This window comes from Xenopus tropicalis, chromosome 6 (genome assembly GCF_000004195.4).
Source record: "Xenopus tropicalis strain Nigerian chromosome 6, UCB_Xtro_10.0, whole genome shotgun sequence".
Lineage (NCBI taxonomy): Eukaryota > Metazoa > Chordata > Amphibia > Anura > Pipidae > Xenopus > Xenopus tropicalis.
Genome location: NC_030682.2, coordinates 130733770 through 130877948, shown reverse-complemented (window position 1 = coordinate 130877948; position 144179 = coordinate 130733770). Strand labels below are relative to the sequence as shown.

At 41.6% G+C, this 144179-nt stretch overlaps 3 protein-coding genes and 1 long non-coding RNA gene across 6 annotated transcripts; 2 read left to right on the top strand and 2 right to left on the bottom strand.

Annotated features, from left to right (window-relative positions):
- The first annotated feature begins 44357 nt into the window (after positions 1-44357).
- Positions 44358-66640, top strand: ywhaz (tyrosine 3-monooxygenase/tryptophan 5-monooxygenase activation protein zeta). The gene is given in 6 exon segments (NM_203842.1): positions 44358-44730; positions 55209-55512; positions 62154-62277; positions 63721-63884; positions 63971-64066; positions 65523-66640. Coding segments are annotated over 5 exon segments (738 nt in total). The 5' UTR covers positions 44358-44730; positions 55209-55218; the 3' UTR covers positions 65583-66640.
- A 6828-nt stretch (positions 66641-73468) lies between these two features.
- On the bottom strand, positions 73469-88960 carry pabpc1 (poly(A) binding protein, cytoplasmic 1). 2 transcript variants are annotated; one of them, XM_031903314.1, is made up of 16 exons: positions 88702-88960; positions 82171-82389; positions 81814-82007; positions 81533-81648; positions 81258-81397; positions 80605-80699; positions 80076-80213; positions 79809-79904; positions 78778-79044; positions 78609-78699; positions 78233-78346; positions 75730-75884; positions 75528-75612; positions 75312-75442; positions 75135-75231; positions 73469-73899 (listed from the first exon to the last, which is right to left on the bottom strand). In XM_031903314.1, the coding sequence occupies exons 2-15, from the start codon at positions 82361-82363 to the stop codon at positions 75142-75144; spliced, it is 1905 nt and encodes a 634-aa protein (XP_031759174.1). In that variant the 5' UTR covers positions 82364-82389; positions 88702-88960; the 3' UTR covers positions 73469-73899; positions 75135-75141.
- On the top strand, positions 87651-108535 carry LOC116411457. The gene is made up of 4 exons (XR_004223104.1): positions 87651-87737; positions 88436-88566; positions 106315-106400; positions 108302-108535. It is a non-coding gene; the product is annotated as an uncharacterized LOC116411457 (long non-coding RNA).
- LOC100494953 (neural-cadherin) lies at positions 97409-143349 on the bottom strand. 2 transcript variants are annotated; one of them, XM_031903479.1, is made up of 34 exons: positions 141971-143349; positions 133884-134078; positions 133121-133346; positions 132307-132511; positions 131761-131872; positions 130389-130638; positions 129887-130029; positions 129526-129698; positions 127948-128116; positions 126093-126263; positions 125246-125418; positions 124665-124832; positions 123950-124199; positions 123742-123869; positions 123470-123656; positions 122845-122988; positions 120893-121176; positions 118861-120478; positions 114720-114810; positions 114024-114208; positions 113135-113367; positions 112345-112622; positions 111551-111765; positions 110608-110735; positions 108289-108410; positions 106297-106420; positions 105740-105920; positions 104931-105097; positions 103822-104086; positions 103428-103608; positions 102694-102947; positions 101872-102026; positions 99502-99561; positions 97409-97996 (listed from the first exon to the last, which is right to left on the bottom strand). In XM_031903479.1, the coding sequence occupies exons 1-34, from the start codon at positions 143313-143315 to the stop codon at positions 97577-97579; spliced, it is 9000 nt and encodes a 2999-aa protein (XP_031759339.1). In that variant the 5' UTR covers positions 143316-143349; the 3' UTR covers positions 97409-97576. The 2 variants fall into 2 exon arrangements, with proteins under 2 accessions (XP_031759339.1, XP_031759340.1); XM_031903480.1 differs by lacking the exon at positions 99502-99561.
- Positions 143350-144179: the final 830 nt, after the last annotated feature.

The following is a 144179-nucleotide window of genomic DNA, read 5'->3' as shown; positions in this document are numbered from 1 at the left end:
AGCGTTCCAGAGGAGGGTGCAGCGCGTGAGAAGTCCTGGATGCGACAGTGAGAGGAGGTGATGAGTGAGGAGGAGAAAATGAGGTCATGTATAGAGCGATAGATGATAAAAGATAGATAGATACATAGATAGATAGATTGATGATAGATAGATAGATAGATAGATACTTGAATATAGAAAGATTAATCGTTCTATATACTGAGCAATCAGGGACTTACAACAAATCACAAGCTACTTCAGAGTACTCTTGTCCCTGCTATTAAGGTCAGATTGAGAACGCTACCCAAACATATAAATAGGGAAATCCTCCGGCACCCCCACCACCTTTTAAACCTTTACTCATCTGCTCCTATACACGTATGCTGTAGGTTTTATGTACAGCATTATAAGGGAGAATACACCCCCCACCTCCTCCAACAAGCACGGAATAGTACCATCTTCCTGCCTATTGGAGAAGGGGCGTATGTACCATGACCTATATAAAAGCACTCAGCCCCCAGCCTTATACCTTGACATGTCAATTATAATCATATAATACATAATTAATATAAATCTTTAAAGATGTAAAAGATAACATAAAGTCAACTTTTTTCATATCAATAAAATGAATAAATACTGAACTGTGAGTAAAAAGCCAGGCCAGGAGGCTCATATACATTAATCATCCTGAGCAGAATTAAAGATTTCATAGCCTCTTGAAAATTCAGCTTTACCAATATAGTAATTATGAACACCCAAGCATCTTACATAGGATTTTACTTAGGAAATACCTAGTAAGCAGGGTTTGTTACTATGGCAACCAATACAGCACATGACGTTGCTGGTAGAGAGCAGTACAGTGAAGCAGTCAGTAGCACAGAGAAGAAGGTATCCGTTTTAGGTTTTTTAGGCTTTGGGCTATAGGAAAAAAAAGTTGCCCCACACCTGAGCCTAGCCTACCCACTTCTGCTCCACACCTGACATTTACCTGCTGAACCTCATTATTTATAGACCCACACCTGACCCGCCCATCTATGATGTCACTAAAAGAGGCGGTGCCTGCAGAAGCAAGTCTATACATATCTATGACTGGAGATGAAAGAAGGCATAGTAAGGTCAGGGGCGGCATGGGAAAACCGTAAAGTTTGACCCAAACCCACCTGTGACCCACAAAAGTTGATTTATTAAAACAGCCCTGAGGGGAACAGGGCCGGAACTAGGGGTAGGCAGAAGAGGCAGCTGCCTAGGGCGCAACGATTGAGGGGCACCAGGCAGGAGCCTCTCCTGCCTACCCCTATTGCTACTTTGTCTTTGCCTCCGCCGCTTGTAATTAGCGGCGGAGGCAATGACCGATCTAATCGCCCCGCCCCCCCTGCACAGCCTCCTGTGCTTTGGCGCGCATGCGCCGTTCGGGGGGGGGGGCGGGGAGGTGGGCGGAGTTGGCCGACCGGGTTGCCTAGGGTCGGCTTGGCCCGCCCCTGGAGGGGAATTATCACCAGGTTGCTGTTAATTCAAAGTTTCCCTTGCATTCAAAGGAGACTGAATGCTCATTCACCCATAGGTATCCCACTAAGAACTATCTGCACTATTTGTACTTGCCAAGCTTAGATAGAAGAACCCTATCTCCCATTTGTATGTACACTACTGAAATGACATTGTAATTGCTCATTAGCAGAGAGCATTATAATTCCCCCTGACACCATTCACTTTTACAAAATGGAATCAGTATCGCTCACTAAAAGCTTTTCTACCACGCTTATGACACATTGCGTCGAGTCAAGGAAACACCTTGAACAGCCATATTTCATTCATTAGTCATTCTGCTTGGGATGAATGTAAAGTTATGATATCAAAAGGGTCAAAGAAGATGTATACAATACATGCAAAGGGTCAGCCTCCCAAAACATGGAGCTGTCTGAGCAGCAGATATGGGATCTTTATATAGATTATGATGTGATGGAAGTCTCTCCAAGGACAAGGGCAATGTTCAGCAGAGCAGCAGTGGCACTATTCTAGTGGGTGGGCAGGTCAGTTACAGATGACCAGGCAGGCACATTGGTTATAGTTATAGTATATGTGTGTTGGTCAATTTACCAATGTTTTGGGGCCCTTAATTGAAGGCTGAGGGGCTCAGTAACATCTAGTTACACCACTGACCGACATAAATGATAAATTATCTCGGTAAAATGCTGCACAGATGTGTTGGTGCTATATACATAATAATAAAGGAGTTTATGGCCTCATCAAAGTTTCAAAATGCTTCAGTATAACCTTATTACAGGTACAATGTATTCAAAATAGGTTTATAGCTTATTATTTGCACTAACACATCACTTTCAGCCGACGTCCATTGTTTAACTTAGGGCTGCAATAGATCAGCATCAGAACCAGTGGCATAATTAGTGTGACCGATGCACAGTGATCCATACATCTGTGGGAAATAACACGGATGTATTTTCAGATCTTCCATGATGTGGTCAGGCTAACACCAACAGCAACCAATCAGCTTTGATCTACTACAAGAGAATCTATTTGTTTGGTTGCTATGGGTTATTGCAAGTAACACTCTATGGAGTATATATATATATATATCATAAGGTGAAAGCACAGGTCCACAGGTCTTTACGGGTATTCACTTGCATATGATTTTCCAGTTGTCTTCTGATGACCACACATTTTTAACAAGAGGGGAGCTCAGAGACATGGGTAAATCCAAAATCCTAAATATTATATTTTCACTCAAAGATGCCTGTGCACTCTACAGTATGTGTGCATTAGCCTCAACATTTCTGCATGGCTTCACCATTTTATAAATATTCCATATGGCAACCTGCTGGATGAAGAAAAAAATCTGGTTCTCTGGGTCCATAGGAAGATAGAAAATATAACTTTGTTTCTTGTAAGCGGAGGGTGAGGGTGGGTAACTTGCCACAATCTGCCACACATCTCAACTTTTTGCTCTGACAGTCTGTGCAGGAATCACAGAATGTGCTGGAGATGAAACACAGGCAGATCTGTCCTTAGTGACTTATTCCCTCATTTAGAGCCTGCGTCAACTGAAAGAAGCAAATTAATCAACTTTGCTAATCTACGTGCAGATTTGATTGATGGAATTATGAAAGTACAGACCCAGCGGATTTTATTAATGCACCGAGCAAGCACTGGAACCATGATCAATTAGTCTTGCTTCCATCATCTTCAATAACCTGTACGTTTCCACTCTAAAATATGTATTTATTACATTTCTATCCAGTGAAATGTAGCAATCATTAAGAAGCCTACAGCACAGTTCCGGTGATGCTAATAGTTCACACCCTTACAGGCTTGCAACTCTTTTCAAATGGCAGCCCCCAACTCTAGAGACAAAAAATTTTTTATGACTTATATTTCTATTCAGGCCCTGCTCTATTCATATCCCTGTCTTTCTTTCAAACCACAGCCCGATTGCTAGGTTAAATTGGATCCTAGCAACCAAATAGCTGCTGAAATTCCAAACTGGAGAGCTGCTGAAAAAAAAGCTAAGTTATTCAAAAACCGCAAATGATAAAAAATGAAGACCAATTGCTCAAAATAGCACTCTCTATATTAAACTAAAAGTTAATTTAAATGTAGTGAAGTGTAGGTACTTCCCAAAACTCTCCACTTTATAGCATATCCAGGGTTAAAGTGAGCTGCTGGGCAGATGTCTGTGCAGCCGGTGGTAAGAAGAAAGTACAGGGGGTGGGGGTTTGCAGTGGGGGTTATGGACCTCAGCTGTGGACTTGTGACAGGGTGGGGGCCCTCAGCTGTGCAAGGTATGGAGGGGACCTTGAGGTGAGGTTTTCGTGTGCCCAGAAACCCCAGTCTGACACTGAGCATATCCAAATATGGCACCCCACAAAGATTATAATTGCTAACCTCAGACCCAGGGTAGCCCTACTTGTTGCAGAAATTGAACCAGCCTGGGGTACAATTCTACTGAATGCCATGATCATGGACACCACACATGGCAGCAACAAGAGAACTCTAGGATGAGAGACAAGATGGAGGTGTGGAGCTCAGTAACATAGTTCCATATACTGGTGAATTTGCCTGACAAATTGCACCCACAGTGATTAACCAACAATACGTGCTCATTTTTCTACCTGAGTGCATTATTGCACCCCAGACACATATATAACTGTTACAAGATTTTTAAAGAAGGCCAAAATTATTATTTCTTGCAAAGGGCAAAGTGCACTTTGCCTTTAGCTTCTGCATATATTTGGGTGTGTAGTAAGCATGAAGTAGGGGTCCCATATGCTGCCCCCTAACTTGCACATCTGAATTATGAGAGTCAGCATAAGCAAAGTGTAGCAGAATGCTATATTTACTATTGTGGCTGCCTTTCACCGATATGCACCATTTCTGCATGTGTGGACAACAGGTGCAATTCGAGGGTGGTAAGGCGCATTGTGGGCAAAAAAATGGAGAGCTGAGCCCATTTTAATAAGCCTTGTAGTCAATTAATAACCAGAAAGCTTATTGCTTCTATTGTTGTAAAGTAATGACATATCAATAATACAGGAAAGGTATACTTTCAGTGTGGTAATAAAACCTATTTCTGTGTGATTTTTCTTAAAAACAGCTCAGGTGGTGATCGCTAGGAAGAAGCAAAGTGCTGCAGAGAATGTCAGTTTCCAAACCAGCGCCGGTAGGATAATAGCATCTCATGAGTCCAGCAGTGCCTTTCTTGTGCTCCAGCCATTATGATGCTTCTTATTTGAATGCCTTGTGAATGCTTTAAATCACTGAGCCCTGCAGGTATACCCAGCATGGACTGGGACACTCAGAGCCTATCAAAGATTTAAAAGAAACATGGAGAAGAAAATGCTATACAAGTAGAAAAGATCTTTTATTTTTCCATTAATGGGACATGGGGCCTTTTGAAGAGTTTTGCCTTTTTCAAGACAAGTTGCCAAGATAAAAAAAAAATAGGCAAGAAAAAAAATTGTCACCAAGAAAAAAAGTGATAATAGTCATATATTTCTCAAATATGCATCTCAGCATCAGCATTGAGCACATAATACTGAAAAGGGTAAGTAAGCCTTTTATTTTAAAATCTCCTAAAATGGCTCCTTTCATGCAGATTTCTTTTGTTTCTCTATAACAAGCAGGTAAATTGAAGCTCTTTTACTGATTTCCTTGTCTACCGTGAAGCTCCGCCCTCACTTTATGAGCACTCCTCTCTCTAACTATGAAGAACTCAAAGAGGTGCCTACTGGGCATGCTCACTGCCTCTGCTCCAATTAAAATCAATCAGGCATGTACAGTAGGCACCTCTGTGAGGTCATCATAGTCAAAGAGAGAAGGGGTGCTCAGAAAGCAAAAGGGGGCAGAGCTTCACACTAGACAAGGAAGTCAATGGAAGAGCTGCAGTTCAGCTGCTTGTAATAGCGAAGGAAATAAATCTGCATACAGGGAGAAAAGTGTGCAATTCTGGGGGCGGTACAGAATCATTTTAGAGATTTTTTTTTTAGGTTTACTTATTCTTTAATATATGCCTATTTGCAAGTGTGCAAAATGTATCAGCCCAACAGAGCTTACAATCTACATTCTCCTTCCCTAAACCTACATGAAGGTATGTGTGGATTCCACCCATGAGTCCTTCTGAAGTCTTACTCACTAAAAATCCCAGGATGTCGCCCACAAGGGCTTACTTATATACTTTGAAATATATTTCTTGAATTGCAAATATATATGTCAGTTCAAAGCTGCGTCCGTGTTCCTTGCCTTGTAACTCCACAGGCCACGTGACAATTCCAGCAAACTGTAAGCTGTAAGGTAGCAAGATCTCACCGACAACTATGGCAATGTATTCACTGGTGTTTTTCCACACCTCTGCTTTTAGTCATGATGAAGTGGAGCTCTGTAGGTGGGAAATCACAGATGAGTCACTGATTTGTAATGTAGCAGTGAAAATAAATAGGATGACAAGCTCCTGGTAAGTGTGAATTTGTCAGACTTTATAATCAAGGCTGGAAACTGAACGGAACATTAGGACGTGCACTGGTATACTTATAGGCATACTAATGTTTGGCTGCAAAGATTTGTCATTGTATCAGTAAAAGAATAAAAGATAAAACTCAAAATTAATAACTATATAATAAAAGAGGGCCCTTAGAGGGAATATGATCAGAACAGATATATACATGGATCTATTCAGCTAATACAGAAAGTTAATCAAAGAGGAAAGAATACTTTAGAAGGAATCTGGCTAGAAAGAATGTATTTAATACACTGTACCAGCCAAGAGGCTTAGCAGCCCTATAACAGTAATGATCCATGGCTTCAAATGTGTCGGCAGCAACTCTTCAGCTTATTATCTTGATATGGCTCGATTGAGTGTCAGTGGCACTGCACCTGCTCAGTGTGCTCTAAGCTGCTGTTGAGAAACACAGCATAAAGGAGAACTCTGGCTTCCGAACCAAAAGAGAAACCCCTAATATACCTTTCACTGTAATCTGTTCCTTCAAAAAGTATGAATGAATACCATTTTATACGCTATAATCCAACTGCAAAACATCTGCCATAGAAGCTTATGCTACAGGGCTGATTATTAATCAATTCTGGTACAAGATACACTGATTTCTAAGCTACCATGTGATCTAAATCAGAATGCATTACTAATCAGCTTTGTATTGTGAATTTAATATTGTATCTCTATATTGTCTGTCTGAAGCAAAGCACAGAGAGCCAAAAGCAGCCCAGATCAAGTGCTGTAAGACTAGAACATGGGGTGCTAATGATGGCATCTTTGGAGGCACAGAATTAGCATTTTCTATTCTCACATAGAGAATGCTAATTGTCTCTATGTGTGTTTTAGCAGAGGCAATTCTCAGTATTGTCTATGGCAAGTTATTTTCTGGTGTTTAGCAGCCGTGAAAAAGTAGGTGCTACTAGTAGCTCAGTGTGTCTTTACTCTATTGCTTGTCAGTGTCATGGTACCCCAGGGTGAAGCTCTGTAATGTAGTGAATTAGGTCTATGATATGCAATGCCAGCTATGTGGGAGCTGCGTGTTTCACTGCACTGGGTACTGTGGGTGATTGTGCGAGTCCTTTACTTGATCTGCAGTCAAACACAGGTCTGAAATACTGAACTGGAAATGGTTAATTGGTGGCCTAAAGCAAGACATTTTACTACTTGCATTCCAGTCAATCTTCAGTACCATACAATAAATATATCCACATATTCAACCACACCCACAGCAAATATGTCAAATCATCATTTTTAAATGCATTGCAATAATACAGTCAAGGGACAATTAGGAAAGAGATGATTTGATCATGATTTGATTGTGTGATTTAAATGATAGATTGTAAGTAAATGTCACAGTGGCTAGCGGGTAGCAGTTCAATGCCAGCCAGGATACTATCTGTAAGGACTTTGTATATTCTCCCTGTGTCTGCGTGGGTTTTCTCCAAACATATACAGGCATCTTTCTCCTGATAAAACTGACCATAGAAGATGTGAGTGTTATAGGGACCTTAGGTCGGAAGCTCCTGTGTTGCAGTGCATAAAGTATAATCTCTGTAAAGCACAGAGGAAATGTGTAGGTGCTATTTAAATAATAGGAAAAATAGATATCATAGAGAAGAGTAAATTAAGTCTTGAAAACCTAAACAATTGTATCATATGTACCAAGAGATGACATGATAACTATGTACAAATATATAAGGGGATCATATAATAACCTCTCTAATGCTTTATTTACCAGTAGGTCCTTCCAATTGACACGAGGCCACCCATTGCAATGAGAAGAAAGGAGGTTCTATCCTTACGTAATTTTTTGGAAAAGATTTTTTACAGTGAGAGCTGTTTGAGTTAACTTTTAGCATAATGTAGAGAGACAATTTGCAGTTGGTCTTCATTTTTTATTATTTGTAGGGCCCGATTCACTAAAGTCCAAAATAAGGAGTGCTATTTATAGCATGCGTTAAAAATCTTATCACTTCTTATTTTTCGCTCGATTCACTAAAAGGACACTTGTCATAATTAAGAAGCGATGTTCTTGGCGTTATTTATCTTGCGACGACATATTTTCAAGCAATATATTACGCAGCGCACAACATATTACGCAGCGTGCGATATTTTACGCAGATAAATAACGCCAAGAACATCGCTTCTTAATTATGACAAGTGTCCTTTTAGTGAATCGAGCGAAAAATAAGAAGTGATAAGATTTTTAACGCATGCTATAAATAGCACTCCTTATTTCGGACTTTAGTGAATCGGGCCCGTAGTTTTTTAATTATTTCACTTTTTCTTCAGCAACTCTTCAGCTTGGAATGTCAGCAGCTATCAGGTTTATACGGTTCCTTAGCAACCAGGTAGTGGTTGGGACGAGAGAGAGGAATATAGAAGAGGGCCTGAATAGTAAGATAAGTAATGAAAAGCAACAATAACAATAAAAAAAGTTTTTTGGCTGCTGGAAAGAGTCAGAAGAAGAATAAGGCAAATAATTAAAAAACTATAAAAAATAAATAATGAAGTCCAGTTGAAAATTTAAAGGTCAACCACCCATTAAAGGAATAGGTACAGATACAGGAAGATATAGCTGTATCAGACATTCAGCCATAGTTTTAAGAATATCTACAAGAAGAAATACAGGTATGGGATCCCTTTTCCGTAAACCCATTATCCAGAATGTTCCGAATTACGAAAAGGCTGTCTCCCATAGACTCCATTATAAGCAATTAATTCTAATTTTTAAAAATTTCCTATTTTAAAGATTTCCTATTTCTCAGTAATAATAAAACAGTACCTGTACTTGATCCCAACTAAGATATAATTACCCCTTATTGGGGGCAGAACAATCCTATTGGGTTTATTTCATGTTTAAATGATTCCCTTTTCTCTGTAATAATAAAACAGTACCTGTACTTGATCCCAACTAAGATATAATTACCCCTTATTGGGGGCAGAACAGCTCTATTGGGTTTATTTCATGGTTAAATGATTCCCTTTTCTCTGTAATAATAAAACAGTACCTGTACTTGATCCCAACTAAGATATAATTACCCCTTATTGGGGGCAGAACAGCCCTATTGGGTTTATTTCATGGTTAAATGATTCCCTTTTCTCTGTAATAATAAAACAGTACCTGTACTTGATCCCAACTAAGATATAATTACCCCTTATTGGGGGCAGAACAATCCTATTGGGTTTATTTAATGGTTAAATGATTCCCTTATCTCTGTAATAATAAAACAGTTCCTGTACTTGATCCCAACTAAGATATATTTACCCCTTATTGGGGGCAGAACAATCCTATTGGGTTTATTTAATGGTTAAATGATTCCCTTTTCTCTGTAATAATAAAACAGTACCTGTACTTGATCCCAACTAAGATATAATTACCCCTTATTGGGGGCAGAACAATCCTATTGGGTTTATTTAATGGTTAAATGATTCGCTTTTCTCTGTAATAATAAAACAGTACCTGTACTTGATCCCAACTAAGATATAATTACCCCTTATTGGGAGAAGAACAGTCCTATTGGGTTTATTTCATGTTTAAATGATTCCCTTTTCCCTGTAATAATAAAACAGTACCTTGTACTTGATCCCAACTAAGATATAATTACCCCTTATTGGGGGCAGAACAGCCCTATTGGGTTTATTTCATGGTTAAATGATTCCCTTTTCTCTGTAATAATAAAACAGTACCTGTACTTGATCCCAACTAAGATATAATTACAACTTATTGGAGGCAGAACAGCCCTATTGGGGATATTCAATAACTGATTACTGATAACTAATTTTTAGCAGACTTAAGTTATGGAGATCCAAATTACAGAAAGATCCCTTATCCGGAAAACCCCAGGTCCCGAGCATTCTGGTAACAAGTCCCTTACCTGTATATATTTTTCCTAGATCTCACGCTAACTGACCTTTGATTCCAAATTCCAAATCTTTGGAATGACTCAAAACGGCCACTTTTCCAAAGTGTTCCAAAGGGCTGTTCATCAGCATAGACGGCTACACATATTCCTGTATAGTAAATATGTGGTGAGATTTCACACACACACAAAAGAATTACACAAAAAATGGTTTATGTTCTGGGTAAAGGGTGTGTCTGGAGTTTGTTTTATTGAAGAATACAGATCATTGCTACAAGGTAAGGCGTAATGCTTGACACCACAACGTGTGTGATGAAAAAGAAATAATCCATTAATCAAATTATTTTAATAGGAGGTGTCACTTGACATTTCCAGGCACCCAGCAAGAAATATTTATTGGCTCCGTTCCACTACTTGCACAATCTGCAACCCCCCCGGCAGGGCTGGAACTAGGGGTAGGCAGACAAGACATGTGCCTAGTTTACCAATTCTGCCCGACTACCCTATCTACCGGCCCTTTTGCAGCTTCAGGCATAAATGCAGCCGCATGGGGTAATTTTCTGCACACAAGCAGCTGTGATGTGTGGGGGGAATGAGGGGGTGACAAGGGGAAGCGATCAGGGACAGAGCTGTGCATAAGGCACCTTTACCTTGTTGCCCGTTGCTGCCCCCTGGGACCCCATGCAGCCATTGGGTCTGCTCCCACCATTGTTATACCACAGATTTCAAACTCCTCAGCTTCAGTAACAGCAGTTTCACTTTCACATCTGAGTTTCATGTTTACTACACGGCGTAGATGATACAACTTATAGTAACATATAAAGGCAAGAATTTTTATCCATTTACTTGTGTAAAGTTTCATGAAAAATATGTACTTGAATAAGACAGGGATGATGATGCTTTTACATGAAATAAAAAGAGATCCCAGTATGTTAGAGATCAGCTACTAGATTTTTCTTTTTTCTAGAACCATATTCAGAATTCTCTAGGTGCAGAGGCGCCCAGTGTTGTGTACAAAAGATTACACTTTTGGTATAAAGAATCTAGGTGATCGGGACAAAAAGTCACCAAACAAAAAAACCAGACACAGGAATGACAATTAGGCATCCTTGAAATGGAATCCAGTTTCTTCATGACTCATTCACTAAATGACCTAATTTAGTAATTGTGTGAATCTCCCTGGGGCCCATTAGACATAGTTGCACTGCAGTCCTGTCAAGTATTACACAATTAGCTTGACAGCCGCGCCTTTTGGGTTGTCTTCATGTTCCTATACTAGGATGGCACGCAGTTTCCAGGTCCCCTCCTGTCGGCAACCTGATTGCTATAGAATGGTACCTGAATCTAAACAACTCAAAGGGACCAATTTACCAAAAATGGTTAAAGGCGCAAAGTGCAAAAATGGATGCAAATGCACCTTCTCATTCAGATTCAGGTGTATGCAGCCTGCCTTTGCTATAGGGAGGGGGGGCTCTTACAAATTCTTCCTTCTACCTGAAACTGTAGTGCTAAGGCTACTTTCAAGTTCAGAAACTCCAGTAATATGTCAAGGAAATAAACACCCATACACTATAGCTTATAACACATGTACTACTTTATTAAACAAAATGGCTACCAACAAACAATCTTAAAGGAGAACTATACCCACAAACAAAGATATAAAAAGATATTGCATAAACAAGCTCATATGTAAAAAATAAAATATACTTTTTTAGTACAGGTATGGAACCTGTTGTCCAGAATACCCGTAACATCTGCTAAAAATCATTTAAACATTAATAAACCCAATAGGCTTGTTTTGCCTTCAGTAATGTAGTTATACCTTAGTTGGGATCAAGTACAATGTTCTGTTTTATTATTACAGAGAAAAGGGAATCATTTAACCATTAAATAAACCCAATAGGACTGTTCTGCCCTCAATAAGGGGTAATTATATCTTAGTTGGGATCAAGTACAGGTACTGTTTTATTATTACAGAGAAAAGGGAATCATTTAACCATTAAATAAACCCAATAGGGCTGTTCTGCCCCCAATAAGGGGTAATTATATCTTAGTTGGGATCAAGTACAGGTACTGTTTTATTATTACAGAGAAAAGGGAATCATTTAACCATTAAATAAACCCAATAGGGCTGTTCTGCCCCCAATAAGGGGTAATTATATCTTAGTTGGGATCAAGTACAGGTACTGTTTTATTATTACAGAGAAAAAGGAAATTATTTGCTTATAATGGAGTCTATGGGAGATGGCCTTTCTGTAATTCGGAACTTTCTGGATAAAAGGGTTTCCAGATAAGGGATCCTATTCCTGTAGTATGTGCTATTGGGTAATCCTAAAATGAAAATTGCCATTTTAAGAATTAAGGGCCCCTGGGATGATAGGATTCACAGTGCACACAAACAAGCCAAGGCACACATACATGCTAGGCCCCATCAGCCAATTAATTGGCAGAGTTCTGCCTTTTTGCTCCCACCCTACTTCCTGTTACAGTTAGAGCTGCATTATTTCCTGTCAGCTGATCTCTGAGGGAGCACACAGCCCATCCCTAAATGGCGGCTCAAGGGAAAGGATGTAAAAGAGAAATATTTACTGATATATATATCCTAGTTTGTTGAGATTCATAAATAGGCCACGTAACATAATATAAACTATCTGTTGGTTAAGTATTCATTCTGGGGGTATAGTTTTCCTTTAAACAATATAATGCCTCATGAATACAACGCTGCCTGCATGTGTCAGTGCTGTATAGATGTCTCTCCTTCCACCCTTTACCATCACTCTTGCTTGTACTTCATTAAAGGAACAGTAACACCAAAAAATGAAAGTGTATAAAAGTAACTAAAATATAATGTGCTGCTGCCCTGCACTGGTAAAAGTTGTGTGTTTACTTCAGAAAGTCTACTATAATGTATATAAATAAGCTGCTGTGTAGCCATGGGGGCAGCCATTCAAAGGAGAAAAGGCACAGGCACATAGCAGATAACAGATAAAACACTATTATGTTTTACAGAACTTATCTGTTATCTGCTATGTAACCTGTGCCTTTTCTCCCTTTTTCCAGCTTAAATGGCTGCCCCCGTGGCTACACAGCAGCTTATTATATAAATGATAGTAGTGTTACTGTAGCAAACACACCCGTTTTACCAGTGCAGGGCATTATATTTTTATTACTTTAAAGCTCTTTCATTTTTTGGTGTTACTGTTCCTTTAAGGGTTAGAGAAAGCAGATGCAGGTTGCAACAGGGCCCTGTTCTGACCACCAGACCTATGGCATTTCCAATGAGGCCCTAAGTGCAGGTCACAGCCAGACCCCCGACTAATTGCTTTATAAAGGAGCACCAAAGTGTGCACTTTTGCTCCTCTTAGTGCAATTATATGTACAAACAACTTTTTCATTAGATTATAATTCCAATATCTATATTAGAAAAGTTACTTAGAACTGCATTTATTTAAGATTTACTTCTCCATTAAAGAGGCACACAAATCAGTAACAGAAAAGTGTTTAGCATCAGCAGCACTCTATCCTTGAATACTGTGCTGGAAAGATTAAATACAATGTCCTAGAATGACTTTTCTGCTTTTCTGTATATAAACACTTACATTATGCACATAAAGAACAGTGATAAATGTAGGGCCTGCTGTGGGTCCTGACTGCAGAATGATGTACTAACAGCCGTATATGCGGCACTAGCATTGTGCTCTCTAGGTAAGCAATTAAACACATGTGTAAATGCATGCAGTTTCATAATTATGTAAACATTGTACTTCTATATTCTATTAAAACCACATATTACTATGCAAATGGCACATTTCGTCTATGATACTTCTGCAGCAATCCTTTATAAATTCTTAGCAATGCCATCAGCTGCCTTGATGGGATAGAAATGCAACAGTAGGTGGCAATTACTCTGGGCTTTGTGTCCTCAGGCATTGAGACTAATCCAGCAACTAACAGAGGTTGCCAGGGTTGCGCTACAATGGCCAGAGTATCATCTTAAACTAAAAGAACACAATTCATATGAGAGACTGATAGAACAGGTAAGAAGGAGAGTGCTGCTATTTCATTATTAAAGCAGTTCTGGTGTGGAGAATGCATGGTTTCTCAGAGAAATATGCTGGGAATTCACTGGCCATCACGTATGGTTATTACCGTAAACAGAACTGGAAGTTCCGTGATTGCTCCTTACAGACAAACTGTATATATAACTATGCTGAGCACATGTATGGAAACATTAGAAAAGCTTGCGGGATTAAAACTACAATTATCGCCTTAACGTGGGCTCATACACCAAGGACAGCTCAGTACTTACCAACCTTGAGTGTGTAGCTAGTGTGGGAGACAAATAGCTATAAAAGTTTTATTATGAGTAAAGCAAAAAAATATATATATGTGTGGGTATGATGTAAATGAAGTAAAGGATCACAATGTAGAACTAGAAAGGGAAGTTTGAGAACAAACTTCATGTTTGTTTGAAAAACGTGAAGTCGCTGAATGAAATCTGATCTGTTGTTGGCTCCGCCCACCTTTTTCTAACCTTGGACCACAGTAAAATAGTAAAAACCACTGTGCAAAGTTTGGGGACCCTGGTTTTACAAATAATTGATTCTACCATTTAAAATGTTATTCTTGAACCAATAAATTTATTTTTTAGCTGTAATATTGGTGTGTAGGTGCCATCTCAGTGCATTGTGCCTGAGTCTGAGCTTTCAGAAGGAGCCAGTGCTACACATTAGAACAGCTTTCAGATAACCTATTGCTTTTCCTACTCTTATGTAACTGGAGGAGTCATAGCTGGACTTGGGTGTTACTATTAAGTGCTATTCTTGATATCTACCATTAGGTGGGGCATGGGAGCATTTTAGCAATACAGGTGTCAGGGAGCTGTTATCTTTTACCTTCCCATTGTTCTGCTGATCAGATGCTTGGGGGCAAAGGGGGGGTGTTATCACTCCAACTTGCAGTCCAGCAGTAAAGTGTGACTAAAGTTTATTAGAGCACAAGTCACGTGATTGAGGGCACCTGGGAAACTAAGAATATATCTAGCTCCATGTCCATTTTCAAAATTAAATATTACAAAATCTGTTTGCTCTTTTAAACAGATTTCAATGCAGGATTCTGGTGGAGGCACTATTTTTTGTAAAAAACATGTTTCCCCCTGACAGAATCCCTTTAATAGTGAGACATAGAACAAATACAAAAATATCATGGATATGATTATGTTAGCTTTGTGTTGTACCAATAGGGCATGCAGGACCAAGCACACCTACATGGCTCATCACCAGTCCAGACCCATCATATGTGCATGAGGGCCTAGTTGGTTGTGCAAAGTGGCATTGTCGGTGCTACACAGATTCCTTTAGGAATATAGATGCCAAGCATTAAAAGATTAACTTAGGCCCAAATGCTGGAACATACTGAAATTGTAAGGGTTACTAAGAGTTACAGTTGGTACTACTACAGTTGGTACTACAAAACTATTGTCTCTGTCATTACAATATTCTAATCAGACACAGTACTGCTTTCTAGTAGGGCAGGTTTTAATTTTTTTGGCCATGCAAACATTTGTGACCACATTAAGCAACCCTATTCTTATGTGTCTATGAAGATTCTCATTCATCCAGGTCATGATATACAGTATCTAGAAGAATTAAGTCTAAAACAACTGGACTTTTCTGAGTTTTTCTTGAAAACGTTTCACCACTCCACTTGGATGAGTGGTGAAACGTTTTCAAGAAAAACTCAGAAATAGTCCAGTTGTTTTAGACTTAATTCTTCTAGATACTGCCTATTCTTATGTGTGGGCAAAGGATCTAGAGCTACTGCTCTATAAAACCATAGTATTCTGCCAAGCTATGCATTTTATCTGCATTTATTAAAAGCAATTGCCAATAGGAAAGGACCACACTGGACTTTAACTATCTATTGGCCCTGGGACAAAATAAATTTGGTATTTATATATATATACTTTTGTCAAGGGTAAGGTGCAGATTTGGCGGGCACAGACCAGCCCTGTCCTTGCCCCCTGCCAAAAGGGCAGTAAGTCCATGGCCCTGTTCTGCCCCACGTCCACAATTTACTCCCTAAATGGGGGTAGGGGCAGTTCTGTGTTCCATAAGGGTGGAAGGCAGGGTGCAAATTGCAAAAAGATGCCAGGTTGTGCCATTTCTAATCCAAGGTTTGGAATGACACTTCTTTGCTACCCTTTACTGCTATGACAAACATCTGTTTAGGTTGGCACTCACACATAAAGTTAACAAGAATTCTGACGATCTTTCCTTAGCCTCTTGTAAGAGAAATCATTTTATCCAAGCAGAATATCTATTCCCCTACAGTGTCATTCTTGACTGATAAAGTCCCTTTATTCCCATCCAATGTTTTTTCCTTACAGTAAGTGTTAACGTTTAGCAAGATTTACCCATGAAAAATAAATTTAGCTTCTGCAGCAAAGAAAAACAACCTTAATTAATGCAAGCAGAATTTTAATCAGTGCAAGCCTATGGAAATGCAGATTAAATTACCTCCACATGAAGATACTATTTAAAACATTTTCGCTGCTAAAATGTTAATTATCAGAAAGGAAGCTATATCTCCAAACTGAGAAATGTAATGTCTCCTCCCTCTAGGTTTTTATTTGCCAGTTCTCCCTATAAATAAAGAGAAAATCTGCCTTCCAAAGGAAAGACTCATGAGATCAGAACTGAAAACCAAACTTCGTTTTTAACAAGTCTGTTACATGTCTTCACATAAAGCAAGGGTTGTAAGAAATGGGGAGGAAAGACATGCCACCCGGCCCACTCCTCATGAATAAAAGTGCTGCTGAACCCCCCCTCCTGCTGGAGGCTTTGCAGACAGCGAGGGACTCTGGAACATATATTCTGGGACTTCCCTGTAATTCAGCCTTTCTGGGACAATATTGCCTCCATAATAAACATATTAGTACCAACCCAACTCCAAAAGGACATAACAACCTTCTTACTGGGACAACCCTTCCCCAATCCACCCAAGCACCTTCAAACCCTGACCAACCACATACTCACCTGTGCAAGGCTATCTATTGCTTCAAACTGGAAATCACCCACCCCACCAACCATTACAGAAGTGCTACAACGGGTCAACGGCAACAAGGACTTTGAATACAGAATAGCACGACTTTCTAACCAAACTCAACGGCACATGGACACTTGACAAGTCTCGGATTACTGTGGACTGGCGAACCCACAACCACCACTGGACTTTCTCTCAAACACCAAAACTTAAACCCTAACTCTATCCAACTGACCCTTCTCTAGGCTCCACTGTTTATCCTACCCTAGGCACAGGTTTTGTTTTGTTCTTTCGTTCTACTGCCCCTCTCCTTTCTCTCACCCTCCCCATTCCCCTCCCCCCCCACTATTCCCCCCCAAACCCTACCCACCACCACCCCCCTCTCTTACCCCCTCCTCCCCCCTCCTCTTTAACCTTTACCTTCTTTTATACAGGAAAAAAAAAATACGTTGAATACAAAATGCTACAAGATCGGGTGGCCAGACGGCAGACAAGGAAGGACTGTGACCAGCAGCAAAACTCCTCAACGACCCACAACCTCATCTGTCAGATATACAATGTCATCTAAAATCATGTCCCTAAAAGTTATCAAATATCTGTAAGGTATAATGTTTAGAAACTGCCAACCTGACTGTCAAGTGCTCATGTGAATTCAACAATAAAAATATAAGTTACAAAAAAAAAAAAAGTGTTGCTGAATGCAGGTACTGCTGTAAGGAAAATGTGTTTTTTTTGGGAAGTGCAGGATTTGTGACCATTTTTGCATCCTGCCCTACCCTTCATAAATGAGCCATCTTATTGGCAGGGGGATAGGTAGGGGCCCATGGGCTACAATGCAGTTCCCTGTACATCCTATACACTCACATATGCCAATGCCTGCATGAAATACTGCAACATTTTCCTTTGTTCTACTATTTGTTTTGTTGTTTGTTTCATCTGTGATGTAAAATTTAGCCATTTGCACTCATGAGACCCCTTTAGACCCAAGAGCCTAGCGGCAGTGGCAGCCTTAGCAGCAAGGGCCCTGATTAGTGGAATTTCATCTTTATCTTGCTCTGCATGCACAAGGTGTTTTCAGAGCTGCATAAATAATATATTTAACTGATGATGGTGAATATATAGATTGTGCGCTTCTGATGTATTTGTGAACGTAATGCAACTCCCATGGTACCTGTCCATCTTAAATATACATTTTTAAACAAGGCTGGAACTCAGGAAATGTATAAATAAATGACACACTGAAAAAAGAAATGCTATTAAAAACTGTACTTGGTCTAATGCACAGATCTAGAAGGGTTGCATGTAAAGATGACACAAAAATTAACACAAATATTGGAATTTTACAGAGCTATGTGTCAGTGTTAATGCTTTGTTAAATCTGCTTTGTTAAAATAAAGATAAAGTAAAGGTAAAAACTAAGTAAGCTTTATCAGAAAGGTCTGTGTAAATACAGCTATAAGCACTTACAGAAACGCTGCACTAAGTTCCACTAAGTTCAAAAGAAACACAAGATTTCTTGTCTTCTTTTATGTAAATATGTTTTTCGGTATCAGACTTCTTCCACTTTAGGGCTCGTTCAGGTTTGGGGCACAAGTCTACGAAGCTCTCTCCTCTTTCCTTCCCTCGTTTTGCTTCCCCCCCATAAGAATGTGTGATCTGAGTTACCAAGGGCTAGAGCTGCATCATGGAAGTTACTGAGACCAAGCTAAAATGGCAACTGCTATCTTAAACAAACAGAGGGAGCTTCTAGGAATGTTTACTCAGGTATGGTAAAGCATTCTGTAGAATAAATATACTGTTCTAGGTGGCACTGATGTGGCTAATCTATTGGCAGTAAAATGCCAAAATGACTTTTCTTCTCCTTTAAAAAAAAGTGTCATTGGAAGATAACAATCTACTCGAACTTTTAAAAGGTTATACTTGCTTTTTTCTGCTTGCTTTAAATCAGTTTCCTAAAAGTCATGTATAGACTTCCTTCTTTTAAAAAGTCCTGACTTGCCATGCTGGGGTTTTTTGATATCTTTAAAGGAGACATATCGGATAAATGGGATAAACCCCTAACCCTGTAGGCAATTATGAATAATATACGGTGCTGGTTTCCCTTTGGGCTAAACATTAACCCTATCTGTAACAATGGCCCCTTTATTGGAGCTCCCTATAGATCCTCTCACTTCTCTGTCCAAGTTTGAAATGGAGAGTGGGCCAGAAGCACAGTAGGAGGGGGAAAGCCAATCACAGCCCTGCAGTCACACAAGCACAGACAGGCTTCAGTTCCCTTTCAGGTCAGCCTAGCTGCTGATTGGTTCCTATCCTACAGTGCAGGGTACGGAGGGCCGCCGGCTCCCCAGCTCATCCAGAGAATTCAGCCAGCAGGAAGTGGAACAGATGGGGGTTTGGGGGAAATTTCTCAATAAATCAGTCAGAAACACAACTTTTTTAGCACAATCCTTCTATATCTAGAGGAGTATAATTCCCTGGTACATTCATAATTTTTATAGGATATGTCTCCTTTAAGGGCCCCTTAGTCTATGGCAGTGCTGTCCAACTTCTGTGGTACCGAGGGCCGGAATTTCTCTGACCTACGTGGTGGAGGGCCGATAGTCAAATGTTGACTACGCCCATGTATGTGAAAGCCACACCCTCTTATAAAGACACACCCCTTTGCCACACCCATTTTTAGACAACACACATGCTGGCATCTGTAGAAACTGGGAGCGGGGAGCTAGAGCACAGGTAAGAATGTGTTTTTCTCCTGTCTCAGAGTACAAGCTCCCCATTTCATAGTGTAAAATAGAAAATTAATAAATAAATTGTAAGAATTGTCAAAATGGCACATAGAGCTAAATTAATGTATTTTGGGAGCATTTATTCACAAACTGGGGACCTATATTACAAGGTCAGCACCAGTGTACCTACTGTAGGTACATATGCTGACAAAGCAGGAAGAGAATGCCTGGTACATACACAAGCACAGCACTGCTACAACCTCAAAGACCAGAACCTGAACAGGTGTACCACTGGCAGTATGTGCCTTAAGTATGTGCAGATTAGCATAGTGCTCTAATACAGGAGATTCAGTGATCAGTGGGACCTCAAAATATTTATACATGCACTTAGATTGTAAGCTCTACGGGACAGAGACCTCCTTCCTACCGTAAATTATACCACATGGCACTGTGTCTTTACACTTATTTATTGTATTTATTATAATACTTGTCCTCCCTGTGTGTAAGTTTCTCTGTTGTAAAAATGTACAGCCCTGTGTACCCTTGTGGCGCTTTCTAAATAAAGTTATACATACATACATACAAGACTACAAAAAATTTGCACTTGTTTAGTACCACAATAGATTGATATAGGCCAGAATAATCCTCAACATTTATACAGAAGGAAATCTTTTACAGCACTCATTAAAAGGCACATTAAACCCACATAAAATGGTACAATAAGGCTTAGCAACAATGGGTACCCTGATTTCCTGTATCAAATTAAACACTGACCTCCAGCATTGAATGGGATAGGAATCACAACTGGTACACTGAAATAATACCCCAGTATAAATTGGTACTGTGACCCATTAAGCCCAAAATTCACCCCATCATAAATTGCTACAGACACCCCTAATATTAACCACCAGCAGGGACTGACACTGTGACCCACAGCGTTAAAAATCATTATCCCCACAGTTAGGCTCACCACTTTTAGGGCAGGGTCTGGAAGTATGATGCAGGCATGGGCAGCAAGTTTAGGGACCAAGGCAGCAGATGGCAGGTGGCAAAAGACCAGATGAGGATCGCGCAGCCGCATTCTATCTGCTGAAGGCACCTTGCCAAATACAAAGGGAATGTGGGGGCGGAGCTTGTGCCGCGAGTGGGCGGAGCTTGTGCCGCGAGTGGGCGGAGCTTGTGACATCAGATCTGGACGTCCTATCGGCCGGTAGGGGACTGACTGAATAAAGCGGGGAGACTTTAATGAAAGTGCGGGGAGACACTGGACAATGTGGAGATGCACAGGCTGCTTGTTAGGTAATCGGATTAGTTAGGGGAGGTGTGCGCACAGCCTAGATTCCAGATTTACCCACAGTGTCGCGGGCCGCAGTATACAGCCTTGCGGGCCGCCAGTTGGACAGCGCTGGTCTATGGAATCATCAGTCACACATCCCTCACCTTGGCCTGTAGTGCGCACTGGGCAGCTTAAATGTAAGAGCCTCACCCTCTACACTGTAGACTATGGGCTTTGGGCCTTTGGCCTAGTCTATAGCAAAGTTTTCTTGGTAGGACTGAGGTCTAGAAGGACAGAGAAACCGGGAAGCATAGCAATATTACATTGTCAAATTCCCTATGATAGAACAAACTAAACAATTGTGAAGGCAGGTGTCAGCCAAACATGATGGTATCACATGACGTTATTATAATGCTGTCTATTGTACTGAACACACATGGGCACCACTGCTGCAATGTTGCACAAAGCACATCCTGACGGTTATACAGAAAGCAGAAGAACTATCACAACAGAACAGTTGTTTTGTATAGCAGAATCTACAGAGAAAAACAAAAAAAGCATTTGATTGTAAAAGTAACTCACAAGTTGCCTCTAAATGTGCAATAAACTGAGCTACTCTATATATATGACGTCTGCCTATCCACCATTACTCCCAAATCCTTCTCCATTTCTGATCTGCCTGTGTTTGTTTCATGTTTGTTGTGGTAGGTACATTGCAGGGCTGCCATCAGAAATCACGGGGCCCCTCAGAACAGAAATTTTTGGGCCCCCTCCTCCCACGCCCCACACGCCTCCCCAATGGCCCCTCCCATCAGTACAAAGGACACAGAGACATTGGTAGCCAGGGCCCCCTAAAACACTGGTAGCCAGGGCCCCCCTAAAACATTGGTAGCCAGGGTAGCGACCCCCTAAAACATTGCTAGCCAGCCGAGGGCCCCCTAAAACATTGCTGGTCCTCCCCCAGCATCCTCATACTATGGCCCGCTCCCCGCTGCAGCATCTTCCAGTTGCCCCCTAGCATCCTCCACAAAATCCTCCAGCTCCCTCCCAGCATCCTCCAGCTTCCCCCAGCGCCCTCATCAGCATCCTCCAGCCCCCCTTACCATCCTCCAGCTTCCCCCAGCGTCCTTCCCAACATCCCCCAGCATCCTCCCCAGCATGCTCCAGCCCCACCTACCATCCTACCCCAGCATCCTCCAGCCCCACCTACCATCATCCAGTTTCCCCCCAACAACCTCCCCAGCATGCTCCAGCCCCACCTACCATCCTACCCCAGCATCCTCCAGCCACACTTACCATCATCCAGTTTCCCCCCAGCGACCTCCCCAACATCCTCCAGCATCCTCCCCAGCATGCTCCAGCCCCACCTACCATCATCCAGCTTACCCCAGCATCCTCCAGCCCCCCTTACCATCCTCCAGCCCCCCTTACCATCCTCCAGCCCCCCATACCATCCTCCAGCTTCCCTCAGCGTCGTCCCCAACATCCTCCAGCCCCCCCTAACATCCTCCCCCCTAACATCCTCCTCCCTACCATCCTCCTGAGGCATCTCCTGAGGCATGTCCTGTGGCTCTCCCTGCTCTCCCCAGCACCCGCCTTCTACATCATCCTCCGCCGCCTCCTCCGGCTGTATCCTCTTCTTATGCCCACCGGCTTGCCGCTGCAGTTTTTATAAGGTTGCGCCCGTGGTCAGCGGGTAATTCAATTGGCTGGGCCCCGTGTGTACTTGTGACGTCAGTACGCACGGGGCCCAGCCAATTGAATTACCCGCTGACCACCAATGACCCAAGGGCCCGTAATTCTTTAAAGGGGGCCCGTGCTTAAAAGCTGTGTCACGGCCGGGCCCCCTTTAAAGCAACAATTGGCCGGGCCCGGGACAACAGTCCCCCCTGATGGCGGCCCTGAGGTACATAACCCCATAGAAGCTCATCTGCTATTGCCCTGCCTAATCTGATAATACACCCAAGTTTTTTTGTAGTGGGTGCAGTGCAGTCCAATTTGACAACTTTGACACATTTTAATGAATTCAAGATCATCAAATCTACAAAGTAGCAGGATCCTGCATGAAACTTACAGTTTTGTACAATTTAGTATCATTAGCAAAAATAAAAACAGTACTTTTTCACCTCCAGGTCATAATAAACAAGTTAATAAGCAAAGGACCAAGGACTGACCCCTACTCCACTAACAACACTGGTCCAATTAGAAAATGTTCCATTTACCACCACTCTTCTCGTCATCTAGCCTTCAGCCAGTTCTCTATCAAAGTACAAATATTATGTTCCAGGCCAATATTCCCCATTTTTATCATTAACGTTATATGCGTGACTGTATCAATTGCTTTAGCAAAGTTCAAGTAGATGATATCCACTGCCAGTGCGGAGTCAAAGATCCTACTCACCACCTCATAAAAGGCGATAAAATTAGTCTGGCAAGATCTGTTACGCATATAACCATGCTGGCACAAACTCACAGTATTGAGTATCCTATCACTTATTACCCCTTCCCCTTCCAAAAGTTTCCTACCACTGATATCAGACTAGCAGGCCTATTGTTCTCAGGGTTAGAGCGGGATCCCTTTTTAAATAACAGCACTACATATTTGCTAGTCTCTCCATGCACCATGGCATAACTCAATAAATCCTGAAGGATTAAGTGAAGAGGTATGGCAATCACATAGGTAAGCTTGTTTAGTATTCTGGGATTAATACCATCCATAATACCAACCATTTGTTTACCTTTACATGTTTTGGATTTGCTGCTGAGTGACCCATGCATCAGCAGTTATATTACTATAATTGGGTCTATTAAAAGGAAAGCTTTCATTAACTGGTTCCTTAGTTATGTAGCTAGATGAAAAATAACAGTTCAGAAATTTTCCCTGATCTCATCAACCAACTGACCCCCCTGTGATAAGAGTCGAACCCCTTATTACTTCATTTTTTTACTATCTACATATTAAAAAAATAATGGATGGAGTCCTTTTACTCCTACCTTTAATACCCTTCCCATCTCTATTTTAGCTTGCCTGACAACTTTATACATGCTTTTTTGCCTTCCTTGTACCTGATGAAAGTTTCAGCTGTTCCAGCTAACTTGAATGCTTTAAAAACACATGTTTATTAACCAACCTCAACACCAACACTTCTATCAAACCTTGCTTACAAGGGGAATATACTGACATGTATACTTGTTCAGCAACATTTTAAAGATATTCCATTTTTCTTCTGTGTTTAACCTTGTTAAAAGTCTTTCCCAGTTAAAAATTGAGTGTTTTAGTTACTCCCTTATAGAGCTGTCTCTGCAGCATTATCTCAAAGGAGACCATGTTATGATCACGGTTCCCTATATGCTTAACTACGCAAATGCTAGAGATGAGTTTAGTGTAATTAGTTATTACCAGGTCCAAAAGCGAATCATTCCCAGTAGGCTCTTGAAGAGTCTGAAGCAGATTTTATCGTTATCCAACCAAAATTTTCTAACCTGGCCAATCAACTAGACAACTGATCATCATGGTACGAAAATTATTGGGGCAATAATTCTGAGCCCAAACATGGACCAAAAATTGTATGAAACTAGGTTTCCTATGATTTTATTGGTACATGTATGTCCAGTTTTAAGAATTCCACACCCTCTCTGTTGCTGTCACTGGTAATTTCTTCATGGCTTCAATTCTGGCTTTACATAAAAATATACTCCTCCGTGCTTTCAATCCCTCTGTCCCTCCTAAAAAGAATGTAACCATTTAAATTCCCAGCCCAGTCACATGTTTCTTCCCACCAGGTCTCAGTGACACCAGGTATATCATAATTCTCAGCACATGCACTAAACTCCAGCTCTCCTAATTTACCTGACATGCTCTGTGGATTTGCCAGCATACAGGGGAGTTCACTACTTTTCCCTCTGACATATGTTTATTACGTAATGGAGAGTTAAATATATTCAACTACGCAAAAACAATGATTTTGGCTAGCAGGGTTTTATTGGTGCATGAGATGCAGCACTCACTTCGACTCTTATTATAACAATAAAACCTCCTCAGCCCCAGAAATTATGCCACACGCATGTTCCAGCTGCTTTGCAATTCTACCAAATGTTACATATGAATTTAACACTGAAATCCAGATGGTGTGAGAATACCCAGAGTCTAAACAGCAGTGCTGCATCCACAAAAGTATTGTCTGTAAAGTGCTCATCAGAGAGATGATTCAGTCTGACAGCCTCACTGTATTCTAGATGCGCTGTGAATAATAATCACAGCCGGGGCTTGTAATAGGTATAATAGATCTTGGTTATTTTTGTAGAGACCTGATTTTCTAAGCACCTGTGTCTGGTTGTGTATGGATCAGAATAATTGTTGTTGAGGTATGGGACCTGTTATCCAGAATGCTCAGGACCTGGGGTTATCTGGCTAAGGGATCTTCCCTTAATTTGGATCTCCATGCCATCTACTAAAATATTATTTAAACATTAATTAAACCCAATATGATTATTTTGCCTCCAATAAGGATACATTTTATCTTAGTTGGGATCAAGTACAAGGTACTGTTTTATTATTACAGAGAAAAAGGAAATCTTTAAAAAAGGAAATTTTTAAAACTGTGAATTAACTGATTAAAATGGAGTCAATGGGAGATGGCCTTGCCGTAATTCGGAGCTTTCTGAATAACAGATTTCTGGATACGAAATCCCATGCCTGTAGTAGAGGAACAACTACCCTACCCTATTATGATACAAATGCCTTATATATGCCTCTGTATTTGATATGATATCAACCACAGAGTAAAGTTCTATATGCACGCATATACGCATGTTTTGGCATCACACAACAAACACCTTATAGCATTACTTTCAATGGAAGGTGTGATGAGGTTGAAAAAAGCCATCAAGTTCAACTTCTTACCACAGTCACAGTCAAATGTAAAAAGAATTGGGGAGCAGCACAAGCATCATAAAAGTTCATGGAGTAAGGGCTAAAATTGGCTATTAGGCAGCCTCTATGCACACTATCAGCTAACAGGGGCTTTATTTGGTAGGAAATCTTGGTTTTATTCAACCAAAACTTGCCCCCAAGTCAGGAATTCAAAAATAACTACATGGTTTGGGGGCACTGAGAGCAACAGCCACTGGTTGGGGATCACTGCCTTAGGGGATAAAAATCCTTCCTGATTAAAAAAGGGCAGTTGGACCAGTCCCTGGATCAACTATTGTATCTACAAACAGTTTATTTCAGTATCCTTGCATTGTCTTTTTCTAAAAGGCATCCAAACCTTACGTGTAACAATATCATGCAGTATTTCTCTGGTATGGAGGGCCATATATTCCAAAATGCAATTATTGAAGGACTGACCAACTGAGAAGGATTGTTTTGTACCACCATGTCCTGTTTTCAAGCACTCACCTAGGCTCACTTTAAGAGCCCTTAAAGATGTTCTCAAGCCACTTCCTTGGGTATGTATGTATAACTTTATTTATAAAGCGCCACTTATGTATGCAGTGCTGGGTCCCACAAGGGCAGCAGCTTCACAATTATGGAGCCTCTGCTCTAGGAGGTAGACTTTTAGCTGGTAATAGAAGATACACATCTCGAAGGGAAAGTAATTAGCAATAAAAAATAAGAAGTATGAATACATTACATATTACATAAGTAATCAATCTTATAATTTTCCCAGTACTGTTATCAACAGAATTAAACCTGACTTGATTTCCAGTTGGTTTTGCAGAACATTTGAGATTGCATGTCCTTTGCCTTTTCAGCTTTTTACACAGGAACATATAATATTTCTCTTTAATAATAGCCTCCTCTATTTTAAATGATAATGGATTCTGGTGATTTGAGAGTTTTTAGTGAAACTGTCAAAATCTGCTGAAGCTTTCTGTAATTTCTAAGATCTTAAAACATGATTTAAACTTACAAAGGATTCAGAAAATAAAAGATAGCTATCTATTATTTTATTGTTTGTCTTGTTATATAAATGTTTTTTGGTGTATCTTTTAATACACTGTTACTTAGAAAGTGCTCCTTACATGGGGCGGCTGATCCATCAAAAATTGTGATTTGTGTTTATCAAACCCAGTATCAAATCGAGAAAAAATGTGGTGAGAAAACAGGAGCATGAATACTTGTGCGAGAAAAAATTGTCAAGAGTCGCCAGAAAAAGCTTGGCAAGTAAAAGCTGTCGAGGTTTTATATAATTTGATGGGAATTGTCTCAAGCCATTATATTTATTTATTTATTTCCCAGTTTATTCCAGCCTCATTAAAAATGAATGGAAAAATGTGATTCTCACTGGCATGCAACATATTTTCCGTGGAAAACGCAATTATTTAAAGTATTTCTTAAATAAGATAGTGTTTGAAGAATTGAATGTGAAAAGTTGCGCACTTTTTTTTTTTTCTTAATCTCAAACTTTGATAAATTGGCCTACCCTTCACATGGAAATCACGTGATTAAAAGTTTCCTGTTAGATTTCTCTAATGCAAATATTAACAGCAGAACATATATTTACCTTCTTTAGCTTTTCCCTGTAGCTTCTATAAAGCAATATATAATTCCAACCTTTGAAGGAACATAGTCTATCAATTCAAGAGGCATAATATAATAGGTATAATGGGCTGCATTCACACAGCCAGTATAGAAAGATATCATCCATTTATGCCTGTATAAGTATCCCTTTGTTTTAGACACAGTGGAGCTAGGGACATCTAGGGTATAGTGGTTCTTTAATAATTTAAAGGAATTGTCTTTGTTAATTTTGAAAAGAAATACCCAGTCATCAATTTAGCCTTTACCAGGAAATAATGCTCCTTACTATATCACATTGCAGGACTTTTTAACTTAGCCAAGAACAAACAACCACAACTGTATGTAAATTGGAAGTAGCCTTCATTTTACTCTATCCCTATCCACCATACGCTCTTCTTCTACAACTGAACACAATAAAGTTAACAATACATGTAACAATTTTTCTTTACTTAATGACCAATTTCAGTGCAATCCAGCAAAACCTTCAAATTCATTGGTTGGGGTGGATCGAATGATCAAAAGTACATCTAGCAATCTTGCATCCAACAGGCTTTAAAATTTTTATCTTTAAACAATTACATTTGTTCATTGTCTAATTGTCTGCAGGACCAAGCAGGCAGCTACCACAGATTTTCCTTTCATCTTTAGACGATATCGCTTGAAATGGTTGTTTTTGTTGATGGACAAATCTTATTTTTAAACAATCGTTTCACGATACTATAAGGAAAAGATCTTTTAAAAGTTTATGGCGACCTTAAGTGGGCATCAAAAGTGATAACATTTCTCTTTCCAAATTGAAATGGTTTAAACTTAATAAATTAAATACACGCACCGATAATATTGTACGAAACCTCGTTTCGTATGATATTCTGTGCGTGTATGGCAACTCTGCAAGGCGACCAATATCGCAGGAGGCTGCCGATATCAGTGATCGAGCGGGTTAAAAGATTTTGATCTGGTAGCCATAGAAGGCGCCTGAGCAAAATCTGCCTTCAGGGCTGAATCGGCAGAAGGAGGTAGAAATCCTATTGTTTCTACCTCCATATCTGACATTTCAGCCCTAAACGTCAGTGGCGGATTGGAACGATCTTTCAAAGTGCAGAAACATGGCAAACTGTGTCAGCTTTTTTGGAATTTGCACCCTGCCTTCCATGTCTTAAATGAAAGCCCCCTTTAACATCTACAGCTTTAATTTTCAGCATATTAGCAAAATTTTATACTGCTAATAACAGGAAATTGAAAACAGCACTGCCGCCTACAGAAGATCAGGTAACTCTTCTGATGTTGCCCTGCTTAGGAAAGACATAAGAGACCTCGGATGATGTTTCTTATGTCTTTCATGAGAGCAAGATTAGAAGAGTTTTCTGTTTTTCTACTGACATGCTCTCCTGACTGTATCATGATCAGAAAACTGTTTAATAGCTTGAAAAAAATATCTTTTAAATTATAAAGCAGAACATCTGAGATTACAAGCCCTTTCCCAGTGGGTATAATCAGCGTGTGTCATTACAGACAACCAAATAGATCCTCTGAGCTTACCTGCATTTTTATAAAGACTTAGTTTAACCTGTAACTTGCTTTGGTCAGAGCTCCTAAATGATTTCCCTATTAATGGACCGGTAAAAGAGGTGGGGTGTGGCAGTACAGAGTTGGTGGACACATCCATATATAATATTTTTTCATGCTCTTTGGCTGTAGATCTAAAATGTATGAATATCTAATAAGCAAAGATTAAAACTGTCTTTAGAAAATTGATTCAAGTATTCATAAACCAAACAAGAAATAATGTCAAAATCCATTGCATGAAGAGTTTAATAGCATGCTTTTGCATCTAGACAATTCTAAACCATGAAATTATCTGAGATAAACTACATTTTGTAAAATGTGTAATATTTCACAGTCATTTAGCACTCAATAGGGGCAGCATGCCAAGATTGCCCAAGTTAATGAAACACTAATAAATGATGGATTGGAGCCATAATATGATCACAGTTTTGATGAAAAATGAGCACAGTTTTTAGAAGGGAAATCAAGAAGGGAACAGGAACCTGCAATCACTTAGGGTGAATTTATCTTAGAGCAAAGAGCCAGTTTGAAGATTTCAGCTTGTTAAAAGAAATGTATGAGCAATTATCCAGGTTAGTAGTGGCAGTCCTGAGCTAAATAAAGACATCTTTCAAACCTAGTTCATTTATACATTCAAATAAATTTTGCCTAGTACAGTGTATTGATACAACTGGCAAATTTCTTTCACATGTGTTAGAATTTGCAATAATTCTCTTTTATGCAAAGTTTGAGTAGCTCGGCTCAATATTGTCCAATATAGAGTAACAGATATTAATACAAATATTACACAGATACACACTATTTGGGGTTTGTTATTGCTATTTCAATTAGTAATCTCATTTTAAAATAATAGTTGTGAGCCATGGAAGGACACTGCCCTAACACAATATCCCAATTCCTGAACAATAGTCAAGGGTTCCTTTATAAGACACAGATTTTAGTGATAATCTATAATACAGAAGAAGAGCCTCAACTGAACACACAGGTTCATTCAGAGTTCCCTTTTTCCCTTGAACAACTCAGTAGTTGACTAATATTAATTAGTAGATTTTGTTCAATACACCAATTAATTCATTAATTAAAATATCAGTTATGACGAAAAAAATCAATTACATGAAAACTTCAGTTCATCAGAGACGACCCAATTCATCATATCATAAAAATCATAAATAGTGTTAAAAAACCAAGTTCATAAATTTGTAATGGCACTATTAAAGTCCGCAATTCTAAAAAAAGATCAGTGATGGGGTATCACAGGGAAATGATTGGTTTTCATGGATGGGAGTTGCAGCCACATATTAGACTCCATGCTCAATCTTTAACAACTAAGACTACAAATCCCAATTCATTGTGAGCTAGATACAATAGAGTCAAGAGAAGTAGTAGCCGTATCCTCAATGTATTGCATAATTGCCTATTTGAAACTATAAGACAATCAGTAAACTGATAAAGCAAGGCCAAAGGGATATAAAAGAGCGACTTCATTCATCATCATGGAGATATAAATCTGGAGCTTTAAAATTCACTTTTTGGATAACAGTTGCCTGAAAATGCAGAACTTTGGGCAACAATTTGGTCACTAGCGATACTAAAACCAAAACAGAAAAATACATGGTTAAATAATACATATGTATAAATGCTTGATAAAGGGCTTTGATTGGCTGAAAACATTGCTGTAATGCCCTAAACGTGCAATAAAGACAGGGCCGCCATCAGAAATCACGGGGCCCCTCACAACAAAATTTTCTGGGCCCCACCCACCCAAGCCCCCAATGGCCCCTCCCACACTCCTAATGGCCCCTCCCATCAATACAAGGGACACACAGGCATTGGTAGCGAGGGCCCACTAAAACCTTGGTAGCCAGGGCCCCCCTAAAACATTTGTGGCCAAGGATTATGTTTTGCATTAGTGCCAGTGCCACTAAAACATTGCTAGCCTGCCCAGGGCCCCCTAAAACATTGGTGGTCCTCCCCCAGTGTCCCCATACAATGGCCCGCTCTCCGCTGCTTCTTGCCGCTCCCCCCCACCACCCCACCACCCCCCCACCCCACAGAATCCTCCTGCTTCTTCCAGGGTCCCCCAAGCATCCTGCTGCTTCCTTCAGGGGCCCCCCCAAGCATCCTCCACCTTCCCCCAGGGCCCCCCCAAGCATCCTCCACCTTCCCCCCAGGGCCCCCCCAAGCATCCTCCACCTTCCCCCAGGGCCCCCCAAGCATCCTCCACCTTCCCCCAGGCCCCCCCAAGCATCCTCCACCTTCCCCAAGGGCCCCCCCAAGCATCTTCCACCTTCCCCCAGGCCCCCCCCAAACATCCTCCACCTTCCCCCAGGCCCCCCCCAAACATCCTACACCTTCCCCCAGGCTCCCCCAAGAATCCTCCAGTCCTCCAGTCCTCTCCCCCCCCCCCCCGCTGCCAGCATCTTTTTGCATCCTTCGGCTCCTACTCCCCTGCGACAGTTGTCCAGGGCCCGGGCGTTTAAAGGGGGCCCGGCCGGGCTCTGTTACGGTTATTGCTGGTATCCGCTGTGATGTCCCAAACTCCCTGCTGCGTGTGCGCTTTTATAGGGTTGCGCCCCGTGCGTTCCACGTCAGTACACACAGGGCGCAACAAATGTATTTTTAGCTGTAATATTGGTGTGTAGGCGCCATCTCAGTGCATTGTGCCTGAGTCTGAGCTTTCAGAAGGAGCCAGCGCTACACATTAGAACTGCTTTCAGCCAACCTATTGTTTCTCCTACTCCCATGTAACTGGAGGAGTCCCAAGCTGGACTTGGATTACTTACTATTGAGTGCTATTCTGATACCTATTGGGAGTTGCTATCTTGCTCCTTCCCATTGTTCTGCTGAGGAGCCAATCAGCAGAAAAAATCGGCTTGCGATTTTACAAAACAGATTTCAATGCAGAATTCTGCTGGATAAGCTCTATTAACTGATATATTTTGAAAAAAAAGCTTTCCTATGACAGTATTCTTTTAAATCTCTGTCCTGAAGACAAGTTTTGCACAGAGACACAGTTTTACTCCAAGCAGAGCCTCCTGCGGGCCAGCAGTCCACGTTGGGCAACCAAATAGCCATTCACAGCCCTTATTTGGCATCCCAAAAGAACTTTTTTCATGCTTGTGTGGCTCACCAGTGATTTATATATCTAAGGGGCTGATTTACTTACCCACGAACGGGTCGAATGGAGTCCGATTGCGTTTTTTTCGTAATGATCGGTACTTTGCGATTTTTTCGTATGTTTTGCGATTTTTTCGGATTCTTTACGAATTTTTCAGATCCAATACGATTTTTGCGTAAAAACGCGAGTTTTCCTATCCATTACGAAAGTTGCGTAAAAAGTTGCGCATTTTGCGTAGCGTTAAAACTTACGCGAAAAGTTGCGCATTTTTCGCGTAAGTTTTAACCCTACGAAAAATGCGCAACTTTTTACGCAACTTTCGTAATGGATACGAAAAACTCGCGTTTTTACGCAAAAATCGTATTGGTAACGAAAAATTCGTACAGAATCCGAAAAAATCGCAAAACATACGAAAAAATCGCAAAGTAATCGCAAAATGTTCGTTTTCAAGTCGGAAATTTTCCAATTCGGGTCGGATTCGTGGGTTAGTAAATCAGCCCCTAAGTGTAGCTTATGAGTAAAAAAGGTTTGGGGATCCCTGATTTAGCTAATACAGGTATCGGACCCCTTATCCGGAAACCCGTTATCCAGAAAGCTCCGAATTACGGAAAGCCTGTCTCCCATAGACTCCATTATAAGCAAATAATTCAGAATTTTAAAACAGATTTCCTTTATCTATGTAGAAATAAAACAGTACCTTGTAATGGATCCCAATTAACATATAAATAATCCTTATTGGATGCAAAACAATCCTATTGGGTTTAATTAATGTTTTATTGATTTTTTAGAAGACTTAAGGTATTGAGATCCAAATTACGGAAAGACCCCTTATCCGGAATACCCTTGGTCCCGAGCATTCTGGATAATGGGTCCTATACCTGTACTATTAACCTATTGGCTTTTGACCTTGATGAGGCATTAGTTGAAATGTTCTGTACATTCAGATGAGCAAAGGTATCAATTCCTGTACTCATATACAGAATTTAATTATTTTCAAATATCCAGAACATGTGGCAAATTTTGAGGACCATATGTATGCTAATGACCTTCATTTGTGTCCCCCATTATCTCAGTTACATGACTTTAGCTACATTTAGAATCTTGTTTGTGTACTGCTTTTCTCCTGCTAAGCACCCTGGGGCACAGTGAAAGCATGATATATATTTCCCTTGTTAGATAGGCAATAAATCTATACATTCTTTCTTTATGGCTCAGAATTAAGACAACTCAACAGTATATTATTAGATATCCCACAGCTGCTCAAACACGCAAAGCAATTAAGTGTAGAAAATAATACCTGCTCTTCCTAAGGGACAGCTTGATCCTCAAATAAAATTCACAGATGACCGCTGAACCAATTAGCATTCTGTAATGAAATAACCAGTATTTAAAAATAATTATTTTTACATTTCAGTTTGTATTCAGTTTTTTTTTTTCATCTTCAATATTTTTAAAAAGTTTTGCATTGTAGTATTTAAAGGACCAGTAACGTCATAAAGCTACCACATTGAGCATTCTCATCTACCATTATTAATCTTGCAAAGTTTTCCCTAATCCCCTAAGGTCTTTGTTATGAAGTGTTATTATTATATTTACAATTCTCCAAGTCTCTTGTACTTTTCCTATGAAGACAAACTTATTCAAAAGTCCTGTTGAAGAAGTTAATGGCAAACGTTTTGGCAACTCATGCCATAAAACAGCTACTATTAGTTTTAATGTTCTGTGATATATGCCATAATGCTGCAAATGTATTATTTGGCATATACTGTACTTTGTATGCCCTAGAGTGTACACTAGCAAGGTACATTAGCAAGTCTCAGTTAAGAGTCTCATCCGTGGACCTAAATGGCTGCAACTTTCCAAATATATTCTCCTGTACCTGGTAGTTGGCTGCTTGTGATTTGGGCAGGGTACATTTTTAGCAAGTAAGAAAATACAGGGTTACTAGTATTTACTCTTATTACAAGGTTGATAGAGGGATTTACTGCCCTCTCATGTAAACTGGAGGTGTCTTCAAAGGTAATATAATATCATTGAACAGTGCAGATTTATAACAAATAATAAGCTGTTAATGAGTGATTACCTGATAGCACCAGGTGAGAATAAAGCAATTGCTTAATTGATCATAAGGTGGAATGATGTGTAAATGAGATTAGAAATTGTTATAAACCAAAGCATAAGCAGGCATCAAGATTACTTGAAATACAGTGCTAATTTTGCCAGGTCTGTACTAGGGCCATGACTGTTCAGTATACCATTTACTTGCATTTTGTTTCATGTTTCAATGACAGAAAGATCTACATCTATGCACAGGAGAGACAAATATTGGCTGCATTTGTTTAAATCCAAAAGTTAATGGCACATATAGTATTTTTGCAGTGGTAGTTCAGCTGGCACACAGATGCCACCCCATGCCTCTTGTCTTTGACATGAATAAAAAAAACTACTTGCCACCCTTTGTGACAGTTGGTTTTTACCCCACAATACTCATGTGCATTTTTTGGGCTGCAAACCAAGTGTTTGTTCATGTTCATAAATTGTTATGTTCATGGCTGTTTGCCATTAGCTTAATAGTGACCATTCAAAGATTTACCACAGCATTAATTTAATTAATACCACAGCATTAATTCAATTAATACCACAGCACCCAATATAATTAGAAATTATTATGGCTATAACTTATGGACAGCAAGATATATAGTTGCCACATGACTAGTTCTAGATATGTTAAACCCCAAATGCCAAGAAGATCAAAAAAGCAGTGATTCAAAGCGAGTGGCTCTATGGTTGTTGCAAATAAAGGGCCAGATCCAATTCATTTAGAAAAAGTTATCCAATGGTTTATCACATAAAAGATGAAAAGATTCAGTGCAAGGAAATTTTTTTTCTCCTAATTCAGTTCCAGATTTTTGCCATATAAACAGATAATGTGAGATACATTTTTCTTAATTGAATTGCTTCTGAAATGTAATCTCGTCCATACACAATAACGTTTTCATGCTGAGTTGAATCTGGTCCAATACATCTCAGCATTCCAAGACCCCCCCAATATCTTTTTTCTTTTAATCTTGTACATGCAGTAATAAGAGGCATTGGCTTAAAATTCTTCTTTCTAGTGTAAAATGCCCTTGACCCTCTACCCTTACAACTGCAACATGGAAAAGGGGTTAATAACTAATAAATACTGAATGGACCACAGAACTGGGGTGTTGGGCAAATTACCTGGAGCGAACCTTCTGTTTTAATACAGAAGTTAGGCATGTTCTTTTATTTTCTATTGCAATATATATTACTTGCTGTTGGGAAGTGAATTTTGGGCATCACTGGCATAGGCTGACCTGTTGTACTTCTTATTCACGTGATAGGAAAAGATCATGGAAGTGGTGGTGGACTGTTGATCAAACCACATGTGACACATTACTTTCAGATAAGGGAATAAGTGGGTTAACCAACATACACTACAGTGGCAACAATAATAACACATTGTCAAAATGGTATCTTATACAAACAATACAACACAGTAGTAATGTGTAATGATCATTGAATAACTGTGTGACATTTCAGTTTCAAAGCTATAGCCTCCTCCAATATTACTGAGATTACTAGAAAAAATGATAATCTACCTTGGAATCTAGGGAATCACTGGTATGTTGCCCATTAGAATAACAAGCAAGTATTGGATAAATGTTATTCCAAGGTGATAAGGTAGAATGAAATGCGGAGCACTGGCACAAACTTTCTTAAAACTTCTGCTGCAAGCCATTTAATTGAAACTCACACCAGCTATTGCACTCCATTTATCTCTCCCCTTCAGTGACTTAAATTTTCATTGCTAATGAGATTCTTGACATTCTACAACCTGGCAGATATCGAATAACAAAAAAAAAGATTTACAAAACCAGGAACCTGCAACCTGTGGCTCTACAAATGCCATTAAACCCTGCCAGTCAACGGCATATTGTGAACAATAGGGGCCTCATTTATCAAGCCGCAGGAAAACATTTGAATTCAGACAAAAACAACAGAGATACATTTGTAACATGCCAATGAAGCATTTCAACAAAACCTGTGTACTGATTTCGCGTAAGCCATAGACACAAGTTTTGGGATTTACGTGTAAGGTCAATGACACTAGGAGAGATTTGAAGCCTTGCCATAGATTAACACTGGGATCACCGCAAGTAAAACATATTTCTTGTGGCGATCTGGCTTAATCAGGGAAAATTGCAAAGGGATGTAAAAAAAACAGCTCACCCCACCCCTGCATGATGCCCACATCAAAAAGCATTAATTCTGAACCAATGGTGCAAGTAATGCATGTTTAATTATAAATAGAATTCTGAACTTGCGTCCCAAGTGAAGTGAGCAAAGTGCAATTCTGAGCAAAATGACTATGTTGTTTTCCCACAATGCAACATTTTTTCCCAAAATTCCAGCATCATTGCAAGGAGGCAATGTTTCAGGGTTCCACACTCAGTGGCAATAGGTGTAGTGAAGTGTGAATTTAGCCCTGTTACAGAGGCAGGTCTTATGAATCCCCAGTTAGAGAGGCAGAAGAACAGGTCAGTAGAGACAGTTTTATGAAGATCTGTATAAAGTAGAAAATGCTTTAAAGGCACCTATTACTGGGAGCTCACTGTTCATGAAATTTGGAATCCTTTAGTCATAAGAAGAAAAGTGTGTGATGGCTTTGTAACCCCTTTTCTCACGGTGAGATAACCTGGACAATGTTCAGCTGAAATAATTGAAGGTCCCTGGCCCTGATGAGCTCTTAGTTACATAATACAAATAGCATGCCTAAAACTAGCCATGAATTAAAGTGAAAATATTGTGTAAAAAAAAACAAGAATGTGCCAATGCATTATACTCCTTTAAATATTGAAAGAAACATTTTTTTAAATAAGTTTTCATTGTTGGGTAGTGAGGTCTGGCAGAGCTTAGCATTTCATTTGAAAAAAACGCCCAGTTTATATTTTGTTTCTACAAGGGGGATTCGCTTTACCTAGGGTGAATTTCTGGTTCAGTTTGGTAATGGTTCCAGTGAAAGGGCAAACAAGGATGATAGCATGCAGTCCTGGTGCGTCTCACCCTCTATGCATATTGGTTTAGCCAACAGTCCCATGATCAAAGCTGTATAGCTGTCTGATTTCCTCTGCCATTAGGTGTTGAGATCTTTAAAGGAACACTGCCATGGGAAAACATGTTTTTTTCAAAACACAACAGTTAATAGAGTTTCTCCAGCAGAATCCTGCATTGTAATCTGTTTTACAAAAACACAAACAGATTTTTTTATATTTAATTTTGAAATTTTACCTGGGGCTAGGCATATTTTTAATTTCCCAGGGTGCCTCAGCCATGCGACCCGTGCTCTGATAAACTTCAGTCCCATCCCAGTAGCCGATCAGCAGAACAATGGGAAGGGAGCAAGATAGCAGCTCCCAGTAGGTATCAGAATAGCACTCAATAGTAAGAAATCCAAGTCCGGCTTGGGACTCCTCCAGTTACATGGGAGTAGGAGAAACAATAGGTTACATGAAAGCAGTTCTAATGTGTAGTGCTGGCTCCTTCTAAGAGCTCAGACTCAGGCACAATGCACTGAGATGGCGCCTACACACCAATATTACAACTTTAAAAATAAATTTGCTGGTTGAAAAATAAAATTTTAAATGGTTGAGTTAATTATTTGCTAAGTAAACAGTGTAATTTAGAAATAAAAGGTATACCATAAGTAAAAACTTGCTTTATACAACTAATTAAGTCTGTGAAGGCTTAATTGATAAAATCATTGAAGAGGGTTTTAGATAAGAAAAAAAGTCAAAATGTCGATCTATGCTGCAAAAGTATAAGTGCTTGAAAAAGAGCTCCACTCGAAATATGTCATGATTACAGGCACTTATACTATTGCAGCATAGTGTTTTGACCAATTTTCCACATCTTTATTTGTCTTTAAGTTTGGCTTCATTAGACAGAAGCAGTGGAGTATTTGAACAACAGCACTGAACCCAAAGTTATTTAATTTCAGGGTTCTTGATTTTGTACCAGTGAAAATAAATTGATGGCCCTATGTACATTGTCTGCTGCTTGTCTGTCTGGTACAAACCCTACAATCCTTATAGGAGAACCTATAAAAGCCCCCTTGAACTGGCCTGCTTCGACCCCCCTCACCTCTCCCTTATCGCATACTCTGTAACTTTAAAAACTGTCCCTATCACAAACCCCAACCTAAAAGAGCAGAGCAGCGCAGCAGTGTACCTGAGCAACATCTTCCCTTCAAGCGAACATGCTTCGGATCTCTCCGCCGATACCCTTTTTTCTCTCCTTGGTGTCATATGCAATGTGATTCGAAACCACTACATTCTGTTGCCAAGAAAAGCACTATTGATGCAAATACACATAAAAATACATTTTACATGCTGTAAAATATTCCTTAGGCAATAATACACTTGTACATCTTGACAAGTGAATTGGTTAACTGTTAAAAAAGATGAAGAAAAGTACTGGGTACTGGGTAAGCAAATATATAAAACCCATTATATATTTTTTTTTTTATAGCAAATTGTTAATGCACATTTTTATGCAAAACGAAAAACAAAACAGGAAGAGCATAGACAATTGCAAGACAATTAGGATAACTGATCTTCAAAGAGAGCTGCTAATATCTCAGCATTCACATAAAACAGAATATTATAATAAAATGAAATAGTGTTTAGAGGACCACTGTGAGTAAGCTTACATTATTTTATTTTGGTTTATATCCCCTTTAAATTATCCATTGAGCTACTGTTGGGTACTGAGGTCACATCACGTATAATACAATATTTCCCCAATCATAGGGCAGCTTAAAAGAAAGTAACATACGTTTTGAGAGGAATATCTGTCCTGTCCTTATAGAAGTAAAGTTTAACTAAAGAAGCAGGGGAAAAATGTTGCACATTCTGTTTTGGTGTTCTGTACCAGCCCAAGGCACCCACAGCCCTTTAGCAGGGAAGATATGTGCCCCCAAAGATGCCCCAGTAGCCCCCCATCTTCTTTTCTGCTGATTCCCTGCACATACTCTGTGCTGCTGTCACTTACCTGAACTTAGGGACCCACTCACAATATACTGTATATATAGAATATACATTCTTGATATAAGGCCGATTAGTAAATACAGATTATTATTTCATGGCAGCTCTTAAGCCAGTGCAATTTGCTTCAGAATTTAATAATCAGCCCTGTAGTATCAGCTTAAATAACAGACCAACCTCATTTTGTGCTTGATAATTTGCAATGACCCCTAAGCTCAGCTTCTTAATAGCTGCTTAGAGCACAATGAGCATGTGACACTTCTAACAGAATCCAAGATGGCTCCTGTTTAAGGCCTGGATCATTACTACTATAGAGATGCTAAAATATATATAAAATATAGCATTTCTAGCCATATACATTTTTAGGGTTTAGTTCTCCATCCACAAGGCTAACTCTTTGCCAGTAATCCATCATCCTTGGCATGAAAAAATTCAGCACCACTGTTGTTGTTCTGGGGATAAATCTTGGGTAGATAGATACAAGTTCAACAACTTGAGAAATAACTGTAAAATAATTATATAAATCATTGTATAAATATAGAACTTATTTTAATCAATGCAGTATACAGTCTAATAGTTCATCATTTCACAAAAATTGCTTGGATATATAAGTTACATCAATGCATCAATGCATTTGGACCATCACATGCCAAAGACCCTTGCACTCTAAGCCCAAATGAAAAAAAATGGATTTATACAGATGTTAGCTATCTTATGAACTTCAACCCATACAGAGGTAACCAGCAGTGTCCTTAAATAGGAGTGCCTAAGAACATTTTAATGTTCAGATTCAAATAGATTCAGATGGGTACCTTTTGAAAATTAATAAAGAGATTATTACTTTTTATAGCAACATGGCTCACCTTCTCTAATCAAATATTAACATATATTTTACTAATTGTAAGTGTTTATTTCCACTGTACTATAAGCACCTATTTTCATTGCTTATAAGCTTGTCAAGGCCATGGGGCAGATTCATCAAAGTACAAGTTCGAATCCCAAAATGGGTAAAATTCGGATTAGATATGATAATTTCTGATGATCGGAAATGTCACGAAAATGCTTACGAAAAAATCTTAATAGTCACAATAATATCGTATTGGCGATCTGAAAGTCACAAAAAGTTACAATCGTAAACGGCGGGAAAACCTTTCTGACTTTGATCCTTGCATGTTTTTGGAAGCCTCCCATAGGACTCAATGACACTCTGCAGCTCCAACCTGGCCCAAGGAAAGTCTCCCATAGGGCTCAATGGCACTCTGCAGCTCCAACCTGGCCCAAGGAAAGTCTCCCATAGGGCTCAATGGCACTCTGCAGCTCCAACCCGGCCCAAGGAAAGTCTCCCATAGGGCTCAATGGCACTCTGCAGCTCCAACCTGGCCCAAGGAAAGTCTCCCATAGGGCTCAATGGCACTCTGCAGCTCCAACCTGGCCCAAGGAAAGTCTCCCATAGGGCTCAATGGCACTCTGCAGCTCCAACCTGGCCCAAGGAAAGTCTCCCATAGGGCTCAATGGCACTCTGCAGCTCCAACCTGGCCCAAGGAAAGTCTCCCATAGGGCTCAATGGCACTCTGCAGCTCCAACCTGGCCCAAGGAAAGTCTCCCATAGGGCTCAATGGCACTCTGCAGCTCCAACCCGGCCCAAGGAAAGTCTCCCATAGGGCTCAATGGCACTCTGCAGCTCCAACTCGGCCCAAGGAAAGTCTCCCATAGGACTCAATGGCACTCTGCAGCTCCAACCCGGCCCAAGGAAAGTCTCCCATAGGGCTCAATGGCACTCTGCAGCTCCAACCCGGCCCAAGGAAAGTCTCCCATAGGGCTCAATGGCACTCTGCAGCTCCAACCCGGCCCAAGGAAAGTCTCCCATAGGGCTCAATGGCACTCTGCAGCTCCAACCTGGCCCAAGGAAAGTCTCCCATAGGACTCAATGACACTCTGCAGCTCCAACCTGGCCCAAGGAAAGTCTCCCATAGGGCTCAATGGCACTCTGCAGCTCCAACCTGGCCCAAGGAAAGTCTCCCATAGGGCTCAATGGCATTCTGCAGCTCCAACCTGGCCCAAGGAAAGTCTCCCATAGGGCTCAATGGCACTCTGCAGCTCCAACCTGGCCCAAGGAAAGTCTCCCATAGGGCTCAATGGCACTCTGCAGCTCCAACCTGGCCCAAGGAAAGTCTCCCATAGGGCTCAATGGCACTCTGCAGCTCCAACCTGGCCCAAGGAAAGTCTCCCATAGGACTCAATGACACTCTGCAGCTCCAACCTGGCCCAAAAGTCACGATACCGAAGCTTGAATGAATCTGAAACTTTTGTACTCATTGCGACAAATACGTTTTTGTCGCGTACATTTTGTACATGATTGCAGAAAATACTCACAGTTCTATAAATGAGAAAAAAATTTTAAAAATTGTATTCGGACTCAATCATACGTTTATAAATGTGCCCCCATGTGTAACCAGCTTTGAAATAGCTGTAGCTACCAATATGTACAGCTCCAAAATGTTAAAAGAACCAATTGCCAGTGCAATACATATTTACATAGTTTCCTCATTTGGTCTGGTGTCACTAAAACTTCACTTCACTATGGCAAGTCAGTAACTGTTTTACCCAGGAGATCAATGTTCAGTTGGGTAGTCACCAGAAAGTATCAAAACTGTTTGTATTTTCTGAATATAAAATAATTGCTTATATTAATCCAGACTTTGCTTTTGTAAAACAAAAATATTTAGTTTTGTTGCCCAGGGGGTGGCAATTAATTCTTAAAACGGCAATTTTCTATTCAGGATTACCCAATAGCACTTACTACAAAAAAAGTCGATTTACAACAAGGTTTTACATATGAGCTGGTTTATGTGATATATTTTTATACAGACATACATGTTCAGGGGTATAGTTTTCCTTTAAATCAAAACGGTGTTGTATTGTCGACATTTTTAGTTTTCCATGTATATTAAATTTAATTACAGGAGGTTCAATTCAAAGCACATTTCCCCTCAATATTTGCTCCTAGTGAGGACTGTTTTATTTGTAGCAGCTTTTGTTTACAGCCCTTTTTTATGCAAAGGTCTGACACAAATCTGAAAAGGAAGCCATATCTACTCTGTGATCTTGCTGTTAAAATTATAATTTCTGCATTGCCATAGAAACGCCACTAACATTCAATTCATCAGTTACACCTGCCTCTCTATTTGTATGGTTACCAACATTCAAATAAACTGTCCAGCTGCTAGGCCGCTGAGTACATCACATGTGGCTTGTTCCAAGTGACCCAAGCATTTACAGATTTATTCGTGGTTTATAAACCAAAATCACCACTACAAGCTTGTTGTGCTTAAATACCCCATTTCAGTAACTGTGGCTTAAAGGAGAAGGAAAGTCATTTTAGCATTTTACTGCCAATAGATTCGCCACATTAGTGCCACCTAAAACAATATATTTATTCTGCAGAAACCATTACCATACCTGAGTAAACAGCTTTAGAAGTTTTCTCCCTTTGCTTAAGATAGCAGCTGCCAGCAGCTAGGCTGACCTGATAGGGAACTGAAGCCTGTCTTTGCTTGTGTGAGTGCAAGGCTGCGATTGGCTGTCCCCCTCCTGCTGTGCTTATGGCAGTGACCGTTAGGACACACCAACCCTTCATTTGAAACTCAGACAGAGAATTGATAGGATCTATAGGGAGCTCCAATTAAGGGGCCATTTTTAGAGATAGGATTAATTTTTAGCCCTAAGTGAAACCAGCACCATATATTATTCATAAGCTCACAAAATTAGGGTTTTTTCCCATTTATCCAATATGTCTCCTTTAATAGGTGATTTGTAGACTTTAGGTATAGAATACCTGTCTAGGATCCCCCAGTGAATTAAATGCTAAGTTTTTCCCCACTCTGGGGCTCCTTTTAGGAAAAATTGCACCAACCTGAGGAGACTTCTAAGTAAACACTATTCTACCATTTCACCTCTCTCCCTGTATAAAATCTGAAACTATTACTGGACTTGTCTAGTCCCAGTAAATTAGGCTTTCCTTGTGACTTGTTCATTAGCTATTCAGTATTAAAAAGGGAGATATAAGAATATAAGACACAAATGTCTTCCAGATGTTGACCTGAAATCATTTGAGTTGTAGCTTGACAAAACCTGTAGGAATGCAGGTTGCTCCTGCCTACATCACATACTCAACATCAGTCACAATGATTATCGTATATAGTCTTTCTACCTTTTATTCCACCACTAACTTCATTGCATGTAAAGAAACACATTAAACCAGCCAGTGAGGTAGATCCTAATCAATATAAAATAAATCCTTAGTTCCTTAGTGTGCCCATTTTTGATCAGTCAATCTGGTTTAAGTAGACAGGGGTACAGGTATGGGACCTGTTATCCAGAATGCGAGGGACCTGTGGTTTGGGTCTCCGTTCGTTAAGTCTGCTAAAAAATAATTGAAATATTAAATAAACCCATTATTTAGTCATGTGTTTTCAGTTCACTGTGTTTCTTCTGCACTTTTGGCAGCAAACTGTACTATGTGATGCACTGCTGTGGGCAAGGTATTGTGAGTTACACTAAGGAGAGTATATTTTAGGTTTCTGAAATGAATGTGTATGGGTCCCTTGGGGAGCTAGTGTGGTACTGATGTACCCTTGCACATCTTATTTGCTTTGATTTTCCTCATTAATTTAAACAGAGACTACTGTACCTATTTTGTAAGGAGGCATTCCATGTAATTACATATCTAATTTGTATCCTGTAACATATAAAGTACCCTAATAAACAGAGCATAGTGATGTCATTTTTTCACAACTTGCTGAAACTTGTGTATTATAAAATGTAATGTACCTCCTGTAGTATTAAGGATACTTGAAGTCACCTTAGGGCCCATGACCTGTATTATTGGCCATCAGCCTCCTGCCTTTGTATGGAACTCAGTGTCGTTGCAGGCCAGGGTGCTTTAAGCCTGACATAATCAATGCACAGCCATTGCAACAATGCAACAACTGCACCAAAGCCTATTTCATGCCCTTTCATGTTTTCAGTAGGTAATGTCGCGTTTGCCTCCCCACACTTCCCAGAAACCTGCCCTGTAGCAATAGTAAAGAAATCTGCACCCCCTTCTCCTGATGGATTAGCCCTCTCTCCTAACCCCACCCTCCTGACACATTCTGCGACCAGCCAGTGACACTGCAGCGTCGAGGAGCGTCCACGACAAGCGCCACAAGTACGAGCGCCCCGAGTACGAGCACCCCACCCACCGTCTCCCTCCTGCCTCTGCGCGCACCCGTAGCTTAAGCGAGGAGTTGGGGTGGGGAAATAAGGAGACGCAGAGACCCAAACGGGCGGTTATTATGCCACCCAGTCAGCGGTTGCCATAGCAGCGCTTGACGTCACTCTCCGACCCCTGCTCAGCGATTGGAGGAAACCCCGTGCATCGGTTAGAGCTTTGAGCGCTCGGAAGGAGACCGGACTCTGCTATCGGCAGTCAGTCACACACGGAGAAAGCGAGACGTGCGCTCGTCCAAGCCCGGGGATTCGACTACTTGCCGGCAACGGTTCGTGTTCCCTGCAGCCTATCACAGGTACAGCGCGGGAAGGAGCATTACACCTGCAGGGAGGAGGGGGTGAGGTCAAATTCGGGCGGGCCGGCCGGCCCTGATAATGGCGGAGAGGAAGCGGCTCCCTGCATTGTTCATGCCATAGATGGGGTGGGCTACATGGGGGAATCAATGCACATTATCTGCGCTGAATAATCCTATTTAATTCTCACCCCGCTCGGGTTCTGTATTTCAGCCCTTTTTTTGTTCAGGGTGATGGGGAGGTGCCTGGCTTCCTCCTCCTCCTCCTCTCGCCTTTCTCCCTAGAGCCTCCTTTACAGACCCATATATGGCTGCCACTTACATTTTCTCCTATCATCGGGGTTTTGTATCGTATTGATTGTGGGCCCCCCAGCTTCAGTGGCCCCCCCCCAGCTTCAGTGGCCCCCCCCAGCTTCAGTGCCCCCCCCCAGCTTCAGTGCCCCCCCCCCCCAGCTTCAGTGCCCCCCCCCCAGCTTCAGTGGCCCCCCCCCCAGCTTCAGTGGCCCCCCCCCCAGCTTCAGTGGCCCCCCCCAGCTTCAGTGGCCCCCCCCAGCTTCAGTGGCCCCTGGCCCGAATGTATTGATTTTATTCACAATATGAGATGGCCAGCCTGCAGCTCCTATCCCCCCTACACCCGAATGGTAGCGATCCTGGGGGTGCTGCAGCTTGGCCATCATTAATTATATTAATCAGGCTTCCTGTATTAAAAGACCCCCCATTATCTCTAACTTGGGCCCTGGAGAAATGATATGTAGGCAGTGGCCCCTTTTTCATTTAAAGGCACAGTAAATCATGACCTGAGTCTGTTCTGCACATTGCTCTTTATGTCTTTTGTGACTGGTGGGAGCTGCCCTACTGCCCTAATAAAATGAGTATCATCCAAAACCCACTATGAGATGGGGGCCCTCAACTAGTGACAATGGTGTGCTGCTGAGCCCAACAAGGCATTTTTTATGGTGGAGGAGGGCCTTTTTTTTTTTTTTCTTTTTTAAATCAATTAATGGTCATTGCAATTCCCCTTTAATACAAGCAGATGACACCGATCCATATTTAGCCCTTGAGCTGCAGGGCTCTTGCTTTGTAATATGCAATGCAAATCCCATCTGTGTGTGTGTGTGTGCGCCTGTAGCGCTGATGCGCGTACCCTCCCCCATGTTGCATCGATAGAAAGGGAAAAAAAAAGGCTGCAAGAGAAGCAAGCATTGCAGTACAGGTGAGGCTGCCTCCTCCCCCCGCTCAGTAATAAGCCTCTGGGGAGGAGGGGAGGGGTCTCTTGCCATCATCTGCTGCTGGGTCAGTGGCAGCTGGACTAGGTAGCCGAGGCTGCTACTGGCGGCTGACAGATTCTGCGTGGGCTACTGGTCTCGCTGCTTGCTGGTAGTGCTTAATACAGATATTTTGCATGCACTTCTGCAGCTGCCGCTGTTCTAAAATTCCTAGCGTTTATTGTCAGCTAAAGGCTATATTTCTGCAATAGCTGGAGGGCTGAGGCTATTGTTAATCCCTGGCAGCCCGTGCTGCCTGTCACCGTTATTGACAGGCAGTTGCCATTAAATTTAATGACAGGGTGCTTCATACCCAGCACAGAAACCACCATGTTTATGCATCTCTAAATGTTCCCTGAAAGTGTGTACATCGAAGCCCACGTTATTTTGCTTTGAAATGTTTAGTGACCCCTGAAGCTTGCAATCTAATGTTGTTACCTGCGGGCCATGCTGTTGAAATGAAAGTCAGGTTTACCTAAATCAATCTAGGGTGATGGATTCTAGGCCTCTCATAGCTTTTAGCAGGCCTTGTTGCATTGCAGGGTTAAGGCACCCACCCCATAGTCTGTAATAAAGGCACAAACTGCAGACCGTGTCTTGTTAAAATGTTACCTGGACCATGTGCGTTTATCAGGAGCATCTGGGTTTTGAATGTAAGCAGCGACACAATAGCCATTTCACTGCATAGGAATTGCGGATGATGCAGAGATTTAACGTGTCTCTTATCTTCTCATGTTAGACGTTGTACCCAGACACGCAGGAAGTACAGCTGCAACAAAAAAGCTTTATAGCTCTCCTTTCTCACCCCTCCACCTTCGTTACACTATGATACATATCAGAAAGGGAGGTGTTCTCTTGGGCAGTGTCTGCAAGCTCCTTAGTCACAAAGCCCTCAGAGGCGGCAGCAGTTTTATTGGTTGTGGTGAAACATTGCTAGTCTCTCTTACTGAGACATTATGTGAAAAGGTTCCTCGATATATTCATTGAGTATGTGAAATAATTAATTTGCTGTTTGGATCACAGTGCTTCTGTTCTAGTACAGATAGGCATCTATTTAATACTTTTAGAATGTTACATATTCTGCAAACTCCCTAGTGTTACAGTATGTCTAAAAGAATGGGTGATGCAATAGAGCAGCTTTTAACCAGTAACCTGGATCCCTTCATCTGTTAAACACATGGTGCTTTTGTAACATACGGGGGGCCCCACAGCCTGTGCATCCCCCCGGCTTTAACTCATAGAAATGCGAATGAACTGCTGTTCAGAGCTTGCTCAGCCATCACCCCTTTGCTGTTATATTGTGGTCTATGGGCAGCCTGTTCCTCGCTCAGTCTTGCATGAAAAGCTAGACAGGTAGTACAGACAGGGTGTGGCTCCATCTTTCAGACAGTTTTAAAGAGTGGCTTTTAGAATATTCTTACTGTCCCTGTAAAATGAGGCTTCATGTTGTGTTCTCTGATAAGAAACTGTTTGAAGCAGCAATGCTGAGAGGCAGAAATATTTAAATGAAGAAATGGTTTCATATATTTGAATGTTCAGTTACTTGAAATTGTCCCCATGTGACACTGCACTGGTTGTTTCTAGGAAACTCTTCGCCACAAGCAATTGCAAGAGATTTTCATGTGGACCATTGGGGCAGTTTCAGACACTTTGAACATCCCAAAAATGCACCTTGAAGTGCCTGAAATACCCCTGTCTGCCATTGGATGCCAGTTAACCTGTATGTGTATGTAAGGCCCACATAGAAATAGGGGGTACCCCATTACTGCAATAAGTTCTAATCACTGAGCCATCATGTCACTCTCTAGATCTAGTAATTAGTTGTAGTTTTGATTGATTAAACTTTGAAGATACAGCAAACGAAAGGTGAGGCGGTAGCAAGTATAGAATTGGTAGGGCATTACATTTATCTGCCTTCTTGTTTGTGGTATTTGGGTTTTTAGTGGAAGTGGAGCTGGGCCTCCATCAAGGTGTCAGGCTGTTCCCAAGATCTGCCTGACCTGATCTATCTGTGTATGGCCTGCTTAAGGGGCTTATCATATTCACCATTTCTTTGCAAAAGTACCGCTTACCTGATACCTAAGACCAGTAATCCTGTCAGCAGAAAACTGCCCTGGTTCATGCTAGTGGGCGAGTGATCCCCTTGTTACCTGTATCCCGAGGCCGATACATGCACAGTAGAGTGAAAAGGCTGGATTTTTAAAGTTTAGTTTTTTATTCTACTTCACAAATGCACCCAGAAAAAAGAGAGGAGCAGGAGAAGGATTTCTCACTCATGTACCCCAGTAGGAGCGCCAGCCTAGGGTATCGGAAGTGATGACATACTCTAGGGGGTGCCTAACATTTTATAAGAAAAGCCCCCTGTCAAAAAATCTGGCCCCTGCACTGGAAGGGAGCTTCCGGTTCAAGCGGCCATTTTGGGGCACATGCGCGTGTGCATTGTAGGATCGGGGGACGCAATGACTGGTGAAAGTCACGTGGCCATAACAATCAAGCCGTGGCACTCGCTCATTGTGCACGTCTACCCCACGATAGCTGCGCAAACTTTGAGCTCCCTCCCCTATGGGCCAAAGTGCTCGATAGGGGCTTACACCTTACATCACCACTCTATTATACATCACTTAAAATCATATGTATTATGTGTAATTAATTTGTAGCTGGGTAACATACTGGTGTTAAAATTGCACCGCTTTTTACTCTGTACTTTATACTTCTGTACTAGAACCTCTCTCATTGACTTTAATCTTGGACTAAAATTATAGTGTAAATAAAAATCCACTCGGCTTTGTAATTATCACCACTTTGTAATGTATTCTCCCAGCTGACTCCCAAAATGGTAATGGCAGAGATGCCACCCTGAATGTGATGAATGCTGGCTGTGTCACGGCCACTCCCCACCACCACTTTTCTGCTTCCTGCTCCTCCTTTTTGAGGGGTTCGGGTCTGTTTTCTGTTCTTGTCAATAGAGTAGGTTAAGTGAAATTCTGGTGCGGGTGAGTTAATCAGAGGGGGGGTGCTGCATAAGAGTAGCTTGGGGACAATGATTTATTGTCATAGTTTTTTCCAAACTACTTGTGGTTCATCTCATCCTTCCCAGTGGGAATATATCCTCTGTATTTAAGGGAACACAGGCAACAGGCCTTGAATTCATGATATACAGTGCTTTACAGTGTTTAGAGGGAGGTGTTGTACCCACTTAGTATAACAGTGGTAGCAGGAGAAATCTTTCTGGGAGTGCCACTGGCTGGCACGGTGTGTGTCATGTTTGGAGGAACATTGCTAAGTGGAAATCCAGATGCTTTTCCTTTGAGCATTTCAAGTAGTAGCCTGAAATGACTGCAGCGTGGTTTTCCCTCTGGGTGTGGTGACTATTTGCAAAGTACTTGTTTGTGCTTGTTCTACACTGTCAGTTGATGTTAACTATCTCTTCCGTGACACGGTTCTGTAATACTGCAGCTGGTACCTGTTATCTGGCTCAGCTATCAGTCTCTGGTCTGCCCGTATCTCAGGGAATTATCCCATACCATTAAATGGGTCTAATCTGCCAGTCTTTTGCTGCCCAGAATTGTACCGATGGAATGTAAAAATATACAAAACCAAGGCCTGCGTGATTGATACACATGTTCATCAGATGATCCCAGCCGATTTCCATGTATCATGGGTATTCGTTGATCAGGCAGATTGAATAATTTAATATGCATGTGCCCCATTTCTGTAAGTGTATGGTGTTTCATCAGATGAGCCCTCACTCCTCTTTACTTTCTGTATTTTCAATCATTCAGGCTGTCTGGCCAAATGGAACAACAGAGTTGTACATTACATTTATGGCCCATTGAACCGTAACTGCATGTTTGGCCCATCTTATGGGCTCCGCCTGTGTAAGGTCACCTTTAGGCTTATTCCGAGAATCAGCCCCAATGCTGACATTAGCTTTCTTCTTTACCTGCAACTGGAACCATTGTGTCCCAAGAGTTTGCATTTCACAACCAATATCTGCTGCGGGACAACACAGTGGTTCCAGGTCCAGGCAAAGAAGACTGGGCATGTCTCGGTTGCCCATGGATTTGTAATTTAGTTTGGCAGTCCCACAGTATGTGAATGTGTTTGTCATGTTCAAATGTAGTAATGAATAGAATATTGGGCATGATGTGTGGGCAATGGAGAAGCTTACTTACCAGAGTGGGATTAGACTGGTATAGTCCTTGCAGGCCTTATGTCACCCAATTTTCCAGTGGATATAAATAATATACCCTCTCTGTAATTGTAGGAATGGGATCTGTTATCCAGAATTCTTAGGTATCCATACTTTTATTTTTAAAGGGCAGTTATCACCCCTATATTGTTCCCCCCCCACCAAAGATGCGGGCACTCTGGTTGGGGGAAACAATAGCTTTGGGGGTTTTTTTTGTGTTTTTTTTTACTATTGTTTCCCCTATCTGGAGTGAGGGCTCAATTAGCCCACACCTTTGGTGGGGGAAACAATATAAGTGTGATACAGGTATCGGACCCCTTATTTGGAAACCCATTATCCAGAAAGTTCCAAATTACGGAAAGGTCATCTCCCATAGACTCCATTTTAATCAAATAATTTACATTTTTGAAAACTATTTCCTTTTTCTCTGTAATAAAATAGTACACGTATGGGATGCCTTATCCGGAAACCCGTTATCTAGAAAGCTCCAAATTACGGAAAGGCCATCTCCCATAGACTCCATTTTAATTAAATAATTGTAATTTTTAAAAACGATTTCCTTTTTCTCTGTAATTAAAAAACAGTAACTTATACTTGAGCCCAACTAAGATATAATTAATCCTTGTTGAAAGCAGAACAGTCCTATTGGGTTTATTCAATATTTAATTGTTTTTTACTAGTCTTAAATTATGAAAAGATCCCTTATCTGGAAAACCCCAGGTCCCAAACATTCTGTATAACAGGTCCCATACCTGTACCTTTTACTTGATCCCTACTAAGATATAATTAATCCTTATTGGAGCCAAAACATTCCTATTGGGTTTAATTACTGAGAAAACATTCTTATATAATCCTGCCCATATCTATGTGTTTGCATTGATTCATAAGTGTGGGATTTTCCATACCAATAGGCCATATGTTCTCTGCAGATTGATGGTGGCATTGAACTGTTGGCCCCCCCTTCTCCACAAGAAAAGTGGAATTGTAGGGAAATGTTCCCTGCGTGGTTACTAGCGTGTTTGGTGCCACTTGCTAGTGTGGGAGGCTGGCGCCCACCGTGGGCCCTGATCTCGGCAGGGATTACACACAATGAGGGAGGGGCTGCTGCACATTACCTTTATTTGCATAATAAAAGGTGTGAAAGTGCTATTCTCCATTGCTCAAGGGCAGGATCGAGAGCTCCAGATGTTTAACCATCTGCTTTCCTGCTTCTCTAAGCTACAGTATAATGCTGCCATTCTTTGAAAACGGAAAGGATTCTTTATAGTCAGACAATAAAAATACATCAATTTTTTTCTTATTTTGGAGAGAAATCTTTAATGTTGATACTCACTCTTTAACTTCTGTGGAAGTCTACAAAATCAGTGCTCAGGGGGAGGTGCAGTTAGCACTGAGGTCCCAAAGCACTATCTGCAAGAGGTATGGGCACGGCCACATGGTGCAGATACTCAGTCTGCAGGTGAACACAGGCCAATAATCCACCCCTACATTCACTGTTACCAAAATGGGGAGGTACAAGGAGCTCATTTCAGCATGAAACTGCTTGAATATGCTGCTCTGGTTTCCTCCCACACTATAAAAACATGCAGGCAGGTTAATTGGTTTCTGATAAAACAAACCAGTGTGTTCTGTGATAGGGATCTTCCATCGTAAGATTTGCTTGGACAAGGGCTGAATGATGTGCAATATTAGTGCTGTGGAATATGCCAAAACTATAAATAAAGGCTAATAATAAATAAGGGGAGTTGGGTGTTCGCTGAAAGTGAGAACTTAATTGTAAACCCTCTTTTTAAAGGTAGTTTTGTTCTTAAATGACATGTCAGCCCAAAAAAAGTTTTTGCCTAATAAAACACAACTTAATTCGATGCAACTTTCCAATCTATATTTATTAAAAAAATGTTATCACTTTAAAGGTACATATTGTGCAAAAAAGAATGTGCCAGTGCGTTATACTTATAAATACAGGAGGAATGTGCTGAGAGAGGTTATGTTGATTTATTGAAAATTTTTGCAAACCCTACTAGTCCCGCCCATCTATTTCACTTCCTGCTGCCTCCTTTCCCAGGCTGTGCAGGGGGGCAGCGGCACTGTAGGATTGGAACCAATCAGGCCAAAGCCTGTCTTTCCTTGTGTGTCTGCTGGCCTGTGATTGGCTATCCCCCCCTTCCATTGTGATTTTGGCAGAGATTGTTAGAACACACCCACCACTTTTTTGTACAGGCACCAGAGAGGATCTATGGGGAGCTCCAATAAAGGGGACACTTTTAATGATATTTCTGTCCCATAATGAAATCTGCACTATATGTTATTCAATATTGCCTTCAAGACTGGGAGGGGTTTTAGTTATGCAATGTCTCGTTTAAAAGTTACTTGTAAATGCAATTGCTATTGACAGCAGTGTTTGCTGAACTCCTAGTTTTTTTTGTTTTTTTTTAAACAATGTTGCAAAGGTCCGTCAGTCTGCTGGCTTCTGGTACATTGTTAGAGAAACCAGAGCAGAGAATAGAAAAGGACAGTCAAGCACTGCTTTTAATTGCAATTATATATACAAGTAACTTAAAAACCATTACAAATTAGTAATGAATGTATATTGCAAAGTCGCTTGGATTAATTTCCAAATTTTACTTTTGGGTTGACATGACCTATAATTCCAGTGAGAACTGCTATTCGTTTTCCTCTACTGCAGTAAATCTGTTGAATCGAATGTGCCCAGTGTATGGTAGAATGTAAGGTTTCAATCTTTCAGGCTACTTTGATTAAGAAAAGCTCTTAATTTTTTTTCAGAATCCTTATATGATCAGCTGGCAACCTTCAGTAAAGTCCAGTGCTGAAGTGTTCTCCAAAATTAGCTCTTTTCATCATGGAATAATTTTTAGCATTTTGTAGTCTTGTGTTTTCATTACATGTAGTGCCAAAGTAAGCTCAGTCATTTTTACTGCTGTAAAGGTAGCAATGTACCTTAACATCCGTTCTGAGCTGATTGTTAGCCCAATATGGCCACCTTGTGCTGGTTGATATAGGGCCACTATATCACTAATCCTTATGAACTAACTTTTCTAACGTAGGCACTTGCACACACTGGGACTGACCTTCCCAGAACCAAAGTAACATATTTATCAGTGTATAACTGTGATATACATTAAAGGAAGACTATACCCCCAGAATGAATACTTAACCAACAGATAGGTCTCTTAACATAATATAAACTATTAAAGAATCTCTCCAAACTGGAATATATATATCAGTAAATATTGCCCTTTTACATCCTTTCCCTTGAACCCCCATTTAGGGATGGGCTGTGTGCTCCCTCAGAGATCAGCTGACAGGAAATAATGCAGCTCTAACTGTAACAGGAAGTAGTGTGGGAGAACTCTGTCCATTCATTGGCTGATGGGGCCTAGCATGTTTGTGTGCACTGTGAATCCTATGATCCCCGGAGGGGCCCTTAATTCTTAAAATGGCAATTTTCTATTTAGGATTACCCAATAGCACATACTACTAAAAAAGTATATTTTTATGAAAATGGTTTATTTAGATGAATCAGGGTTTTACATATGAGCTTGTTAGAGACCAACATTGTTTGGGGGGTATACTTTTCCTTTAAAGAACTATGGAGAGCTGCAGAGGCTATGTAAGCTCAATTCATTTAGCATGGTTGGTGCACGACCCAGTGATGTATTGGATAGACGCTTTTCCAATAGTGTCCTGTTTATACAGATTTTAAAACTGACGAATTTTAGTATTTTATGTAAAAACTGTTCTTGATGTTAAGTGCATCCTAAAATCTGTCAATGGCAAAACCGTCTTATTGTTTAAATGTTCGTTTTAGTCATTACCTATTTGAAAAGGTGATTGCATACAAAATGCTTTCTAGCCTCATGTCAGAAGTATGTCTCAGTGGAAATGGCCAAAACTAGAAATAACCCTTTTATGGCACACTAGATTCTCTGGCTTATTCCTCTGTCTGAAGTTATTTCGGATGGTACCTTCTTAAAGAACTCAAATTCTACCTGCACTGCTGGCTCTTGGATCTATTTAATGTTGCAATATAAGTAAATGCTGAACAGATGGAAAGGCCAGTGTAATGCAGTTGTGTGTCTGTGTATTTAAAAATGTTAAAGAGCACTATTAATATTTTGTATTTTCTATAACATCCAAAAGGTTCATAAACAGATTTGTCCCCACCATGGGTCTGATTAATCTGCCTTTTGAGTGTCGGGCAAACTGCACGTGCTCAGTGTACTCTGGGCTGTTAATGAGAAAGCTTAGCAGAAAGTGAGGCTGCGACTGTCGGAAGCTTATGTTACAGAGCTGATTATTGATGCACTGTTTTCAGTGCTGTAATGTTAATTAATCCTAATCAGACTTGTAATAAATTGTGTATTGTTATATTCTGTGTGTTGTTAATTGGTGCTAAAGCGGCTGTAACTGATAGCAACCCTATTGAATATGCTGTAAATTAGTGTAAAAGTAATTGAGGATATAGGGGCATCTTCAGATCTTAACTATTAGTCGTGGTGGTCCTGGGTTTGTAAAGAAGCCCAAAACCTTGGGCTTATCATGACCTATTATCATGTCCCCCGGTACTCCAAATGCTTTCTTAACCAGAAGAAGCACCTGGCATGCCACTATCGGGGAAAGCTGGCTTAACAAGATGATGCCCTCTACTTAAATGGCACTGACCTCATTAAAAGTATAAATGAGAATAAAGATTTAGAAGGTAATTGGGGTTATAATAGTTGTTTTGCAAATAACTTTTACTTGTCCTTGATAAAGTAGCCACTGTCAATTAACTAACTATAGCCTTGTTATTTACTGTTTTATACTGCCATGAAGTCTTGATTAATGATGCTATATTGTGTTCCTGAGTTCTCTTATATCTCTCCATACACCTGCTGGAATAAGCTTATAGAGCACAATGTAGACACCTTGATGTTGTCTATGGAGTATATTCTGTCTTGAGATGGAAACAGAAATTTTTTTTCAGAGAACATCTTTAATCTCCCTTCTCTTTTCCTTTCTAGAATAATAGCCATGGATAAAAACGAACTGGTTCAGAAGGCCAAGTTGGCTGAACAGGCAGAGCGGTACGATGACATGGCTGCTTGTATGAAGAGAGTTACCGAGGAGGGAGGGGAACTGTCCAATGAAGAAAGGAACCTTCTCTCAGTGGCCTACAAAAATGTAGTAGGTGCGCGTCGGTCGTCCTGGCGGGTGGTGTCTAGTATTGAGCAGAAGACGGAAGGAGCTGAAAAGAAACAGGAGATGTCACGAGAATACAGGGAGAAGATTGAGGCTGAATTGCGAGAAATCTGCAATGACGTTCTGGTAAGAATATTTTGTTTGACCCATTTTCCTTGAAAACTTTAACATAGAAAGTTGTTTTCAAGCTCTGTGTATAACTTGTGCTCATGGATTGCTAAATGTCTGGGACAGCTCATTAAAGGGGATGTATGCCTTGGTTTTTTAACTTAGCCCCACATGATTATACATGTTAAAATATTTAAGTTAATGCAGTTAACATACCTTTCAATACAATGTCTCTCAAAGGAAAGTCATCTCCCTTCACTTCCTATGCTGAATGTCAGGTGAGCCACTGGCACTTACTCATTAGCATAACCTGGTGAGTGACGAGCAAAACTCTGCAATTGCAGCCCAAGTCCCACCCTTTGTGTCTTTCGTGCCCAGCATGAGCTGTGTTGCAGTCTTTGTGCTCATGTCGGTTAAGGTGGCCATACACTGTAAGATCCGCTCATTTGGCCAGGTCGGCAAGCGAGCGGATCTTTTCCTGATATGCCCACCTACAGGTGGGTGATATCGGGCAAAATATTCAAATTTAAAGGCCAGACGTAGGTGCAGGTTTGATTTTTCTGCCTGATCAAGATTTGTTCAACTTCAGGCCAGATATTGGTCAGGGAGGCCCATAGTTGGTTTCCATACACAGGCAGATAAGCTGCAGGATTGGTCTACAAGACTGATATCGGCAGCTGAAATCAGCCAGTGTATGGGCACCTTTTAGAGTAGCTTTTCCCTCAAGCTAAAATTGTGTCCCATAATCAGCTGCTAGATCTCATTCCCATTTTTCCTATCATTCTTATTTTATTTGCTCATCTTTTACTGTTTATAATGGTCCCCTTCAATGCAGAAACACTTTTGTGAGGCCCTCTTGCACATAACCACTCACACAGAATAACATGCTTTTTTGTCCGTATCCAATAGTGTGTATTACAAGGTGGCCTTCCATCTGCCTCTGATAAACTACCTCCAGGTAATGGTGTTAATTGTAATATGTTATCATCCAATAGTACATATTTGACAGCAGCCCACCAGCTGTCTCAGAATAACCACTGCCAGGCAAGAGTGCAGGCACTTCTGATGGATAATGAAAAGAAAGCTTGTTCTTTCATGTGAGCAGGTGGCCCTCCATCTGTCACGAGTTCAAACTGCTTCTATTTAAAACTGGTTAGTTGTTCTGACAGCTGGAGGGCTCTAGTTACAAAAGAGCATCAGTAGGTGGCCCTCTGTCTGTTGCTATTAAATCATTTTTTGCTTTATTTAGGGTTGAAGGGAGTTGTTGGCAGCAGGAGGGCAACACCATATGATCCAAGACTACTGCTATTAGTGACTCTTATATACAGTAGAACAGTAGAAGATTTGTTCTTTGACACTATACATTTAAAGAAAAGAGCAATATAATACTAGGAGATGGTTCTGACACTATGTAATTTTAGTATGACCTGGCCAGCTCCTACAGTTTACTTGGTTATCTATGAAATGGTTATATCCACACAGGCCCTGTAAAAATTGGTCCATTCATCCTGAATTCTACAATACAGTTCAGCCCCATAACATGATTTTCTGAATGGATCCTTTATACATGTTATCCCTTATCTGAAAAGCTCTGCCGAATATTCAATTGATTGATTTAATGTTATCCCCATTATTTGAAAAAGAAAAAATCCAGTGTTTAAACAAACGCACTTAAGTCAATGCAACCCCCATTTTCCAGTTCCATAATTACAAGGTGACCCTCGAAATCATAAATTATCTTCCAATGGGAGCAGACCTTGCATCACACAGCAAAAGGGCGGGGTACTTGGAACTGAACCCTGCAGCTGTATGTTTGGATTGGAAACTGTACTTCTCTGTGAGCTTGGCTCAGAATATTATGAGAACAGGTTTTTCCCTGAAGTGATCTCTAAAACTGGTGTGACTGGCAAAAAAAATAGAGCCTAATACTGTCTTGCTGTTTCATTCTCTAAAACTAACCAATAGAAATGAAGCAACTAAAATCTTAAGAGTTTTATTGCCCTTAATAAAGCGCTAGCACCCCCCACACCCTGACAAACAGGTGGTAAAAAGAACCTTGTGGTGGGTGCCCCTTGGAAATGCATAAACCCCATGTTTATGGCAAATTATTGTAAGACCCTGGTTTGTTATAAACCTGCTGAACATAGATTTGATATTAAAACAAGAAGCAAAATGTATGTTTTATTTTTTTTGAGCTAAACAGGGAGACAGTACTCCATTTTTGGTCCATGTGAAGTTGATATTATATTACGAGCGCACAGCTAGAGATTCTCTAGGATTATCTGAACTTTGGTAAGGTAATTATCTACCTCTTACAGACCAAATATGGAGTAGTGTAATATAATGTACCGTTGATCTGCATTGGAAATCCAATGTGTGTTTCAGAAACACTACTGTAGTTTATATAAATAGCACAGGGGTAGACATTCAAGTTGAAAAAGGGCTAAATGGCATAGTTTAAATAACCGTAAGCTTTGTAAAATACAGTATAATGGGTTTAGTTCTTACACAGGAATCTAAACCCAGTTCAGTGTCAGACTGAACGGCTGTCCCCACGGCTACACAGCAGCTTATTATATAAACTATAGTAGGGTTTCTGTAGCAAACACATCAGGCTTACCAGTGCAAGGCAACAGTGCATTTGATTTGGGGGGAGTTTTTCTGGGTCACTGGTCCTTCACTGTTCACATCCAATTTTACAGTAAATAAATTAAAGTTATTCAGTCATTTTTAAATAGGAAGGCAGAATTCTTTCATATAAAATAAAATCTGAAAATATATTGCAAAAATTAGTTGAAGACTTGGCAGTTGTACCTGACAAAGTAGCAATCCCATGGAACATTGTATATGACTAATGAAACGCAGAGGAGATATTTGCAGTGCTTCAACATGCTAGTCATTTATTTTTTCCAGCTTTAATGGCTGCCCCTGTGATTACACAACAGCTTATTTATATGAACCCAGTGCTGTCCAACTTCTGTGGTACAGACAGAATTTTTCTAGCCTACATGGTAAAGGGCCTATAATGGAAGCTGCTTTTGACCACTCCCCTTTTTAACCACACCCACTTCAAACCATATCCATGTTATCACAAGAGCTTTTAAGACCATATCCATACTAATGGTAGCACAGCAAAAACCCAAATGGTTGGGGCTGGCAGAGTATGGCACACACAGACAGCATAGGGCAGGCAGAGTATGGCACACACAGACAGCATAGGGCAGGCAGAGTATGGCACACACAGGCAGGGTAGGGCAGGCAGAGTATGGCACACACAGGCAGCATAGGGCAGGCAGAGTATGGCACACACAGACAGCATAGGGCAGGCAGAGTATGGCACACACAGGCAGGGTAGGGCAGGCAGAGTATGGCACACACAGGCAGGGTAGGGCAGGCAGAGTATGGCACACACAGGCAGGGTAGGGCAGGCAGAGTATGGCACACACAGGCAGGGTAGGGCAGGCAGAGTATGGCACACACACACACACAGGCAGGGTAGGGCAGGCAGAGTATGGTACACACACACACACACAGGCAGGGTAGGGCAGGCAGAGTATGGCACACACAGGCAGGGTAGGGCAGGCAGAGTATGGCGCACACACACACAGGCAGGGTAGGGCAGGCAGAGTATGGCACACACACACACAGGCAGGGTAGGGCAGGCAGAGTATGGCACACACATACACACAGGCAGGGTAGGGCACACACACATACACACAGGCAGGGTAGGGCACACACACATACACACAGGCAGGGTAGGGCACACACACATACACACAGGCAGGGTAGGGCACACACACACATACACACAGGCAGGGTAGGGCACACACACACATACACACAGGCAGGGTAGGGCACACACACACATACACACAGGCAGGGTAGGGCACACACACACATACACACAGGCAGGGTAGGGCACACACACACATACACACAGGCAGGGTAGGGCACACACACACATACACACAGGCAGGGTAGGGCACACACACACATACACACAGGCAGGGTAGGGCACACACACACATACACACAGGCAGGGTAGGGCACACACACACATACACACAGGCAGGGTAGGGCACACACACACATACACACAGGCAGGGTAGGGCGCACACACATACACACAGGCAGGGTAGGGCGGGCAGAGTATGGCGCACACACACAGGCAGGGTAGGGCGGGTAGAGTATGGCGCACACACACAGGCAGGGTAGGGCGGGTAGAGTATGGCACACACAGGCAGGGTAGGGCGGGTAGAGTATGGCACACACAGGCAGGGTAGGGCGGGTAGAGTATGGCACACACAGGCAGCATAAGGTGGGTGGGGGTGGATATAAATTATAGCGGTCTTTCTGTAGCAAATGCATGACCTTTAGTGCACGGCAACAGTACATTATATTTTAGGGCCGTGGCAGACAGGGAGATAAGTCGTCCGCAACAAATCTCGCTTGTTGTGGGCGACTAATCTCCCCGAAATGCCATCCCACCAGCTAGAATGTAAATCGCCGGTGGGATGGCATACGCGGCGCCAAAATCGCCAAAGTTTCCTCTCACGCCAATTCCGGCGATTTCGGCTAATCTCCCCGTCTGTCACTGCCCTAAAGCTCTTGTTGAGCAATGGGGTTATAATGCCCCCCAGTAAGTGTCTGTGAGACAAAACGTGATTGGGAATCTGTTTTTATATAGCGATTTTCTCCTGTGGGACTTATTGCCAAGCACTCATGATAGGCGCACTAAGTATGCTGGTAGGCTAGGAGTGTGACTAGTCCAGGGTCACAAAGTGTTGCCACAGGGCATTGAATCAAGGCATAAGGTCCCACATCCAAACATATTGGAATGGGAAGCTATTCAGCAACATTTTGGGAGCCGCCACTATCCAAAGACTCTTGTAATACAGCCCTTTAAGGGCTTGTTCACGTTTCAATTAACTTTTAGTATGTCGTAAAGAGCGCTATTCCGACACAATTTGCCAAATACTAAGAATTGCTGTGAAATTGCCTCTTGGCCGGGGAACCTGATGACTGCCCATGCTAAGGGCAATTAGGCTTTTAGGAGAAACCAGAATGTCATCTGGCCCATACAGTACCCATCTAATGACCTAGTAAAAAGTGATCTGAAAATACTCCTTAATCAGATTAGGACATGAGGTTGGTGTGACGCACATCTTTACGCCACTCGTTGGGAAAGTGTGTGAAATTCCAACAGCTTGCTGAACTTGCCGGGAGCGCCACATGCCTCCTGTAAATTCCCTGTCTCTCTCGTGTGTTCTGTGCTTTGATCTCAGCCGGAGCATAACGGGCTCATGTTGTCAGTGTTAATACACAAGGCCACCTATTCCCGGCTACTTTGCCCTATGCAGGATTTGTAAAAAGACAGTACCCCTCACATCCAGTCTCCTTGTCTAAACATTCATCTGTCCTGTGGGCATCTGCTAAATGCTATTGTTTGGGTCTGGCTGGGGCGTACCACTTTCTCTTGTGCGCCTGGGGCAGTGCAGCTGCACTTGGTATGCACCAGTACTCACAAGCTGTTGGCTTTAATGCCAAACTGCTCCCTTTCTTTCCAATCATGCAGTACCTTAGATAGGGGCCATTTATAATAGAAATGTCCTGCCGTAGGATCACTTCCGGGTTACATGGCGAATGGCAAAAAGCGGGTCATTTGTGTGCCCAGCTGGACCTGTGCAGTCCTGCACGAGCTGTCATCCAAAGAGATGTTGGGGGGGGGTATGTTGTATGTAGGAATTGGTACAATAGACGTGCATAATTCCTGTCAAAATTCCAGCATTTTGCCCTTTTAATTCTTAAGTTTTTTGTTTTTTTTTTTGGTCCGTTATGTTCAAGTAGCGCCATTGTTCTGAAGGTACAATAAAAACTTAAAACTTGTTACTGTCCCTTAAAGTAACAGTATATCCCCTTCAGCACAGTAGACAAATAATGTTTAGCATAGTGATCCTCAACCTTTCTTACTCGTGAGCCACAGTCAAATGTAAAAAGACTTGGGGAGCAACACAAGCACCATAAAAGTTCATGGAGGTGCCAAATAAGGGCTAAGATTGGCTATTAGGGGCCTCTATGCACACTATCCGCTTACAGGGGCTTTATTTGGTAGGAAATCTTGTTTTTATTCAACCAAAACTTGCCCCCAAGTGAGGAATTCAAAAATAACTCCCTGGTTTGGGGGCACTGAGAGCAACATCCAAGGGGTTGGGGAGCAACATGTTGCCCCTGAGCCACTGGTTGGGGGTCACTGGTTTAGCACAAGCCCTATTCATTGAAGTGGGAAGTATACTGCCTCTTTAAAAAAAAAAGGGGGGGGGAAGGGAGATCTGAATTTAGCCATAAAGCATATTACTGTACTGCATTAAAAGATGACTTAAAATTATTGCATGTTTAAGGAATATTGGAAAGTTGCTTAGAATTGCCCTTTTTTTTTTTTTTTAATTGCAAGTTTTTGGGACTATTTACCCTTTAGTGAAAGTTTATGTTGAATGTAATTATCTAATTATTGTTTTCTCTCTGTTCTGTGGTTCCTTCCCTTTGTGTTGCTGGGCTATTGGAATTGCTGGCATCTGCCAATGTACCTGACGCACAGATTTTGAATGTGTATTTCCCATATCACTGTATTTGAACCTGCATTTTTTTTTTGTCTTTTGCAGAATCTTCTGGACAAATTCTTGATTGCCAACGCATCACAACCGGAAAGCAAAGTTTTCTATTTGAAAATGAAGGGTGACTATTATCGTTACTTGGCTGAAGTAGCTTCTGGCGACGCAAAGGCAGGTGGGTGTTGTTGCGCGTAGACTGCATCCTTAGGAGCTTATCCTTCAGCTCAGGCACTACTCAAGCACCAGCCTTGGAGGGGGCATGGTTCTCTAATGGTGCTATGAAAATGGTGAAGCATCACCCAGTAACTCAGTAGATGTTTGAGAGGTTGTACAGCCACAAAATTTCCATTTCTTAGTTTCCAGCCAGTCAGGTACAATCAAACTAAATGTCTGAGGTTTAACTAGGGCAAAGCTCCTTCCAAATGCTGAGTAACCATATTCTAATCATGTGCACCTGATGGGATACACCTGTGTGTTGTTTCAGCCATTTTAAGTGGGTCTAAATGGGGGTGTCCTGATTTATTCTTCACCAGAAATGGCACTTTGTAGAATTACATTTTACAGAAGTATTTTCTTCAATTTTAATTGTTTAGTTATATTACTTGAATCTCCCTGTTTTGTTGAAATTGAGATTAAATATCCATATGTTCAAGAATGTTACAAGAACACACAGGGTTTCATAGTTTCATATTTCCTAATTTTTTTCACATGAGTACCTATAGGCCAGGTTGAGCATTTTCCGCTGATACGGCTGCTTTTGTAAGTAGTTGTTACTTAAAGCCAACCTGACTGTCCTGACATGTTATTTTAGCTTTATCTATTGGGTCCCAAACTCTGGGACTTGGAACAGGAGGGGACTTTTTACTACAAAGGCCTCCAAGATACGCCAGAAAGCCCAGCATGAAATTGTTAGGGTGAGATTTGGGGTGAAAACATTATTGTTGTCCTAAATGTTCTTGGGAAAATGGCTAATACACAGATATTTTGCTATTCCTTGTTAAGAGGGGCCATGACCTAACCCTTGTAACAAAAGGGACATAAACTGAAAGTCTGACAAAAACTGCCCTAGTTTACAAAAGAACCACAACACAGTTAGTGTTTAGAATGCATTTTGCCTATTTTTTTTTTACCATTTATAAAGCACTATTTTTTTCACTGTTTTTTCACTGCCATGTTTATAATGGTAGAGGGGGGAGATTCAGAGATTATCTGCCTCTGAACAAATAAACCCCTTCCTTTCCTGAGCTTCTCCAGCCTTTGAGCAGCTCATTATCAGAGGGCTTCAGTGCCCTGGTAATTAGTGTGATCAGCTTCTCCTGCCCACAACAGAACCAGGAAGTGCTAAAGTAAAAGTGTGCATTTTCTTTGGTGCCAGAAACGGAACCATAGATATTTGTCCATAAGACCAATTGCCAAAAATCTGCCCTATTTATCCAGCTTGTGTTTTCTGAATGCACCGTTGCTGGGGTGGAATGTGGTTTTGGAATTTCAGAGCATGAAAAGTGTAAATCTCTAATGTAACACAGATTCTTTAGTCTTTCAGTTGGTGCCCACTTTACATTTAATGGAATATAAGCAGAATGTACATGCAATCTAACATGTGACTCTGTGTTGCTAGATATCGTGGCCCAGTCACAGAAGGCATATCAAGATGCTTTTGACATCAGCAAAACTGAAATGCAACCAACACATCCTATCCGATTGGGTCTGGCCCTGAACTTCTCTGTGTTCTATTATGAGATCCTCAATTGTCCAGAGAAAGCGTGTTCTCTTGCAAAGGCCGTAAGTGTTTTGTCTCGCTCTGCCGGCGCATTACCAGGCACCAGCAGCAGTTATCCGCAATAACCTCTGCTTTTCTGCCATTTTAGGCTTTTGATGAAGCCATTGCTGAGCTTGACACTTTGAGCGAAGAGTCCTACAAAGACAGCACATTAATAATGCAGTTACTGAGAGACAACTTAACAGTAAGTCAATGAGGCTTTGCTTTCATCAAAGCATCCTGATTTGCACATATTATTATTATTATTATTATTATTATTAACTATACCCCCGATGGGCTGTGTGCTCCCTCAGAGATCAGCTGACAGGAAATAATGCAACTCTAACTGTAACAGGAAGTAGTGTGGGAGCAAAAGGCAGAAATCTGTCCATTCATTGGCTTATGTGTGCCCTTGGTGTGTTTGTGTGCATCATGAGTCGTATGGCCCTTGGTACTTAAAATGGCAATTTTCCAGGAAGTAGTGTGGGAGAACTCTGCCCATTCATTGGCTGATGGGGCCTAGCATGTATGTGTGCCTTAGCTTGTTTGTGTGCACTGTGAATCCTCTGATCCCAGGAGGCGGCCCTTAATTCTTAAAATGGTTTTCTATTTAGGATTACCCAGTGGCACATACTACTAAAAAGTATACTTTTATGGAAATGGCTTTTTTAGATAAATGAGCTGTTCGGGGTACACTTTTTTCTAAGTGTATTTTTTAAGAGAAGTGCCAGCCCAGGGTAGCGGGATAGTGACTACATTCTGTGGGTGAGGGAATAATTAGCACCCAATTCCTGTGCCAGCCCAGGGTAGCGGGATAGTGACTACATTCTGTGGGTGAGGGAATAACAAATTAGCACCCAATTCCTGTGCCAGCCCAGGGTAGCGGGATAGTGACTACATTCTGTGGGTGAGGGAATAACAAATTAGCACCCAATTCCTGTGCCAGCCCAGGGTAGCGGGATAGTGACTATATTCTGTGGGTGAGGGAATAACAAATTAGCACCCAATTCCTGTGCCAGCCCAGGGTAGCGGGATAGTGACTACATTCTGTGGGTGAGGGAATAACATTAGCGCCCAATTCCTGTGCCAGCCCAGGGTAGCGGGATAGTGACTATATTCTGTGGGTGAGGGACTAACAAATTAGCGCCCAATTCCTGTGCCAGCCCAGGGTAGCGGGATAGTGACTACATTCTGTGGGTGAGGGAATAATTAGCGCCCAATTCCTGTGCCAGCCCAGGGTAGCGGGATAGTGACTACATTCTGTGGGTGAGGGAATAATTAGCGCCCAATTCCTGTGCCAGCCCAGGGTAGCGGGATAGTGACTACATTCTGTGGGTGAGGGAATAACAAATTAGCACCCAATTCCTGTGCCAGCCCAGGGTAGCGGGATAGTGACTACATTCTGTGGGTGAGGGAATAACAAATTAGCACCCCTATCCCGCTAATTCTACCTTTTTGTACCTTGTACCTTTTATACCTCGTATTGTGAATGTATACCCGTGGGAAGGAGCACCCACTTATATGCAGCTCCCATGGCTTTACTGATGCTTGTGGGGGTGATTAAGTATAATTAGAGATTGGCATCAGGTTATTGTAAAGGATAACAAAGCAAAGAGAAACATTTTGTAATTATTAATTTTTTTAATCTTATTTTATTGTAGTTGTGGACATCAGACACCCAAGGGGATGAAGCTGAACAAGGAGAAGGAGGGGAGAATTAATCAGCCTTCCTTTTTGTCTGCCTCATAAAATTTACACAATAGACCATTCGTCATCCTTACTGTCCCACAAATAGGTTTTGTTTTTTTTTTTTTTAATTTTATTTTTTGTTTTTGTTTTGTTTACAATTACGGTTTATGTTACTTCTCTTTGGACTTCTATATTTCCCATGTGGCTTTTGTGTTTAATAATAGGGAATAGAGCCAGTTAATATTTGGGGGAGATATATATATTTTTTTTTTCTCTCTTAAGGTGGCCAATCTAGGGATGTTGAATTTTTATACATGTTTTAAGTGTTTTGGCATAGTACTTCTGGTAAAATCATGGAAACGAAGGGATCATCTGCAGGGGTGTTTAACCCTTCCCTCAGCTGTTATGGGGCTGCCTATGCTATAGAGGTGTAGCCCTGTAAGAGCTGCAGCAGCTGGATATCCCTGTTAGAGCTGTGGGCACAGACTTTGACATTCCTAAAGCGCAATGGGTGCAGGAAACCTGCCTCATGTTCCGCTAAAGCTTTTATACCCTCCAAGTCTCTGCCTATTCTTTTTACTGAATGTTCTTTGAGAAGGCAAGTACCTGTCCCACTAGTAGCCATGGAGGAAGGACCCCGGTTACCATTCCCAGTTCCCTAAACCTTCTGCTTTTGTTTCAAGTTGCTACTCTCCACCTTATTTGTATTTAAATCGTTTTTCAACCACCTAAGATCAAAACAAAAAAAGTACTTGACTCATTAAACGCTCCGTGCTTGGTATCCATATTTCCACTCTCTATCAAGCGCCGCAGAAAAGGAAAACAAAACCCTTCTATTTAACTTTTAGTTTTTATTTTTGTTTTTGATACTTGCCTAACATGCATGTGGCTGTAAAAAAATAAATAAATAAATAAAATAATTTAAAAACAAACAAAAAAAAAAAAAAACTAGTTACCAGGGGAATAACTTGAGATGATGGCTAGCTTTGTTTAATGTCTTACGGAAAAATTTCATGAACAATCCAAGCATAATTGTTAAAGAACATGTGTAATAAGTTGATGTAAGTGGAATAAAAATTTTATGAACGGATTTTTTTTCAACTATTGACACTGTCATATTAAATATCTGCAGTGCTGTCTTTCGCCTCGGAATATTTGATGGGGGGGGGGGGACCTCATCGCTTTAAATGAGCAGATAGAACTAAACTGGGATAGGGTTTCTTTTAAAGCAATACTGTCACACAGATATGTGTGTATATATATATATATATAATATGAGTGCACATGGGGCTAGCCATATTATTCATTTCCCAGGGTGCCACAGCCATGTGACCTGTGCTCTGATAAACCTGATTCAGTCACACTTTACTGTTGCGCTGCAAGTTGGAGTGATATCCCCCCCCCCCTCCCAGCAGCAGAACAATGGGAAGGGAGCAAGATAGCAGCTCCCAGTAGGTATCAGAATAGCACTCAATAGTAAGAAATCCAAGTCCGGCTTGGGACTCCTCCAGTTACATGGGAGTAGGAGAAACAATAGGTTAGCTGAAAGCAGTTCTAATGTGTAGCGCTGGCTCCTTCTGAAAGCTCAGTCACTGACCCTAGCTCCCCCTCAAAAAAAAAACTTGCTCTAAAGCTACAATTGTATTGTTACGTTATTACTTTCTTTCTATTCAGACCCTCTCCTATTTGTCTTTCAGTACCCTGCCTGGTTGGTAGGGTAAATCGAACTCTAAAAACCAGATAACTACTAAATGTGAGAGCTGCTGAACATATAAGAATAATTTAAAAAAAAATAGACCAACTGCAAAATGGGAATGACTGTCTATTGCCATAATGACAGTTAAAGGTGTGAACAACCTTTAAAAAAACAAGGAAAATTGTAACTTTGAACATTAATATGATAACTATGAAAAAGAGCGTGCCCTTTTCTTCTCTGCACATTTATGTTTAGACATTAAGGGGAAACTTTGCTCTTTTTTTTTCTGTAATGAATCAAATTTGTGTTTTGTTTTTTTCCTTTATGAAACAATATAGTAGAAGCCAATGCTGCAAAGTCAGTCAGTCAGTCAGTCGAGGGCTCTACACTGAGTGTCGGCCATAATTAGGGAGGAGTCTGTTGAATGGAATCCGTAAAAAGGGCCGAAATCTCAAGCCCTCAAATAACCAGGCGCGCGCACACTTATTACAGATGTGAAGCCAACATGGTGGGGCAATAGGGGCCCTGTGAGCCATATGTCAAGGGGAAGTTTGCCCCAGCTGGAGGCGCACATTGTATGCAGGTTCCCTGCTGATGCACCACTTACTAAACTACCCCTACATTTGCACTATACTGGCCATCTGCCTGTGCTGCCAGCTAACTAGTAGGGAACCCCAATCATTACCTGTATGAGCTGCTTGATATACAGTGCCCAACTGCACAGCTGCATTAGTGATCAGCAACTTGTATGCAACTTATTCGGAGTATCTTTGTACCGGTGGGGCTTTAGAGAATTCAGTAGGCGTAAGGTGGTCTTTGGGGGGGGCATTTCTCTGTCTATAGGGGTTTTTTTGTCCATGACAATTAAAGGAGAAGGAAAGGTAAAAACTCAGTAAGCTTTATCAGAAAGGTCTATGTAAATACAGCCATAAGCACTCACAGAAACGCTGCACTGACTTCTCTGTCAAAAGATTTGTTGTGTCTGTTTTCCTGTGCCAGAGACACACAGCTTTCTGCTCTCTCCACTCTGCTACTGCTCCCCCCTAATTCAAGAATGCTAAGAACTCACTCCCCCCCTTAGGAATCTGCATCTGAGCCAATCAGAAGGAAGCTTCCTCATAGTCTTACTAACTGAGCATGTACACTTGGTCCCGGTGTCTGTGCAGAAGTGAGGCATTATGGGAACTTTCTTTACACAGCTCAGTGTTTTCTTTCTTCCTGTTTGGCTTCTGATCTTCTGAACAGGTGAAGTATGGGGAGACTTAAGGGCACTATTGAACTGGGGGAGTATTTGCCTTTGGAGAGGGCCCTATTAGGAACCTTTCTCCAGAACTCTCAAGTGCTGTTCAGCCCACAGTAAAGCAGTAATTGGCTGTTATGGTTCCCAGCACTAATTAGCAATCAACTGGAATCTGCTTCCCAGCCCCACCCATCTGTGCTAAGTCATGGCAGCAGGGCAGTAGCCACTAGGGCTAGCAGTAATTGGCTTCTGTTCCATGTGGCTGTACAGTATATATACACCCCTACAATGAAACCCACACTCCAAATATCCATGTTTTTCATAGTACTTTATTCCAGAGATTTCATCAATATTTCAGCTCCTGCTTTGGGCTTTCTGGGCCAGAATTTCCGAATGATCGTACATTTGTGAATTGGCCGGGCACTCGGTTACACGCTGCCCTCATTAGTAAGTCCATAACATGATCCAGTGCAATGACCTTGCTGGGTGTTCAAACCTGGAAACGTGCGGCCAGATAGGTCTTATAAGCAGACGCCATAGATATTAGAGCTTGGGATAAGCTCATGTTAATCACTGTGTGAGAACTGGATGGGACAGGGGCGCATTATTTCCTTACAGCCATTCGCTCCTACTACACCTATATACACACACACACCTATTGGTAGCAAAATAACATCTGTTGTTAGGGTGTGTGACTCCTTAGCAACTATTATTTGCATATAAGAATCCTTAGCACAGCTTGTTGCCCCTACATCATTATTACCTACAGAGGCAGACAAGGGAGGAGAGCTGGCTACTGACTCAATGGCAATTACCTTATCCCTTCCATTATAATTAACCCACCAACCTGTGTCCTGATCGCCACCTGCTGGCAACTGCATGGTATTAAATGCCTGTGGCCAATAAGGAAGCATTTGGCCAGACATCATTAATCCTTCCTCATCTATCTGGGGCAGATCTCTTGGGGTAAACGCAATCTAAAGCTCTGGAACATTTTGTTCTAAAAGACAGAAAAACCTAAAATGATTAATATTGTGCATTTCAGTAGCCGGGGGGCACATTCCCCTGCATGGAGGAACTGGAATACACTCACACTGGGATGCTTTCCCAGAACATGTCCTGGGCAGGGATTGGCAAGCAGGGCGGTGGCTTGGGGTGTGGCAGAATGTAGGAAATACGCAGGTATTAACCCTTTCCCTGCCAACACATTCTATGTTTCTACATTGCATTCAAATAAATAGAAAAAAGACAGACTCCAGATAGCTTGTGAGTGCTGGCAGGGGATGGGTTAATGACAGATAAATACACTTTATAACTTGATAACCTCATTCCCCATGATCCTCTCTAATACAGTGGCATTTCTTTCTGCAATAGACCATAGTATTTAAGAGAGAAGTAGAATCAGTGGGGGTGGGGGTGGGGGCAAGCTTTTAGGCACCCCCAGTGGTTTTAATCAATTCCTACTCCTGACGGATGTTCCTTTTGTTAAATAATGTGCAGTTCTGGGGGTAGTTTTCCTGCAAGGGCTTTACTGCTATTTGCCCTGGGCATCTCCCAGAAATTCTACCTTCCATTCGCCATGGGGGGCACATGGGGTACATTCTGTAGCAACTCTTGGATCCTGAGGGTGAAGGCTAGATTATTGCTGGGTCCCATATAAAAAACACCCCAATGATTAATAAATCTGGTGTATTTATTAATTTCTGAGAGGGAGCTCCAGCCCAGGGAAAATTCAATTCAGTTCACAGGGGGGTGACTAATATTATGGCACCCACCCCAGTAAATAAAGGTTTCCTTGGCCTTTATGAATTATCAATATGTATTTTAGGAATATCAATATTTGGGAAATGATTGGCGGCAGGGGGTTGGGGTGAGTGAGACACAGATAGGATGGAGCAATGGAGCAGAATGGAGGGAATGAAGGAGGTACTGGAGATACTGTATATGGGGAAAGACATTGAATAGTGCAGGAAAAGACAAGTGAGGAAAGAAATCTGAGATCACTGGGGAAGAATAGGAAGACAGAAGTAACGTGAGTCGAGGGAGAGAGCAGGAGGCTGAAAGGAAGAGGAGATGGAGAGAGAAATGTAAGATTCTGGTGCTTTCCTGGCCCCACACACTGTATAGATACTGTACCCAGAGCCATCAGACCCGCTGTACCCCTGGGACCAGAGATCTTACACACACTGGCAACCACCCACACATACTGCCCAAGCCTGCCACCTACCCATACATACTGCCCAAGCCTGGCACCCACCCATACATGCTGCCCAAGCCTGGCACCCACCCATACATACTGCCCAAGCCTGGCACCTACCCACACATACTGCCCAAGCCTGCCACCTACCCATACATACTGCCCAAGCCTGGCACCCACCCATACATGCTGCCCAAGCCTGGCACCCACCCATACATACTGCCCAAGCCTGCCACCTACCCACACATACTGCCCAAGCCTGCCACCTACCCATACATACTGCCCAAGCCGGGCACCCACCCATACATACTGCCCAAGCCAGGCACCCACCCATACATACTGCCCAAGCCGGGCACCCACCCACTGCATGCCCAGAGACACAAGCCATGTCCTACTCACTCTTCCCTGAGAGATGTGTGACAGAGCAGACTGGGTTTGGGAGCAGACTTTGCTCTCCAGTTACGCTAGCCATTCATAGAAATGGCTATTTATTGGCCAAGTTTGGACAAGGACCTCAATGCCCCTGTGTCTCGTTCCCCTGACTGCACTGTTCAGTTGGGAGCCATATTTCATACTCACATTAGAAGTTCATTATTTAAGTAGTTTATTCTCTGAGAATCCGTTTACTGTGTCAGCCTCAGCTCCTTATCAGTGACATTCCAAGCAGCAATGCCGTTAATGTTAGAGCCATACAGGGTATTTGATCCTATTTGGCTGGTGGGATTCTGGCTCTGTTCATGAGTGTAGGATCCCTGCCATAAGGCAAGAGCAGGCCTCTAGATAGATTCCCTTCATATTAGTGATGTGCAGATCAGGAAAAGCTCAACCTGCAAAATGTTACCATTGTAGCGGCAGCTTCCAACCTGCACCCGTGTCTTATGGAGCAAAGAACATTCTTCCCCAGTCTGGCCCAAACCCGCAATAGTCGCCCAATTTTCAACCCTAACCTGCCTGTCCTAAGGGTCAATCTGCACAAAAAAATATTTCATACGATCATTGAGATCCAGAGGTAGATCCATAGAAGATTCAGAGCCCATTGTAGCCTTCATGGCTGGTCTGCTGCCACACTGCCTAGGTCCGCATACTAAGTTATTGGCCAGCCTGGTGCCATGAATATTATTAGGACTCAAGAAAACTGGATGGAAATGGCATAGTACTGGCATCTGTTGCTTCTGCCTTGGTATCCTTGGATGCAAAAGAAAAACCTGGGTAGTACCTGGATGCCATCTAATCTATTGAGGGTTGGTCCCAGCACTGTGTGAGCTCATGAAAAAAACTACTTTCCAGTTCAGTTTTGGACTCCTGCAATAAACAAATCCAGGCCAGTAGGTATATAGGCCACTTGCTCCAGGGCCGGTCTGTATTTTGTGCTTCCTTGGGGTTCAGTGTAGGCAACAGTCATGTGGAATACTGATGGTTATTTACTGGCTTGGTTACAACTCCAGGGCACTGCTTTCTACACAAGCCGAGCATGGGGAGAATGAATGTGGCTGCTTCCATCAGAATACGGCTTTTCTCTGGTGTAAGAAAGACTTGCAAAGTCTGAACCTGGATTCTGCCCTCACCAGGAGCACGGAGGTTACAAAGATAGGGACCAACCCAAGGTGCTCAGTGTGTAGAATATGGCAAAGATGAAAAATAAAACTGACTGCCGCCCGAGGGGAAACAAACTGAATGAATTGGCACTTGGTGCAGAACAGCTCTATGAAGGGAAGAAGTGTATTGGGCAGGGAATTTATGAAGTTTTACAGTTTGTTCTGGCTCTGGAGAAGAATGACAAAAACCCAGCAAACCCTGCACTGACAAGCAGGGCTATATCGATAAGAGTATAGTTGAACTACTTCTTTACACTATTTTACATGATTAATATTAAAGGTAAAAAATTCACCTTTATGGGCTAAATGTGGAAGCCACTTCAACTGAGCCGATATGCAATCATTAAAAAAATATGTATAAAGGTATGAGATCTGCTATCTGGAAACCCATTATTTAGAGAGTTCCAAATTACAGGAAGGCCATCTCCCACAGAAACCATTTTAATGATATAATTCATATTTTACTCTAATAAACCAGTACCTTGTACTTGATCCCAACTAAGATATAATTACCCCTTATTGGGGGCAGAACAGCCCTATTGGGTTTATTTAATGGTTAAATGATTCCCTTTTCTCTGTAATAATAAAACAGTACCTGTACTTGATCCCAACTAAGATATAATTACCCCTTATTGGGGGCAGAACAGCCTTATTGGGTTTATTTAATGGTTAAATGATTCCCTTTTCTCTGTAATAATAAAACAGTACCTGTACTTGATCCCAACTAAGATATAATTACCCCTTATTGGGGCAGAACAGCCCTATTGGGTTCATTTAATGGTTAAATGATTCCCTTTTCTCTGTAATAATAAAACAGTACCTGTACTTGATCCCAACTAAGATATAATTACCCCTTATTGGGGCAGAACAGCCCTATTGGGTTTATTTAATGGTTAAATTATTCCCTTTTCTCTGTAGTAATAATAAAACAGTACCTGTACTTGATCCCAACTAAGATATTGAATCTTTATTGAAAGCAAAACAACCCTAATGGGTTTATATAAATAACTAGGTAGGGAGATCCAAATGATGGAAAGACCCCCCCTTATCAGAAATATCGCAGGTCCCAGGCATCCCAGATTAACAGGGCCCATACCTGTATTGGAATTGATGCATTCTACGTTTACTTATTTAGTACTAAGTGAATCCCATCCATCTTGCTGTAGAACACAGAGGCAGGCAGGACAATGCAGGGTTTTTAAGTAATTTTTATTAAAGCAAGACTTTTATAATCCAAATTATGTTTCTGTGCTCAGCTATCATTTCCCACAAGCTGCTATAACAGTGGTGAAATGCTGAGCTTTTCCACAGTAAAGAATTACAAAATGAAAGAAAGGAATGCTTAACTTCTCGTACTGTGTTCAAAATGCCTTTCCCCGGGTCTAAAAACAAAAAATTAGTTTCACTTTTATATTTTGCTATTTTTTTTGTATTTTTTTTTTTAATATCTAGGACCAGCAACCTTGCGCCAGCCCTGGCATTTGTTCTGTACGTAGGCATTAACGTTTCCTTTCCTTTTTTATTTGATTTTATGTTTTGCAGTGTTTTTGCAACATTTCAGTTTTTCGATGTTTTGATAGTTTTCTCTGGTGAAGTGAAGTCCGCCGACGTTCCCTTATACCTTAAAAAAATATAACATACATTTGTATCAACTAAGCACAATTTTAAATGCTTGCTGCAAATTTCACAGCCTAATCTTAGGGTCTTAAACATCCAAGTACTGAATGCTCCCTGCCAAGTATAACTAGTTAATGTCAACAGTTCCCAAGGGACACCCTTCAAGGACATCTGTGTGACTACCAATGGTACCTTGAGATCCCTCTAGGGCAGTGATCCCCAACCAGTGGCTCAGGGGCAACATGTTTCTCCCCAACCCCTTGGATGTTGCTCTCAGTGCCCCCAAACCAGGGAGTTATTTTTGAATTCCTGACTTGGGGGCAAGTTTTGGTTGAATAAAAACAAGATTTCCTACCAAAGAAAGCCCCCTGTAAGCTGATAGTGTGCATAGAGGCTGCCTAATAGCCAATCTTAGCCCTTATTTGGCTCCTCCATGAACTTTTATGGTGCTTGTGTTGCTCTCCAAGTCTTCTTACATTTGACTGTGGCTCTAGGAAATGCCCCGTTACTAAATGCCAGGCACTCACTAACTGCAGCACCCAACTCCTGTTTTTCATCTTTAGTGCAGGTTATCATCATGACTACTGTGGCACTACCATGCTATCAAGGCAAGCTAGGCTGCTCCATTACTATGACTGCCTGATAGCATAATTGAAGGTAAAGTTCTATTTGTTATTTTCCTTTAAAGGGTTAATAAATGTTCTGGGTACAACACTAAGCTCCAGTGGCGTAACTAGTGTGTCCCAGGTCGCCAGCAAAAATCAGAGGAACTCAACACACAGATCTCTATCAGGCCCCATGATCACCCACTCCCCGCCGGCATCTTCCCTCTCCACTAGCAATTAAGAGAGCACCTAGGGAGGAGGGAGTTTATTTTTTTGGTTTTTTTTTTTACAGCCATAGAGGAAACGGACCCTGTGGTCTGGCCCCTGCCTGGGTCTGCTTCCTGAATAGTTTTGCCACTGCTAAGCTGTCTGGCATTTTAAAGTTGTACTCATGAGTACAATTATGTTACTTTAGGCAATGTGTTATGTTATGGCTTTACAGCTGTGCTTTGGTAACCATCTAACCTGGTTGCTATGATCTCTAACTTAAGCAAGCAGCTAGCAAAAAATGTATCCCTGTACAGAAAGGCTTTATACTAGTTCTATTCACCAGATACTAGGGATCTAGAAACTAAGAATGAGTGAAGTGAAACCTGCCAAGCCTTTGGTCAGCATATGAATAAATAAGACTTACATGCATCTTAAGCAGTTGGCACTCCAGTTACATTAACAGCCTTCTGGGCAGCTTCCTTGGCCTGATGGGCTTGCAACACAGCAACAGCTTCATCGACCTGAAAGAACATAACGTCTTAATCACACTGACACTGCTGTACAGTATTTCAAATGCAATGGAGAATGGGGGCCATCGTACCTTTGAGCGCAGTGACTCTGGGGATTCAAGCATATGGAGAAGCTCAGAGTTGTCAATCTCCAGTAACATTCCAGTAATTTTGCCAGCCAGAGTTGGGTGCATTGCTTGGATAAGTGGGAAGAGCCGCTCACCTAAAACAAGGGTACATTATATTAGTTACATATGCTGGAAAAGCAAGGTTAGACTATGGTGCCATTAGGTGTATCATTTACATACCGAGCATTTGTTTCTGCTCCTGAGGAGGAGCCGCTGCCAGCATGGAAGCAGTCAGAGGTTCCTGGCCTTGTACATGGACAGCAGGCTGTAAAAGACAAGTAATTAGAATGCTAGCTCTTGGAAAATTATGTATAATCCTACAGCCTTGGAACGTGGTATATAAAGCAGTCTGCATTGTGAGGAGCATTACTAGAACACATACCTGCTGCATAGCCACTTGGGGCTGGGTATTAAGGTGCTGCTGAGGATTGCGCACACCAGCTGCATATTTATACTGAGGAACAGTCCTGACAGCGGAAGTTGCAGCTGCAGCAGCAGTTGTTGGCCGAGGACCCATAGTCTGGGTTGATGTGTTGGCTACAATAAACAGAAACAATGTTTACCTGATAGTAAGGAACCTTAAGAGAACTAAACCCAACAAATGAATATGGCTAGAAATGCTATATTTTATATACTGAACATAATGCACCAGCCTAAAGTTTCAGCATCTCTATAGCAGTAATGATTCAGGCCTTTACAGAAGCTCCCCATCTTGGATTCCGATAGGAGTGCCAGTGACCCTGCACATGCTCAGTGTGCCCAGGGCAGCTGCTGAGAAGCTAAGCTTAGGAGTCAAATTATCAAGCAGAAAATTAGATTTAAAGGTCCGACAAGCCGATGCAACAAGACTGGTTATTAACTGCCAATGCTAATTGCACTGGTTTCACAGCTGTCATAAAACGTGAACATAAATAACAGCCTTATATCATGACATTTCTATTCTATATACACAGTATAATGTGAGTGGGCCCTAAGCTCAGGTAAGTGACAGCAGCACAGAGTATGTACAGTGAAAGCAGAAGAGAAGATGGGGGGCTACTGGGGCTTGGGCTGGTACAGAAGCACCATAATGTCCAACACTTCCCCCCCTAATTTAGTTAAGCTGTAGTTCGCTAACAGAATACAGCTCAATGGTATAAAATGAGAAAAGAATCTGCCACAGCTGACTTACAAAATTAAAATGTCACTGATTAGGAATTATATTATGCATGATTTACTTGCTGTTAATTATCTATTGGGGATCATAAATATAGTTCAGGCAAGCAATATGGCAGCTTTGAATAAATGCAAAAGGGGACAATTCAAATTGGTGCATTACACCTAAGACATTGAATCTGAAATGAAGACAGTAAAAGCCTGGGCACAAATAACTGTCCATCCTATATTATATGCACATTAAAGGGGTTGCTCACCTTTGTACAACATTCACAAATCTAACAGTTCACATTAATAGAACAATCTTTGCCATATTCATAGTTATCAAAAAGCTGTAGAGATATTCACTTCAGAATCATCCCTCTGCTGAGCCTTCACGTCTGCACTGACCCTGTGTGGGGGAAGGGGGGTCGGTGACCCCTACAAACACTACAGTTGCTTTTTTTCACTTTTATGATGCCAGGGGAAAAGGGAAGTTCTTATTGCGTCAGGATCAAATAGGCCACGCACATCCCATCAGAAAACTGATCGGACAGGACTAATTAATAAGGTATAAAAAGTACCATTACTAGCATGCTGAAAGCGTTGTTGTTGGTTTATAATGATTAGGACATTGAAGATGAACAACCCCTTTAAAGGACATGTAACCACACAAATTTAATCAGTGAACAGCCTCTTTGAAACCTTTCAATACCTGCCACACCGGTTGTTTAGAGGTTAATAGTAAGGCTGCAGCATCCTCTTAATCACGTAGATTTCCTTCTCCTCCTGTAACCCACTCAACCCCCTCCCTCAGAAATTTGCTTTGGATGTTGGCTTGTGGGCATGCTCAGTTGTTCTAAGCTCAGATTTCTAAACACGCCCCCCAGTCTAGCAGCCAGTGAAGAGATGGCATTGCTGTTCCCATAGAAACTCAGCTTTAGCTGTCTGCTTCAATTTTTTTCTCCTGAGCTCAGCTTTACCATTACAGTGCTCAAACAAAGCAGAACTTTTATCAGAGACAGTTGTGCCTGTGTGAGCCTGTATTCTTGATGAAAAGAATGCTGAATAAGGGTCTGTGTGTGCCGTTTGCAGATTTAAATGTATCTGATTATGTATCAGAGGAAAAATGGCCACTGGGTGAAAGCTGCTATTTGCTTTAGGAAAATGTGATGGTGCTGGCAAACGGAGGGGATATATGCAATACGAATGATGCCATTTGGGAGGGGGAGATGTGCCCAACTATTATACATTGTAGGCAAATGTAGGCTTTACATGCTCTATAATGCAGAGCTCCCCAACCCTGGCAATTCAGGCTTGGGCTAGAGACAGCATTTGGTACTCATAAAAATTACTAATGACAAGGAATCATGATGGAGGAAGTCTTGTTCAAAAGTTAAGACTAGTAATAAAATCTACACACTGCAAAAAAGTCCTAGTGACACCCATAATAAATCAAACTAAAACCCCCCCCAATCTCAAATGTACTGGGGCCAGACAGGGAGAAAGCACTGCTCTTATAACTGGAGTAAGCCAATTCTTAGTCTCTAACACAGGCAGTACAGGAAGTGATAACCACCATTCCTTATAAATGTTTCGCACAATGCCATTATTGCATATAATACCAAGGTGGTGGAAGTACAATCCCCAAAACAATGCACACAGAAAAGCTTTATAAAAGCAAATAATGGAACAACTTGTAAGGTGGTCATGCTGGAGGACTGAAATGCTCACAATACAAAAACCCTTACCAACACGTTGAGCCGACACAACACGCGGGACCTGATTAGAAGCTGGTCTCATTGTACTGAATGTTGGCGGTCTTGGAGCAGTAGGACGGATTGCTCCTGGCATGTTCTGGAATGCTGTTTCAAAGAAGAGATTGTTTTATCAGGATGCAAACATGAAAGGTGGCCTGTCAGATACTTAAATTGTTAAATAGAAAGCTTGTCACTTGATCAAACAATGTTACCATGTTACATGAAATGTAACATGAAATTATCATAGCTTTCATATATTCTGTAGTTCCTGGAACAATTTAATTTACTCCAATATACACTGCTTAACAATCTCTCCACAAGATCTAGACTAGCAAATAAGAAACCTCCAGAAAAAAAAAAAACTTACGATGAGGCCTGGCACCTTGTGCAGTCCAACGGGGGCTGGGCCTAAGCTGTGCAATCTGGCCAGGTGGGTAGTACGCAGCACGGTTTTGTGCCTAAAATGTAAGGAAAAAACTTTAATAAACCATGAAAAACTTTAGAGGAAATAATCAAGTATACAGGCGTACACATACCGGTGGGATTGCTGCCATGAAGTAGCTGGATGGTGGTGGCTGGTATGGGTTGATCACAGGATTTGGTACACGAACACTTGCCATCCTCTGCATGTACTGGTTGGTCAAGTGAGCTTGCCGCTCCTCTTTTCTTTGTGCCAATGCCACATACAGGGGCTTTGTGGCAACAATTCTACCATTCATTTCAGTTACTGCTTTAGTGGCCTCTTCGGGTGAAGAGAAGCATACGAATCCAAAACCTTTACTGCGGCCACCTTCCATCATTACCTGCAATGTAAAGCAAAATTACAGAAGTCAGATAGAGTCAGCCATATGTCTGAAAGTCTCCAAACATGACTAGCGAACAAAGTCAAATAAAACCCCACCCACACTACATATTAAAAAAAAAATTTGAAAACCTGGGTTCTAGGTAAAAAAAAAAAAAACTAGCTCATCTACAAAGAAAAACCACCATAACAGTCCTGGAAAATAGCACTAAGTATTATTGTTGTTTATTAACTCTGGGATTTGCCCAGTAATTAAATAGTTGGCTTAGAGGGGAATGACCGCTTTCAGATGTCTCCCTTTCATGTCAATTGAAGGGGCAAGAGGAAGCCTCTCATGCTGAAAAGTGCCATGGCCCTAAAATTGATGGCACAAAGACAATGTACAATTAACCAGAGGTAAATAACTATTACTAACTAACCATTTTTAGCATCTGAAAGCAAACATTAATGCTGAACCCAATCACTGACATCACATCAGCTTATTTTGTGTCTTTGGCTCTTTCCACATACTTCAGTAGAACAGCCAAAGCTATGTAACACTGAACTGTGGTTTACAAATAAACTATAAAAAATGTCAAAAAATGCAGAACATGAAAAACAGGTTAAGCAGTGCATGCAATACTAGAAATAGTTTAGAAAAGATTTAACATGAAAGAACTAAAACTTCAACTGCTTAGATACAATAGGGAGCACTGTTAGGCGATTCAGAAGAAATTGAGGTGGTATGTTACAGCTACAGGCAATCTGATAATCTGACCCTCTTACCTTAGCACTGGTGATTGTACCAAAAGGTGAGAATTCTTTCCGCAGTCGTTCATCATCAATACCATCATCAAGGTTTTTAACATAGAGGTTAACACCCTAAAAAAAAAAAAATAAAATAGGTGAGTCAGTAACATTCAGCAATTAAGTAACTTGTGTTAAAAAAAAAAGTGTTGTAAAGTATGAATCATATACCAGAAAATAAAAGATGGTAAAAAAAATGGAATGCAAAACAGTTTAAAGTCACATCCACAAATGCTTATGTCAAACCTGGTATCTGGTGATGCGGTCCTGCTTCATTTGTTCAAACTTGCGCTTAAGTTCAGTTTGCCTTTCCACCTTTTTCTGTGCCCGGCCCACATATATGGCCTTCCCATTCATATCCTTGCCATTCATATCATCTACAGCCTTTGAAGAGAAGATAACAATCATCATTCCAATAAACTTATAAATCTTTGTAATGAGCTGCACATAAAAGGACCATAACTTCAAAGCACTGGATCCTCTAGTCTAAGATGATAATCCCACAATGTCCAAATATTGTAACAATTATTACTTTAAGTACTCTTCAAGTTTAGGGTGAAGACAGCTACTAGTAAGCAGCTACTTGTCACGGCTACAAAAACAGACAATGCTGATCATTTACTGATAACTGTCTACGTGTGTTTTAGCAGAGGCAATTCTCAGTATTGTCTATGGCAGGGGATGTTTCTTTTTAGAAGCCTTGACAAGTAGCTGCTAGTAAGTGGCTCTGGTGTCTCTGCCCTTATTCATCTTTAGAATATTGAAACTAACTTACTTTTTGTGCATCTTCATGTCTTTCAAAGCTGACAAAGCCAAAGCCTTTTGACTTTCCATTGTCATCTGTCATAACTTTAACACTAAGAGCTGGCCCTAAAAATGAAAAAAACTATTGTAAACGATGTCTAAACCAACTTTTGGAACATGGCAACAAATCTCCCCCCCAAGCATACATAAGAATTATACAGTAGAAGTAGAGAACTAAAATGGAAATGGACACTGTAAAACTACATTCACATCTGCTCATTAAAAAAACCTCATTACCCACAATGCCCCTCCGCCATATAATTAGCACAGTAAACAAAAAGTGCTTCATAAACAAGTATACCTTTGTCCAGCTCCTATCTGCATCTTAGCCTTACATTAAATAGTGGGTTTTTCAATGGACTAGCAACAATCTGCTCTCTACTCCCACAATTGCTTCCAAAATCCAGAAGTTGAAGTGAAACCACTTCATTGAATACACTGTTTAATATGCAGATTGGTAAATTGAAACAGACAACTGTTTATCACAAGTCCTATTCAGTGAACGCATGTTGAGCAAGGGGTTAAACTCACTTTTATGCCCAGTCTACTGAGGGAAGTGTTTTGTCAGTAACCAGGAAGTGGTTATTGCTACCCTCCTTACCCAACTCCAAAAAAGAAAATTACCATATTTGCCAAACATCTCTTTCAGACGCTCATCATCCATGTCTTCTCCAAAATTTTTGATGTACACATTTGTAAATTCCTTGGCTCTGGCACCAAGCTCAGCTTCACGCTCTTTGCGGGACTTAAAGCGCCCAACAAATCTTTATAGAGGGAGGGGAAAACAAGAATTTAAGTACTGGACTTGGAGAGCACTCAAAGCTAACCATTAATCACACAGCAGATATCAGAGTTCCAGAAATCAGTATTAAGAGTCATTACATTAGATGGATACATACACTTTGCGGTCATTAAGAAGCATGCCATTCATTTTATCAATAGCTCTCTCAGCTGCCTCTTGTGTCTCAAAGTGAACAAAGCCATAGCCTTTAGATCCATTTTCATCACAAACCACCTGTAAACAGAACACAAAAGTCACATACAGTCCGAAAAATCCAAAATGGGAAAGAAGAAGGTTATGAGCTTTTAGATCCATTTTCATCACAAACCACCTGTACACAAAACACAAGTCACATACAGTCCGAAAAATCCAACATGGGAAAGAAGGTTATGTACCTACCTTACAGGAAAGGATGTTTCCAAATGCAGAAAATGTATCGTACAGGGCTTTGTTATCAATAGACTTGTCCAGGTTTTTGATGAAAATGTTACCAACTCCACTCTTTCGCAGAGAAGGGTCACGCTGAGACCACATAATGCGCACAGGCTTGCCCTTTATAACATCAAAGTTCATTGTATCCAAAGCACGTTCAGCTAAGGAAAAAAAAAATGTACAGGTTACATGACTGAACCACTTCCCAAACTGTTTACACCATAGTCTCGTCCCTTAACAGTACTAAAGAGAAGCAGACACTGATGACAAAGACAAGCAGCATTACTGGAAGGGGCAAATGTAAGAAATACAAAGACATATTACCATCAGCTGGCTGCTGGAAGTTGACATATGCATATCCCAGTGAGCGTCGGGTAATCATATCTCTGCAAACTCGGATTGACAGAATGGGACCAGCAGGGCTAAACTTCTCATAAAGCATGGCCTCTGTGACATCTGGATGAAGGTCCCCAACATACAGGGAAGCCATGGGGTAGCTGGGAGCACTTGGATTCATTTTTATTTATGGAGATTCAAAATTCACTGAAAAAATAAACACATGCGTAAAAAGGTTGCAGCTTAAATGTGTGCATTTCTGTATGACTCAGATATAAAATGTAAATAAATGAGTACAGCCAGGAGTCCAACAAGCAATTACATACAGAAGCCTCTACTGAACAAATCCACAAAATTTTTTTCTCCCTACAGAAATAACTGGTAAAACATATGCAATAATGTTCAGCTGCACCCACTTACCAACCCAGTTTTTAAAATGAAATAGACTGAAAAAAAAAAAACTTATATAGTTATATTATATATTATACAATGAACACAACTACTCCTAATGCAGATGTGGTTCCGTTATTATGGGATATGACCCATGTTAAGTCTCAATGTTTGATTCACACACTTGAGAGTCAGTGTAATAGGATAATGAAGGTGCTATTAACCCTTGTGGCAGGACACTGGGCTGAAAAAACCTATGACAGATAAAAGCACCTAATGATATTACTATGGCAGTGGTTATACCCAGACAGCACACATGGCATTGCTGCAAGGGCTCCAAAAGCAAATTTAGAGTTAAGAAAATACACAATCACTAAGCAGCTGAACCACCACCTGCTCAGTGTCTCACTCACACCAAGGGTCAGGGCTCCAACTAAAGCAAGTCAATTTTTCTTTTTTTATGTACCTTGCTGTGTATGGGGTGGGGGACTTATTCTGAGACAGGAAAGAGCCTACTCTAATTGCAGGGTATGAAGCTCAAAAGTCTCTGAGCCAATCATTATGCCACTTTAATTCCCATATACCACTACACCCCAATTTAAGGTTCGCGTGCTGCTGGACTCCAACAACACTTGATCGCTATAAATATTCTTGTGGCTTCCCAAACCAGCTTTACACTCTGCAGTTAGTGTTCCAACACATGCAGTTTAATGGGAGTATCTGGAAACCTTTACAGACCTGCTTGTTTGGCAAACTTGTCCCCCAATTAGTTATAGCTTCTAACCTATTCTTCAAAAACAATTCACTGGGCAGAGGAACTCCTTGAGGAGCAACTCGCTGCCATATTATTTCCCAGGCATCCCTTCAGCAATTCATATAAGCACATGTACGTTAGAGAAATCCTTACTAATTCTGTACTGTGCATACACCGGAAGGATGCCCAGAGAAAATTGTGACGCAGTGCCCCCCACAGCTCCCCAACACTGGTGTGTTTTTAAAGGAACAGTAACACCAAAAAATGAAAGCTTTAAAGTAATAAAAATATAATGCACTGTTGCCCTGCACTGGTAAAACTGGGGTGTTTGCTACAGTAACACTACTATAATTTATATAATAAGCTGCTGTGTAGCCACGGGGGCAGCCATTCAAGCTGGAAAAAAGGAGAAAAGGCACAGGTTACATAGCAGATAACAGAAGTTCTGTAGAATACAATAGTGGTTTATCTTTTATCTGCTATGTGCCTGTGCCTTTTCTCCTTTGAATGGCTGCCTCCATGGCTACATAGCAGCTTATTTATATAAACTATAGTAGACTTTCTGAAGTAAACAAACAACTTTTACCAGTGCAGGCAGCAGCACATTATATTTTAGTTACTTTTATACACTTTCATTTTTTGGTGTTACTGTTCCTTTAAGAGGACAGGTAAGCCACACACAGTTGTATTGTGTAACAGCTTTCAACCAATTTTATGAACTCTTGCTCAACCAGAAGATATTCTATGACCATTGGCCATTTGACCAATCTGCCATGGTTTAAAGATTTCAGAAAACCAGGATTAAAAAAGCGGATATTTTACATTAAAAGATTAATTTAATTTATTTAACCAGCACCTACAAATAAGCTTTAGGTCAGGGGCACACGGAGATTATTTGCCCACAATAAATCGTCACTACCGTGGGTGAATAATCTCCCCAACATGCCATCCCACCGGCAAGAATGTAAATCTGCGGTGGGATGGCATACGCATCGCTTTGGTCGCCCGAAGTTGCCTCCCAAGGAAACTTCAGGCGACTTTGGAAAACAGAAGAGACGCATATGCCAACCCACTGCCGATTTACATTCTTGCTGGTGGGATGGCATATCGGGGAGATTAGTCGTTGTCTGTGGTAGTGAAGATTTATCACAGGCAACCTTCCTTCAATCTCCCAATATGCCACTGCCCTTATGGTAGGGATCCCCAACCTTTTATACCCGTGAGCCACATTTAAAATGAAAAAAGTTTTGGAGAGCGACACAAGTTCCTGGAGGTGCCAATGAGAGCTATAATCTGCTTATGATAGCCCCTTTGTTAACTGTAAGGGCTCTGGCACACGGGGAGATTAGTCGCCCGCGACAAATCTCCCTGTTCGCGGGCAACTAATCGCCCCAAAATGCCATCCCACCGGCTAGAATGTAAATCGCCGGTGGGATGGCATACGCAGCGCCGCGATTTCAGTGAAATCGCTGAAGTTGCCTTGAGAGGAAACTTTGGCGATTTCGGAGCCACGTATGCCATCCCACCGGCAATTTACATTCTGGCCGGTGGGATGGCATTTTGGGGAGATTAGTCGCCTGCAACAAGGGAGATTTGTCGTGCGGCGACTAATCTCCCCGTCTGTCACAGCCCTTAGAGGTCAGCACTGTATAATCTGTAAAGAGCCATGAACTCTGACCTATTTGTGTAAGATCTACCCCCATTATTATCTACATGGTTCAACTGTTCTCTGCTGTGTAACGTTGAGCCTTTTTGCCCTGTGCAACTGAAACGGAAGCCCATATGGCTACACAGGAGTTTATTTAAACTATAGCAGTTATTCTTATCCAATCATTTGCCAGTAAAGGGCAAGTGGGTTATATTTAAACAGATGTTGATCGCTTTCATTAGGGTTTTAATAAAAACACATGCTTAGATGTGTGATTAGTAAAAAATGGGGTGAAAAGCAGTTTTTAAAACAAGAATTGGGCCAGTGTGTGATACTAGCAACTATGCTAAGATTTTAGCCTTTTTGCACATGGCCAGGCAGTTAATAGCCCAGCAGAACAGGATTAGCAACAGATACTATTCATATGGCAAAAGCACCATAAGCTGAACAAGAGGAAGTGCTATCAGATACAGGCCTGTGAAGTCAGTAGATAAATTCTCCGATCCTTCTGACTCCGACGCCTCCGTTTTTAATATGCTAATGTATTTTATACATTCATACAGTCAATGAAAAGCATGCTTCATGGTCACTCAACGTGTTCGTTTATACTGCGTGCATTGGGCTTTATTCTTATAGCAGAGAAGTAATTAATTATGACTGTTTGTGAATTGGGACATTTATACATGCTTTATTTTTTTTTTATTCCCATTTAAATTTAGTAGGAGTCGGAGTCGGTTCATTTTTTGCCGACTCCGACTGCAGGTACCCAAAATTGCCCCCGACTCCGACTCCACAGCCCTGATCAGATATGTAGGTTGCATCCCTCTCTGAGCTGCCAGGCAGGGCTGTACCATTCTAGCCTAAATAAGTACCTTTACCCCTTATAATAAAGGTCACAAGCAGCATAAAGATAATTTTATAAATACTAGAATTATGAACTGCAGTGCAAGGAGATTTATAATTTCACATGCAATGTGCCCTTTGTGCCTGCCACACAAGATAACAAGTCACCCGTTTGACTATTCCCAAGCCTAAGAAGCCAGCAAAGCAAGTCACTGTGTTGCTCACATTAGGAGTGAGACTATGAAGAGATTGTATAGTCCATAGCTGGGACAGTTCCTCACTACATATAAAAAATCATTCAAGAGTTTGTGAGCACATTGGCCCGAGGGCCACAAGCAGGCAGCCCTGCCATACACAGAATGAGATAGATTCCCCTGGAAATAAAGGACAGCTGGCAGCCGTGCAAGGGTAAACTGATGGCTTCAGAGTTTCCATACGCAAATCACAAAATGGGGAAGGGAACCCTACTGAGCCGATATGTTGCAGGGCACCTTCCCAATTCAGGCACTAAGGGTAGTTTGTTAGCAAAACACAGTAATGCTGTAACCCTATGGCCACTAATAAACCCCTGAGTGTTATCCTGCTTCCCTCAGGCCAGGGACACAAACACACACACATCTCACACACTCAGCAACATCGCGTGCACAAAATGTGCTTTGGTCAGATGAGCGGGGAAGTGTGTGTGCCAATGCTGCCATATGGCTTACAGGTGGGACAATTCCCAGCCAGGGCCACAGCTACATGTACATCTGGGGCACAAGCCAGCGTACGACTACAACTCCCAGCATTCCTCCTGCTATTATGGGCACAGTGAATTTCATTCCCACCACTTGAGAGCCACAGGCTGGGCATCAGAGTCATGCTAACATGGGGACTAATAGGGAGGAGGGAAATGTGGTCCCCCCCCCCCCCTCAATATTGGTGACACCACGATTTTAAGAGCCAAACAGGATCCCAAGCAGGAAGTAATTGGGGAGCACTTGAGTAAATAGCACTTGCCAATGGCTTCTGCTCATTAACCCCTCAGGGGGGGCAGTAATACCTGCTGTGCTGCCAGAGAGAAAACGTGGGCTGGAAATGTGGCCAACATGGCGCATTGGTGCCCCCACCCACCCCCGTAGGATCCCAGCTCAACACGTGTCTCCCCGTTACAGGCCCAATCCCGTCTCACCGAACTACATATCCCGTCATGCTCTCTGACACGGCCACCTAGTGTAGAACTATGGCATTTGTAGTGCACAGACCTAACGCGACCCGGAGACCCGGAGACACGAAGCCTCCTTCCCCCCCCCCCCTCCCCGATATCTCACCGGGCTTGTCGCGTTGCCTCGGTCTCCTCAGCGGACTTCGCTTCACTCTTCTCTTTACCGGATTTTTTTTTCAGTTGGTTTTTGTTTTTCTATTTTTTGTCGGTGTTTCTTCCGTTGCTTATTTTTTTGTCTTTTCAAGCTTTAAAATCACTTCGAGGGCGCGGGAGGGAAAACGGGGTTTTTTTTTTCTTTAAAATCAACGAAAATAAAAACGTTGGAAGAAAAAAAAGGGGATTTTTCTGGGTTTTTCCAAGGGATTTTGTGATTTTTTTTTATTTTTTATATTTTTTTAATAAGAAGAAATGTGTGCCGAGGCCAGGCTCCGGAGCACACACTCACACACAGCACTAACAGCCGGGGTAGAGGGGGAAAAGGCCTCGGCGCATCACCGCCCTATTTATAGGGGCGTAAGCACGTACTACGCACAGTCACATGGAGACGCCGCCTTCCCTTCCCATACTCCTCATAGGGATGGCGTAGAACCGTTGAGGGGCGTGGCTACATAGTTTGAAGCGCTGCCTTTTACTGCCATGATAGGGTAGAACAGAGCGGATTATTAAGTGCTGCGTCACAGGAAGTTTGGGCGGCCATTTTATTTCCTGGCTGATAAGTAAGCGTAGTACACACAGTAATAGCATTTCGTGGAAATATCAAATGTTGCTCTGTTAACTTCAAGGAAACATTACAGTAAAATAACCTGAATATGACATTTTCTCTAGGAAAGACAATACTGACCGTACTATCACAGTTTATTTTTTATTTCTACAAGTGACATTGGGATCATGTACCAGCTGAAAATACTGACAATAAGACAATCTTTTTTTTCATCGTTTGGCTCAAGACGCTAAAACTGTGACAGCACCAAAATATCAATAGGAATGAATGTTTAAGTTTAAATGTTGAACTACACCTTACAGGCTGAGTGGCTTGGGGCTGTAGCACAACCTCAGGTTAATAAAGCAACATATTAGTGCATGGCATGTTTAGGTGTATTATTTTGCACCCACCTAATCATTTTCCTTACATTGGTTGGGCTTGCCACATCTCCAAAAATGTGTGTTTTTTTTATTGGAAGATAGCTTTTCAAATTCTGCTGAGTATTTGAGCAGTCTCTGTTGTCAGTATTTTGTTATTGTTTTAGTCATTTATCCATGGATAGACCCCAACATTCAATATATGAGTATAGACACCCACCAAATTGGGGGGGTCATCTATATATAACATTTAGTATGATGTAGACAGTGATATTCTGAGACAATCTGCAATTGGTCTTCATTTTTCATAATTAGTTTGCTTTCTGTTCTGCAGCTCTAGCAGCCAACTTGTCAGAGACAGACTGGAAGATGAATAGGAAAGGACCTGGGCAGAGATGAATAATAAAAGCAACAATAACTACAGTTGCCCCAGGAATGACAGCTGGTAATAATGTTATTTGCAAGGTAAATGGTAACAGAGGGCAGGCAAGTGCTTTTTTTCTAGGTTGGCTACCACAAGGATAACATACCTCTACTGTAAAATACAAGCATATTAACCATTATTAAGAGTTACAAAAAGGCACAGGGCCACAGGTTTACCTTGAATCGTTCCAAAAAGCAGTAGTAAATTCCTATATGTACACACAAAGGCTTACTCATATGCCAGTATGATACACATAGAGGTGCGAGAGGCCTGCTCTCTTCTGCTTTCCTGTCTTTGCTTGTCAGTTCACCCCTTCAGCAAACTTAGCTTTCAGGGTTCTGTAGTATTATGGGCAGAATATTCTCTGGTCCAGTAACAGAAATAACCTTTCAGACATCTGGTGGGTTATAGTCCGTTAAATGGAGTGGCTGTTTGGACAGCACCATTCTCCTCCTGTTACAGGGGAGTGAGCATTCCAAACAGTTTTACCATTTGAATTTTAGAGACATATCTGGGGGGTTATAATAGGTATATGTGTTAGAGTAGTGGTTTTCAAAATTTTGCATTAAAGCTCCCCTTTAAGATCCTGTTTATAATCAGGTCTCTCTAAAACAATACAGTTATATAAAAACATAGCTGTATTAACCATTTAGCCATAGCTGTAGGAACTTCTATGACAGAAATCCTACCTAACTGGCCTTTAAGCTATGTCCCCCAGTCACTGCGCTGGGCCCCCCAGGGGAACCAGCCCTACAGTTTGTTAGGTTAGTAAGAATTAGTTGAGTTAGGTTAGTGTTGTACAACAATGATCAGCTGCTTTCCAGTCTGTCTTAAGTGGATATCAGCACAAAAATACATACGTTTACATTTCCATGGTCAAGCTTTCATTACATCTTTTTTATAACCATATTGTACTTTTTACACAAATAATGTATGAAATGTGGTTCCCAAATTTTGCTTTGGTCCCTGGGGGATGAGGCAAAGTAGTGTTTAAGACCCCCCCCCAATCTAAAGGCCAACTGCGAGAGATTTGTAAAGAATGCTTATTAACTTCAGTAGACTTCAGGAACCCCAACATAAAAGTTAATTAAAGAGAGAGGTGAGGTGAACACTTGTTTTTGTTGAGCCACATATTGTGAGCTATGGGTGATACAAGTATATTCCTATATCTGTACATTGCTGTGGGGGCCTTGGCCAATTGTTGGATCTCAAAGCAGGCCTAAACAAAATAAAAGTGTAAAAAGAGAAGTACAGATTCCATTATTGTATCTATTTGTAATACTATGGAACACACAAAGTCAAAGAGAGTAAAAGAGTCACCACTTCCAGCAGCAAAGTATGGAAAATGCTGGCACATACTGGTGCTGAGAGGCAGCCTTTGCTTAGAAGTGCTTACTTTGGCATTTATGAGAGGGGGCCGCCTGTTACTGCTAGCAGGTTCTGAGGACAGCACTTTTCAATACTTTGCAATCAGAAACAAAGACAATTTCAGGTGTTTTTTTTCACCACACTCTATTCCACATGAGCATAATGGAGGTTGAAACGCCTAGTGTGGCTCAGGTCTTAAAGGTCAAGTATTTTGTTTTCTCTGCCTTATCTATACTCTTATTTATTTACGTCTTTTAGGTAAATCAAATAAAGAACTCTCCTTGCCAAAGTATAAAACATGTAAATGAGCCTTTGAGATAAAGGGTGATCTTTCCTGCCATGTGACAAGTTCTGCCATAAAGCAAGGTTGGAATTCTGTTTTTGTTAAAAAAGGAGGCAGAGGCAGTTACAAATTGACAAAAAGTCTTAAGGCATATGTAAAGATGGCCATACATGGGCAGATTTAAGCTGCCAAGTGCTTCAGAACGATTTGGCAGCTTTTTTGGCCGTGTATGGGGACCCCCAACGCGTTTCCCTGACTGGTTGAAAATTGCCAGGTGTCCATCGGGCAGGTTTGATTTTCCCATCAGATTGAGGACTGCATCGACTTATTAATGCGGTCCTCACTCCGATGGTTCCTATACCCGTCGCCCTAAGCCCTTTAAAGGGGACCTGTCACCCTAAGAAATAATTCCAAATGGGTTTCTATTGTGTTTGTCAAGTAAAATAAACTTCACTTACACTATAAAAATGGTTTTAATCTTATTTTCTTTAGCCTTGGAATTCACAATTGCAGCTATTGAAGACAGTCACCATTTTGTGGACACTGTTATTAAGGCAAGCTTTGTATCTTGCCAAAATCTTTTTTCTGTGCCAGTATGGGGGGACCTGATACCCATATCCATGCACTGGTTACACAATTAGATGGTGAGGAGGGAGGGGGACTGTGAGGAGAGCAGCAACATCTAAGAAGTTCTGAATTGAAAGTGAGAGTAACTCTCTGCCCCACCTATATGCCTTAGGCATAGAGGTGGGGCAGGCAATATATGATTGACAACTGGGATTTTTAAATGCTTTTATAATGGGTATGGATGTGTTAATAAAAAAATGAGTTTGGGTTTCATGTTTAATATGAAAAGGACTTTTATTTCACAGCTTTTTATGTCTGGGTGACAGGTCCACTTTAAGACCTTTGCACTTTGCACACTGCATCAATGTACAGTAGTTCTTGAAAGTTTGTGAACCCTTTAAAATTTTCTATATTATTATATGAATGTGACCTAGACCATTGTCATGATTTTCAAACAAGTTCTAAAATTAGATGAAGATCAAAAGTGATCATATTTCATTATGTATTTATTAAAAACAATTATCCAATAACATATCTGCATGTGGCAAATGTAAGTGAATCCTTAAGATTATCATAGAGTTTGAAGGTGAAATCAGAGTCTGATGTTTTCAGTCAATGGGATAACAATCAGGTGTGAGTGAGAGTCCCTGTTTTATTTAAGGAAAGGTACAATTACTGGGGGGGGTGCCAAAATGATAATTTCCCCCCAGTGATTGTAATAGCTTACCTTCACTGTGGCGATTGATGTAGGACACTGGGAAGTCTCAGGGTTTGCACAGTGCCGCAGCAAAAGGTGCAGCAGCGCTCAGTTCAGAGCTTAAGGGCTCAGGCACACGGGGAGATTAGTTGCCCGCGACACGGGAGATTTGTCGCGGGCGACTAATCTCCCCATGTGCCAGAGCCCTAAGGAGTAAGGACTGATTAGTGGTGAGTACAACTATAGATAAATATACAGTACATATTGCAGAGCACGTTTGGACGCAAATACCATTAAGGGTGAAGACACACAGAGCTACCAGTAGCAGCTACTTTTTCATGACTACTACATGCCAGAAAATACCCTGCCATAGACAATACTGAGAACTGCCTCTGCTAAAATACATGTAGAGACAATTATCAGTAAATGATCAGCATTGTCTGTTTTAGTAGCCGTGACAAGTAGCTGCTACTAGTAGCTCCGTGTGTCTTTACCCTAAGGGCAGTGGCACACAGGGAAATTAGTCGCCCTGCGACAAATCTTCGTTGTCGCGGGCGTCTAATCTCCCCGCAATGCCACCCCACCGGCTAGAATGTAAATCGCCAGTGGGATGGCATATGCGTCGCTGCGATGTCCCAAAGTCGCCCAAAGTTGTCTTGAGAGGAAACTTCGGGACATCGCAGCGACGCGTATGCCATCATCTCCCTGTGTGTCACTGCCCTAAGAGCAAAGACACACAGAGCTACTTAGGAGCAGCTACTTGCCACGGCTCCTAAGGGCTCTGGCACATGGGGAGATTAGTCGCCCGCGACAAAACTCCCTGTTCGCAAGCGACTAATCTCCCTGAGTTGCCTTCACCTGCCATCCCACCGGCGAAAATGTAAGTCGCCGGTGGGATGGCACACGCGGCGGCGCGATTTTGCGCAAATCGCCGAAGTTGCCCCGCCACTGACAATACTTAGAATTGCCTCTGCTAAAACACACATAGAGACAATTAACATTAAATTATCTGCATTGTCTATTTTTGTAGCTGCTACTAGTAGCTCTGTGTGTCTTCACCCTTAGGGCAAAGACACGCGACGATTAGTAACTGTAACTGTTTTTCTATGATATTGAAGGTGACTGCTGATCAGATTCTTTGGGGCATGTATACACAGGTTGTTTGATCCTCGTGGCTAATATGTAGTGCATTCTGAAAATGCTGACCCCTTTCAACCAGCTGTTGGATGATGGGGGTATATTTACAGAAGCACTGAAGTTGTACAGCAGTCAGCAGCAGGTACTTGTGTCAGATGCACGCATGAATAGATCGTATATGCCACTGCCAACTGGGTGGGCCACCATTCCGCCATTTGTATAGGCATAGCACCTACAGGCTGACTTCTGGATCGCACCACGTCACTGGTGGGTATGGGTGCTTACATTAAATGCAGATTATAAGAGAATTGAAAAGAATAAATCAGCTGCTTGGGTGCACTAGGCACAAGGTTGTGTTACCTTATAAAATAAATTTCTTGCTATTTGTAGAATCTATGCTAATGGTTATCTAGAATGTAGCCAAACCGGTTTGAATGCCAGGCACGTGTGCTAGTTGTTTGAGGGATGTGATTATCACATTCTTTTCCGTTGTTTAATCTTGTTTAGATTTTAGCATTGACATATAGCTGACTGTATCCAGTGCACACTGTGAGTACTTGGCTTGGCACAAAGGCATTCATTCACCTTCACCGACTTTTGTTGGTATCAGATGCAAATCCTGAGTGTGTGATCCCTTGCAGCCTATTGGAGTGAAATTGCATCTGTAAAAAAAAAATGGATGTTTAAAGCTGGCTTTAAACCTCGTTTCGTACGATATTCGGTGTGAACCCACAGATTGCCAGTCCGGGCCTGCATGGCAGACAAAACCCCCCTCAGCTCCAAATACTGCAGAATGACAAGTCCCAAATGAATGCACACAAAGAGGTGACAAGCGGACCTCAGCACTTAGGGTAGTGTTTTGGCACCAGGGTCTGCTTGTCATTGCTCCATGTGCACAAGAGTCTGTAGTATTTAGGAGTGGCGACAAACAAGTGGGGGCATTCCCACATGCCAGGGTCCTTTATAAGCGCAAACCTGTGTTCCTCCAGCTGCTAAGCTACTCCGGCCCCTACTCCATGCTCTTTAGAACCATAAAGCATTACATTTCAGATACCCAAGCTACAGGAAGCTAACTGGCAGAGTATGGAAGAAAGAGAGACTGGTTTCACTGGATTTTATCCAGCGATCTTGCTGCCCCCTCCCCCCCCCCCAGGAGACAGGAATGTGCAGGATAAGCTTATCTGTCTTCAGTGATTGAAATGTAAATAGCTTTGTTTATGTTTTTGAAGAGAAGGCTCCAGTATTAGCGCATACAAATTTCGCAATGCCTTTAACTATTTCTGCTCACACCCCCACACATGGGGCAATCCTCAAACAATCCAGCCTTTTGCTATTTTTTGAACATGGAAATGAGCAAACGTCACAGATTCTGTTTTCCAATAGGGTCAGCATACCCTGCAACTGATGGGGTGCCCAGCACTGCCGGGGCCACAGCGCTCCTGATTAATGTGCAGGTTCAATATATTTTTTGTGGATCAAATTATGAGCAGGTAAAGAGGATTAATCTAATGCAGTTAATCTATAATGCAGTAATGTATATGTGCCGGCATGTTAGCATGCAGATAAACAGAGGCTGAGAATCAGCCCTTACGCACCTTTCCCTGTGCCTGCACCCAGGGCTGGAAATCTGCCCCTTGTGGCATTAGCCTTATGTAGTATATAACCACTCTGACAAACTACAACTCTCTGTCATATGACACTATATTTTGAATCTTCTACTCCTGTTTTAGAGCTGGTTTGATTTATAAATTGTGCTACTGAAGTTGAAACCTAGATTTACTAAAATGTGAGTTTACTAACCTATGTCCTATTTATTCCTATGGGATTTTTAGAATCATATTTATCAATGGGTGAAAGTTAGAGTCCACCATTTGATAAAAATGAAAAATCCCATAGGAATGATCAGAACGTGGGTGAGTTTTTATGTATAAGGGCAAAGGCACAGGGGGCAGATTGGCAGGCTGACAATCCCACCCCTAAATCTTCTAGTTGTTCCTGCACCCAGAAGCATTAAAACCACCCGGGTGCAGGCACACCCGCCCCAAACTCACATTTTGATCAATCCTCCCCTATTTGTCATTATTTTGTCTCAATATGTAGATAGAGAGGCAGTAGGGAAAAAGCCGGGCCTTGTATCTTGCCTTTTGCCAACATAAACTACTTGCCAAGGCATGGTGCTCTTACATTATACTTTGCCTCTCTGCAGGGTCGGACGGCCCAACCCTTGCCGGCACTCCCCCTGCCTGACCATTCCTCTCCTGGCGCGTTAAACTTATGCGCACTCGGGGTAGGACGTCTCTGTATTAAAGTAACATCTATAAGTACAGATATGGGACCTATTATCCATATTGATTGGGACATGGGGTTTTCCGGATAAGGGAATATGCTATACTTCTGTTAAAATCATTTTAACTTTAAATAAACCCAATAGAATTCTCTTGCCCTAAATCATATCTTAGGATCAAATACAAGAAAAGGAAATCATATTTATGTGTGAATTAGTAGTAGTGTGTAGTAGGTGGATTTGAGGTGGTATTAGCATACATTTAGTACCAGAGCAATTATCCATATTGCTTCCTTGCACCCTGTTGCCATATTGTACAGCAGTGATCCCCAACCAGTGGCTTAGGGGCAACATGTTGCTCCCCAACCCCTTGGATGTTGCTCTCACTGCCCCCAAACCAGGTAGTTATTTTTGAATTCCTGACTTGGGGCAAATTTTGGCTGAATAAAAACAAGATTTACTACCAAATAAAGCCCCTGTAAGCTGATAGTGTGCACTGTCTAATAGCCAATCTTAGCCCTAATTTGGCACCTCCATGAACTGGTGCATCAGGGATTTGGCACTATCAAACATAGGTTCAAGCTCATTGTTTTTTATTTTTTTGTGTCAGTGTCTTGGCACCTAGTACTGCGCTAACAGTAAATAAGCCCCAGAGAGAGAGCAAAGTCTTCTTTTGTGCATCTGTACTGCCTTATTGAGTTTGGGCACTAGATGGCAGCATTGAAAAAGACATTAATAGTTTGTAGAGTGGTACTGAAAAAAGTAATTACATTTTGTTATTGTTGGTTACTATCTGGGAACTGTCAGCTTCATGACTGAAGGTCTCCTTAACTTTATAAAACATTATACATATACATTGTAGCCTTTAGAGGCTTTTCTTGTAATAATCAATCTGTTGACAGCAGCCTTTTGCCCAGTGCACAAACCCAAACCTATTGCCTTGTCCAGTAACATGATTTGGGCTTATTCAGACAAGACTATGTGGGAAATCCCTCTGGCTAAGGATTGGATGGTTCAGTAGATCCAGTTCAGAGTCAGTGGCTATTTATGGACTCTTGTTATTTCATTGTGCGCTGAGGAGCAGATGTGATTTTTCCTTTCTCTTGGTTTACCAAATAGAACAAAAATCCATTTCAATGGAAATCCTTATTTATGTGGCCAGCTTTACATCTGACTTTTTATCAAGCATGGGAGATGACTATTTAGTTGTTTCACATAATGTAACACTGTAATTGTGTTCCAGGTGGGGGAACAGGGGTACACCTAGGTCTATTGTCATGCTGCTACCTGAGGTAACAACCATGATGCTGCCCCACCCTCCCTGTGTTTACCTTCAGGGCATGGACCAGTGGGTGAGGAAAACTGGAAATTCACCCCCATTTAAAGAGTTACCAAAGGGCAAGTTTCTCAGCTTTCCTCATGGAAGAACCGCACTGTGAGGGAAGCAATACTAAAAGTAGCAGCAGGCTTTACCCGCTGCCACTATGCCCTGCTGTGCTCAGCCATACATTGTAATGCATTAGCAAACTTGGGCCTCGCACAAACGCATAACAAAATATGCAGGGGGGTTACACAGCTAGCATTGGCTCCATTGTCAGTATTGTTTCCCCCAGCCCAGAGAAGGGACTGTTTCAGATTCTGTTGTGATTTTTATGGTGTACTCTTTATTCTCTAAATTACACTGTTTACATAGCAAATAATTCACTCAACAATTTAAAATGTTGTTCTTGAACCAACAGATGTTTTTTGTTGTTGTATTATTGGTGTGTAGGAGCCATCTCAGTGCATTGTGCCTGAGTCTGAGCTTTCAGAAGGAGCCAGCGCTACACATTAGAACTGCTTTCAGCTAACCTATTGTTTCTCATATTCCCCTGTAACTGGAGGAGTCCCAAGCAGGACTTGGATTTCTTACTATTGAGTGCTATTCTGAAACCTACTGGGAGCTGCCGTCTTGCTACCTCCCCATTGTTCTGCTAATCGGCTGCTCCAACTTGCAGCGCAGCAGTAAAGTGTGCCTGAAGTTTATCAGAGCACAGGTCACATGGCTGTGGCACCCTGGGAAATGAAGAATATGGCTAGCCCCATGTGAAATTTCTAAATTAAATTTAAAAAAATCTGTTTGCGTTTTTGAAAAATGGATTTCATGCAGGATTCTGCTGGAGAAGCTCTATTAACTGATTTCTTTTGACAGTATTACTTTAAATGCATGTTGGGGGGAAGCAGTCCGGCCACCTTTAATGGAGAAATTGTATCTTTCTCTTTTATTGTGCACATTGTATTTTTGCATCAAGCACACACATCTGTAGTGGCCATATATTGGTCTGAGCTGACACTAAGAGAAAAATAACTTCAATTAATTTTTTTTCGCAACATTGTCCTTTTGGGCCTTCAGTAAAGTATCACCAACACTACAGCCCCTTAATCTGGGAGCTAGGGATTTAAAAATATTCTGCTTCCCCAAGTCATTTTAAAAACCATTATTTTGATGCAACTACCCCCTATTCCAATATGTAAAATGCTTTCACATATTTTTTTATACAAGAATAATTAATACTATAGCGGTTATTTATTCTTTTCCTTTATACCCAAATAAATTTGCTCAAGAGGCCACTGTATCCTGGAATTTTATTTACCACAGGGCATTAATTGTCCAAAATATTCTTATGCCTATAGCATAAACCAGTGCAGCATTTTGTGTCTCACAGTCCTTAGTAGCTATGTATCCTTGTCACTGGGGGAGCGGTACAGTTCCTTGAGTCTATCAAATTTAGAGCCCCATTCCTGGAGGACGTCATAATTGAAATCTTCGTCAGTGCTGGAGGAGTCCAGGGAACTGAGGCTCCCAGTAGGAGAACCTTGGCCCTCGGTGGTGTAACTATGAAGCAGGTCAGGCGGATGGCTTTTCATGTCATTATCGGCAGCCCAAAGCATTTGAGGTACATAAAACTGGAAGCTGGGATGTCTGTTCTCTGTAGATATTTGTAACTTATGAAACGTTGCATTTGTAGACTTCCCCGTGTGACTTTCCTCTGCTGGTTGATGTGGCCTTGGGAGGACCAAGTCATTTTCAGAAGAGCAGAGCTGCTGGACATTTTCCCGGAGAGGCCTTTTCAGTTTATGCTTATCGTATCCATTCTAAAGAAAAGGCAAAGTCACATTAGAAGCTTTTTCAAAAAAGTCAGTGGCACACAATGTCTCACCCCATTGGGCTGTACTGAGGCTGGCATTGGGTCTGACCTCTGGTGAGTCAATAAGAATTAACATACCATTAGGGAATTTTGAATTTCATATAACTTTTAGGAAAATTGGTTTAACCACTCAGGAATACTGATTTTCATGCTCTGATCAATGTCTGCCTCTCACCTCCAGTGGCTTTCCCCCTGGCAGTAAAAGCACTACGTGTGCCGTTAGCCTGATTCAAATAATCATATTTTTAATTCCTGAAGAAAAAAAATACAACTCCCTTGCAAGTTATCTATAAATGTACACAATTAAGCATGTAGGACTAGTAAAATATCAAGAAATCAGTTTCTGGAACACAAACAGCAACCAGCAGAGCCAGGCCAAATAGTACTGGCACCCAAGGCCTGCTACCTCTTTTTTTCCATTAACTGTGCCAGGCCAGAGGAACTGTGCCCCCAACTCCCCCAGTTTCACCCAGGTAATAGGTGTTAGCAATAATAAAATACATGAGAGTGTTTGAGCTCAGCTGTTTGGAGCTATGGAGCATAGAAGGAAAGCATTTGCCTAAACATGGAACAACAGAGAGGTGTCGATCTGCTACATATACATGAAGCTATTACAGATTAGACCTACAGCAGCAGAGGTGAAAAAACATAAATCATAGCACATATAACATTATTTGATATTTTCAGAATTTTCAGCTGCTGGGGGGATTCAGGAAGTTGGCGTTAACGAAAGTAGCTTTGTGCCCCCCCCCCCCCCAGTTTGGTGGTTTTAGCCTGTCTGCATTATCAGGATCCCCCAAAACTCGGGCCATTCTCAAAACTCATGCCTTAGAAAGCAGAGGGCATTCCCACGGAAGAGGCCCCAATATAGTAAAGGATAAGTGCACAAGCAGTGGTTGACTGCTTCTAGTATGTCTGAAAATGAAAGGGGAACTCTGGCTTCTGGACCAAAATTTGTTAAAGAGCCCCTCACAGAAACCCCTAATATACCTATCGCTGTAATCTGTTCAAAAAGTATGAATAAATACCACGTAATATGCTGAAATCCAGCTGCAAAACAGTTCTTTCCTTTCTGCATCATTTGAAATCCTGGCAGGGAAGGAGGGACTAAAACATTAATGTTACAATCTGTAACAACTTCTCCACAGCTTACAGACAGCATGCAGGAACTACATAACCCACAATGCATTGCACTGTGATGTTCTTTTCCTTATTGACATCAACTACTGTTACATTTTATTTTAATCTCAAAGCAGTCAGCCAGCCAGTAGGTGAGCAGGGGGCGGGGCTAAGGTAACTTTTGGGTGTTTGGGTGGAGTAGCCCATAGCCCACTATATAAATGCTAACATCCAACTAACTGGCTTGTGTGCTTGGGAACTTGTCTTTATCTCTGCACAATGTCCCTTTGTTTATGACAGCGACAAGGCACACTAAAATTAACCAGTACTTACAGTAATCTTTGTACTCTTGTGGACTACTTCTCCACTTGCTTTGCTTGCTTTCTTCCAGCACTGAAAACAATAGCAAACAGACTACTCTTTTTTTAACACTGTCTGCTTTCAACACAAATAATGTTACTTGAGAAAAGGCAATTGGAGGATTATAGTTTACGACACACATAGCCGTATTCAGGCATTTTGTCTGATACTGGCATCACAACTCAGCATGGTTCCTCATCACACTTAAGAAAAGAATCATGAAGATTACCAGCTGTCATGTTTTTACAGCTCCCATAGCCTGCAGTGGGCAGATATAGGGTGTAAAAAGGGCAAATGACTGCCAGCTACTACAGCATGAGTGTCATATGAGTAAAGGGATGGTAAGCCTTGAAAACAAAACTTGTTCAGCAATGTCCAGCTTTTGCTACATGTAGTAATTTGTATTGCCCCCCCCCCACCTTAAAATGTGACATCAAAACACCCTAAATCACTTCATATTGGTTTCAGTAGTAATCATGTCAAAATGCCAGCTGTGCCAACAAAGGTACTTTCCACTATATTCTCCTCATAAAACACAGGGTAACATATTAACATCAACATTTTACATGTTTTAAACTAGCAGCCCAACACATCATACTAACAACTACAATACTGATATCTATGAAAGACAGACTCAAAAATATTGATTCTTTATTTTAATAGAAAAGGTATATAAAATTCTTTAATAGCAGTGCAATAAAGCCAATCTGTTCAAGGGCACAGACACAATAAAGAAACAATAAGCCCTGATCTTCTCTCCTATAAAAACCTATTGGAGTGTGGTGCATAGGGCCAAGCAAAGAACTCAAAATAAGATTCAAGAAAGTACTTAAAACAGTACTGATTTTTAAAAGCAACTTTAGGGGGCAGATTCATCAACATGTGGATTTTTGTGATTTTAGAGTTTTTTTTAAACCACAACTAAACTCATTTTCACAAAACCCACAAATGTCTAGGCATTTATTAAAAGACCTGAGCTGAAAAAGCATGAATGAAAAAATATGAATTGTGACAAAATTAAACATCTCCCTAGATCAGTGATCCCCAACCAGTGTCTCGTGAGTAACATGTTGCTCCCCAACCCCTTGGTTGTTGCTCCCAGTGACCTCAAAGCAGGTGCTTATTTTTAAATTCTTGGCTTGGAGGCAAGTTTTGGATGCATAAAATCCAGTGCAATTGCCATACAGGCCTTCTATAGGCTGCCAGTCCACATGGGGCCTATTAAATAGTAAATTATTGCTCTTATTGGCACCAGCAGGACATTTTTTATGCTTGTGTTGCTCTCCAACACTTTTTCCATTTAAATGTGGCTCACGGGTATAAAAGGTTGGGGATCCCTGCCCTAGATGTTCAATGTAGTCAGTTTCTATCATATCCCCTGTAGGTCTTCTAGCTGACAGTTCCTGCACATACATGTGTGTGTGTGTACCAAGACAGTAACAACTGCATAACTGCTGCATCTTGGTTTTACTCAAAGAGGCAAATGGAGAGCAAATGACAAATTTTAACAAAGGGGCTCCAGTGGGCTACCTAAGTTTTAATTTTCTTCTCAACTCCCATTATTAAGGTCTACCTCTTACTTGAAAAGTGTGCATAGATTCCAGCTAAACATCACATTTAAAACCAGGGGTTTGTTGTCAAAAACAGATTAAACTACTTTTTACTAAAAAATAAAAAAGACATTTTGGTAAGATATTTTGTTAATTTGTTATTAGCTGATATTCTGGAGTAAATAAACATTCTACATTCCACACTTTTCCTAGGACTGTCACGCCACCTTCCTCCAATATCCTGAACAAATTTAATTCAACAAATACAATTTATACATGTTCTTGGATTAAATGTTCCTAGTTCAGTGCAATGCATATGCTTGGCATAGTTTGATGTTCTATCCTGGTAAAACCAGACCCAGACTAGGATTTAAAATAGTCCCTGGTATTTCAATTACACAGAGGTGCAAACAGCCCCCACCAGCCCAATAAATAGTGACTGTCTGTGGCATCTTACAGCAGCCCCTCTGGTATTTACCAGAACCCACAGATTGCCAGTCCAGGCCTGGTACAAAGTAGAAGGAAATCTGGGTATGTGTGTACTTCAGAAGTGAATGGCACAGCTCTAGTGATAATATCACACCCTTATAATAGTATTAAGTGGGATTATTACACCCACCCTTAGACCAAACTGAGTAAAGAAGGAAAATGAAGGAAATGTTGACAAGTCTGTTAATTATTTTCCATTAGACAAATATCAAATACTCATTAAAAAATGGATATCTGTGCCATTACTTGTATTTCAGTAGGTTAGTAGAACTAATAGCAACATGTGTGTATTGCTAATATTTACCTGGTTGTGCTCTATTCCACTCTCCTCACTGAAATTAATGACGCTCTCCCTGATGTCCTCCCAGCTCTCATGCTCGGGGGGGATATGATAAACGCCACCTTTGTGGAACTTGGAGCTTCCCCACTGACTCCACACCGTGTAGGATACCAGCAAAGCTGTAACAATATGTTGGAAAAGAAAGGGTTTTTGAGAACAATCATCCACATAATTAAATATACTGCTCAATGAGTCGGGCATTCAAGGGTAAATCAGTTCCTTCTATTCGTCTGTTTCTTTCAAAACAAAGCCCATATTTTTACTGTATTTCACTCTGGTGGCAGCCATCTTTTAGCTATATGTATACCACTAGCCCATTTAAGTCATTCATCATGGTCTGGCCCCAAGAGTCTTACAAACTAAAAGCTAAGGTACCTTTAGGGCAGAGTTGCCTAAAGGGCTGATCATGTGCTAGCAGTAAATATTTTTCTTGTGATTGGTAGATAATGAGAAGAGCATGGCACATCCACATCTCCCCTGGAATAACTTCCGGTTTCTTTCTAATGTTCATATTTGTATTATTTACAAATGTATTTTGATTTCTACTTCCATCTGCATGTCTGGGAGGCAACCAGTGTTTTGATCTTCCTGCTTTTGCCAGGAAGACTATTTTTCATGGTATGTAATCTGCTCTTAAAAGTGAAATTGTGTGCCCTTTAGCATTTGTGCCTGTAGCAGTGATAAGTATGGGCTATAGTCACATCATGATGCATCTATGTTTTTTTCTAATGATTGTTTAATGGATATGAAACATTAAACATCAGGTGGATTTTACTTGTGCCCTACCTATAAAGATGAGCAGACACATGCTTATAGCTAGAATAGAGCCAGAGCTCAGGCCAATCATCTTGGCTGTATTTATCTGGATGCTTTCACAGATCCTTCCTTTGTATCCATCTCTGCATTGGCAAACATACTTCTGATGGGACTGAGCAACACAAGTGCCACCATTTCGGCAACTCCATCTCATACACGGGGATGGATAACAGTGCTTCTGGCCAGTCATGTTATTAATCACTTCAACCTCATCTGCTGGGCACCTAGAATGAAAACAAAGAATGTTGGTTTAAAGTGATTCTTTTTGAACAGTGCCGGTATTGTTTTACTCTTCATGAACTGCTCTTCTTCCTTCTTGACCATTACTGAGTTGGTTTTATCATGAGCAGGGCCAGTAGGGCTCTGACCATCATTAAACTGAGATTGTATGGCGTTTTTGGCAGCCCCTATGAAGACTGGCAGCCTGAAGGAGGCTCTGTTTGGCAGTACACCTGGTTTTCATGCAACAAAAACTTGCCTCCAAGCCAGGAATTCAAAAATAAGCACCTGCTTTAAGACCACTGGGAGCAACATCCAAGGGGGGGGGGGGGGGGCAACACGTTACTCAAGAGGCACTGGTTGGGGATCACTGTATTAGACAATTCTGACTGTCCACAACTCTTTAGCTCCAAGTGCCAAAGTGACCTTTAATCACTGTACTATGCAGCAATCTTAATAAAGCTTAACAATTAAAAACAGGATACCTGCATTCATATTTTCTCCATAAATCAATGCAATTGAGTGGACTTTGACAGGGCTGACTCCTGCAGGCATCTGAATGGCATCCGCGGCTGACTCCTTGCACGCTGACAGTTGAGCTGTACCCATTCTCCAGTCCATCCAAAGGAAGGTGGCGACCATTTAATCGAATGTCCCGGAGGCATCCTGATTAGATATATCATCAATGTTTTATTTTCTCAGTCTTTACTTCTACTTTGGAAGTTAATTGGTATTTCAAAGAATATGCAACTTTTTTCTTTATAGTTATCTTTTAACTATTTTCTGGATACTCCTTTCATGGAGTACAAAGCTCACTGCTCACTTACATTCAGTTTGCAAGATATACTGTATTTGTCTCACCACTGGGGCAGCACTCACCCTGGAAATCATTCCTTCCTCCTTGAAGCAAGCTGGTTCCCAACAAGATGGATGATGAATCCACATCAAACAGCCGACTTGTCCCCATAACAGACGTTAACTCATGGTCTCCACCTCCCTTATTTATCATTAGCGTGAAGGAATTGTCATAGCGCTCAAAACTCAGAGAAGTCCACTGACCATGGTCTATTCTTAAAGCTGGCAGCGTGATTAAATGCTCTCTTTCTCCAAAATTAAACCGCACAGCAAAATTACCTTCAACCACCTTCAAGGAACAAATAAAAAGATAGTTTAAACCTTATGTCTGTACCGGTAGTTATGAGCTATATGATATATATATATCAGTCTGCTTTTCAGTATATCATGGATGCATATTGCATATATTTTTTAATGTTTTACTATATAACATACAAAGCCTAGTTTATAAAAAGGGCGCATGGTACTTTTCCGACACAAATTGGCTGGTTCTTTACCCACAATGCAGTGTTTTTCGCAGATTCCAGCATGATTGTGGGTACACCAGGTGCATAAATACTGGTGGTGCAGGAAGTCCAGTTACACCTGGGCCACCCCCCTGTGGGCCCGTCAGAGCCGCAATAAGCTTATTGTGTGTGTCAGGGTGGGGGAATTTTTCTGAAGCATTCTAAGGGGGGTGCCCAGGTACACATCCTGCACCCGGGCCCCACAGCAGCTAGTACACCACTGGGGTATGCATTAAGTTATATCCATCTCAACTTGCACATTGAGCACTGATGTGGACACGTAATGGATGCAAAGTATTTGTAGAATAGCATCATTTCTAGCATATGCCATTAATAACGGCTTTAGCACTTGGCACAAGTCATTTGCAGCTCTCTAAGGGAACCATGGCACCTACTGTTCCCTGCAGTAATGTGTTCATGGCATGTAATGGTTTAGAAAAAGCTGGCCAGGTGAATTGGCACTGTCAGAAATTGTTAGGAGCGTCATTTAAGCACTTCTCGCTTGTGGTTGTAACTGAGTCATAACATGTCTCTAGCACTGGTGGCTTCCTTGATTACTATATACAGCCAGGTTTACTAACAGGCCGGATTTGTGCCTTGGGACCTTGGGGTGCCCCAGATACTCACCTCTAACCTTAAGAAGGAAGATTTGTTTGTTGATACAAAGCTCAGAATAGTGCACGAGGCCATACGTGTGCGAACCATCAGCTGCACTGATAAGCTGTGCAGGCTCGGCAAAATGTGCAACTGGTAATGAATCCAACTGTCCTTTTCAAAGTTCCATTCCTGAAGCACTAGATGAAACAAAACACAGAAAACCTTTAAACCTGGATAAAATACACTAAGTAGAAAATAGGTTTTAAAGCTATCCCTGCCTTGCGGGGTCAATTTACAGCTATCCCAACATTCCATCTTATTCCAGGAACATGTAAGTACCAGTTTAGAGAGGTTTTATCAAAGAACTTGCACATTCCATTTACCTAACGTGCCACCGTATGTAGGAGTTTGGCCACAACCTTCCCTATTACCCTACAAAGCACATACAGTACAGGTATGGGATCCCTTGTCTGGAAACCAATTATCCAGAAAGTTCTGAATTACGGAAAGGCCATCTCCCATAGACTCCATTAAAAGCAAATAATAATAATTCTAATTTTAATTCTAATAATTATAAAACAGTACCTTGTACTTGATCCCAACTAAGATATAATTAAGCCTCATTGGAGGCAAAATAAGCCTATTGGGTTTATTCAATATTTAAATTATTTTTAGCAGACTTAAGTTATGGAGATCCAATTCCAATTATGGAAAGATACCTTATCTGGAAAACCCCAGGTCCCGAGCATTCTGGATAACAGGTCCCATACCTGTATATGTTGATACTAGAGCAGACACAACATAAGAACTTAAATTGTTTTTTTGTTTTTTTTTTGCACCTGTCTCACAGTTGTCACCATGATACCCAGGGTGGCAATGACATCTGATGGAGCTCAAATCACTTATGCAGAAGCCATGGCCTCCGCAGGGGGGGGATCCAGTCACCGCGCACAGCCCATCAGTCATGGTGCATCCTGGGATGCTATTTAATGACTCCAGTGGCTGCTCCAAATCATAAACCTGCCAACAACCAGGCAAACATTACATTCAGCTTTAACAAATGAACTTAGAAAGAGGAAAAATGACATCAACAGATGGAGGATGAATATATATTTTATAATAAGTATAAGTAAATAACATTAATCATATTTTCTAGCATGAATCTCATGAAATGTCATTACACAGAAAGCCAATTAAAAATAAAAAAAGTCTCATTTTCAGGAGAGACTGAGTTAGAATCATACAACTAGAAGGAACTAAACCAGCTAGTTAGTAGCGGCCAAGGCAACAAGTGGCTGTAGTTTTAATATCATTAGAGATCCATACATGAGACTTAGGGAAAGGTATCTTTCCATGCAACATTATGAGGTAAATAAAGGTTCATCCTCATACGTACCTTGCTGTCCACCTTTAGATTTCGGAGGCAGCCGATAAATCCACTGAACTGAAGTGCAGGATGGAGGGAAGGTAGAACGTGTTTCACACCTCCAAGTTGCAGAGGTTGGTAAACATCAAGAAACCTGAGACAGGATCAGGGAAACAGAACTGCGATGTTAAAGGGATGGTTCAGCTTTAAGGGAACTTTCAGTATGTTGTAGAATGGCTAATTCTAAGCAACTTTTTAATTGGTCTTCATTATTTTTTTTTATATATATTTTTAAATATTTGCCTTCTTCATGCAAATCTTTGCAGCTTTCAAATGGGGTTCACTGACACCAGCAGCCAAAAACCTACTGCTCTGTGAGGCTACAGTTTTATTGTTACTTTTTATGACTTATCTTTCTATTTAGCTCCTCTCCTATTCATACACAAGTCTTTCATTCAAACCACTCCCTAGTTGCTAAGGTAATTTGGACCCTAGCAACCAGATAGCTGCTGAAACACCAAACTGGAGAGCTGCGGAACTGAAATGAAATAACTAAAAACCTACAAATAATACAAAATGAAGACCAATTGCAAATCATCTCAGAATATTATTCTCTACGTCATACTGAAGGTTAACTCAAAGGGGAACATCCCATTTAATGAATTCATCTTCAAGGTAGCATGTGTAGGATTATGACTCTACTTACTCTATTGTAATTTGAAAAATCTTAGGGCAAATTTAGGCTAGGGCATAAATGGCATTAGTCTGGCTGTTTGAATTAATCAGAACATTCATGTGCAGTGTCCAACTGTTGGCCCTCCAGTGGCTGAAGTGCACCCTGTAGGGCCACAGGTTCCACATTCCAAATGTGTGTAAATCTTCTCTTTCTCATAGAAGCCCCAGCCTTCCTGAATTTGCAACGAGGCAGAGGATTTCCCCTATGTCCCTAACAATTTTTAGATGTGTCTGTTCCCGGAGCCACCGCTCAAGTGATCTGCTCATTAGCCAAAATATAACAAAAACAAACAAGTTAGAGACCTCATAAATTAGTGGCATAAGTAGAGGAAGCAGTCCCCATAATTGCTGGGGGGAGGGGGTAGGGGGGCCTGGACTGCAGGGTCTGCTTCCTCTATAGCAGTGATCCCCAACCAGTGACTTGGGGGCAACATGTTGCTCCCCAACCCCTTGAATGTTGCTCTCAGTGGCCTCAAAGAAGGTGCTTATTTTTGAATTCTTGGCTTGGAGGCAAATTTTGGTTACATAAAAACCAGATGTACTGCCAAGCAGAGCCTCCTGTAGGCAGCCAGTCCATATAGGGTTTACCACATAGCCAATAACAGTCCTTATTTGGCACCCCCAGGAACATGTTTTATGCGTGTGTTGCTCCCCAAGTCTTTTTACATTTGCATGTGGCCCACGGATAAAAAAGGTTGGGGACCCCTGGCCGATTTCAGGACAGATATCGGTCGGGCAGGCCCGTCGTTAGTGCCCATACACGGGCTGATTAGCTGCCGAATCAGTCTAAGGGACCAATATCGGCAGCTATAATTGGCTCGTGTATGGCCACCTTTAGATTTGTAGCAGACTTAAGAGTCTACTAAAAATCATTGTAGTATGAAAAAAGATCCAATAGGATTGTTTTGCCTCCAGTAAGGAATCATTATTCCCTGCTTTGGATCAAGGTAATGTTTTATTACTACAAAGGTCATTTGAATTATTTGATTATAATTGAGTGTATGGGAGATGACCATCATGTAATTCAGAGCTTTCTGGATAACGAATTTCAGTAAGGGATCCTATACCTGCACCACCTTGTGTGTGTATAACAATACAACCATAGGTCCAGCAGCCAGATCAGTGCTATTTGGCACTCAGCATGTAACAACAGCAAATTGTACAGCTTATTCAGAAAATTTCCAATTGTATCTGACATTAATAACGACTGGAAAATACATACAGTATTTTGGAATGAAAATAATTAAAGATTATATTTGCAGTCAGGACTAAATAGTTATTGCTTACCTCTTGTTTCCAGGAGTTCCTGTGGAAACTTCACAAGATGATCGATCATGGAGAGGCTGCCGAATGCCATCTGCTTCATTCGCAAGGGCATCTGAACAATGATCAAGGATCATCTTCACTTTCTGAGCCAAAATACAGAAATCATTAAAGAGCTTAAAAAACCGTTTAGTAAATATGACATCTTTATGGTATAGTGACAGTATAGGTGTGTGTAAAGAATGGTAAATAAATACTGGTGCCTAATGAACAGTACCTGTACTTAATCCCAACTAAGATATAATTACCCCTTATTGGGGGCAGAACAGCCCTATTGGGTTTATTTCATGGTTAAATGATTCCCCTTTTCTCTGTAATAATAAAACAGTACCTGTACTTGATCCCAACTAAGATATAATTACCCCTTATTGGGGCAGAACAGCCCTATTGGGTTTATTTCATGGTTAAATGATTCCCTTTTCTCTGTAATAATAAAACAGTACCCGTACTTGATCCCAACTAAGATATAATTACCCCTTATTGGGGACAGAACAGCCCTATTGGGTTTATTTAATGGTTAAATGATTCCCTTTTCTCTGTAATAATAAAACAGTACCTGTACTTGATCCCAACTAAGATATAATTACCCCTTATTGGGGGCAAAACAGCCCTATTGGGTTTATTTAATGGTTAAATGATTCCCTTTTCTCTGTAATAATAAAACAGTACCTGTACTTGATCCCAACTAAGATATAATTACCCCTTATTGGGGGCAGAACAGCCCTATTGGGTTTATTTAATGGTTAAATGATTCCCCTTTTCTCTGTAATAATAAAACAGTACCTGTACTTGATCCCAACTAAGATATAATTACCCCTTATTGGGGCAGAACAGCCCTATTGGGTTTATTTCATGGTTAAATGATTCCCCTTTTCTCTGTAATAATAAAACAGTACCTGTACTTGATCCCAACTAAGATATAATTACCCCTTATTGGGGGCAGAACAGCCCTATTGGGTTTATTTAATGGTTAAATGATTCCCCTTTTCTCTGTAATAATAAAACAGTACCTGTACTTGATCCCAACTAAGATATAATTACCCCTTATTGGGGCAGAACAGCCCTATTGGGTTTATTTCATGGTTAAATGATTCCCTTTTCTCTGTAATAATAAAACAGTACCCGTACTTGATCCCAACTAAGATATAATTACCCCTTATTGGGGACAGAACAGCCCTATTGGGTTTATTTAATGGTTAAATGATTCCCTTTTCTCTGTAATAATAAAACAGTACCTGTACTTGATCCCAACTAAGATATAATTACCCCTTATTGGGGGCAGAACAGCCCTATTGGGTTTATTTAATGGTTAAATGATTCCCTTTTCTCTGTAATAATAAAACAGTACCTGCACTTGATCCCAACTAAGATATAATTACCCCTTATTGGGGGCAGAACAGCCCTATTGGGTTTATTTAATGGTTAAATGATTCCCTTTTCTCTGTAATAATAAAACAGTACCTGCACTTGATCCCAACTGAAATATAAGTAATCATTATGACAGGCAAAACAATCCTATTGGGTTTATTTAATGTTTAAAGGAGAAGGAAAGGTAAAGTCACTTGGGGGTGCCAAAATGTTAGGCACCCCCAAGTGACTTTAATCGCTTACCTTGTACCCCGGGCTGGTGCCCCTATACAGAGAGAAGAGCACGAGCCCGGGTTAGCAGCGATCGCTTCCTCCTTCCTGAACTATCGCGCGCGCATGCGCAGTAGAGTGAATAGTGGAACTTTGAACAGAGAAGTCGGCTTTTCACTCTACTGCGCATGCGTTTGTCCGGGGCAATTGGCTGCAGCGCGAGCAGGAAGGAGGAAGCGCTCTCAACAGGTACCCCGGGCTGGTGCTGTTTTCTCCTAACAGGGGCACCAGCCTGGGGTAAAAGTTAAGCGATTTAAGTCACTTGGGGGTGCCTAACATTTTGGCACCCTCAAGTGACTTAGCCTTTCCTTGTCCTTTAAAGGAGAAGGAAAAGCTAAGTGACTTGGGGGTGCCAAAATGTTAGGCACCCCCAAGTGACTTTAATTGCTTACCTTTTACCTAGGGCTGCAGCAAGAGAGGAGAGAGCTGCGTGTCTCTGGCACAGGAAAACAAAGAGACAAGAAATCCTTGGGGGTGCCTAACATTTTGGCACCCCCAAGTGACTTAGCCTTTCCTTCTCCTTTAAGTCATTTAGTAAACTTTAGGTATGGAGATACAAATTACAGAAAGATTCCTTATTTGGAAAATCCAAGGTCCCAACCATTCTGGATAACAGGTTTCTGTATTAAGAAAATAGTAATGTACCTTCCCATTGCTCTCAATCCTTATGTTATGCCAACGTCGGTCGGCCAGATTTTGTTTGGTGCTAAACTGAAGGAGCAGTGTTCCAGAGCCGTGGTTAATGGCCAGTAAAGGAGACCCATTTTGAAGTTCTGTTTAAAAAAAAATAAATAACATAATAGCGATATAGGCAATAACGTTCCTCCTGGTTCAAATTAAATGATATTGATCCACAAGAAGAGTAGAAGCAATTGCTTTTATACCAATCTTGTCCAAGGTGGTGTCAAATATTATAAATGTATGGTGGGCAGGACATTTTTTTCTTATAATAAGCCTTAATTAAGTGCATCTTAGACCTGGATTTTATAATGGTCCTAAAATAAAATATTGAATATACACAGAGACCTACAGGGAGGGAGTCGTGCATAAAAAATATGCAGGAAAGCACAATGCATCTCTATTACAGACTCACACAATGGGGAAAATCCAATAATTTTAATACACTAACACAGAAGCAATAATTTGCATAAAAACAGCAATGGTCAAGTTCCTTGCTTCCTGTAGAATCTTTTTAACAACAGCTCCACCTGCTGGTCAGTTTTCTAACTGTGATCCAGTCAGCAGAACTTGTCAGAAGAAAAGAGTTCTAATGTTGATCTTTTTAGGAAGCAATTGAGAAAAGTCATCTGAGGTATTTATTGTCTTTACTATTGTATTGTCTACTATACATAGCAACATCACAACAGTTTTCTTTCTTTCTTCTGACATATTCTCATGACTGGATCACAGTTGTAAAACTAACCAACAGGTTAGAACCATACTTTAAAATCACATATCATTTTAGGGTTTTTCTCCTGAATCAATTTCTATGAAACGTTTTCTTGCTGTTGAGAAAAAAATGAAAATGATTAGTAAAATGGGTATTATGAAGAGAGGAGAAGATAGAAATGAATTTGGTTAATCTCACCCAAAGCAATGAAGTCCTCTGTTTGTCTGTACTTGCTGGGTGACATAGGGCCATTAAATAGCAGAAGGCCGTTGCCTTTCTCAGTAATAAAATCCAAGGAGATTTGGCTTTCGTAACAAAGAGCCATAGGAGGAAACCAGGCATAACCCTGCCCTATGAAGGTGTGTTTGGTTTGCTGGCATTCTGGTCCGTGGAAAGACAAGGGGCACTCACACCTATAGAAGATAAAAACATAATTAGAAGGTTTAGAAGTAACCACCCTTAAGCAGAGAACAGTGGTAGTCAAAACACCAACATCCACAGTCACCAATAGTAATGCAACTCAAAGAGCAGTGCTGTGTATGAAGCATACGTAACAGGCAGTTGCCCACTCATAATTAGTGGTAGGGTTGGACTTGAGTACCCGGGACCCTCCAGAAGACCTTAAGGTCCCACCAGAAGGGCCCACTTCCCCACCCCTTTTGCTTGATGCCAAGCTCACAAACTGCCCTCACACCACCCCCATCACAATCTTCTACTGGCCATTGCCCACCAGGACCTATTTTAGTGGGTCTGGAGCAGCAGGGCCCACTGGAATCGTTACTGGTATCCTAGTGAGCCAGTTGGGCCCTGATCAGCAGTGACAGACCGCAGCTAATTTCTGCCAAATGGAAGTCAAAACTCAGCTTAACATATAGTACATTTGCAAAATTAAGATGAATTACTTTTTTAATCCATACGTACATTTTATCTTGTGTGATCAATAACATGAATAAAAACCAAGACATCCAATTTTAAATATGAGAAGAATTCACCTGTAGCCCATGTTGCCATCAACACAGATGCCCCCATTAAGGCAGGGATTTCTTTCATAGGAGGAACAGGAGAGGTGCTGATGCTCTCGGGAAGGGCAGGAGCAGAGGGCTTTAGTCAATATGGTTACAGAACCAAAGGAGACGCTTCCTGCTGTTATCATGGTGGGTGTTTGTTTGTACGAGCTTCTTACTAAACAGCCAGTCTGGTGACTGCATTTAACATTCTCACATTCATATTCACCAATCTGTGTCACCTGGACCCCCAGTGTGGATTCTATCTGTGAAAAACACAAGTCATCTGTTAAAGGGGAAGTCCACCCAAGAGGGCATAGCTGAATGAACAGTACTTGATTTGCAAAATGCTGGCGTTCAAGCACAATGGAACAACTAGTCTGTGCAATGGGAACATCAAACAGACCACAAAAATAAATAGGATTTTTGTTCCTTTTTAACACAAAAACACATCTTCTCCCTCAAGGTCTAGAGTACTGGCTGCAACCCTGTGGGGCTGGTCTAGGGAGTCTGGAGCAGTGACAAGGTAAACTCAGGCTGAAGGTTAAATTTGGGTGAGATTTGGAGATAATGGTCTCCTAGAATCTGAAAGCTCAGATCTCAATAAGTGGGATATTTGTAATAAACACTTATTTGCTAATCTAGATATTGTTGGAACTGTGGCCAACTATGATACATTAATATTTTTTTTTAAAAGGGGCCTCTAAACAAAGGACCTCTGGTCCAGGGGAACACTAAAGAGTTTGTTGTGAGGGCCACTTAAAACACATCATCACACCTTCTCTCTAGAAGAAGCCACAATCCCATTCAGTTTCTCTGCTTGGTGCCTTGTGTCCCCAGACACTGCAAACCAAATATCCATACAGCCGGAAAGTCCAGGGGTGTTCAACACACTGAATATATGAATGTTGTCCAGCTCAGCCTGCAGGATTTCCAGGAGTAAATACTTCATCAGCTCATATTTACTGATTTTATCTGGTGGCCGCAGGACAAAGTCTTCTGCAGTGAAGCCTGAGAAATTGAGAATACAGAATAAATAACAAGGATGTATCAGGTCTGATCCATTTGCTTTATTAAACTTTTCAGTTGTAATGATTCTAATGTCCCGCTGTATGAATGATCTAATGCTCTGGTTGGCTACAAGTTGGTTCGGTCCAGCTGAGTGAACTACGAAAGCAAACAGATAGAATGTCATTATATCCGTTGCTCTGGCCCCAGTGAATCCCACCTAAGAAGTACTAAATAGTAGGGACACAATTTCATTTTATACCACATACATTAGTACACATACAATAGACAAATTATAAAATACTTATTGTATATGTATTTTATTTGCTTTCAGTTCATAGTGGTTGTTAGAAAGCACCCCTATAGTGAGATGGGGCAGTTCTAAAAGATTTTAGTCTGAATTCCATGTTAGTAGTTACATATGTGTCAATGTCATAACATTAATATACACTTTTCAATGTTTAACTAACAAAGAGTGTTCCTATTGTATCACAAAATACTATTTTCACCTTTAAGTACCAGTATCTGTCTGGGTGTATACAGCCTCTAGCCCAGCAGTTCTTCTGAGCTACAGCCTCTACCATTTGCAAAGGGATCCTGGGAGCATTAAATTAATTGTTATACAATCATATACTGTGCGTAAATCCATTCAACCTTACCGGATATCCTTACAGATATGGCATTCAGAGCAGCTTCTTCTGTGATATCATGTACTACAATCCTTACAGTTGATATAACATCTGGCCAGGTTCCATCAGACACTTTTACTCTTAGCTTATAGACACCGGGTATGGCCCCCTCTTTCATGGTTAGCAGGCCTGTTGCTTCATTAAGGGAGAAGACTCTGGGACAGATGGGAGAGAGATAGAAAGGGCTATAAGAGCTATGGATCAAAATGTCACAAATAAATCTTCCTAGCCTCCTGGCCTGGCCCTTATTTGCACAATGTTAATTGAAATGGAAGAGTTTAAAGCAAAAGTAAAATGTTTTGTATGCTTGCAATAATTAAAGTTGTTTGTGATGTCTATGAAATGATCAGTACATCAGTGAATAGTTCCTTTCATTTGCTGGTTTTCTACAATTTCTTCCTAGAAGTCTTATGTAAAATATAATATGGCTGCATGTAAGGTGGTAGGTTGGCTGTCTAGTTATACAAGATATTGTCTTGTGTACATTATTTGCTGCAATGTTGACCATACGTACACCATAAAACCTAGAGGGCTGCTATAGCAAGTAATAATTGGGACAGATGATGAGAAGTAAAAGTAACTTGGTTATTTCAGAAACAGGTCATCATTTTTGATTGATTATATTTAGAAAGTTTGATGTTTGAAGGTTCATGTATAAAACTTTACCTTGACTTTCCTTCAAGATAATACATTTTGTGCTCCCATTCATCTAAGTCTGGAGCTGGGACCTTACCAAGAGTGACTGTTGGAAGGATACCTACAAAGAAATGAAGGGATTTATCTTTTATAATATTCAAATCAAGAATATCCTCCAAAGCATGTCTGATTAGAAACAACTTGGGGGGCTCAAAAACTGCTTATACAGATTTTGGATCTATAACCCAGAATGCTTGGGCCTGGGAGTTTTTTGGATAAGGGGTCTTTATGTAATTACTAAAATATTTTTAAACACTGCAAAAGCCCCAATAGAACTGCTTCAATAATAATATAATTAATCAGTAAAAATAAGCATTATAGTGCCCTTTCCAACATTTACTTCACTGCAATAAAAAACATGTCTCTTTATAAACTTTAATATTGCTGTCAATGTTGGACTAGAAATTGCTTTGTCTTGGTAATATGTAACTGAAGTCTTTTTTTTAAGTATTTTAATAGAATTTCACCAACAAAACTAGAAAGGGAATTTTGAGAACAGACTTCATGTTGGTTTGAAAAACATGATGTCACTGAATGAAATCTGATCTGTTGTTGGCTGGCTGTTGTTGGATCCACCCAGTTTTTTTAACCTTGGACCATAATTATATTATTACAGGTATGGGACCCCTTATCCGGAAACCCGTTATCCAGAAAGCTCCGAATTACTGAATGCCCATCTCCCATAGACTCCATTTTAATCAAATAATTCAGAATTTTAAAACTGATTTCCTTTTTCTATGTAGAAATAAAACAGAACCTTGTAATTGATTCCAACTAAGATATAAATAATCCTTATTGGATGCAAAACAATCCTATTGGGTTTAATTAATGTTTTATTGATTTTTTAGTAGACTTACGGTATTGAGATCCAAATTACGGAAAGACCCCTTATCCGTAATACCCTTGGTCCCGAGCATTCTGGATAATGGGTCCTATACCTGTATATAGTAAAAACCACTGTGCAAAGTTTGGGGACCCTGGTTTTAATAGTGTGTAACACCTATTTGGCCCTTTGGGTGTGGTGCAACTACAGCCAGGCCTGGATTTGTGGCGAGGCCACAAAGGCCCGGGCCAACAGCAGCACAAATTTAGGGGCGGCATACTGCCCCGCCGCACCAAAATGTTCCTCCCATACAGAGCAATGGGGACCTCTCCTGAATGGAGGCAGCCTCAGGGCGCTCGGATAAGAAATCCGGAGCTGACTACAACTCACTTAGGCTGTGTGAAAAGTAATATAAAGAATGGATACCAGAAGGTTCTTTTGCGGTAAAACCTAAATCCACTTGTTTATTGTCCCAGACAATTAGTCCACAGGATTATTGCAGATACTCACACAGAGGATATAGCAGTTTAAACTTTGAGGAGAGAAAGAGAGGATGTCCACCAGTTTATCCCACCTCTACAGAGTGTGGGCAGGGTAAAGACACCAACAGCACGGCACCACTATGGAGAGCAGTCTGGATGAGTATCTCAGGTCCTCAGGATGTGTACCTTAGCTGTGTAAGGATCCCAAACAGCCAACTATGGATCAGGAATAGGAACTCACCTGATTCCTGCGTATTAACTGTGGCCCTGCACTAAGGCAACAATGCCTGTAAGGAACAGTACTTCCAGCTACTTCTCCTGGTTGGAGCCAGAAACTGCTCTTTCTATCTGACCTCACTGTCTCACTAGAAAGTGCTCTTAGTATATTCCACTAGAGTCAGATAGTTCTCTAGGGTAAATGGCTTACTGGCCCCCTGTTGATCCCGGGCTCAGTGGAACTTCCACCAACAGATGCAGCCAAAGAGGATCCACCCCTTTGCTAAACACTATATTAGAGTGCAAAGGGAGTGGTCAGCCTATGAACCAATAAGGCACAGAATGCAAATGGTAAACTAGATACATGGGTCTTTGCCCAGTAACAGGATAAAGAAGGAAATTGTAGGGTATAAAGCCATAGGAGCATATTATCCCTATGGGTCCCTACAAGTGTCTGAATGGCAGCAATTTAAATTTCCCCACTGAAAGTCAATGAGTGACATCTGATTGGCAGCTGGTGGCTCTGCCCACTTTTTCTAACCTGGAACTGCAGTTACCCAGTGACTAACTCTGCAAGGTTTAAAGACCCTAGGATTAATAGTTAAAGAATGGCAGCCGTTTAAATTTAAAACCAATAAAAGTCAATAGGTGAATTATGATTGGTGGTTGGTTGGTGTGCCCACTTATTCAAACCTTGAGTTGAAGTCACCCAGTGACAATAAATTTCAATGGATGAAATCTGATTGGCTGTTACTGGCCCAAACCACTTTTCCTATTTTTGAACTGCAGCCCCCCAGCAACAAACTTTGCAAAGTTTGGGGACTAAGGTGTAAAAATTGTGGGACTGACAGCATTTTACATTTCACCATTGAAATATGAAATGTCATTGGCTGTTGGTAGCTCCACCCACTTTCCCTAACCTTTAACCTTAGTACCCCAGTAACCAACTGTAATAAGTTTGGAAACACTGGCATTAAACGTGTGAGAATGGCAGCAGTTAAAATTTCCCCATTAAAATCAATTAAATAAATCTGATAAATCTGGCAAATCTGACTGAATTCCCAAACCTTGAATTATTGTCACCCAGTGACTAACTTTGGGGACCCTGGCGTAAATAGTATAAGAATGGCAGCATTTTAAATTTCAACCAAAACAATTTAATAGATGAAATCTGATTGGCTGTTGGTGACTTCACCCACTTTTTCAAAACTAAAAATGCTTTCCCCTGTGAAGAGTTTGGTTACCCTGGTATTAATACTATGAGAGTGGCAGCAGGTTGAATTTCCCCATTATAAGTCAACAGGTAAAATCTGATTGGCTGTTGGTGACTCCACCCACTTTTTTATAACCTTGAACTGCAGTTACCTGGTGCCTAACTCTTCAAAGTTTGGGGACATTAGTATTAATATTTAAAGAATGGCAGCAATTTAAATTTAAACCAATGAAAGCCTATAGGTGAAATCTGATTTGCTGTTGTTGGCTCCGCCAACTTTTCTAAATTTGGAATGTAGTCACCCAGTGACAAACTGTGCAAAGTTTGGGAACCCTGGCATTAAACCAGTAAAATTCAATAGGTGAAATCTGATTGGCTGTTGGTTGCTCCGCCCACTTTTTAAAACAGCAATCACCTAGTCACCACTGGTGTTAATACTGCGAGAATGGCAGCAGGTTTAATTTCCCCCACTGAAACCTGAATGGCTGTTTGTAGCTCCACCCACTTTTGGGCATCCATGACTAAGTGATTCAAGTTTGGGGAGTGCAGCCTCAAAGCTTTAAGATTGGCAGCAGTTTCAATTTCCCCATTAAAGTCAATGGGTGAAATTTGATTGGCTGTTGTTGGCCCCTCCCACTTTGGGGTCATCCAATAAATGTTGCTACTTCATTCGGGGTGACCCCATGATTATGTTATTCAAGTTTGGGGGGTGTAGCTTCAAAGCTGTAAGTGCGGCAGCAGTTTGAAAATCTTCCCTGTCAAAGTCAATGGAAAAATTGGGGGGTTCGGAGTGGCGCCAGAAAAAGATCACTTAGAAAAGCACAAGCAACCTGCTCCGCTATACGGCGAAGAAGTGTGGAGAGTTTGGGTATTGTACCCCTAAAACTGTAGGAGGAGTAGCGTTTAGAAAATGGGGGGTGCTAAGAAGAAGAAAAAGAAGCGGAAGAATAAGCTGAAGTCGAAGAACAGTATGTTGGGGTTTTCAACCCAATATAATGAATGACTTTCAAGAAAATATCACTGATAAATAGTAAAATGCAGCTTGATCTAAGCAGGAAAACATATTTCCTCAGCATTTTCATAGATAATGATGCAAAAGGTACGTCTAACTAGGTGCAAACGTGAACAAAATGCATCAGAAATCAAATGTAATCAAAAGAAGTTTTATAAATAAGTAAAGCTGGGAATACTGGTGAAATATTTAACTTGTTTATCATACTTCTAACATTTAGAAGTTGGGCACTCGGTTTGAAAGAGGACACCTACTGTATATCCACCTGTACTTTTTACAAAGGGATATAGTTTTGTACATTCCTGTGTGAGAGAGAGATACGAGCAGTCTGGGAAAGGAACAGATACAACTGAGATGTTTGTTACCTTTGTAGCTGTAGACTGTACAGTCCAAGTGTCCTGAAGAATGAGGATGGTCATTTATGTCTCCAATAAGAATGGTTAATGTGTTGGTGGAGGACAGAGGGGGATTCCCACTATCAGTTATTAAAATTGGCAAATAAAATACCTGATGCACTTCCCTGTCAAAGCTACGAAGAACAGTGATTATTGCACTTCCATTGTGAAGATCCTGAAGACTGAAATCGTGGACATTAAATGGATCGTGCACTAAAGAGAAAGCAAACGGTGCCCCATTAACTTCTGTGTCATTGTCCCGCACGTGTAATAATGTTGAAGTCTTGTTTACTTGTAAGATATGTGGACTCTCTGTATTTTCCCAAATCATGGGACTATACTGGGCTTCAAACTCAGGTGCGTTGTCATTCACATCCCCGATGATGATCAGGACACTCGTACTTCCAGTGAGTGCTGGCTCTCCTAGGTCAGTGGCAAGTATCACCAAGTTGTGTTCAGCCAATGTTTCTCTATCTAGGTGACCAGCCACTACAACCCAGCCATCAGTGGCAACAGAGAAAAGACCTCCAACGTCAGAAGAATTCAGAATGTGATAGGAAAACTTTCCATTCTGACCAGAATCTAAATCAATTGCTGATAAGTGAACTACGGTGGTGCCAATGGAAACATCCTCTGGCAGCGATATCGCTTCCAAAACAGCCGGGTAGAAAACAGGTGCATGATCATTTGAATCTTCAACTTGAATGACGCAGTAAGCAATACTATAGAAATCCATGTCTTCCACTTTTACAGTCAAGTTAAATGACCGTTCGTGGATCCTTTCATAGTCCATCTTTTTCCGCAGCCGGATTATACCCCGTTTGTGAATTTTATCTGTCTCTATAAAGAACTTTCGGTCATCATCTCCTCCAATGATGCTAAAAGTCATCATAGCATTTTCTCCTTCATCCAAGTCCCAGGCATACAGGACTGCCACCTCACTGTTAATGGTAAAGTTTTCTGGGACCATGGCAGTATAAACATTTTGTGTAAAGACAGGAGCATGATCATTGATATCTGATATGAGTATGGTGGCAGTGCCTGTGCCAGAGAGCCCTCCTCCATCTTTTGCCTCAACAACAATCAAATATTTATCATTTTTCTCCCTGTCAAGTGAGCCCAGGACGGTGTAAATGGAGCCAGTTGATGGGTGAATAGCAAACAAGTTAAGGTTGATCTCATTCTGTACATTTTGCACAATTCTGTATGTAAGGAGTGCATTCCGCCCAGACTTGGGATCATCCAGATCAAATGCTGTCATCTCCATGACAGTAGTGTCTGCAGGAGAATTTTCTGGTATATATCCCATGAAACAGCCATCGGTTGTACATAAGAATGTTGGTTCATTATCATTCACATCTTTGACATCTATAATGACATCAGCAAATCCCGTCAGGCCTTCCCCGTTTTCATCAGTAGCAAGAACAAGGAAACGCCACGTTGCTCGTTGTTCCCGGTCTAGTTCCTTCTGGATATATATTTTTCCATTGAATTGGTCGATAATAAATTCACTATTGGCTCCTTGTCCATGCAAAGAGTATTGAAGAGCGCTCTGATCTGCTTCTTGGTCAGGATCAGTTGCGGAAACCTGTTATACAGCACAAGAAAAATGGTCATTAAAAATACACATAACAATTGTATAGGCTAGAAATGCATCTTATAAACAGGATTTGCTGTACTGGCTCAGAAAAGATCTTTGCTTCAACACTTGTCTCATGTAGTTTCATATCTTAGGCTGCCCTCTATTCTATTGTTTTCTGGGTATACATGGATATACTTGGATCCTGATTGGTACATTTGTCATGGTCAATTGTCATGGTCCCCAATCAGAGTCCACAAGTAGTCTCCAACAGAATATGAAACTACAAGTGGCAACTTTGTTTGCATGCATCACCAAAGGTCTGCTGGCTGCTACAGTAGCCTAATGCAAAAGTAATACATGTTACATAATAACAGGTTTGCTGAAATAGAACCATAATGAGAGAAAATATCAAGCTTTTACCTGTAGCACATAGACTGGGAGATCAGTTATCGCTTCAAGAATGCTGCCGTGGAATTCGGTCTGTGAGAAAATCGGAACTTCGTCATTCAAGTTAATGACATTAATAAGAACAAGAGTATGGTTTTCCCACTTGCCATCAGAGGCCACAAGCCTCAGCTCAAATTGGGTGTCCTGTTCGTAGTTTAAAGCTTGAGTTATGAAGATTGCTCCGATCTCTTGATCTACATCAAATATCCCCTTGGAATTTCCATTTGTAATCTGATATCTGAGTTTTGCATTGGCTCCTGCAGTTAACAATAACTTGTTATTATTCTGTCATTCTGAAAATGTAATCATTTCAAAGTCTTATCTAGACATGATTTCATTGACATGATGCCAATTATACACCTATTGTATACTTAAGTGTATCCTCAATAATAAGATGGCCCTTAGCGGTCATAAAAATTGTGCTCTTGTAACTGCAGTCAAGGGCCGATATAAGGTACCCCTCTAGAGTTGGCTTATTGGCCTATATATGGGGCCTATCTGACACATATTGATTTTAATTTAGATAGCTATCCATCAAACAGTTTAAATGCTATCAAAAGGCTCCTTTCCTGATGGGTCTGCTCAGTTGTGATCCAAATGTTGGAGCAGGGGATAAAGAATCAGACATTACAATTTGGCCTAGCACATGCTTTCCCAAATTTGACAAGATCCCTTCATTTGGAAAACTAGCCTAACAAACATATATTTAAGTGTGTTCATAACTTTAACCAAGAGAAGCAACATAGACATTCTCATGCATAAATGTAGGTATATCTTTGTAAGATTCACTTTATTCCCATCCATAAGTTTGCATCATTATGAAGGGTTACATACACAACTGTTTTGGGCAGCAGAACTTGGCCATATGTCTTCCCAGCACCCGAATAACCACTTCTCATGCCACACAGCCAGGCTGGGGGAGGTAAAGTGGAAATACTAGTGCAGGGAGATCTTTTGCACTCTTCAGAATTATAAGAGTGGAACTAGAAAGAATGGCTAGTAAAATGACATGCAGTCAATTTCCCCACCTTATGGCAAAAATAGCCCTGATTATATATGAAATACAATTAACAATTCTGATTTTCCATTGAATGTGGCATGTTGTGCAAGATGCTTCAGAAAACCATGTATTTGTCCTTGAGAAACCCAGCACTGAAAGTTTCCATTATACACGCATATGGAAAGAACTGAAAGGTGTGGGTAGATGTGTTACAATATCTCAGGATAGAAGGGGTGGATGCTGAAAGCTGGAAAGGAGTAGAGCTGTAATTTTACCCAGACATAAAGACCTAAGGGCCACCATGGATACAAGGAATTAGAACTTCTACAAAAGAATATAAATAAGATCACTATGTGATGGAGCAAACAGTTTAACAAGTAGGAATGTTGTTTATGAAGATTCGCATTCATCCAGGTCATGATATACAGTATCTAGTAGAATTAAGTCTAAAACAACTGGACTTTTTTTGAGTTTTTCTTGAAAATGTTTTACCACTCATCCGAGTGGCTTCTTCAGTTCAAATGACTGGTAGGGAATTCCCCGGTATTTAAACTCTTGAGGGTAGTACAGTCACAGACATCCAATCACAATGATTCCATTGAACTTATTCAGTTAAGTGTTAGCTGAAACTGACAGGTGTAAGAAGTAGAAGTAGGAATGTTGGGATGCATGAAGGGATGAGGCAGGAAAATGTTGGTCACTGGGTTCATGTGTGTTTTGGGGCAGAACAACAGGGGGCCCAGAGAAATCTTTGCACCAGGATCCATTGGTCTCTATTCATGCTAATAGAAAAGCTCATTCCTTGATTCAACCAGCTTTGCTCACATGAGGACATATTTCAAAGTGCTGAAATGCATTTAATGAACTGTACATTGTTAGGAAAGGGATCCTTTCTTCAAAGAACTTACAATGAAAGCATATGTACCTTCATCTTCATCACTAGCATTTACTGTTATAACCACATAACCCACATCTTTATCTTCTTCCACACTGGTCTCATATCTCTGCATTGGGAACCTTGGGGCATTGTCATTGACATCACTTACAAATATCCTTACATAGGCCGTATCTGGGGAGGAAACATAGCAATCATTTATCACAGATACAAATCAAAGGCCTATGCTAAAATATGGGTTCTTGGGGAATCTGATTTAGACTAAGCAGAAGAAAACAGTTCAAGTCCCCCACTCCTAAGAAAAACTCATATCAAATATTATTTGGCTGGTTGGGCTTATACCAGATTCATCAAAGGCCATGTGCTATTAATGGGCCTGATGTGAATTATACACATTTTACTTGTAGCATAGCAAGTAGGGATATGTCTTAAAGACATTGCTAGTCATCTCATATGATTCAAGCCTCTCCAAACAGATTTACTTTGCATGCCTACCTGAGTTTGGTTGGCCTTGTATACATGTTTACCTGAGTTTGGTTGGCCTTGTATACATGTTTACCTGAGTTTAGTTGGCCTTGCATACATGTTTACCTGAGTTTGGTTGGCCTTGCATGCATGTTTACCTGAGTTTAGTTGGCCTTGCATACATGTTTACCTGAGTTTGGTTGGCCTTGCTTTTCTGGCCTTGCTGATTCTGAGGAGTCCTGAGACTGGACTTCAATTAAGTAAGACGATTGCTTCTCTCTATCAAATGTTGACCTTGTATATATAACCCCACTTTCTGAATCAATGGAAAAAAACTTATGGTCTTCGCTTCCATCCCTCAGTATGACATACGTAACCTGTATGACAAAGATGGGCATATATGGGCAAAACACTGATACTGTAAGTAAGTACATATTTCTATTTGCATGCTGTCATACAAACCTTTCCATGGAGACCAGAGTCTAAATCAGTGGCTAAAACCTGTGCTACTGAGGTATCGATTTCTGCTCCTTCAGGTACGGTCACCTCATAGGCAGAGGAAGTGAAGAACGGAACATTGTCATTGACATCTGCAACAGCAATCCATGTAAGTATAAGTAGAGAACAAATCCTGTATATAGCATTTATAGTTTACTTAGCCTTTCCTTACCTGTAACGTTGACATAGACAATAGCAAAAGATGCCAACGGTACTGCCGCCACATTCTGGGCCCTTATTTTTAAAGTGAAGAACTGTGTTGCCTCATAGTCAAGAGGTTCAGACACCAGTACTGAAGCTGAACTACCTGACCTATTGGGTTTAAGGTAGAAGCGAATCGGATTGTTTGTCTCTGATACTAAGCCATCCTCCATGTTATATGTAACTCTTGGGTCACCACGTGGAGAAACAGCCTTGACAGTCTGCAATGAATAAATCATTTTATAATTATTTACTGTACAATCTATAAACTTGTGTCAATGATATAGTCTACAATCACTTTTGAAGGAAGGATTACCAATAAATAGAAGCCCTTTTGTTTGGGTGGAATGGAAAGCCTCTATAATACACGCATTATGATATAATGATAATATATACATTTATAAAAGCAACACATGAAAAATAAGTCATTAAGTACTGAGCGATGCCATGATACAAACAGGTCAGGCTAAAGGTTTTATAATATTTGCATTTTATAATTTAAATATCATATTTGGTCTGGGTTAAAAGGAGAGCTCTTCTATTCACTGAAAAATGTGTTGAAATTGAATTGGGTTAAATGCTGACCTATAACTTACATTTTCAGAGTTCAGGACAATCATCAAAAGGTTTGTTGGTATATAGACCACATCCACATAAATACTGCTGTATATCTACAGACTACATACCACAATCTTGGTATCACGTGCCACATCCTCAGGCACAGACACCCAGTACTTCGACTGCTCCCATTGTGGCGGCTGGTTGAGTACATTAGTGACAGTCACGGTGAGCTCCACATTGCTACTCCGATTCCCCCCATCTGTGGCTACAATGTGCCGAGTGATAAGTGAGGTCTGACACATAGATAGGTAGAAATTAGTGACATTAGGTGTACCGGCCCTTATTTACCTTGCAGCAGTCCAATCATATGTTTACTTTCAGTATTGTAACACAGTAAACCTAATCAAAGACAAATGCTCATTGGTTGCTATGGATAACTCCACCAGAAGAAATTTGCAGTGGTGTGTCTTCTTGTTCCTACTCAGTTATTGACTGTTTACAGTTATTGGATATATGAATCACTACTCCCAGTGGTTATACATTCAGGCATTAGGCCATTTCACATGCTATAGGAGGGCTATGGGAGGAGATAAGGCTTTAACTGAGGGAGTAACATTGACCCTAAACTTGAATTCACTCTACCATATAAATGCTATAATTGCATTAAATCCTGTATATTTGCAGATGTGCTTATTTTACAGCTTACCTGGGAGATGGGCTGATTAACATACACCCATCCTGTGCTGGGGTTTATCCTAAAATATTCTGGTTGTTGCTGAGCTATAGAGTAATTAATGGCAGCATTGACTCCTTGGTCATCATCCAGTGCAGTGGCACGAAGGAAACTTGTCCCAACGGGTGTGTCTTCACGCAGGAAATCTGCAATTGTACCAAGAATGGTTTGCCACCTTATAACAGGTGTAAAATAAGTTTAAAGACAATTGTGTTAGTGTAGGGACAATGCCAGTCGTTAATGAGGTCCCTCCTCTTTAAGGGGTTTCTGCCCTCTTCTCTGCTGGAGCCTTGAATGCCAACCCTAATTACTCCAGAGGTAAAACATAAGGGCTACATTTCATTTGTCAGTTACTAATTGGATAGGGGCTTTAAAATACTATAATAAATCACTGCTACATGGTAGAACCAACCTTGGGTAATGTTATACATGTTACATGCTAGCAAGGATGACTTTCTAAATTCAGATTAAATAATGAAACTGGAGCAGAGAGCCCATCATTTCCAATCTAGCCATTTATGAAGAAGAATTGAGAAACTTTCCATTCCCATGCCAGACAGTCATTTTATTTTCTCTCCATGTGCCTCATAAGCCAAAATTGTTTTGAGGCAGATAAAGCCCCTAGAACTACCCGGGACATGTGATCTTTTAGTGCAATTTTCTTTTTACAGAGCAGAAAGTAGAACTACAGCCTTGCTCTGCCTGTTGGACAAACTCCAGCCTAAAAGCCTATCATTAACCAGCTCTGTTGTATGTTTGGCCTATGCGTTGTGAAAGGTTAGCATGCATAACTACAAAGAAACCCCCCAATTGCACTCACATTGGTAGCGACTGTTCTCAAATTTGGGGTCGTTATCATTGATGTCAGCGATGTGAATGGTTACTTGACAGATACCAATTAAAGGCTCTTGCGCCTGATCGGTGGCAATCACGGAAATGCTGTATTCCCTCTGCTTCTCTCGGTCAAAGCTTTGCAAAGTAGTGATCAAACCTAGGTAGAGGGTAAGTTGTTTAATTCAAGCAGGTGGAATTAGTAACTTACAACAGCTGGTGGTTTGCGTTCCTGACATTATTTATTAAGTTGTGGATGAGCATCAAAATGCACACTAAACAGGAGTAATATTTGTGATTGTTAAAGGAACAGTAACGCCAAAAAATGAAAGTGTATAAAAGTAATAACAATATAATGTACTGCTGCCCTGCATTGCTACAACTGGTGTGTTTGCCTCAGAAAGACTACTATAGTTTATATAAGTAAGCTGCTGTGTAGCCATCGGGGCAGCCATTCAAAGGAGAAAAGGCACAGGTTACTTAGCAGATAACAGATAAACCCCCATTATATGGGGCTTATCTACTAGTTATCTGCTATGTAACCTGTGCCTTTTCTCCTTTTTTCCAGCTTGAATGGCTGCCCCCATGGCTATACAGCAGCTTATTTATATAGTAGCTTTTCTGTAGCAAAAACACCAGTTTTTTGCAGAGCAACAGCACATTATATTTTAATTACTTTAAAACACTTTAATTTTTTGATGTTACTGTTCCTTTAAGCCTCATCATCTCGATCCCAAGAGTTTCTTACAGTGTGCTCTGTATTTTTCTTTGACTCCATCTTCAGTTCAAGGGCCTTCGGTTTCATTTTTAACCAAATAACACACAATCTGACAATATTTTCTAGTGACTGAAAAGTTGGTTCACCCAGCAATCAGCCAGTGTTTGGCCAAAGTAAGTCAAGAAAATAGGAACAGGTGGACAAGGAATAGTCATTGTAATATTGACAGCCCTGAAGTGAGCCACTATGGGATTCTCTAGTGTGAACACATACACATACAGAAGAAAATTCAGTGATGGGTCTTCAGAGGTAAGGAAGGCAAAAATGTTTGGTTTGGAACAGCAGTGGGAGTGGGCCGAGTGCTCTTTGAGGAACAGTGAATTCAGCCAGGAATGTATGGAGACACAACAGAAGACATGTAGGGGGAATCTTGGCAGTTAGATAGGATAAAGTGGCAGGTTTTGACTGTGGTGTTGATGCTACTAGAGAAGGAAAACATGAAGATTACCTACAGGCAGCATGTTGAGTCCATAGGGTAAATGAGCATGCCATAAGTAGTAATAGATAAAATGAGGGAAGAGATGGTTTCTGGGGAAAAGTTGGTAAAGGACTGCTGGGAAGTGGGCGGAGAATGGAGCAGCTGGGTGTGGCCTACCAGGAGTACATAAGCTTTGGTGCTTACTATTTTTTGTAAGTTTAAAGACTTTTGGTCATCTACCAAACTGAAAAGCTTGTTGGAGGTGTTAAAAATTCTATTGTTGCTGCCTCATAAATGGTATTGAACTCAATAGCAAAGAGGTTACTAACCCAAAATGGTTTGAGCTTTTAGAGGTATAGTTATTTTTAAGGAGACAGGATAAAGTAGTGGCTGGGCCAAATCAAGGAAACTATTCAGAACCAGTCATTGCTTATTAGTATACCTCAACAGGCTAATAATAGCTATCAAATCTGGATTTTAAGTAAAGCATTCAAAATAAAACGTCATACAGATTTGTTTTTTACATGGTCAAACCACAGGATTCTCTATTTACATTAACTGAAATTGCCTTCAACCGTGAAAGGAGATTAATAGTTGGGTTAGTGGTGTAGCTTTAAAGGAAAAGAAGAAAGTAGAAATATTGATTACCTGTGTCTGGGTCAATGCTAAAAGCCAGCCTTGTCCCCTCTCTGTGCATAAGGCTGTATTTCACTTGTCCATTCAGGCCGCTGTCGGCATCATGGGCCTCCACTTGCAGGACAAAGGTGCCAGGAGGCTGGTTTTCTAGAACTGATGTAACTTCACTGTACTGAGCACACTTTGGGCAAAAACAAAGAATTTATATAAAGGAAATGCCATAGCTTTTATAAGTAACTTGGTGAAATTCAAGGGAATGTTCAACTTTATATTAACCTTAAGTAAATTGTAGGTCTTTCATTCTGGCTTCCAAACTGCTGCCTGTCTGGTAGCTGCCTAGCAACCGGATAGCATGAGAGTAACTAATTGCACATTTTCTTTACATCATAATGGTTTGCTTCCCTTTTAAATTCCTATATTAGTAATTTAACCTATACAGCAGGCAGGTTTGTACAAACGTTAAGCAATGATACCCATAAGGTTTTTGTTCTGTTATTTAGAGCACATTTCCTGACACACATCAACAAACTGGGGATTGGTTCAAATAAAAGTTGCAAAATGTCATATTGTTTCAAGAACAAAACGTAAAAAAAGACCGGTCAAAAAGACTGATAGTTCAATGTGTTGCTTAATAGAAAAACAGGGAATAATATGATGGATAGATTTAAAGACATCAAAGGACTACGTAAAGTTTAGGAAGAGCATATAATCTCTCAGAAATGCCTTCCAATCTGCAAAAATGTAAATTGCTGGTGTGATTGCATCAGGGTCGCCATCAGAAATCACAGGGCCCCTCACAACAAAATTTTCTGCCCCCCCTCCCACGACCTGCCCCCCCAATGGCCCCTTCCATCAGTACAAAGGACACACAGACATTGGTAGCCAAGGCCCTCTAAAACATTGGTAGCCAGCATACCCCCATCATCCTCCAGTTACCCCCCTTCCACATCCTCCAGCTCCCCCCCACAGCATACTCCAGCTCCTCCCCCTCAGCATCCTCTAGCTCCTCCCCCCCAGTATCCTCCAGCTCCTCCCCCTCAGCATCCTCCAGCTCCCCCCCCACAGAATCCTCCAGCCCCCCCCACAGCATCCTCCAGCTCCCCCCCAGCATCCTTCTCACTATCCTCCAGCTCCCACCCCAAGCATCCAGCTTCCACCCCACCCCCAAGCATCCTCCAGCTCCCTCCCAGCAATTTCCTGCAGCTCCCCCCTCTTGATATGTGCCCCGGCTCCCCCCTGCATCTGCACAGCTCCCCCCCAGCGTCCTCCTGCGACAACTGTCTCCCCTGTGACCCCTGATGGCGGCCCTGGATTGCATGCATGTTGCTTCGGTTCAATCTCCCCGTGTATCACCAGCCTAAGGTGACTAAAGGAATGAGTATTTATGTGTTATTTTCAATGTTCTTTGATTCAGACATAACTGTTTTAAGGATCTGCCCAAACTGAAAGGAAAATCAGCAGAATGAAACTTTGCATTGAAATCCCTTTAAAGTACTTTTCTCTTTATCTATGATTGAACTGATCCTACATAATCCTTTTCTGAACTCAAGGAAGATCTCAGAGGCTAGAGATAAAACCAGTTCAGCTCACCTCCCTGAAGACCGGCTTGTTGTCATTCACATCATATATTCCCACAACAACCTGAGTAAAGCTACGCAGAGATGAAGGCCCTCCTGAGGCATTGTCATCAATGGCCGACACATTGAGCAAATACTGGCGTTTCATTAACTTTGGCCGAGGAGTCTTACTGAGTTTTAAGATACCTAAAGTTCAGATACAGTATTAAAAAGTCTTGTTTCAACCATTTACACAGTTAGACATGAAATATTTAATGACACAATTGTTATTTTCACTAGTAACAACTGAATGAAATGTCAGCAGAATAATTCTAAAGCCAAATATTAATAACGTTTATGTAGAGTAAGCAGCATGTTATTGCATGGAGGGGTACCTTTCTGGTTGTCCAACTCAAAGTTACCCTCCTCGTTCCCTCCAACAATCACATAGGTCACACCATCCCCATCAGGATCTTTAGCATGCACAGTTGCCACCAATGTATCAGCGCCTGCATCTTCTGAGAGGAAAGTGTTGTAGCTACAAAGTCAAACAAGAGGCCAGTCACACTATGCAAAAACTCCAAAACACAAAGTTTCAAGTACAACAACTGAAGCATTTAATGACTTTCAGAGAGGCTTGGATGACGCCTTGGACATGCATAATATCTGATGCTACAATGATCTCAAGATATATAGTTACAGTCTATTCCACATTCCCCATAGACTGAGTTTTTCTTACTTAACGGAAGCTTACAAACTATAGAGTGATATATGAAGTCATATAAAAATTTACTAAATTCCCCTATATACTTATATTCTTTTATATATACTTTATTCTTTTACAATACAAATGTACAATATTGTTATTTTAAGACAAAATGACATTTACATTCTTACACAGTCTGGGAGAAAACAGGTGCCTCGTCATTAACATTGGCCATACGGAGTCGAACAGAAGCAGTTCCAGTCAGAGGAGGTTTCCCACTATCTACGGCTACTACCACAAATTCGTACATGTGGTTGGCACGTTCATAGTTCAGGAGCTGGCTGGAATGGATGACACCTTGAGGTGTGACGGAAAATTCCAAACTCTGAGTATAATAGGAAATCTCAGCGTTGGATCCAGAATCACAATCCTGTGCTAGAACTGTGAGAGAATTCTGCATTAGTATCTAACACCATACAATGAATTGCCTTCCTGCTGGCCACTAGTCTCCTGTCTATGTGGCTAGCTTTCACCAATGGGAATTTTATTTATCAGGATAACCTCAGAAAACAAAAGAAATGCTGGAGAAAACTGAACTGTGGAAGAGAAAGTTTATGGGTAGTGTTAAAAGGATTATGGGCGGAGAATGGGATACCTAAGGGCTCTGGCAGACGGGGAGACAGCGAAAATGTAAATCGCCGGTGGGATGGCATATGCAGTGCCTTGTGAGGAAACTTCCACAATTTCAGGAAAACGCAGCGCCACGTGTGCCATCCCACCAGCGATTTACATACTAGCCAGTGGGATGGTATTTCGGGGAGATTAGTCGCCCGCGACAAGGGAGATTTGTCCCCGTCTGCCAGAGCCCTAATAGGGAAGGGGTGAACTTGAAACAAACTCAGAAAGACCACAAGAGAAGGTTATTGCAAAAGAAATAGGGAAGGTGGGACGTGTGTGTCAGAGCTGCCAGCACTTAGTTAAGAACATTTGCTTAACATTTGGCACCCCCCACTGATTTAGCCTTTCCTTCTCCTTTAAGCTGGCCAAATATTATAAGACCCTAAGGTGGCAATATCATTTGGCCTGTCACAATGACAGGGACAGGGATTTTGGTGTCTCTTCGATCGGCCATACACACACCGAATATCGTAGAAAACTAGGTCTCGACGGTTATATCGGTGCATGTATTATTATATTTAGGAGGGACCCGTACACAGGCAGATAAGCTGCCAAATTGGCAAATCTTAAATCTGCCCATGTTTGGCCATATTTATGCTCGTTACAACTGGATATTTGTTGAATCTTTGTGAGACATCTTTCCTATTCTGCCCCCTTTACGCCCAATACTCCTGCCATTTGCATTACTCTGGCAGAATTGGGCTGCTGTAAGCCCTGCCCTGGTTCTTAGACAGAAGATACATTTTAATTACAGCTTCCCTTTAGTATAACAGATGCACAAATGACAATACTGGAAACGTTCTGAGCAAAGTCCCAAGGTAATGTACTATTAATTAAGGAACAGACAGGTGGCAGGGAGCAAACAAGAAGATACAAAACAGACACCTTGCAGCAAGGACGTGCCCACAGGGATCGTTTCCAAAATACTGTCACGGCTGTAGATAGACTGTAGGAATTCTGGGGAGCAATCGTTGTCATCTGTGATATGAATCATTACCTGAAGAGAAAACACAATGACACTAACATAGGGACTATGGCCCATGGCTGTTTGGATCACCCCTGCTTGTAGGCCATTGTGGGGGTCCTGTCTGGAGCATCATCTTATAAATGTGTGAAAAACATCTTGCTCAAATTTTGGGAAACAAATTCATTTTAGTCTGTATTTTATGGCACCAAAATATTACCTGTGCCGGATATAGAGTGCTGGATATACCAAATTTACCAATGTCTAACAAACAGTGGCATAGCTAGGAGTTGGTAAACTCCATTGGAACATAATTTTATGGCCCCCTGAAACTTTGGGAACAAGACCTTTTTCATAACCATACATACTGAAATTGCTTAATAGTCTGTGTCATACTGGCCCCTATAAATTTAAAAAAATAAAGGAAAATCCAGTAAGAGCCTATAGAGACTGTAAGCCAGAAGTACCTCTGTGACGCTGCTAAGCCCACTGTCCATCTCCAGAGCCTTCACGAGCAAGTGATAGAGGTGATGCTCACTCTCATAGTCCACTGCATGTGTCAGACTCAGCTCCCCACTCTCCTGGGTAATTGCAAACAGACCGCTAGGGTTCATGAGCAAGAAGTATGAAATCCGCTTGTTTTGGAAAGACACGGCTTCCACAACAGCTATTCTGTAGGAGACAAGGACAAAGAGCTAGATTAGCATGGCTTTTGCTTCAGGAATTTCCCATCATCCCACAAAGATGATGTACTTGAACAAACATAACTCCATATGGTGGGTTTCTCTTAAAATATAAAGTTTAAGAGTCCGAAGAGTCTACCTTTCTAAGCAGAACATCATGTTGCCAGGGAAGAACTAATACTTTATTTAAAGAGAAAAAGTTTTCACTATTTTCCCATGTATATACCAATGAGATTTCTAAGCCATATTTTTACCTACTGCGACACTGTACATATCCTCAAACTGACCCACTGTCAACCACCAGAGGTAGCGCTGTAATTATCATCGTTGGACAGGTGTTCTACAGAGAAGTCTGTCGTGCAACCTACTCACTAATCACTCAGTACTACTTTCATTTTTGTGGGTGCTCACAGGTCCCTGACCAGCTGCAAGACTCCAGTCTGAAGTTACTGGGTGAGCAGCTATCTGAAAGCAGCTGAGCAAAAAATCTGGCAAAGGAGCAATTGGAACAGCCATAGAGAAGGATTACACGGTGCCCTGTACTGAGCAGTAATTCCAATGCCGGTGGAAACCCATTGGGATTTCTGTAGGGACTTACTTTTCACCGACGGCGGTGCTTTCTGGAACATATAGACTATAAGTCATATTAGTAAACTGAGGGGGGCGAGATCCCACCAAGATGGAGATAGAGGCATATGGACTTTTCTTCCCACGTTTATCAGTAGCCTGTACTGTCAGAGCATGTTCCTTATTCCAAGCCAGAGGTAAACCTGTTGTTCTTATAGCCCCTGTATCCTTATCAACTTCAAACCTCTGGTCAGCACCTAAAGAAATAGACAAAAAATAATGCAATCAAGAGAGTATACAGTATCTCCATCTGCTGTTTGTCTCATTCAGAATCTGAACTAAATAGCAGGCTATTGACCCTAAAGAGAAGATGCTTTATACACATAAGATGAAAGAATCATTTACAAAAAAGAAAACTAAGAGGCAAAAGTGCACCTACGTTCCATCCCTTCTCATAATTACAGCATTGTAAATGCAGGCATAGATGTATTTCTAGGGGTAAGCGCAGGTTTCTGCACTCCCTATAGCAATTCTTTATTGAACAAAGGCAGTGTGCAATGTACAAGAAAAAGGTCTTATTGTGCCTGTTTTATGCACTTTGCAATTGGTGCCACAGAGATGGTTTCTAATGGCCACGGTCATGCACTGCCCACATGGACAAGTCATTTAAAAATTTCTGACTACTCCCTTAGCAAGCCAAAATATCTCAATAGCAGGATGTAGTGAATCCATAATTTTTGGGATTACAGCCCACAATCTCTTACAGTATCTCTTGCTACTAAGAGGTTGCTTACCTTCCATTAGGTAGTAAGAAATTCCACTGCTGGAACTTTCATCGTTGTAGTAATGAGCTAGCAGCTGGTATACAGGGGTGCCTTTTGGTGCTTCAGCATCAACACAAGCCAGGTAAGGAAATGGATACATTGCCCACTCCAAGCTCTCCTCTTTTGGCACAACAATTGTTATATGGCATAAATACCAGTCACTGTCTGAAAAATAAAAATAGAGAATTAAAATTCACCCTCCCAGCTATACGTGATTTTTTAGCTCCACCAAAGGATGTACAAGGAGTTATTGAAGAATGACTTTACAGATGAGCCAAGGATGTTAGGGTGAGACTGGACCAGTGGGACACTAGTTAAAAACCTGGAGGCCCTGGGAGGATGCTCCTTGGATGCTCCACCACCACCCCAGAACACCACTGCAAGGAGGAAGTAGGGGTATGTGGTAGTTCTGGACTGAGGCCCAAACAGCCCCAAAAAGGCCCTATAAATGGTGACTGTCTATAGCTTCTTGCAGCAGCCCCTCTGGCACTTTCTATTATCCACAGATTGCCAGTCTGGGTCTGGTACTTGGTGCACATGGGGTGAAGGCTGGCAGCGGTGGAGAAGTTGGCCCCTGGGGTGGCAGCCTTGGTGGTGCTGGACACCCCAGTCTGACACTTGATGTTTAATCCCACTTTAATAGCTGGGTTTTTTTAATATATCTGAACCCTTGCAATGCGGGGTCTTAAACAAATGTTAGTCCACAAATAAAGGACTTCATCCACAGTTGTATCAACTGAGCCCACATCTACGTGATGCTGTTGTCTTTTTTAACCTTATCTTTTTGTAACTGTTATTACCAATTTAGCTTTTAATGTATTCCCACCCTCCCCAACCCATCAGAAATCAATGTTTGTTGGAGTTGGACTGGCCTGCTGGAGTGTCAGAGGATCTAGCCCAAGCTCAAGCCAAGTACTATAATATATAATTTCTGTCAGGTTCTTTGGTGGGCCCTATTAAATCCTGTCCAACAATAGTCTTTGTTACCATATTGCTGCAACCTTCATGGCTGCCTTCTTACATTTCTAAAATACCCTAATAAAAGTACCTATGGAAACGCAGATCAAAGCAGAGGAATCTTTGCTCGTAGCACCCAACAGCAATGACATCAGCTAAAGTGTCAGCAAACTAGACAGATGTAACCATAACATGTAGTGTCTATGTAAGGACATGCAATTGTTAGAAGTCCCAGTGACATATGGAAGTCTGAATGTGAATAGGAACTAATAATGGAAGAAGGAACTGGCAAATCCTTACGCAAAATCCCTGCTAATCCTATAAAGCTTAAGAAGTCACAAAGCCTTTGTATATGGATATTTGCCCCCCCATTTATCTGCCAAATGACTGCTGCCCCTTTCAGTTGAGAGTTGAGCCACGCTGTGCTATGGAGGGTCTCAGGATTTACCAGTTTAGCATGAGAGATATTTGGGGTCTGACTTGATCTCCAAAGCAAGGCTGGGCTTTTCTTTCTGGTATCCACCAAAGCTTTATCTCACTCTGCTTATTGGATTTCCAGGCAAGGATATCATTAAAGGCCTAATTAAAAATAAGCTTCAATACTTCACAGGGGCTAAAGAAACTTTGAAAGATTCCTCATGTGCCTCTGCTCACAATAGTGATTTCAGAGCCTCAGCTTCATTGATGTTGGATGGACACTGACACTTTGATTGAAATTCACTAGCCCATTTTATTAGCTGCAATTACTTTTAGGCAAAGAATCCATCTTGGCTTTTTATCAGTTCTGCTTGGACATAGTAAGTCAAGATTATCTCACGCACCTTCTTTTAATTTTACATAGTGTACTGAATGTGCTTGTATATTGGAGGAACTAGTACGTTGGGAGAGCTGAAGGTCCTGCTTGAACTATTATCTTTATAGAAGACTACCTAGTGCACCATTCTGTTCCTTTCTGTGGCATTTATGAGACGACACAGACAGCAGACCTGCTTAATGGCCCTGGTGGTAAAAAATGGAGGTTCCAATGGAGGCACCATTTTTACAGTGGGTGAAATGTGGTGACACTGACTGACTGCATTGCAGTTCTAGAATGCCTCCAACTCTCCCATTTTTGTCAAATGTTTCAACCAGAAGTTGAAGCTGAGGTGTGTCCATTTGTCCTGATGGATCCTGATTAAATACCATTTGCCTATTTATTAACTCTGCCCTGTAACTGGGAGTTGATGCAAATGATGACCCAATAAACTTATTAGAGAAAGGGGAGCCCCTGGGTCTCCTTATATGCTCAGTAGTTATGTGGGGGTCAGGAACAATGTAACCGCACCTGACCCTAACCCACAAAATGTTGCACCCAAACCGTACTCGCCCCTTTCTGTTGCATTAGGTTCCAAGACAGGGAAACTTTACTTTCCCAGTCTGACCTACACTCAGCCAGAATCTGCAATGGCTGCCCAAATATCAACCTTCACTCTCCTGACCTAAGGGTACACCCATGGGTTCCACGGATTGCAGGTCATCCCACACATCACCAATGCTCAGCAATGCAGTCCCTGCTTCCTGGGAAAGTTATCATCAAGCATCAGTGTAGGACTTTATTAAATAGCCAGTGATATTTAGAAATATTGTGCATGTTGCATACACATTTACTGCATATTCCATGTATTACACGTCCATTACATGGAAATTCAATCTGTATTCAATTGCCTTGGATATTGCCTTGAATATTTGGATTTGCTTCCCTTTGGGGAATCTAGAGACCATTCAATTGAAGCAGCCCTTTTAGGTCATTTTTTTAAACGTGTTCCTGAATTTCCAAGTATTCTGGTAACCCTAATTCATAGTAAATAGTAAACTGTACTATAACTTTTAAAAGGGCAACAGAACTACCCTAATGGTGCTTCATAACAATTTTTTAGGTAAAACTACCATTTATTTAAGGTGTCCTATGTATTGCTCCTTAGTCCCTAGGGTCCTCGTGATGTCCCAATGTCACATTTTCTAATCAGATGTAACCTTGAAAAGCAATGTACTGTGATAGACTGCCCCTGGGGCTGAGTTGTGTCAATACATTGTCATTATATTTAGAGGTTTATTGAGCAGTGCAGGAGACCTGTATTCATTGTACAAAAACCTCAACAGCGAGCAAAGGCAAAGCAGCACATAAAAGGGACACACACTGGAAGACAGTGTTTCTTACATGTTTCTTACAATCTCTGGTGATTTGGCACAAACTGTAGCATTGGTTGTTTCAATAAGTGTTCCATAGCATCTTCTTGCCATCATAACTGTGCCAGAATCTGTGTCATTATCTCTACATGGTATAAAGGTTTCCCACCACCACAATAATTACTTTCAATTTTCAAAATACACTTTGCCACTGTTTCAATGTTGGAGTATCATGATGTATCCATAAGTACTAAACAACCAACACTGCCAACTTGCTAGCCATCTGCATACTCCATGCAATATCCATACTCCTTACTCTGGCTTGTTAATATGAAGTAGGAAGCAGTATCTATACTTCCTACCAATTATTCTCTTGTCATATACATACGCCCTATCCCTAGTTTGCTAGTTATACCCATACTCCATACCCCTGGCTTGCTATCATACCCATACTCCACACTCCTGCCTTGCTAGTTATACCCATACTTCATACCCCATACCCCTGGCTTGCTAGTAATACCCATACTCTATACTACTGCCTTGTTAGTCTACAAAGTAATAATAGATTCAGTATGTACAGTGGCTTGCAAAAGTATTCGGCCCCCTTGAACTTTTCCACATTTTGTCACATTACAGCCACAAACATGAATCAATTTAATTGGAATTCCACGTGAAAGACCAATACAAAGTGGTGTACACGTGAGAAGTGGAACGAAAATCATACATGATTCCAAACATTTTTTACAAATAAATAACTGCAAAGTGGGGTGTGCGTAATTATTCAGCCCCCTGAGTCAATACTTTGTAGAACCACCTTTTGCTGCAATTACAGCTGCCAGGCTTTTAGGGTATGTCTCTACCAGCTTTGCACATCTACAGACTGAAATCCTTGCCCATTCTTCTTTGCAAAACAGCTCCAGCTCAGTCAGATTAGATGGACAGCGTTTGGGAACAGCAGTTTTCAGATCTTGCCACAGATTCTCCATTGGATTTAGATCTGGACTGTGACTGGGCCATTCTAACACATGGATATGTTTTGTTTTAAACCATTCCATTGTTGCCCTGGCTTTATGTTTAGGGTCGTTGTCCTGCTGGAAGGTGAACCTCCGCCCCAGTCTCAAGTCTTTTGCAGACTCCAAGAGGTTTTCTTCCAAGATTGCCCTGTATTTGGCTCCATCCATCTTCCCATCAACTCTGACCAGCTTCCCTGTCCCTGCTGAAGAGAAGCCCCCCCAGAGCATGATGCTGCCACCACCATATTTGACAGTGGGGATGGTGTGTTCAGTGATGTGCAGTGTTAGTTTTCCGCCCCACATAGCGTTTTGCATTTTTGCCAAAAAGTTCCATTTTGGTCTCATCTGACCAGAGCACCTTCTTCCACATGTTTGCTGTGTCCCCCACATGGCTTGTGGCAAACTGCAAACGGGACTTCTTATGGTTTTCTGTTAACAATGGCTTTCTTCTTGCCACTCTTCCATAAAGGCCAACTTTGTGCACTGCACGACTAATAGTTCCCCTATGGACAGATTCCCCCACCTGAGCTGTAGATCTCTGCAGCTCCCCCAGAGTCACCATGGGCCTCTTGGCTGCATTTCTGATCAGCGCTCTCCTTGTTCGGCCTGTGAGTTTAGGTGGACGGCCTTGTCTTGGTAGGTTTACAGTTGTGCCATACTCCTTCCATTTCTGAATGATCGGTGGAACAGTGCTCCGTGGGATGTTCAAGGCTTTGGAAATCTTTTTGTAGCCTAAGCCTGCTTTAAATTTCTCAATAACTTTATCCCTGACCTGTCTGGTGTGTTCTTTGGACTTCAGGGTGTTGTTGCTCCCAATATTCTCTTAGACAACCTCTGAGGCCATCACAGAGCAGCTGTATTTGTACTGACATTAGATTACACACAGACGCACTCTGTTTAGTCATTAGCACTCATCGGGCAATGTCTATGGGCAACTGACTGCACTCAGACCAAAGGGGGCTGAATAATTACGCACACCCCACTTTGCAGTTATTTATTTGTAAAAAATGTTTGGAATCATGTATGATTTTCGTTCCACTTCTCACGTGTACACCACTTTGTATTGGTCTTTCAAGTGGAATTCCAATTAAATTGATTCATGTTTGTGGCTGTAATGTGACAAAATGTGGAAAAGTTCAAGGGGGCCGAAAACTCTGCACCTTGCAAAGTAGACACCAAGCAAATGAAAGTCACAGTGCGCTTTCTGTGGGGGTCAGCCTGACCAGAGGCCCAAACAGCGTTCAGTGTACAATTCTTCTTTGTGAGGCCACTAAGAACTCAGCTGAAGGTGATGGATGGAGTTATTATAGATGGAATCAACATTGCATTCATCCTTTGGGGATTTCTGGAGACATAATACACTGAATTCGCAGACCATTTATCTTACCCAATATTCAGGGGGCATTATAAATGAAACTGGCTATCCATTTACCCTGTATGCATGCAATCCCAAATGTTCCTGCTTCTCACTTCATATAATGTGTCAGTCAGTATCTGCTGTACCCACTGCCTCTCACTATAATGTTCTTGGGAGGTCAGTACCCACTGCCTCTCACTGTATATAACCTGCTTGCTGTGTAAAACTGTCTATCACTAGATGCTTTGGATCAGCCCTGAGCACTAAGCCACGTTTCATTTGGACAAAAGGCTGAACTTGATAGACGTGTGTATTTTTTCATCCTAACTTACTATGTCACTACATATAATGTGCTTGGGGTACAATTCCTGCTGCTCACAGAATGGAAAGTACTTGGGGTACCAGTAGCCACTTTCTTTCACTATGTATAAAGTGCATAGGGGGTCAGTATCTACAGCCTTTCATTTTACATACTGAACTAGAGGTGCAGTTGTAGCACCCATATTTTTCATGGTATAAAGACTGGCAGCCTATGCTAGGTGTTAGCCTGTCAATGACTATTACAATATCAATAATGGGTACCAGTACCCACCAATATGTTGGTGTCCTTATATGAATATATTTTCCCATTTCTCTGCATTGGAATCACTGCATCCCCACCATTGCACTCACTTTGTCACTTAAAGGGTTAGTTCAACTTTTAGTATGTTATAGAATAGCCAGTTCTTAGCAACTTTTTAATTGGTCTCTATTTCTTATACATTTTCTGACTCTCTTAAGCTTTCAAATAGGCGTCACTGACTCCAGCAGCCCATAATAATTGACTCTGTGAGGCAACAATTTGATTGTTATTGTCATTTTTATTACATATCTTTTATTCATATTCTAGTCTCTAATTCAAACCACCGCCTGGTTGCTAGGGTAACTTGGATCCTAGCAACCAGATAGCTGCTTTAATTCCAAACTGGGGAGTAGCTGAATACGTCAAAAACCACACATGATAAAAAATGAATACCAATTGCAAATTATCGCAGCATACCACTCTCTACATTATATTAAAAGGTAATTCAAAGGGGAACAACCCTTTTAAAAATGCTTACAGTTGAATTTTGGAGAGACCAAGCAAGTGCATTGGCAGGGATAACAATGATTCCAGTACAGGGAAATCAGAAAATAAAATTGTAAAATGCCCTCCCACGTACACTTGTGCACAGTTTCTATTAAAACAGCCAGAGGTGGTTGGGGGGGGGACCATTTTTACACCAATTGCAAACCTACTATGCTGAATCTTAGCTTTAAGACAGCCTATATATAGCAACTGTAGCTATTCATTACATTTTAGCAAAATATTAGCAGAAGTATTACCTGACCCCCCAGGAGAATTTTCTGCAGACACCCATGCATGCCCCTTATAGCTACAATAGGATTCTAATGATCTTTTACTAATATAGCGCCAATATATTTCCAGGGCCTGGCAGATTTTTCTCTCCCTAAGGAACAATTTCAGTGAAATCTGACAAATCCATTAAATTATCCTAAGGTCAGTGGGCACTGAACGATCGCACATCTAGTGAAGTCTGAAAGGACAAGTCAGTCCATTATATCATTTTTGCCTAATAAAAGAAAACAAAATTCTAAGCAACTTTGCTATATACATTTGTTACAAATATGTAATTTTTTTTTTAGTCATTTGTACATATAACTGCTTTTAGAGAGCAGTGATTGGCTGCCCTTGTCTATTCCCTGCCCTGGGGGCTCTGGTGTTTGAAACAATGTAACACAAGGCAGCAGACTGACAGACCTGGGGGAGACTGAGCTTTGCAATGTTGTTTAAAAAGAAACAACCAGGAGTTCAGCAAATGCAGCTTTCAATAGCAATTACATTTACAAATAACTCTCAAAGCACTGAAAATGCATATTTCATATTCATATTTCTTTTATTAGGCAAAAAACCCTATTTTGGGGGTTGACATGTCCTTTAAGGTGTATGGGCAGCTATAGAAAGAACAGACAACACAGGGTTATAGTTGGGTAATATTCAGAATAAGAACACGTCAGATTTCTATATAAAATTAGAGCTGCCCCCAAGGTGCAATGGTAATGCCCCACTCCAGGGCTCCCCTCACCTCTCTCCAGGTTGCGCACTTTCACCTGCACCTCGGTCTGTCCCCCCTGCCCCGGTACAATGGTAGTGCCCCCCCTGCCCCGGTGCAATGGTAATGTCCCCCCTGCCCCGGTGCAATGGTAATGCCCACCCCAAGGCTCCCCTCACCTCTCTCCAGGTTGCGCACTTTCACCTGCACCTCGGTCTGTCCCCCCTGCCCCGGTACAATGGTAGTGCCCCCCCTGCCCCGGTGCAATGGTAATGTCCCCCCTGCCCCGGTGCAATGGTAATGCCCACCCCAAGGCTCCCCTCACCTCTCTCCAGGTTGCGCACTTTCACCTGCACCTCGGTCTGTCCCCCCTGCCCCGGTACAATGGTAGTGCCCCCCCTGCCCCGGTGCAATGGTAATGTCCCCCCTGCCCCGGTGCAATGGTAATGCTCACCCCAAGGCTCCCCTCACCTTTCTCCAGGTTGCGCACTTTCACCTGCACCTCGGTCTGTCCCCCCTGCAGCCGGTGAGTCAGATACACCCGTCCCGATCCGCTCTCTATCCGCACCGGTGGGTCAGGGGGCCAGCTGATCTCAAACCACTTGCCCCGGTACCTCCGGTCTGGCACAATGAAGATGGTCTCTCCCAGGGCACCAACCGCAGGTACCCGGACCGTGTGGGAGCAGGAGAATGCCGAGGGCAGGAGGGAGCGGACAGAGCGGCGGGGCAGGGGGTAAAGGGGCAAACTAGAGGGGGCAGAAGAAAGAAGGAATGGAGGATGTGATTGGAGAAAGGCAACAGAAGGGGCAATAGCTGGGGGTGGGATGGAAGTTGATGGGGCAATAGCTGGGGGTGGGATGGAAGTTGATGGGGCAATAGCTGGGGGTGGGATGGAAGTTGATGGGGCAATAGCTGGGGGTGGGATGGAAGTTGATGGGGCAATAGCTGGGGGTGGGATGGAAGTTGATGGGGCAATATCTGGGGGTGGGATGGAAGTTGATGGGGCAATAGCTGGGGGTGGGATGGAAGTTGATGGGGCAATAGCTGGGGGTGGGATGGAAGTTGATGGGGCAATAGCTGGGGGTGGGATGGAAGTTGATGGGGCAATAGCTGGGGGTGGGATGGAAGTTGATGGGGCAATAGCTGGGGGTGGGATGGAAGTTGATGGGGCAATAGCTGGGGGTGGGATGGAAGTTGATGGGGCAATAGCTGGGGGTGGGATGGAAGTTGATGGGGCAATAGCTGGGGGTGGGATGGAAGTTGATGGGGCAATAGCTGGGGGTGGGATGGAAGTTGATGGGGCAATAGCTGGGGGTGGGATGGAAGTTGATGGGGCAATAGCTGGGGGTGGGATGGAAGTTGATGGGGCAATAGCTGGGGGTGGGATGGAAGTTGATGGGGCAATAGCTGGGGGTGGGATGGAAGTTGATGGGGCAGAATTTGCCCCAGGGCGCATAGCGGTAAGTTTGCGGGAATGTATCACCGGGTGGGTACCTATTGGCGGTGTGGGGATGAGCAGGGAAGGGCTGGTAACGGGCCCGGGGGCCGGCAATCTCTCCGCAGCTGCCCGGTTCTGCCCGAGGGTGACGGGATCTGCACTTGTGCCCCGGGGCATTTGGATCCGAATGTGCCCCATTGGGTTCCCCCCGGGTCCTGGTGCCCGGGCAGTATGGGAACCGATGAGAAGTTCTGCGCTGTCGGAATCTAGAGCTTTGCGATCCCTTCCCGGCCCAAATGCCCGAACCTGGCACCCCGGTACCATGAGAAGCAGAAAGAGGAGGCAGTGAAAGTCCGGGGCTCGTCTGGCAGCGCCCATCCCTGCACCCAGTCTGCACCCACAGCTCAGTAGCACAGAGTGCCTGCAACTTCTACTGCTGCATCTGTCAGTGATGTGCGATTCCCCCCCCCCCCCCCTCTCTCCCCCTGGAACCCACGGTGCGAACTCAACTGGCAGACACGCCCCAATTCCGACTCTTCTGTGGCCCCTGGGCACTGCGGTACCCCCCCGCCCCCCATTTGTTGGAATGCATTATATTGGGGGCCCAGCCTTTATCTTTCTTGCTGGAAATTAGGATTGTTATATTCAGTGAGCACCCGAAACTGCCTCTCTTGATACCCAGAAGCACAGGGCAGTGGGTAAGGGCACACAGGGCAGTGGGTAAGGGCACACAGGGCAGTGGGTAACGGCACACAGGGCAGTGGGTAAGGGCACACAGGGCATTAATGGCACACAGGGCAGTGGGTAACGGCACACAGGGCAGTGGGTAAGGGCACACAGGGCATTAATGGCACACAGGGCAGTGGGTAACGGCACACAGGGCAGTGGGTAACGGCACACAGGGCAGTGGGTAAGGGCACACAGGGCAGTGGGTAACGGCACACAGGGCAGTGGGTAAGGGCACACAGGGCATTAATGGCACACAGGGCAGTGGGTAACGGCACACAGGGCAGTGGGTAACGGCACACAGGGCAGTGGGTAACGGCACACAGGGCAGTGGGTAACGGCACACAGCATTAATGGCACACAGGGCAGCGGGTAAGGGCACACAGGGCATTAATGGCACACAGGGCAGTGGGTAAGGGCACACAGGGCATTAATGGCACAGGGCAGTGGGTAAGGGCACACAGGGCATTAATGGCACACAGGGCAGTGGGTAAGGGCACACAGGGTATTAATGGC

Coding starts and splice junctions, on each gene's coding strand:
- pabpc1 (XM_031903314.1), bottom strand. CDS start 82,363: ATGAATCCAAGTGCTCCCAGCTACCCCATGGCTTCCCTGTATGTTGGG. Junction 81,649..81,813: donor GAAACATCCTTTCCTGTAAG/GTAGGTACATAA, acceptor TTCTGTTTACAG/GTGGTTTGTGATGAAAATGG. Junction 78,700..78,777: donor TCATGGCAGCAATCCCACCG/GTATGTGTACGC, acceptor CTTACATTTTAG/GCACAAAACCGTGCTGCGTA.
- LOC100494953 (XM_031903479.1), bottom strand. CDS start 143,315: ATGGGCGCTGCCAGACGAGCCCCGGACTTTCACTGCCTCCTCTTTCTG. Junction 130,639..131,760: donor GGGCACGTCCTTGCTGCAAG/GTGTCTGTTTTG, acceptor ATTCTCTCACAG/TTCTAGCACAGGATTGTGAT. Junction 130,030..130,388: donor CCTGTTTTCTCCCAGACTGT/GTAAGAATGTAA, acceptor TTGACTTTGTAG/CTACAACACTTTCCTCTCAG.